Raw genomic sequence first — 144,179 nt, forward strand, 5'->3', positions numbered from 1 at the left:
CGCCAACTTCCCACACCTCCACAGACGCCACAATACAGCAAGTAATGGCTTCGGAAACACCCTGTCTGTCCTGTGGGATACAAGATTTGAGAACTTGACAGGATCTCGAAGCCAAATGCTTTTTACCACTGATTTACCTGGCGGACTAGATATAATGATAGTCACTGTGAGCGTTGGTAATGATTAACTGGGAGTGCTCGAATTTAGGAAAAAGGGTGGGTGAGAGCGAGAGAGAGATCGAGAGAGAACGAGAGAGAGAGAGAGAGGTAGAGAGAGAGAGAGAGGAGTACAAGCTGAGGATGGACCTCACTTTCTGATCTGATTCGCAGCGGAACACCGTTATCAGTGACGAAGTTCAGAGCGGTGTGTTGTTTAAGAGCAAAAGCAGGTAGCGATTCCTACGGAGAAGTTAAACAGGTGACGGACACGCCATGGAATCACCGATCCGAAAGAAAAGTTTGGTGGAACACTGCAGACTAAAGACCGGTTGGATAAAGGAAGGGCTCGCCGAATTTCTGGGGACATTTATTCTGATTGTAAGTATGGTCAATGATGAGCTTCAATGCAATTGCATCCGTTACCTCTCATTCCGGGGTTTCAGAACCAGATCCTTGAAGCCAGACCCCTGCCTCAGTTAGCCGATAGTCCCAAAGATCTCTTTACTGCCAAATTTAAGTAACTTTTAAACTGAAGTGTCAAATGGGCCTCATGTTTTAATTTCAAAGGGAAAAGCCAAGTAGAGAAAGGAAATACAAAGAGGCAATCTGCAAACAAACGTTGTCCGGGTCATACCGGATACCGCCGGATGCAAGTGGTTCATGTTAGTCCACAATAAATTGACAGTAATAATCACCTGTAACACCACTACCCATGAACTTGTCTCCAGAACAGAAGGCTTTCGTATCTCGGCTGTGGTGCGTTGACAGATTATGAAGCAAGCATTAAAACAACGACCTGTGAGATTGTTAATATCACGAATTGTCAGCAGGTGATCGGAGATCAGGAAAAAAAATCCCGTGGCGTTCAATTGGGCAGAGAGCTATTTCGCCTTCAGGCACTTTATATTCCCAGGGCATCCCAAGTCCCTTCAGAGACACAGAAATACTCTTGGGGTTGCTCAGTATTATTTTCGTAGAATTGTAAATTTAGAGAGAGGCCATTCGGCCCATTAAGTTTGTGCTGGCTCTTGGATAGAGCTACATTGTCACAGTCCCTGCTCTCAAATATTAATGGATTCTTTTGAAAGTTCCTGAGGAACGTGATTCCAACAATTTTTTCAGGTCCACAACAGCTGACAGAAAGCAGTCCCTCATCTTCCCACTGATTCATCTACAACCACACTCAGGGGACAGCTTTAGCAGGGTTACATAGCAACCACTTGATAGACATCGACCCACAACCATTCACTCACTCCATCACTGATCTACAGCAGCGCTTTGTACTGTTTGCGGGATGCACTGCAGCAATTCACCAAGAATCCTTACAGAGCATCTACCAAACCCTTGACCTCTGCCAACCAGAAGGACAAGGGCAGCAAAGCATGGGAACACCATCACTAGGAAGCTGCCCTCCAAGTCTCAGCCCTCCTGATGTGGAAATGTGTCACATTCTATCACTGTAACCGAGTCAAAATCCTGGAACCAGCCTCCCTAACAGTACTAACAGCATCTCAACCAGCTCACCACCACCTTCTCAAGGCTAACAAGGGATGGGTAATTAAATGTTGGCTCAACCAGAGAAGCCCACGTCACTGTGCAAAAGAAAGTAATTCTACAGTCTCCCACAGATGGCATTTCCATTCAAACGTTTCACTGAAATCAAATTATGTGGCATGAGTGCATTTGTTTGTTGGTATGACACACCTATCCTGATATCATAAGACCATAAGACATCAGACATTGGAGCAGAACTAGATCATTTGGCCCTTTGAATCTGATCCACCATTCAATCATGGCTGATCCTTTCTTCCCCTCCTCAGCCCCACTCCCCAGTCTTCTCCCTGTAACCTTTTTACATCATGGCCAATCAAGAACCTATCAATCTTCACTATAAATACATCCAACAACCTGGCATCCACAGCTGCCTGTGGTAATAAATTCCACAAATTCACTACCCTCTGGCTAAAGAAATTTCTCCACATCTCTGTTTTAAATTGACACCACTGTATCCTGAGGCTGTTCCCTCTTGTCCTAGACTCCCCCACCATGGGAAACATCCTTTCCACATCTACTCTGTCCAGGCCTTTCAACATTCGAAAGGTTTCAATGAGATTCCCCCCTCATCTTTCTGAATTCCAGCGAGTACAGACCCAGAGCCATCAAACATTCCTCCCATAATAACCTTTTCATTCCCAGAGTCATCCTTGTGAACTTTCTCTGTACCCTCTCCAATGCCAGCACATCTTTTCTTAGATGAGGAGCCCAAAACGGTTCACAATACTCAAGGTGAGGTTTCACCAGTGCTCTTTAAAGCCTCAGCATCACATCCCTGCTCTTGTATTTTAGACCTCTTGAGATAAATGCTGACTTTACATTTGTCTTCCTCACCGCCGACTCTACCTGCAAGTTAACCTTTAGGATGTTCTACACAAGGGCTCCCAAGTCCCATTGCATTTCAGATTTTTAGACTTTATTCCCGTTTAGAAAATAGTCTGCATATTTACTTCTACTATCAGAGTGCATGACCATGCATTTTCCAACATTGTATTTCATCCACCACTTTCTTGCTCATTCTCCCAATCTGTCTAAGTCTTTCTGCATCCTACCTGTTTCTTGAACACCACCTGCCCCTCCACCAGTCTTCGTATCATCTGCAAAGTTGGCATAAAGCCATCTATTCCATCATCTAAATAATTGACATACAGAATAAAAAGAAGTGGTCCCAACACCAAACTCTGTGGAACAGTCTCTGGCAGCCAACTAGAAAAGGATCCTTTTATTACCACTCACTGCCTCATACCAATCAACTAATGTTCTAACCATGCTAGTAACTTTCCTGTGATACCATGGGTTCTTAACTTGGTAAGCAGCCTCATGTGTGGCACCTTATCAAAGGCCTTCTGAAAGTCCAAATATACAATATCCATTGCATCCCCTTTATCTATCCTACTTGTAATCTCCTCAAAGAATTCCAACAGGTTTGTCAGACAAGATTTTCCCTTAAGGAAACCATGTTGACTTTTTTCTATCTTGCCCTGTGTCACCAAGTACTCCATAACCTCATCCTTAACAATTGATTCCAACATCTCCCCAACCACTGAAGGCAGGCTAGCTGTTCTATAATTTCCATTCTGCTGCCTTCCTTCTTTCTTAAAGAGTGGAGTGACATTAGCAATTTTCCAGTCCTTTGACACCATGCCAGGGTCCAATGATTGTTGAAAGATCATTACTAATGCCTCCACAATCTTTATCACTACCTCTTTCAGAACCCTAATGTGCAGTTCATCTGGCCTGGGTGACTTATGCTTCTTTAGATCTTTCAGCTTTTTGAGCACATTCTCCCTTGTAATAGTAACTGCACTCACTTCTCTTCCCTCACACCCTTCAACATCTGACACACTGCTATTGTCTTCTACAGTGAAGACTTAGGCAAAATACTCATTCAGTTCATCTGCCATCTCCTTGTCCCCCGTTATTATTTCTCTGTCTTATATCCACTTTCATCTCTCTTTTATTTTTTACATACTTGAAAAAGCTTGTACTATCCACTTTGATATTGTTTGCTAGCTTCCTTTCATATTTCATCTTTTCCCTCCTAATGATTCCTTTAGTTGCTCTCTGTAGGTTTTTAAAAGCTTCCCAATCCTCTATCTTCCCACTAATTTTTGATTTGTTGTATGCCCTCTCTTTTGCTTTACATTAGCTTTAACTTCCCCTGTCAGCCATGGTTGTACTATTTTGCCATTTGAGTATTTCTTTGTTTTTGGAATACATCTATCCTGCACCTCCCTCTTTTTCCCCAGAAGCTCATGCCATTGCTTCTCTGCTGTCATCCCTGTCAGCATCTCCTTCCAATTTATCTTGGCGAACTCCTCTCTCATGCCACTGTAATTTCCATTACTGCACTGAAAAACTGTTACATTACATCAGATTTTATTTTCTCTCTATCAAGTTTCAAGTTGGACTCAATCATATTGTAATCACTGTCGCCTAAGGGTTCACAGAACATAGAACATAGATCATAGAATAGTACAGCACAGTACAGGCCCTTCGGCCCACAATGTTGTGCCGACCCTCAAACCCTGCCTCCCATATAAGCCCCCACCTTAGATTCCTCCATATACCTGTCTAGTAGTCTCTTAAACTTCACTAGTGTATCTGCCTCCACCACTGACTCAGGCAGTGCATTCCACGCACCAACCACTCTCTGAGTAAAAAACCTTCCTCTAATATCCCCCTTGAACTTCCCATCCCTTACCTTAAAGCCATGTCCTCTTGTATCGAGCAGTGGTGCCCTGGGGAAGAGGCACTGGCTATCCACTCTATCTATTCCTTTTATTATCTTGTACACTTCTATCATGTCTCCTCTCATCCTCCTTCTCTCCAAAGAGTAAAGCCCTAGCTCCCTTAATCTCTGATAATGCATACTTTCTAAACCAGGCAACATCCTGGTAGATCTCCTCTGTGCCCTTTCCAATGCTTCCACATCCTTCCTATAGTGAGGCGACCAGAACTGGACACAGTACTCCAAGTGTGGCCTAACCAGAGTTTTATAGAGCTGCATCATTACATCGTGACTCTTAAACTCTATCCCTCGACTTATGAAAGCTAACACCCCATAAGCTTTCTTAACTACCCTATCCACCTGTGAGGCAACTTTCAGGGATCTGTGGACATGTAACCCGAGATCCCTCTGCTCCTCCACACTACCAAGTATCCTGCCATTTACTTTCTTCTCTGCCTTGGAGTTTGTCCTTCCAAAGTGTACCACCTCACACTTCTCCAGGTTGAACTCCATCTGCCACTTCTCAGCCCACTTCTGCATCCTATCAATGTCTCTCTGCAATCTTTGACAATCCTCTACACTATCTACAACACCACCAACCTTTGTGTCGTCTGCAAACTTGCCAACCCACCCTTCTAGCCCCACATCCAGGTCATTAATAAAAATCACAAAAAGTAGAGATCCCAGAACAGATCCTTGTGGGACACCACTAGTCACAATCCTCCAATCTGAATGTACTCCCTCCACCACCACCCTCTGCCTTCTGCAGGCAAGCCAATTCTGAATCCACCTGGCCAAACTTCCCTGGATCCCATGCCTTCTAACTTTCTGAATAAACCTACCGTGTGGAACCTTGTCAAATGCCTTACTAAAATCCATATAGATCACATCCACTGCACTACCCTCATCTATATGCCTGGTCACCTCCTCAAAGAACTCTATCAGGCTTGTTAGACACGATCTGCCCTTCACAAAGCCATGCTGACTGTCCCTGATCAGACCATGATTCTCTAAATGCCTATAGATCCTATGTCTGAGAATCTTTTCCAACAGCTTTCCCACCACAGACGTAAGGCTCACTGGTCTATAATTACCCAGACTATCCCTACTACCTTTTTTGAACAAGGGAACAACATTCACCTCCCTCCAATCCTCTGGTACCATTCCCGTGGACAACGAGGACATAAAGATCCTAGCCAGAGGCTCAGCAATCTCTTCTCTTGCCTCATGGAGCAGCCTGGGGAATATTCCCTCAGTCCCCGGGGACTTATCTGTCCTAATGTATTTTAACAACTCCAACACCTCCTCTCCCTTAATATCAGCATGCTCCAGAACATCAACCTCACTCATATTGTCCTCACCATCATCAAGTTCCCTCTCAATGGTGAATACCGAAGAGAAATATTCATTGAGGACCTCGCTCACTTCCACAGCCTCCAGGCACATCTTCCCACCTTTATCTCTAATCGGTCCTACCTTCACTCCTGTTATCCTTTTTTTCTTCACATAATTGAAGAATGCCTTGGGGTTTTCCTTTACCCTACTCGCCAAGACCTTCTCATGCCCCCTTCTTGCTCTTCTCAGCCCCTTCTTAAGTTCCTTTCTTGCTTCCCTATATTCCTCAATAGACCCATCTGATCCTTGCTTCCTAAACCTCATGTATGCTGCCTGGTCTCGGCCTGAAACGTCGACTGCGCCTCTTCCTATAGATGCTGCTTGGCCTGCTGCGTTCACCAGCAACTTTGATGTATGTTGCTTGAATTTCCAGCATCTGCAGAATTCCTGTTGTTTGCCTCCTATATTCTTCCTTCTTTTATCTTAAGCTCCCTAATCACCTCTGGTTCATTACATAACACCCGATCCAGTTTCACTGATCTCCTAGTAGGCTCAACAACAAATTGCTCCAAAAAACTATCTTGTAGGCATTCAACACAAATTCACTCTTTTGAGATCCATTACCAACCTGATTTTCTCAATCGACCTGCATGTTGAAATCTTCCTCGACTATCATAACACTGCCCTTTTGACACATCTTTTCTATTTCCTGCTGTAATGTGTGGTCCACATCCCAGCTACTGTTGGGAGGCTTTTATGTAACTGCCATCAGGGTCCTTTTACCCTTGCAGTTTCTTAACTCAACCCACAAGGATTCAGCAGCTTCCAATCCTATATCACATCTTTCTACTGATTTGATGCCATTCTTTACCAGTAGAGCCACACCACCCCACTTGCCTACCTTCCTATCCCTCCGATATAACATGTAACCTTGGACATTCAGCTCCCAATTACAACCATCCTTCAGCCACGATTCAGTGATGGCCACAACATCATACCTGGCAATCTGTAATACTGCAACAAGATCATCCACCTTATTTCTTATACTCCGTGCAATGAGATAGAACACTTTGAGTACTGTATTTGCTCCCTTTTTTGATCTGCATCCCTAATGCGTTGATATTCACCCTGGTTGTAATTTTGACCTGCAATCTGCCTACCCTTTCTGACAGTCTGACTGCATGTTACCTTTGCTTTTTTACCATCCGTCCTATCCTGAATCCCTTCACTCCCGTTCCCACCCCCTGCAAGTTAGTTTAAATCCTCCCCAACAGCGCTAACAAACCTGCCTGCAAAAATATTTGCTCCCTTCCCCGCCCCTTGGGTTCAGGTGCAACACATTGCTTTTGAGCAGATCACACCTTCCCCAGAAGAGATCCCAATGATCCAAGAACCTGAAGCCCTGCCCCCTGCACCAGCTTCTCAGACACGCATTTATCTGCTAAATCATCCTGTTTCTACCCTCACTGGTGTGCATGGCACGGGCAGCAATCCAAAATTTACTTTCCTGGAGGTCCTGCTTCTCAGCTTTCTGCCCAGCTCTCTAAATTCTTTTTGCTTTTCCTCCCTGTCATGGCTGACATTATACCTGTGTGCACTCTTTTTAAATATTCAGGTGATTATTATTTGGTGTTCCAACTTAAAGTGATGATGTTATGGTATCCTTTGATATAACAGTAAGTAGTGTTCAAAATTTTGTACATTACAGCTATTTGGTTGTGGCTGCATTGCCCAGTCAGTGTTGAGCAGAGGAGTGAGTGGCAACATGCTGACCTCTTCTATTGGCTTTCCATTTGGTGTTACCATCGCTGTTTATGCCACAATGGGAGTCTCAGGTATGTGGGGACATTATCCTGAACAGTAAAAGATTTAAGAGGTTTTAAATGTTGAAATAGAAAGTGAATATCTAGCTTTAACTAAATCAGCTTTTCTTTTACAAAATGCCTTTAATGCTATAATGGTAATGGTATCAACAAAGGTAACCAGGACCTTTTTTTTTGCTACTTGGATGTAGCCTTGAGACCATGGGACTGCATGATCCTTAAATTGCCGGCAGGTCCAAATAAAATATTCTCCCTGACTATGGGCTCTTTGTAAGGGTTTCAGATTATAAACAATGAAGCTCTAATGTTTCACAGTTGTTTTGCATTCACTTAACCACACTGGTCAAAGTAGTAGTCACACTCAAAACAGGCGACACAGCCCACAAAAGACAAGCACATTATGCAGACCAGTGAACACTTACAGCAAAAGAGACTAATTCAACTAAAACAGTAGCACACAGCATTGCATCACTAACATGCATAAGCAATCACTAGATAATCACTGGCAAAACACTGTCCATTCTTCTCACAGAGCCATAATAGTCAGTCGTACAGTGTGATGCTTGTTGCGTATTGCGTACAATGCCAGAGATTAGGACATTAGGTCCATTAGTGTAAGTACAATGATTACAACTCCAGTCATTAATAAGAACATTGAAGGACCAACCAAATGAGATGCAAGAATGAAAGCACACACACTGTCTTCATTGTAAATCTCAATAATTTACTATTTATCATTACATGAAAGTCAGAGACAAAATTGCTCACACCTTTAGGAAAAAATTTCAGATATCTCTGATAATAGGAATACAGCACAACAATGTTCACTTTGATCTATTCTGTCCCTTGATGTTGGGCCACAAGTTTTTGTCAGTATCATGTAGTATGTTCTCCCTAGTGATGCACTGGGGGAATACCTAACCCAGCCCTGGCAGTCTGACATGGTGATTACCCAACGAGGCTCGGTCATGGTGTCATAAGGAGGTAAAAAGCTCCTCAATAGGGTTGAGGAATGGAGAGTATGGTGAAAAGAATTCCATGAGAATACATGGATGACCCTAAAACCAGTTTGCACTGCAGATGAATGGCGGAAAGATACATCGTCCCATATGGTGACACAGTGTGGGCCATTGATCCTGGCATCCTCTTCCTCCTTGGATGCTAAGAGTTGTCTGTGAAGCCCATCAAGGAATGTGATAAGGTGTGGGGTGTTATATAGCCCAATCATTAGGATGTCTGTCAGAACACCAGTGTCTGATATGACTGTACTCATGGGAATGTTTCAACCTTCAGGCATGGTACCTGAACCGTCTCCTTTTGCCCTACAACATTCCTCCCTCACCTCCTCATCTTAGACAAGGTTGATGTATCAACAGATTTGCATTGATTTGTTAATTTCTAGCAACCTTGTGTCAATGATTTGGGATTGATTGCCATCAGCTGGGGCATTTGATTGTGTTTTCTTTGACCTGACACTTCCAGTTGACTTTTGTGACTTCTTTGTGTCTTCTGATGACTGCTGGGTCTAGTGTTTTGCAAAAAGTTCATTTGCAATGGAGGCTGGTGTACATGCAGTGAGAAATGTTTGACTGCTGTGCTGTGCCGAGGCGGTTGCTGTTTTTCTGATCTAGAGTTTAGAATTGACCACATGCGCTGCTGGCTTGGTCAAAGTGTCTAGGCAAATAAGATAAACTGTGATCATAAAGCAATCTATAAGTCTTGAGTAACACTTTACAAACTCTTCAAATAATTGAAAATGACACCTACCTTTGAAACGTTAATGATAAAAATTGAACAACGAGCCTCCAGAGTCTGAACCCAGAAGATAATTGCAAGTCGGTATTCTGAAGGAAACATAATGTCTGCAAACATTGTGGTGATTTGTCCCACCAATATGATGAACTGAATGCTGAAGCTTTGGACCTACTTGGGGCAGCTCTGGGGATTTGGATCTGAGGACTCAATTTGGCTCAGAATGTAGCTGCTCGCTTCTATTATTTACATGATTCTTTTTTCTCTTTGTCTGTGCACATTGGGGGTTGGTTCTTTCGGGTTCCTTGCCTGTAAGCAAACAAATCTCAAGGTTGCATAATTTATACATTCTTAGATAATAAATGTACTTCAAATATATATATATACATAGGGAGAGAGAGAGATAAAAACGATAGAAAGATATGCTAAACAGTTCTTCAACTTTCTGAAATTTAGAGCAATAATTATGTTATGATGAAACAAAACTCCACACTTTTAAAGGTTGTTTCTCATTACTAGGGAGGATGTTTGGCAGTAACTGGCATCCCATTCTGTCAAAAGTTAATTGCGCTTGAATGACCAAGGTGTCACTTCTGGTGACAGCCTGTGTGTGTTGCTGGAACATCTATGTAGAAATATCACAATGTTCGATCTATGTGAATGGGGACTCACTGATGAGATGATGATTTTGACCGGTGTTTGGAAGAGCTGTGAATCTCTGACACCAGTGTCCACAGTTCTACGTTTGACTGCACATATGCACTAAGATATTGCTGAGTGAGTTTTATTTCAATAGCAGTGAGTGAAATTAGCTTTAGTGTTATTTTCAAAGCAAAATGCAGCACGATAGTTTAATATTACTTCCATTCTCCGTATATTCTACCTATTCAAGTACTTTTCCTACTCAAACAGCCAAGGAGGCTCCTTCTTTACAACTATCTCCTTATCCCAATTAGAAATATTTTTGAAGACCCATACGATATATGACCCCAAATGTATCTATTCCATGGACATAGTATCATGCTGCATCAATTACTCATTGCATTGAAACATACAGTAGAATTTATGTAAACCCTCTCACCATTATGTCCCGTATATTGCAATGGATGTAGAGTGGAGAATATTTTACAGTCTACGTTAAAATTATTTTTATTTAAAGTGATAAATGAATGCTGGAACAAAGTAGGATCGTAGTATTGGATTCTAATTGTACCTTCAGCCATTATTGAAATGAAAGTTGTTTTTCTCGTTCCGACATGTTGGTCCATGGCCTCTTCTTGTGCCAAGATAAGACCACCCTCAGGGTGAAGGAGCAACATATTCTGTCTGGGTACCCTCCAACCTGACGGCATGAATATCGATTCCTCCTTTAGTAAACAAATTCCCTTCCTTCTCCTTTCTCTATTCCCCACTCTGACCTTTTACTTCTCCTCACCTGCCTATTTCTTCCCCCTGGGGCCCTTCCTCCTTCCCTTTCTCCTAAGGTCCACTCTCCTCTCCTCTCCTCTATCAGATTCCATCTTTTCCAACCCTTTATCTTTCACCTTCTAGCTAGCTTCTTTCTTCTCCGCCACCTTTTTATTCTGGCATCTTCCCCCACCTTCTCAGTCCTGAAGAAGGGTCTTGGCCAAAATGTCGACTACTTATTTGTTTCCATAGACACTGCCTGAGCTGCTGAGTTCCCCCGATATTTTGTGTGTGTTGCTCATTATTTTAGAAATCTTGATTTTTTTTTCAAAGTTCATTAAATTGGATCTTGGATTAATTGGGTGCTTCAGTGATGAGGTTTCATTGCATTGTGATGACAGCACCATAAGTGAAATAAAAATTGAAAAGTAGTACTTCTTATCTCAGTTACAAAAACAATTAATGCAACAAAAAGCAGTTTATCAGGTTTTATAGGGACTGACGTGGTGGTAACTGCTATTAGCGATGAGAATGAAAATTCAGCTCATTTGGCTGAGTGATAAGTAGTTATGCGTGAGCTAAAACCATTGGAATGCTTTATCAGGATGGACTCCTGATCAGTAAGTGTCCAGACACCAAAAATATCACAACAATATTGCAGAGAACCAGAGGCATCAATGCTAACAGAATGCAGAGAAAACATATAATCTGCTCTTCCTACGCCAAGGTTTGTCTCTGATCATCAGCCGTGGATACATTTGGGCTAAGGGATGGGGGGCGGGGTGTGGTGTGGGGGCTCTGAGTAACACATTATAGCAGGAAAGTCAGGGTGTTGGAGCCAGCAGAAAGATACGGGTGAGGATTGGGAGCAGCAAAAAATGTCAGGGGCTGGCAGAGCTGGGAGGTACTGCTTTAGAGTTGGAGGAAGGATGGTGCTGGGAATGTTGCTTCAATGTGAGTGAAGGAGGTAATTAACTCTTATTGCAGGCCTTCCTAGTCAGTGCTCTGTGATCAGATCATGTTGCAAGGGGATTGAGTGTGTGATTCTGGTTTCCCTGTAATGGTTGAACAAGAGACTCACATGGAGAATGAATCAGATCAGGGTCATTATAGTTACTTGCAACAACAATTACTTGGACAGATTTTCAGATGGATGCAAAATACACCGAATAGCTAAGACAACTGCACTGCTCCAAAGAGTGCTATACAAGGTCATGTTTACCCTCTGCTGTTAGGCTCTATAATGAGTCAACCTATAGCTGGGGAAGTGATGACCCCTCCCCCCTCCTGTTAGACTGTTTGAGGTAACTTATTCTTTACTCATTCTACTTCTCTTCTAATATTTCTATCCGTACAGTTGTAATGCAACTATGACACTGTCTCCTCTGGAATCAATGAAGCATCTATCTATTTCTATTTTTCACTGGGAAAAACGGATTTTCAATTGTAAAACATTGAAGAAAATATGTAGTCACATTTCCAGACAATAATGTCTCCAATCAGAAATGTTTCAGTTATGAATTATACTTCCACACCCATCAGATAATCCACACAATGTGAAGTTCAATACGGTGATCATTAATGAGTCACCTATCATGTGCAGGGCACTCGAATGGCTTAGCCTGATGTTCATGTGCCTCTGGAATTTACATTCTACTTGGTGGGATAGAAACATAGAAAACCTACAGCACAATGCAGGCCCTTTGGCCCTCAAAGCTGTGCCAAACATGTCCCTACCTTAGAAATTACTAGGCTATAGAAACATAGAAAACCTACAGCACTTTTAACCTACAGGATAAAAGTCTCTTCAATTTTTACTGATGTTGATACTTTCAAGTCCATATAATCAACAGGTATCAGCAGAGACATTTAAATCTAGAAGTATATTTTACTGCCTCATAATTTTAAAATAATGAACAATCTATGTTTCTGCTCTTCAGCTGGTGCATTGTCCATATAAAATAATTTTACTCCTCCATCCTTCCCGCTAGTTGTCTCACGTCCTTTTTTGCTACATGAATGCAGACCGCTTACTTTCTTACACCAGAGGAAGTTTGCCCTTGCTTTCAGACTTCACCCAAAAAGGGCTACTAATGTAACCTGACATTCTCCCTTTGGAAATACCTTCAGCCCATTCCTCTTTCAGGAATCTACAGTCCTTGCAATGTAACCCAATAACTGAAATGGAACAGCGTTAACCAGGTGCAGACGTCCAGGCACGGTTGTCAGTAGAACTGAGTTAAGTCCAGAACAGCGTCCCAGTCCAGATGGAGACCCTTAACCACAGTTCCTCCAGCCATTTGTTTTCTTTTGCTCTGGATTCCAGTGTCAGCGGTCTCATGTGTCTCCAACGAATATCTGTACACATCTGCCATCTGGGGGAACAACTACTTTCACAGCCTTCAACATTACTTTCTTTGGCAGCACCTTTCTCTCTGTAGCTTCTTCTTATCCACGTACAAAAACACAAACTAAACGAATCCAGCAGTGGCTGCTGAGGGCGTGCTGCAAAATTCAGAGACACCACCCAGTAACCAAGACTGAGGCCACACCGCCTCTCTGGTCAATCCCATAACACTGTTCTGAAGGGCATTTCTCCCTAATGTCCTGGCTAGTACTTAATCCTGGGTAAACAATGAAAACGTATGATCCAGTCAACAACGTATGTGAGCCCAATGATTCTCAAATTGCCTGTCGCTCTTCCTGCATTACCTCAGAAGTACTTAAATAGCTATAAGGGAGTGGGACATCCGAGGCTGTGAAAGGTATATACAGCAGGAAATGGATATTTGTGAATCAAGTCCAACCCCAGCAGTTCTTCCTTTAACTTTTCAAAGTTTGATATTTATTTATTGTTTATTTATTGAGATGCAATGCAAAATAGGCCCTTCTGGCCCTTCGAGCCAAACTGCCCAGCACACCCTGATTTAACCCTAGCCTAATCATGGGATAATTACAATGACCAATTAACCTACTAACCGGTATGTCTTTGCGCTGTGGGAGGAAACCAGAGTGGCCAAAAGAAACCCACACAATCCACGGGGAGAACGTGCAGACTCCTTACAGATGATGTCAGAACTGAACACTGAGCTCTGATATTCCGAGTTGTAATGGAGTTGTACTAGCCCCCGTGCCACTGGGGAGCCCATGAAGAGCAGGTGAAAGGCTTCCTAATGAACTGCTTGAGATCACAGTCCCTAATGTCAAGCCTTCCTCACCTGTGTGTTGCCATGTGTGAACCCTGCAAAATGTTGATATACAGTTAATGATCTGTCAGAGCCCCTTTGCTTTTGTTTCTAGCAACCCTGCAGCAAAATAATATTTCATGCATTATATTGTAGCATTGAAGACATGTATCCTGATTTGTAGACCATGCAAGCACCCTACAAAATTCATCCAAGGCTACATACAATTATTAAAATGTAGAACACTACAGCACAAGAATAGCCCATTAGCCCACAATGCTCTTCTGAATTAATTAAATTAGCAATCAAAAATTTAACTAGACTAATCCCTTCTGCTGACACAATGTCCATAACCTTCCATTCCTGCTCATTCACGTGTCTATCTAAGAGCCTCTTGAATACATCTATCGTAACTACCTCCACCAAGCAGAACATTCCAGGCACACACCACTCGCTGTGTAAAAGTCTAATCCTGCACGTTTCCTTTAAATTTACCACTGTTCACATTTTATATGCATGCCCTCTAGCCAGTTAAGTTGTCAGTAGAGCCACAATACTGAAGACATTGGTCGTAGATAGGACAGTCTCATTGGTTCAATTATCCTTGACTATGCCGTTGGTGGTAACTTTCCACTGTCTTGAGATGGTGCTGCAAATATTCCAAGTCCCAGATATAGGAGGCAGCCAGTAGTATAAAAGTTTGAAGCTTGATCTAATATCTAGAGTTTTAAATACCATTTTTTTCTCAATTGGCTAAAAACTACCCAGGCTACATTGACTCATGGGGTAATTTCATTATTCCACAATATCTGATAAATCTCAGTAAAACGGCAGCTTCTGTATATCCCCCACTCATCACTGTAATGCAGCATAACCTATTCGCATATTAAGTATAATTTATAGCAACATATGGACCTTAATGATTCTGCAACACTACGATAGATCTTTAAGACCACTTAGCTGCTCAGCTCGGCACTCACTGTGATGCACCCTAATTATATTGCAGACAAACCTACATATTGGTTCTCCAAGGAAGCTCAAAAACTGACAGTGCAGCACCTGTTGTTTGGGCACTTTGAGCCTTGAATTAGTTCCAATATGATGATCAATGTTCATGGACTTATTTGTACCATAAGCTCACGAGCAGTTGCACAAGGAACTAAGTGGCACATTCAATGTTCCTGCCTGCCGCAGGACCTGCTGTCAGTCAACGCTCAGCGTTAACGTGAAGTCAGTTTGTGTTCACTGCTGTAGTAAGGATATGTGTTAAACACACATGGAGCTTCAAATATTCAGCATCAGGGTGTCAGGGTGAATTTCCCCCATCTGTACAGTTTAAAGGGATCACTGCCACCTCAAAGTTCAAAGAAAATTTATTATCAGAGTATACTTTCAGATTCATTTTCTTATGGGCATTTACCGGAAAAAATATGGTAGAATTTATGAAAAACTCTACCTAAGCAGGCAAAGACTGACAAATAACCGATGTGCAAAGGAAGACAAACTGCAAATACAAATCACACCGGGAACACGAGCTGCGGGCTGGTTGTTGATTTCTTCTGGCTGCTGCGTTGACTGAGGAAAAGTTCCCAGACCTTGAAATTAGTGAAGCCTACAAGGTGGACTTTGCCTTAACGTTGACTTCTGCATTTCTAGTTGAACATGGATGCTGTGGAAGAGAGTACCGTACAGCGGGGAGAATGAAGGTGCCAGGTGAGGAAGGAGGGGAAACAGTGGCAGGAGCTCTGCAGAGCTCGAGTCTCAGTGTGCAAAGCAAACCGCGGAGAGAAACACCTGAGCTTCAGTTAGGACAATCTATATGAAACATGCCACAAACTTCAAACTCACAGCAGGGTGAGGAGCCCATTAGAAGTGTGGCTACTTTCCGAGTCGGAATTGGTGATCACACGCTGCAGAGCAGAGGTCACTGGTATTTTGAGCTCGAAGAGAGCTCTGTGCATTTGACTTAATTCTCTCTTGCAAGCAGCAAGCAGAGTGAGCACACAGATTTGCAAGGAGCACACATGTGCCCATGATGCAGAGTGTCTCTTAATGGGCACTGTATGTTCACTCGAAGATATACTGCAACGAGAAGAGAGTCTTCTCCCTTGGTGCCCAGCCTCTGAGTGACCATCATCAGTACAGCATGCAGGTCAGTGTTCAGTAAATTAAAATAAATAAACTGCAGACTCTGGAAATCTGAAATTCAACACATACACTGACAATACTCAACCCCTGATAAGTTTTTCCAGCAATCTCTGACTTTAGGTCAGTGCTCAGCCACGTGGCAGCAGTCAAAGTTCTTTCATGTTGTGACAGTCTGCACTGTAATTCATATTTCGGACAGAGGGTGCTTGCTGAGGTCTGCACGTGAGCGACCTGACCTCACTCCGGTGTATGACGCACGCGGGTAAGGGCAACTTCCATCCAACAAGTGTCAGAGTGCGACCCAAACCTAGAGCGGCCCTTTCCCGTCTACGTACACTGCTCTGGAGCTGGCCCTGGAAAAGCACGCTTCAGGAATGGCTTCACCGTTTTGACTTGGTGAACAGTTCGAAAGCTAAAGGTGGAGGAAGGTGAGACAGCGGGACAACCCTGACTGTCTCTCCGTGCCCAGGCTGTCCCTTTAACTCCACTGCCAATTAACACCATGTGCTGCCCCTCTCGCCAGCAGCTCCTATCTTACCCTCCCTCGTTTGCTGACCAGCTCTGCTTGGTTGTAATGGCAAAATAAAAGCAAACACAAAATTAACATTTCCAATAAAATTTGTAAAAATCTGTCCGTGACAGGCACTGTCTGCCGTTGAAGGGTTTCAACTCAAAATACTGTCGCATTCCTTTTGCCTCCACAAATGCTACTTGTCCCACCGAGTTCTTACAGCAGTATACTTTTTTTAATCAGCTTGTTCCCACAGGTGCTGTCAGGGAGGCAGGTAGGAGGTATAGGAGTCCAAAGACACACATTCAATAATTCAGGAACAGCTTCTTCCCCTCTGCCAAACGATTCCTAAATGCACATTAAACTCATGAACACTACCTCACTATTGACAGTACTACATGCACATGCAGTTCAACTCTTTGACTGATAATGCAGAAAGTTTGAAGTTAATATCTCATCTCCTTCTGCCTTAGGCCACAAACTTATCAATCACCCCTGATAAGTTATTAGCTGATGAGTTATTAACTTCAAACTTTGCATAATCACTCAAAGAGTTGAACTGCATGTGCATGTAAAGAGAGCTGTATAATTCATCTCCTTCTACCTTAGGGCACAAATTTATCAATCACCCCTTTTGTGTGTGTGTGTGTGTGTGTGTGTATATATAGTACTTCCTGTAATTCACAGTTTTTATTATTATGTATTGCAATGCACTGCTGCCACATAGAACACATTTCACCTGATATTAAATCTGATTCTGATTTTGCTTGCCTTCACCTTTACTGGTCCTTCTACACATTCGTCCCAGCGGCTGCAGTGTGGCTGGTGAAAGACTTGCAGTTTCTGATAGGTGGGAAGTTGGTACGAACGAGTATGGAGAGGCAGTGTTTGTTGCACTGTCATTCTCTAACCGAGAGAATAAAACATTATCTCTCTTCTCCCAAGTTCTGCATTGCAAAAAGCATCTAATGCTTTCTCAGCATATATGACAAATAAACTTTTCTTGGGCTACCAGCCGGGTATAGGTATCGACCTTAACCAACATTTCAATGACAAACTCTGCCATCTTCATCAAGAATGATGCCCAGACACGTCTAGTCCAGTGGTATATCTGCCCCATTGTCTGATCCTCCTGTCCCACCTTGTTTGCAATCAAATTCCAGTCCTTACTTAGAGTGAGACTTCCATCTTTGCTAAAATTTCTTTTTCCCTAGTCTTATTTCAATGGTTTCTTTCACCAGGTGGTCTCAAAAGCCATTTTGTGCTATTGAAATCAATCTTACGGCCGTTACGAATGCAATGTTCTGCTACCATCAACTCTAATATGACGGAAACCGGACGGAAGCCTCGGAGATGATGTCTATCAGAAACCCACTCACACGGACTTGAACCTCAACAATAACAGACACCATACACTCCCCAACATAGAGCGGTTCTTTCTACTTTGATTAACATGCAAAAACTATTTCAGACCCGAAGAATCGTCATGAGGAAATAAGATGGTTATGCACAACAATCCCACAGAATGGCTACAAGACGAGGGAGATCATTCAGGCTCTTGAAAGGGCTGATGGGGAAACCAGGAAACCTAACAATGAGGAGGATCCTGTCACTACCACCTGTCTATATTTCCACAGTTTCTGGAGGGATCACCAGGATCTTGAAGAAATACCAGATTAATACCATCCACAAACTCATAAGGAAGCTCAAATCCCGGTTTATGCGGCTCAAAGATGACCTGGGACTCAGGACGGCTGGCATTTACAGGATTCCATGTGAATGGTGGAGACCCACATCAAGGAGCACAAGAGGTGTATCCATTTGAGTTACCCATAGAAATCGGTGGTAGCAGAACTCTGCATTCGCAATAGCCATAGGATTGACTTCGATTGAACAAAACTATTGTGCCAAAGCAATGGCTGTTAGGACTTTTAGAAGCTATTGAAATGTATCTGGAGAAAAAGAATTTTAACAACGATGAAGGTCTCGCTTTAAGTAAGAACTGGAATTTGATTGTAAACAAGGTGGGACAGCAGAAATCTGATTGGTTGAGGACTAACCAATCAGGAGGGTCGGATGACAGGTGTGTATATACCACCGGACTAGATATGCCTAGGCATCATCCCCTATGAAGAGGACACAGTTTGCCATCAAAACATCAGTTAAAACCAATACCTGTACCCGGCTAGTGGTCCGAGAAGAGTTTATTCTGCATTGAAGTTTATAACAATGTATAACATTGATATTATATATTCCATTCAAAATCACTACCAAATGATAAACTCTGAGCTTTGGAGATGATTACTCGCAATACAAAATAGATAAAGCTTTTTGCGTTATAGACTTTGAAGATTATTGGAGAAAGTTGTTGGAGTTTGAGGTGCTAGTTATCCTTCGAGTAAATAGGCCAGTAAGCATTTGTTCTTTCAAAACTTCAGTAAATGGAGTTTATTCCATGAAACATTAATCTACCTCTCTGAACTGTTTGTAAAAGATTACATAGATTCATCAATTGATCATGAAACAAACATTCAGAATTACTACGAAAGTGTTCACATTGTATCAAATAATGGCTGAAGGAATATTCTTAATGCATTTAAAAGCAGCTGGATGTCTCTCAACATCTGGATTTCTAGAGTATGGTCAAGGGATTTTCAGCAGGTGTTGTTCCTTATCCAATCTGAGGGAGTAATTTCCTTTAAGCACTTTAATTAGGCATTAGCAGATGGTAGGGCTGAATTGGATGCCCCTCAACGACAAAAAGAGGCAAGTGATACATAATTAGCCAGCATCATTTCAACCAGATGCAAGCAGCACACCAAATACTTGCTGCCTGATCGCTACAGCTTCAATGTCCTCTCAGCATTCATTCCACCACTGCATAGATTACCCCCAGCACAGTCAGCAGCAGTTAAAACAAGCCTCATGGCTTGAGGAGAAAGTGCATTGTGGCTCTGTAAGTAGTGGATATCATTATGAGGAAGATTGTGACTTGCTTTCTCCCAGTTGCTGCACAACCGCCATTCAACCTGTACCACACTGCCACTGTTCATCACTCAGCAGCCAGGAGCCGGGTCCTGCACCTCATACAGCTGCAAGGCACACACACACACACACACACACACACACACACACACACACACGCGCACTCACACTCACACACGCGTGCACACACACACAAACACACACACACTCAACAAACACACTCACACAAACACACAGACACACTCACACACACACACACACACTCACACACACACACATAGACCATAGAAGTCGAATAGTACAGCACAGTACAGGCCCTTCAGCCCACAATGTTGTGCCGACCCTCAAACCCTGCCTCCCATATAACCCCCCACCTTAAATTCCTCCATATACCTGTCTAGCAGTCTCTTAAATTTCACTAGTGTATCTGCCTCCATCACTGACTCAGGCAGTGCATTCCACGCACCAACTACTCTCTGAGTAAAAAACCTTCCTCTAATATCCCCTTTGAACTTCCCACCCCTTACCTTAAAGCCATGTCCTCTTGTACTGAGCAGTGGTGCCCTAGGGAAGGGGCACTAGCTATCCACTCTATCTATTCCTCTTATTATCTTGTATACCTCTATCATGTCTCCTCTCATCCTCCTTTTCTCCAAAAAGTAAAGCCCTAGCTCCCTTATTCTCACACACACACCCACATACAATCTCACACACACACACACACACACACACACACACACACACCACACTCACACCCACACTAACACATATATACACATGCACTCACACACACACACACACACACACACACACACACACACACCACACTCACACCCACACTAACACATATATACACATGCACTCACACAAACACACACACACACACTCTCTCTCTCTCACACACACACACACACACACCCACCCACACAAGCACACAGACATATGCTCTCTGTCACACACACACTTTCTTTCTCACACACACATACACACACTCACACACTCTCTCTCACACACACACAAACACACACACTCTTACACACACAAACACATATACACACTTATACTCTCTCTCTCTCTCTCTCTCACACACACACAAACTCAAGGCAATTTACACACAGCACCAGTTTTCAGCCATGATAGACATGTCACCCAAACAGATTTTGAAACATACCCCCATAGACTTTTTTCTCATGCTGGACTAGATATTTACTGTGGTAGAGGCATGTACTGGGACTGGAATTAATTTATTGTTGGCACAGAAATCAAGACATTGTGAAAAATGTGCGTCACCTGCTATCCAGACAGATCATTCCACACGTAAGTAGTGTTTATGAAGGTAGCAAAAAGGAACACAATAAAACTCCTCTCCCATTTTCTGCAGCACCGGGTTACAGAACTGGCAAACCTGGTTCTTTATTTCCATGGATAATAATGGAATATCAAAAAAAAAGAGACAGCACCAGAATGTTACCTCGTAGTTATGCTTATAATTTAAAAATTGCCAGTATTTAAAATGTCTTTTTTGGTATGGTTCGTCTAGCCATGACAGTGTTGTATCTCAGAAGATAGTCCACCAACCTGATGTAGAGCCAGGATCCCAATTCACAGCATTCCACCAAAAGAAGCTCCAGAGTTAGTGCATAAAAATTACAGAGTCAGAGGACAGTTGGAATTATTGATAATTGTCACCTTAGTAACTAAAGTAAGCTCCTTTGCTTTGATTCATTCAACCACCAAGAAACAGAAGTTGGAGTTGAAAAGGCAGGTGTAAGAAATACAGCATCTGTATTGGCCAAACAAGATCACCATGGTCCAAAATTGTCTGCAACTGTCGTTTCCAAGTTTGATTAAACACTGTAAGACCTTCAGAAGTGCAAAGAGGAATTATTGATACGGCGTTGGAGAAAGAGGTTTCTTTAAAGGGAACAGAGGTGATGGTTCCTGTGTAGGATTGGCTTGCCACATCATCTGAGTTCAGTGAATGTGATGAGTGTTTCACGGGTTTAATAGACTTGCATTTGACAGTTCTAGGTTGGCATTGTGGCGTAGCAGTTAGCACCACATCCCACATGGCTCCAGAGGAATACTGGGCTTGACACTGATCTTGGATGCTATCTATGTGGAGTTCACATGTTCTCCCTCTGACTATGTGTGTTTACTTGTTTTGTAGCATAATTGGCGACTGTAATTGAATGGGTAGCTGGAGAATTTGGAGCTGATTTGTGAGAGAGGATGGATTACAGGGAAGGAAGGTGGGGAACAGGACTGATGGATTTGCTCTGAGAAGCAGCATGGACGCAATCGACTAAATGGTCTCCTTCCATATCATTATAAAAATATGACACTCTGTGGCCACTTTTTAGATAAATCTGTACACCTGCTCACTAATGCAAATATCTAATCAGCCAGTCTAATGCAACTCAATGAATAAAAGCATGCAGACATGGTCAAGAGGTTCAGTGGTTGTTCGGACCAAACACCAGAATGGGAAAGAAATGTGAAATAAGTGACTTTGAGTGCAGTATGATTGTTGGTGCCAGACTGGGTGGTTTGAATATCTCAGAAGCTGCTGAATTCCTGGGATATTCATGATAATCCTTTAGAGTTTACAGAGAAAGGAGCAAAACACAAAAAAAATCCAGCGATCAGCAATTCTGAAGCCGAAATGCCTTGATAATGAGCGAGATTGGAGAAGAATGGCAAGATTGATTCAAGTTGACAGGAAGGTGACAGTAACTCAAATAACACGTGTTCCACCAGTGTTGGCAAGAAGAGCGTCTCAGAATGCACAACACATTGAACTTTGAAGTGGATGGGTTGCTGCAGCAGAAGACCAGAAGCATACACTCAGTAGCACTTTATTAGGTATAGGAGGTACTTAATAAAGTGGCCACTGAGTTCATACCTCAGAGAGTACTGCATCAAGTTGTTGCTCAAAGGAATTATTTCTAGTTTTTAATTTGTTGCTTTGCTTTTGCTTAGATTCAGTACATTAACATAAAAGTCTGTTGTCTTTGAATTTATATACAGATATATAAATTTACCAAGTTCTTGGTATTTATCTCAATGTGTGATTAGCCACAAGTGACAATCAGAATCACAATCAGGTTTAATATCACTGGCATATGTCGTGAAATTTGTTATATTGCGGTATATTGCAATACATAATGATAAAATCTGTGAATTGAACTAAGAAGTATCTATATATTAAATTAATTAAGTAGTGCAGAGAAAGTAGTGAGGTATTGTTCATTGGTTCAAATTCCATTCAGGAATCGGATGACAGAGGGGGAGAGCTGCTCCTGAGTCACTGAGTGTTTGCCTTTAGGCTACTCCTGTACCTCTTTCCTGATGGTAGCAATGAGAAGAGGGCAGGTCCTGGGTAATGGGCATTCATCTTAACTATAAAAGGTCTCATAAGATTAAGATTTAACCCTATATGTCAGAGGCTCCTTAGATTTCTGTTCATTCAATGTACCTTCAACAATTCATGTACAGAGTGAGAAATACTCCAGAACATGTGTCCCGTTGGCCATTTATGATTGTTCCACAGTATTTAAGAGAGAGCAAGAGAAGCCACAGGGACCTTGAGATGAAACTGTGTGTCCATCAGAAGGCATGGATTGTCTCAGCGGGAATTAAAATGGATTCTATACAATAAATAAATGACCGAGTGGAGGTGGCCAATAACTGATATTGAAAAGTGTTTCATGTTCTCAATATTGCTTTATGCACCTTAAATTGCTTCCACTTTGTAAATCTTTAAATCAGTTTCTATAACCAACATATCTTAACAACTGTTTAATCTGAGAATATAGCTAACCAAGCAGTATCTTGAATACCAACAAAGTAAATTCATGTTAATTTTAACATTATTAACCTGCAAACTGAAGGGTTCATCTGAACACTTACGCAAGCAAAAAAATCCAGTGCAATGGGATTCACCCATTTTTCTTATTGGTTTCATTTATTCAGTACAGATATTCATCAGACAAAGATTTAGAAAATTTATCATCTACATTTTCATGAATTTCTTAACCAGACAGTTCCATTATAGGAGGAATCTATTAGGAACAGTTTAGTGATGTTCCGATCACAACCATACATCGATTTGGTCTTTGTGACAGAGTATATCTCAATGATGACCCAGCACAGAAATACTAAGACAATGCTGCACAGTTTCAGAGCCTGCCTTTAATCCTCTCTATTTTTTTTGTAAGAAGATCTATTTTGATTAAAAGATTGTCGTCTTCTTGTTTTTCTTGTGCACAAATGGTTGTGAACCATGTGGATTTCGGGGACACGTGGTCATGGCCATTTGGAAAATTTGGTTCTTTGTCCTACAGACCCACCCACTCCTTCAGCAGCCTAGGACTGGGATGCCTGACTGCAAATGGGGGAGGGGAGAACGGTCACCATGGCTGCCTTTGTCTGCGTATAAGACCATTTGCCTTCTTGACTTGTTACAGAAACTTACAAATTCTCTGTAATAAAGAAGCTCTATTTGTGCATTTTCCCCTGAACATTCTTTGCACTTACATCAGCATTCTGTGCATGCTGTTGCAAACTGATGTATGAGCATTAAATAGATCCTGGGATCAACAATTCCATATGGTTTTATTTGCACCGTATTGTAAAGACATATAGTGGGTTTGTCAAAGCTATAAATCTTCACAAGCACACTTGCTAGGGGACTTTTCCCTATTTACTGTAACATTGCAACAATGGGATAAGATTTATTTTATGAATTGTTGGCACTCAGCAAAGCATGCAAAACTCATTGCTTTGCTGACACATTTATTATGAAAATTATCCACATTGTATTATAAGATCAACATCATTTCCTATACCTGCCCCAGATTGTGTTGTTCTTAATCCCAGCTTTGACCAGTATAAATTCTGCCTTTTGTGGAAATTTATGTACTGGTTGATGATCCTATAAATTTCATTTCAGATTTCCAATTCAGCTATTATCACTGCAGGGATAACTTTGGCGTACATATGATCATGAGACAGTTACATCAACTGATATTGGACAAAACCCAATTTTTGACTCAACTGCTAATTTCTCACTTGGTGAAGAAAGAGTGAAGGCGCTCTGAATACTTCAATTAATCACTTCGAAAATAATGGAAAATTGTACTGATTGTACATCAGGTGCGTGCAGCTCATCTAAGCTTGCAGCATCTAATGCATCTTCTTGAAGCTTTATACTGGGAGCATTTCTCATATATTTCTTAGATACTTTCTTACAAAGCAGAAGCAGACCACTTGGCCCATTAAGTCTATGCCAGCTCTCAAAATACACCCATCAATCCCATTCTCTCATTTATCTCCTTGCAAACTATTCTCTCACATGAAATAGTAAGATGTACAACAGTATGCAAAAGGCGAGGATGATTGATGCAAAGAGCCACATATTGTAATGTTTCCATGAGCACATCTGTCAGCAGATGCAGAAAATTAGGGTTACTTGTAAGAAGTAATTAGGGTCCTGCCAAAGGGTCTTGGTCCAAAATATCGACTGCAATCTTTTCCATAGATGTTGCCAGGCCTGCTGAATTCCTCCAGCATTTTGCATGTGTTGCTTTGGACTTCCAGCATCTGCAGATTTTCTCGTGTTTGTTACGTGTAAGAAGTAAGGTGTTTATCTCAATACCAAGTCTCTCAGTGCAAAAAAACACCCTGTTACTCAGTCACCAGAAGACAATTTTTTATTATCTCTGAACTATATGTTGTGATACACCTTAGAAGAATGCTTTCTACGGTGCATCTATAAAAATTAGTGAGGGTTTTAAGGGACAGGCCAAATTTCTTTAGTCTTCTAAGGAAGTAAAGGCGCTGGTGGGCCTTCTTGGCAGTGGACTCTGCTTGGTTGGACCAAGTCAGGTCATTTGTGATATTGACCCTGAGGAACTTAAAGCTTTTGACCTGTTCCACTTGTGCACCACCGATGTAAATGGGGTTGTGCGGTCCGCTACTCCTTCTGAAGTCAACAACCAATTCCTTCGTCTTGCTGACATTGAGGGATAGGTTATTGTCTTTGCACCATGCCACCAGGTTCTTAATTTCCTCTCTGTACTCAAACTCATCATTACCCGAGATACAGCCTACAATTGTGGTGTTTTCAAGATGGCGCCGGTATCTGGTAACTCTGCATGTGCTCTCCCAAGCAAACTGCCCTCTACACTATCCTATATCCAAGAAACCCTTCTAAACCTCCAATCTGCTACATCTAGCAAGATCAACAACACCCTGGCGAAGCTACTGACCCAGGCGGAGATCACCATGGCAGAGTTGCTTCCTCAACTCCGGACCGCACCTGGATCCGACCAGCAAGGCTTGGTCCAAGGCCCACCACGTTCCTGGAGACCCGTGGCCTGCTACCGTGCCGGAGCGCTTGGAGACGTGGCCCATTCCGACCTGCACCACTCGGGAGTAGACGACCAAAAAGAAGTGACATCGGAGACCTCAAGGTGCCCCAGACACTTCCCCAGAATGATCACCGTAAAGCCCCGTTGGTGGATATCCACAGCTGCTGGAAGTGAGGCCTCCGCCACTGACCTCAGAAATCGAGCCCGAGGCTCAGCTGGAGCGGGGGCCTCCGCATCCGTGACTCAGCTCACGGACTTGTTTCAGCCAGGAGCCCGGCCCTCCGGGATTAAGCGTCGGCTTCGGGGCCTGACCCAATCGACAGCCTGGGCACCCGGCAGCTGGAAGTGGCAGCGGAGCCTCCCCCATCACTTGGCCCGACGACGCGACGTCCACCAACCTCGAAGAGCTGACGACAACACACCGCATCGATGGAAACGTGGAAGATGCACTATTTACTGAGGAAGTGTGGGAAAAGAGCAGGGCTGCTGGTCATATTGAAGCTGAGGGGCTTCGGGGTCCCTATGCCCACCATCCTACTAGCTAGTGTGCAAGTCATTATTTTAAAGGGAGATTTTAAAGATGATTTTAAAGGGAGACTCACCTACTGCAGGGAGATGCAGAACTGCTGTGTATTCTGTTTCACCGAGACCTGGCTCTTCCCTGCCACCCCCGACTGTGCCATCCGACCGGAGGGATTTTAGATCCATCGGATGGACCACATGGCGTCTTCGGGCAAGACGAGGGGAGGTGGTGTCTGCCTATTGATCAATACTGCGTGGTTCTCGGACACAGTGGCACTGACAAGCTCCTGCAGCCCGGACCTGGAACACCTGCTGGTGAAGTGTCGTCCCTACTATCTGCCACAGGAATTCACCTCGGTCATACTGACAGCGGTCTACATTCCCTCCAGGCGGACGTGGAGTGTGCTCTGAACATACTGTATGCCAACCTCAGTGAACTTGAGACCAGGTATCCGGAGGCTTTGCTCATTACAGCCAGGGACTTTAACCAGGCCAACCTCAGAAAGGCACTGCCGAAGTTATACCAACATGTCTCCTGCCCCACTAGAGGCCCAAATATACTTGACCATTACTACACAGCAGTCAAGGATGCCTACCATTCCGTCCCACGACCTCACTTCGGAAACTTGGACCATCAGGCCGTACTCCTCCTCCCGGCTTACAAACAGAAACTGAAGCGGGAGGTCATGGTGTCAAAAGTACTGTCATGTTGGACGGAGGAAATGGATGAGGTCCTCCGTGACTGCTTTGAATCGGTGGACTGGTTAGTATTCAAGGACTCGGCAACTAACCTCGATGAGTATGCCTCAGCTGTCACGGACTTTATTTGGAAATGCACGGAGGACTGTGTGTCTCGCAAGATGATCCAGGTATTCCCTCACTGCAAACCTTGGATGAATTATGAGGTCAAGTTCCTTTTGAAGGTTAGAGCTGCGGCTTTTAGGTCCGGGGATACCAGTCGCTACACGGAATCCAGGCGTGAACTCCGGAAAGCCATTAAGGGCACCAAGAGTCAATATTGAGCCAAGATGGAAGCCCAGGCTAACCAGAGGGATGCCAGTAGACTATGGCAGGGTCTAAATGAGATCACTGGGCACAAAGAAAAGGCTGGGAATACCAATAACTGTGGCGCTTCTTTTCCTGATGAACTTTACGTATTCTATGCAAGATTCGAACAGAAGAGGAGTGTCCCACTCCCTGCGGATGAACTGGACCTGGTGGCATCGAGATTCATCGTCACCGAGGAGGACGTTCGAAGGGCCTTCCTGAAGATAAATCCAAGGAAGGTGGTGGGCCCAGATGGCATCCCGGGACGGGTTCTCCGGGCCTGTGCAAGCGAGCTAGCTGGAGTGTTTGCTGACATCTTCAACTGCTCCTTGCTTCAGTCTAAAATCCCCTCGTGTTTTAAGAAGGCAGCGATAATCCCAGTGCCGAAGAAGAGCAAGGTGGCATGCCTGAATGACTATCGACCTGTGGCTCTGACATCAATTGTTATGAAGTGCTTCAAGCAATTGGTTATGGCACACATCAACCACAGCCTACCGTTCAACCTCGATGCTTTGCAATTCGCCTACCGGAGCAACAGGTCAATGGCAGATGCCATATCTCTGGCCCTACATTCCTCCTTAGAACACCTGGAGAATAAAGATGCATACGTAAGGCTCCTTTTCATTGACTACAGCTCTGCCTTTAATACCATCATTTCAAATAAACTGATTCCTAAGCTCCGGAACCTGGGCCTTAGCACTCAGATCTGCAGCTGGATCTTCAACTTCCTCACAGACAGGACCCAGGCTGTAAAAATAGGGGACAAACTCTCCTCTACAATCACTCTGAGCACCGGTGCCCCACAAGGCTGTGTACTCAGCCCCTTGCTATACTCACTGTACACCCATGATTGTATAGCCAAGTTTCCATCGAACTCAATATATAAGTTTGCTGATGACACCACAACTGTAGGCCGTATCTCGAGTAATGATAAGTTTGAGTACAGAGAGGAAATTAAGAACCTGGTGGCATGGTGCAAAGACAATAACCTATCCCTCAACGTCAGCAAGACGAAGGAATTGGTTGTTGACTTCAGAAGGAGTAGCGGACCGCACGACCCCAATTACATCGGTGGTGCGCAAGTGGAACAAGTCAAAAGCTTTAAGTTCCTCGGGGTCAATATCACAAATGACTTAACTTGGTCCAACCAAGCAGAGTCCACTGCCAAGAAGGCCCACCAGCACCTTTACTTCTTGAGAAGACTAAAGAAATTTAGTCTGTCCCCTAAAACCCTCACTAATTTTTATAGATGCACCATAGAAAGCATTCTTCTAGAGTGCATCACAACCTGGTATGGAAGTTGTCCTGTCCAAGACCGGAAGAAGCTGCAGAAGATCATGAACACGGCGCAGCACATCACACAAACCAATCTTCCGTCCTTGGATTCACTTTACACCACAGGCTGTTGGAGCAGTGCTGCCAAGATAATCAAGGACACGACCCACCCAGCCAATACACTCTTTGTCCCTCTTCCCTCCGGGAGAAGGCTCAGGAGCTTGAAGACTCGTACAGCCAGATTTGGGAACAGCTTCTTTCCAACCGTGATAAGACTGCTGAACGGATCCTGACCCAGATCTGGGCCGTACTCTCGAAATATCCGGACCTGCCTCTTGGTTTTTTTGCACTACCTTACTTTCCCTTTTCTATTTTCTATTTGTGATTTATAATTTAAACTTTTAACATTTACTATTGATTTGTACTCCAGGGAAAGTGAAGCACAGAATCAAATACTGCTGTGGTGATTGTACACTCTAGTATCAATTGTTTGGTGACAATAAAGTATAAAGTATAAAGTGTATATGATTGCCAGAGAGATAAGTAGTATTTATGTAAATTTGTTTCCATTTCGGAATTCACTTCCACTTCCTTGAAGTTGGACTTGTCAAACCTTCCATGAGTAAAACACTTATCTTACTGTAAAATCAATCATCAAAATCAAAAGTTTTGAGAGTGGTTAGTAACACAACTAGATAATTTAGAAACAAGACAACAAAATTAAAAAGGAACATTTGTAAGCATTGTAATGCTTTCATAGGCTTATCCAAGGAATTAACTCCTTCCTTGTCAATGTTATTGAACATCAATTTCTCTGGCATCTGGAAATTTCCCCCCCTTCCCCCTCCTCTCTTTTTCCATTCCCCATTCTGGCTCCACTCTTAACCCTTCTCTTCTCCTCACTTGCCTATCACCTGCCCCTGGTGTCCCTCCTCCTCCTCTTTCTCCCATGGACCACTCTCCTCTCCAATCAGATGTTTCTTCATCAGTCCTTCACCAGTTCCTCCTATCAGCTCCCAGTTTCTCACTTCATTTCCACTCCACCACACCCCTCACTTAATTTCACCTATCATCTTCTAACTTGTACTCCTTCCCCTTCCACATCCCCCACGTTCTTATTCTGGCTTCTTCAGTCCTGATGAAGGGTTGACTCAAAATATCATCCCTTTATCCTTTACACAGATACTACCTGACCTACCTGCTGAGTTCCTTCAGCACTTGTGTGTATTATTTCGGGTTTACAGCTTCTTCAGTATCACTTGTGCTCAATATTGTTGGCTGATTGAATAGATATGAGCAAAAACCATGTCAATTAGTAAGAACTTCCATTGCCTGGTAACTACAGAGTGGTGTGTGCTCCGTCAGCATGGAAAGTTTGTAAATGCTTTGGCAGGATAGATTAGAGGACTCATCTAGGGAGGCTATTTGGGTGGAACTGAGGAATGGGAAAGGTGTAATGACACTTATAGGGGTGTATTATAGACCACCTAATGGGGAGCGAGAATTGGAGAAGCAAATTTGTAAGGAGCTAGCAGATATTTGTAGTAAGCACAAGGTTGTGATCGTGGGAGATTTTAATTTTCCACACATTGACTGGGAAGCCCATTCTGTAAAAGAGCTGGATAGTTTGGAGTTTGTAAAATGTGTGCAAGATAGTTTTTTGCAGTAATACATAGAGGTACCAACTAGAGAAGGGGCAGTGTTGGATCTCCTGTTAGGGAATGAGATAGGGCAGGTGACAGAGGTATGTGTTGGGGAGCACTTCAGGTCCAGTGATCACAATACCATTAGTTTCAATATAATTATGGAGAAGGATAGGACTGGACTGGAGATGTTTGATTGGAGAAAGGTTAACTTTGAGGAGATGTGAAAGGATTTAGAAGGAGTGGATTGGGACAATTTGTTTTATGGGAAAGATGTAATAGAGAAATGGAGGTCATTTAAAGGTGAAATTTTGAGGATACAGGATCTTTATGTTCCTGTTAGGTTGAAAGGAAAGGTTAAAAGTTTGAGAGAGCCATGGTTTTCAAGGGATATTGGAAACTTGGTTCAGAAAAAGAGAGGGATATACAATAAATATAGGCAGCTTGGAGTAAATGAGGTGCTCGAGGAATATAAAGAATGTAAAAAGAATCTTAAGAAAGAAATTAGAAAAGCTAAAAGAGGATATGAAGCTGCTTTGGCAAGTAAGGTGAAAATAAATCCAAAGGGTTTCTACAGTTATATTAATAGCAAAAGGATAGTGAGGGATAAAATTGGTTCCTTAGAGAATCAGAGTGGACGGCTATGTGCGGAGCCAAAAGAGATGGGGGAGATTTTGAACAATTTCTTTTCTTCAGTATTCACTCACGAAAGGATATTGAATTGTGTAAGGTAAGGGAAACAAGAAGGGTAGTTGTGGAAAGTATGATGATTAAAGAAGAGGAAGCACTGGTACTTCTAAGGAATATGAAAGTGGATAAGTTTCCAGGTCAGGACAGGATATTCCCTGGGACCTTGAGGGAAGTTAGTGTGGAAATAGCAGGGGCTCTGACAGAAATATTTCAAATGTCATTAGAAACGGGGATGGTGCCGGAGGATTGGCATATTGCTCATGTTGTTCCATTGTTTTAAAAGGGTTCTAAGAGTAAACCTAGCAATTATCGGCCTGTGAGTTTGACGTCAGTGGTGGGTGAATTAATGGAAAGTATTCTTAGAGATGGTATATATAATTAGCTGGATCGACGGGGTCTGATTAGGAACAGTCAACATGGATTTGTGCGTGGAAGGTCATGTTTGACAAACCTCATTGAATTTTTTGAAGAGGTTACTAGGAAAGTTGATGAGGGTAAAGCAGTGGATGTTGTCTATATGGACTTCAGGAAGGCCTTTGACAAGGTTCCACATGGAAAGTTAGTTAGGACGGGTCAATCGTTAGGCATTAATATTGAAGTAGTAAAATGGATTCAGCAGTGGCTGGATGGTAGACATCGGAGAGTAGTGGTGGATAACTGTGTGTCAGATTGAAGGACGGTGTCTAGTGGTGTGCCTCAGAGATCTGTACTGGGTCCAATGTTGTTTGTCATATATATTAATAATCTGGATGATGGGGTGGTAAATTGGATTAGTGAGTATGCAGATGATACTAAGATAGGTGGAGTTGTGGATAATGAAATAGGTTTTCAAAGCTTGCAGAGAGATTTAGGCCAGTTAGAAGAGTGGGCTGAAAGATGGCAGATGGAGTTTAATGCTGATAAATGTGAGGTGCTACATTTTGGTAGGGCTAATCAAAATAGGACATACATGGTAAATGGTAGGGCATTGAAGAATGCAGTAGAACAGAGGGATCTAGGAATAATGGTGCATAGTTCCCTGAAGGTGGAATCTCATGTGGATAGGGTGGTGAAGAAAGCTTTTGGTATGCTGGCCTTTATAAATCAGAGCATTGAGTATAGGAGTTGGGATGTAATGTTGAAATTGTATAAGGCATTGGTAAGGCCAAATTTGGAGTATTGTGTACAGTTCTGGTCACTGAATTATAGGAAAGATGTCAATAAAATTGAGAGAGTACAGAGGAGATTTACTAGAATGTTGCCTGGGTTTCATCTCCTAAGTTACAGAGAAAGGCTGAACAAGTTGGGACTTTATTCTTTGGAGCGTAGAAGGTTGAGGGGGGACTTGATAGAGGTATTTAAAATTATGAGAATAGATAGAGTTGATGTAGATAGACTTTTCCATTGAAAGTAGGGGAGATTCAAACAAGAGGACATGAGTTGAGAGTTAAAGGGCAAAAGTTTAAGGGTAACACGAGGGGGAACTTCTTTACTCAGAGAGTGGTAGCTGTGTGGAATGAGCTTCCAGCAGAAGTGGTTGAGGCAGGTTTGATATTGTCATTTATAGTTAAATTGGATAGATATATGGACAGGAAAGGAATGGAGGGTTATGGGCTGAGTGCAGGTTGGTGGGACTAGGTGAGAGTAAGCATTCGGCACGGACTAGAAGGCTGAGATGGCCTGTTTCCGTGTTGTTTGGTTATATGAGAAATTATGGTGACTTGATTGATTATTCTCCACTCCCCCGTGTGTCCCAGTCCTAGGCTGCTGAAGGAATCGGTGGGTCTGCAGGATATTTAACAAATGACTATGTCCAATTGTCCTCAACTATTTTGACCGATTTTCTGGTTACTTACTAACAAAATCTGCTGACTTGTGATGCCTTTAGTCAATCATAGAAAAATAGCCCTCAACATGACTGGAGCTGTTGATTTAGCCTCCTTGTGAATCTGTTCTCTTAACTAGTGAGCTGTGGCGTGAAATGAGTGGCTTCCTTCAAAAATGAAACTATTGAAACATATCATGCTATGAAAGCAAGGAAAGCTTGGTTAGCCTTACTAAATTTCTGTATTTTATCAGTAATCGGGTTAATTTGCAGCACAAGCTTGACAACCTTTGAGTCTGGGTTGATAAGTCCAAGTAAACTTTGCACCACATAAATACCAGGCAATAACTATCTCCAATAAGATAGAGGCTTCTATACTGAATGGCATTTCCAAGCCCCTTATCTTGAGGAGTATCAATGATCAAAGCACAAACAGAAACATTGATAACAACACCGACCTGAGACTGGGGATCCTGCGGTTAACTCCCAGACTCAGTAAAACCTTTCCACCATCAACGCGGCACATTAGTGTGGTGCAATGCTCTCCACTTGCCTGGATGACTGGTGTGCCAAAAAAAAACGTTATACCACCAAGGACAAAGAAGCCTATTTGATTGGAATCTCACTCTGCATCCTAATTGTTCAATAGGGAAATGTTCAAACACTTGGCAGGTCAGGCCACATCTGCAGGTAGAGAAACTGGACTAGTATTTCAGATGAAAAGCTCCCCAGTTCTGAGGGAAGGTCTTTGACCAAAAATGTTAGATCTGTTTATCTTCCCTCAGATGCAGCCTGACCTGCTGACTACATCCGGCATTTTTGGTTTGTATTCAAGATTTCCAGCATTTGCAATTTAAAAAAATTTTAACTATTCACCCTCTCCTCAGCCAAAACAAGCTGTGGTGGTTACCACCTATGAGTGCCCTTAGTGTGGCTGCAGTAGTGTAAAGTGATCAGAGTGTCCATGGTGTGGCTGCAGTAGTGTAAAGTGATCAGAGTGCCCATCGTGTGGCTGCAGTAGTGTAAAGTGATCAGAGTGCCCATCGTGTGGCTGCAGTAGTGTAAAGTGATCAGAGTGCCCATCGTGTGGCTACAATAGTGTAAAGTGATCAGAGTGCCCATCGTGTGGCTACAATAGTGTAAAGTGATCAGAGTGCCCATCGTGTGGCTACAATAGTGTAAAGTGATCAGAGTGCCCATCGTGTGGCTACGGTAGAGTGATCAGAGTACCCAAGGTGTGACTACTGTAGAGTAAAGTGATCAGAGTGCCCATAGTTTGTCTACAGTAGTGTAAAGTGAGGGTTTGTTGTTAGTTCAAGAACTATGTGGTTGAAGGAAAGTCACTGATCTTGAGGATGATAGTATGAAACTTAAGGCTTTTGTATCTTCTACATGATGGTTGCTGTGAAAAGATAGCACAGACTGGATGGTGGGGATCTTTGTTGATGGGTGTTGCCTTCTGGAGGCAGTGCCTTTTATAGACACTGCTGATGGTGTGGAGGGATACTTCCATGATGTACTGGGTAAAATCCACTACTCTGCATGCCGAATCTTCACAAAACATCAAAAACCTTGACAAACATCTATAGACGTGTAGTGGGGAATATATTGACTGGCTGCATCACGACCTGGCATGGAAACACCAATGCCCTTGCATGGAAAATCCTACAAAAAATATTGGATACAGTCCAGTCAATCGTGGGTAAAACCCTCCCTACTATTGAACATATCTACAAGAAATGTTGTTGCAGGAAAGCAGCATCCATCATCCGGGACCCCACCACTCATGACACTGCTGCTATTGGGAAGTAGGTACAGGAGCCTCAGGACTCACACCACCAGGTTCAGGAACAGTTATTACCCCTCAACCATCAGCTCTTGAACCAAAGGGCATAACTTCACTCAACTTCACTTGCCCCATGATTAAAATGTTCCCACAAGCTATGGACTCACTTTCAAGGACTCTTCATCTCATGTTCTCGATATTTATTTCTTATTTATTTGTTTATTTATTAATTATTTATTTCTGTATTTGCACAGTTTATTGACTTTTGTATACTGATTAGTGCAGTCTTTCATTGATTCTATTATGGTTATTTTTCTATTGTGGACTTACTGAGTTTGCCTGCAAGAAAATTAATTTCAGTGTTGTATACGGTGACATATATGTACTTTGGTAATAAATTTACTTTGAACTTTGAACTTATATTCTTGCGAATTTGAACTGATGTACCAGACCATGATGTAGCCAGTCAGGACACCTTCAACAAATCATTTGTTGAAGTTTGTTAGTGGTCAATGACAAGCTAGATGTCTTTAACCTCCCAAGAAAGTAAAGATGCTGGTGGGCCTTCCTTATGATTGCATCTATGTGTTGGGCCCAGGACAGGTCATTTGATAAGTTAATGCAGCAATTTAAAGCTGCTGATTCTCTCCACTACAAACCCCTTAATATAGACTGCATGTTCAACCAACTTTCCCTTTCTGAACCCTATAATCAGCTCCTTAGCTTTGTTGTTGCATCACCACTCAACCAAGTGTCCTTTCTCACTCTGGTAAGCTGTGATTTGTCCAATAGCAGTATTGTCAGCAAATTTGAAGATAGCAGAGCTGTGCTTAGTCATGTGTGTAGGGTGACTAAGTACGCAGTCCTGATGTGTACCTGTGCTGATGGTCAATGAGGAGGAGAACTTGTGATTGAAGTCTCTCAATGAGGAAGTTGAGTCTCCAGTTGCAGAAAGAGGTACAAAGGCCCAGGTCTTAAGGCTCGTGTCTTGAGCCTCTACCACCGAGAAGATAAGAACAGTAGGTGCATGAATGCATACACCAATACTGCCACCCCACCTCCAAATAACAGACCATCTTGATTGGGAATTTCTCATCATTCCTCTATTGCTGAGTGAAATCTTGGAACTCCTTACGCAAACGTCACCAGAAGTATTCTAGTCTTTCAGGGAAGTAGCTCACCACCACCCCACCAAAGGCTCTTTGAGAAGTGCAGACTGGTGGACTTGATTAATGATGACCATAGACAAGGGGCATGTGCAATCTATTTCCCAGCACTGGGAAATCAATGTCCAACGTACTTTATTAACAAAGTATGTATACGTTATACAACCTTAAGATTTGTCATCCTACAGGCAGCCACAAAACAAAGAAACCCAAAAGAACCCATAAAAAAGACCGTCAAACACGCAATATGCAGAGAGGAAAAAAACAAATTGTGCTAACAATAAAAGCAAGCGAATAGCACTCAGGACAAAAGTGAGTCCATAGTCACAAAGCCCAGAGTAGTCACAGCAGGCTATGGCCTCAGCCTCAGTTCAGCGCAGAGGGAAATCAAGACCCAGAGGGCATAGGTTTGAGGTGAGAGGAGAGAGATTTAACAGGAACCTGAGGGGCAACTTTCTTATCTAGAGACTGTTCAGAATGTGGGATGAGCTATCAGTGGTTGAGGCAAGTACATTAACAACACTTAAAAACTATTTGGATGGGCATATGCAAACACGAGGAATTCTGTAGATGCTGGAAATTCAAGCAACACACATCAAAGTTGCTAGTGAACGCAGCAGGCCAGGCAGCATCTCTAGGAAGAGGTACAGTCGGTGTTTCGGGCTGATACCCTTCATCAGGACTAGATATATGGATAGCTATATGGATAGGAAAGGCTCAAAGAGATATGGGCCAAACAGAGGTACTGGAACTGGATTAGATGGGAATCTTGGTTAGCATGGACCAGATAGAATGAAGGGCCTGTTTCCATGTTGTATGACTCTATGATTCTAAAATCCCCAAGTAATTTACAAACTTGAACTGAATTTGTCCATTAGCTGAGGACCTTCCAGTCTAATCTAATTTGATGCAGTGTTATTGAGATATAAGAAGTAATCTAATATTATTATCAAGACAAGTTGGTTAATTTTAGTGAGATATGGTTTTTGTACTGAACTATTTTAACAGAAAGAAATCGATTATGAAAAATGTGAAATGTGTAATGTGGTCTTTGGATCAGTACAAATTGTATTGTACCATGTTCTGTTACAAGGGAACACAGCCTGTTGCATCAGAAAAGTGACCTTTGCTGTATTCCAGAATGCTTACTGATGAAAAGTTTTGTTTGTGATTTGATCAAACTCTCACAGCCTGCATTGATCTGTTGACAATTAAATGTGTGTACCTGCTGCAGAATGTCATAGTAACTGTCAGTAAAACTCAGTAAAGAGGGGATTCTAAATAAAATGGTAAGATTCAATTGTTAAAAACAAGTGTGGGGTGTTGTACCTTAGTCAGCCTAACACAGTTAATGGTAGGATCCTAGAGAGTGTTGTAGAACAGGTTGATGTAGGGGTGCAAGTACTTTATTCCTTGAAAGTGGCAAAGCGGGTGGATAAGGTATCAAAGGAGACACTTGGCATATTAGAACATTGAGTCAAAGTTTAAAGTTCAGAGTAAATGTAATTATCAAAGTACATATATGTCGTCATAAACAACCCTGAGATTCATTTCCTGCGGGCATACTCAGCAAATCTATAGAGTAGTATCTATAACAGTCTCAATGAAAGATCAACTAGAATGCTGTAGACAACAAACAGTGCAAATGCAAATATAAATAAATAACAAGAAGTAACAAGAACATGATATAATCAGATAAAGAGTCCTTAAAGTGAGATCATTGATTGTAGGAACATTTCAAAGGATGGGCAAGTGAGTGTAGTTATCCCCTCTTGTTCAAGAGCCTGATAGTTGAGGGGTAGTAACTGTTCTTGAAGCTGGTGGTGTGAGTCCTGAGGCTCTTGTACCTTCTACCCAATGGCAGCAGTAAAAAAAGAGCATCACCTGGGTGGAAGCAATCTCTGATAATGGATGCTGCTTTTCTGCAACAGCGTTTTCAGGTCATTGAATGCAGGAGTTGGGATTTCATGTTACAATTGTGTAAATTGTTGGTGAGACAGCATTTGGGATATTGTGCACAGTTCTTGTCGCCCAGCCGTAAGAAGATTATTATTAACAGAAAAGAGTGGAGGAGAGATACACGAGGATGTTACCTGGACTAGGAGGCCCGAGGCTGCATAGGCTGAGACCAATTTCCTTGGAGTATAGAGATCGAGGAGTGGCCTTATGGCGTTTTATAAAATCATGAGGGACAAAGATAAGGTGAAGGTCCACAGTCAGTTACCTCTGGTAGGGGAGTCTAAGATCAGAGGGCGTAGTTTTAACATGAGAAAGGAAAGTTCTAAAAGGGACCTGAGTGACAATTTTTTCACCCAGAAGGTGATGGATATATGTAATCAGTTGCAGAGGGAGGGGCATAGGCAGATACAATTACAATGTCTACAAGACATTTGGACGAGCTTATGAATAGGAAGGTTTGGAGAAACGTGGGCCGAATGAAGGTGAATAGGGCTAGCTGAGGTAGACCCATTGAACAGCATGGATGAGTTGGGTTGATGGGTCTGTTTCTATGCCGTCGAACTCCATGACTAGATCTCATTGTAAAATGCATCATTATGAGAAGAGTATGGGGGCTAACACTGTGATGTCCAGCACCTGCTGTGTCCACTGGAAAGCTGCTGCAGGGGGCATAAACCTGTCAGTATGCTCAAGGGAAAAAGCCTACTTCAAACTGGAATCCAGTGCATCAGAAGTCTGCTGGGGTTAGTACGTCTATGTATTGGATCTATATATAACAGGCACAAATAATGCAGCAGAAGTGCTCTTTGAAAGGAATGCAGAAAGGAAGCCACCTTGAAAATATAAAACACAGCAGGCTTTTCCATCGTGTGGTGTGCCCAGAGGTCCTCTATGTCTCTCTGCTCTCTAGCCTTGTCCCAGGAGCGGCTAGTGGCCAGTCGCTCTTCACTGGATGCTAAAATACAAACCACACTCTATCTCAGGAGAAGTTTATTCAGAGCATCAATGGTGTTTTAGCAGACATCGCACATTCTGTGAAGATCCACACCAGAAGTTGAGAGACCAGTGTAAAGCCGGAATTTTCTTGCTACGCAACGCTTTTAGATCTGTGATCTAGGCAGTGGTTGTAGCAGTGGAAGCTTGTTGCTTCATTGACTTTCAGTAAGGATCAACTGAAAACAAAGAAATTATTTGAATTTTTACAGAAAGAACTTATTGATCAGTGCGTACCAATGAGCAGATTTCACTGAAAAAAATCTAAATATGGTGTTTCTTTTAAAGAGGTAATGCACAGATTTGGTACTGGGTGTAAAAGGGAAAATTTCCATCCCTAGCAGCCCTAAGTAAATGCTTTATGATAAAGCTGAGCTAAATACCAATTGGCTTTGACTTAGATTCAGTATGCTTCAAGAAACTACAATCACAACACACTGGAGGAACTCAGCAGGTCGGGCAGCATCTGTGGAAAAGATCGGTCGACATTTCGGGCCAGAACCCTTCGTCAGGACTAGTCCTGATGACCTGCTGAGTTCCTCCAGCGTGTTGTGAGTGTTGCTTTCACCCCAGCATCTCAAGATTATTTTGTGTTTAAGAAACTACAGTACTTGTCACAAGATAAAAATGTAGATTAAGATAGCGGTCTGTAGTTCATTCATTCATCAGTTGTTGTCTTCTGAGCTTTTCACCTAACTGTGTTCCTTGCATATGTTCTTTGTCATTGAGCAAACTTCCTGATTTCAGTCCTAAGTTTGTCTTTTTCTAGCTTGAACCTGTCTGTACACACTCAAGAGTCATAGATTAATACAGTATGGACTGGTCCGATGCCAACCACAGCATCCTCCCTGATGGTCCCAGTTGCCTACATTCAGCTGAAGCCCTCCCCTCCATGTACCTATCCAAGTGCCTCTTAAATGTTATAATGCATCAACATTTTCTCTGACACCTTATTCCAGGTGCTGTCATGTCTGTTTTAAACCTCTCTGCCCGCTAATTTTGGACTTAGCAGCTCCAGGATAAAGATCATCGTCATCCATCTTACCTCATGATCTTCTGAACTTCTGTGAGGTCACTCCTCATTCTCCTACACTCTGAGGAACAAAGATCCAGTGCGGCCAACCTTTCCCCGTAAATCAGACCCTCTAGTCTAGGCAGCATCCTTGTAAATTTTCAGAAGGCCTGTGACGAGGTGCTACATGTGAGGCTGCTAAACAAGATAAGAGCCCATGGTATTACATGGTATTATAGCATGGGTAGAAGATTGGCTGACTGGCAGGAGGCAAGGACTGAGAATAAAGTAGTCCTTCTCTGGTTGGCTGTCAGTGACCAGTGCTGTTCCCAACGGTTTGGTGTTGGGACCACTTCTTTTCATATTGTATGTCAATGATTTGAATGAGAGAATTGATAGCTTTGTGGCCAAGTTTGTGGATGATCCAGTTTAGGTGGGGGGAGGGGGACGTATTGTTGAGGAAGCCGGGGGTCTGCAGAAGGTCTAAGACAGGTTTGGAGAATGGGCAATGAAGAGGCAGATGGAATGCATTATAGGGAAATGTATTAATCATGCACTATAGTATAAGGAATTAAGACATGGACTATTTTATCAACGGGGAGGAATTTCAGAAATCTGAGATTAGATTAGATTAGATTAGATTAGATTATGAGGGCACTCAGTCTTCGTTTATTGTCATTTAGAAATGCATGCATTAAAAAAATGATACAACGTTTCTCCAGAAAGATATCACAGAAAACACAGGACAAACCAAAACTGAAACTGACAAAGCTACATAATTATAACTTATAGTTACAACAGTGCAAAGCCATACCATAATTTGATAAAGAGCAGACCATGGGCACTGTAAAAAAAAGTCTCAAAGTCACGACAGACTCATCATCTCATGCAGGTGGCAGAAGGGAGGAACTCCCCCTGCCATGAACCTCCAAGCGCCGCAAACTTGCCAATGCAGCACCATTGGAAGCACTCGACCGCAGCGGACTCTGAGTCCGTCCGAAAACTTCGAGTCTCTGATCAGCCTCTCCGAGCACCATCCTCTGCTGAGTGCTTCGACCCTGCCCCGGCTGCCAAGCAACAAGCAAAGCCGAGGACTCAGGGCCTTCTCCTCTGGAGATTCTGGACCACACAGTAGCAGCAGCAGCGAAGCAGGCATTTCAGAAGTTTCACCAGATGTTCCTCTGTGCTCTCACGTCTGTCTCCATCAAATCAGGATTGTGCACACCACCCTACTTGACAAATAACAGACATCACCACCAGAGTGGCCGCTGCGAGCTGCGTTGCGCCGCCATCTTGCTTTATAGGTAGAAAGGGACCTGGGAGTCCTTGTGTGGGATTCCCTAAAGGTTAACTTGCAGGCTGGGTCAGTGGTAAGGAAGGCAAATGCAATGTTAGCATTGATTTCAACAGGACTAGAATTGAAAACCAAGAATGTAATGCTGATACTTTATATGGCATTGGTCAAACCACACTTGGAATATTGTGAGGAGTTTTGAGCCCCTTATCTAAGAAAAAATGTGCTGGCATTGGAGATGGTCCAAAGGAAGTTCATGAGAAGGTTCCCAGGATTGAGAGAGTGTGAGGAGCATTTCATGGCTCTGGGGCTGTATTTGCTGGAGTTTAGAAGAATAAGGATGAATCTCATTGAAATATATCGAATTATGAAAAGACGAGATAGAGTGGACATGGAGAGGGTGTTTCCTCTAGTGGGCAATCTAGAACCAGTTAATGACGGAACACATCAACTCCTATCTGAGAAGGAATTTGGATCGGTTGCAATTTGCCTACCATCACAACAGATCCAAAGCAGATGTCATTTCATTGGTTCTTCACTCAATCCTGGAGCATCTGGACAGTGAAGATGCATTCATCAGGATGCTCTTTATTGACTACAGCTTGGTATTCAGTACTATCATCCCCTCAAAACTGATCAATAAGCTTCAAGACCTTGGCCTCATGTAATTCATCGTAACCTGCTTCACTAACAACAAGACACCTTAATTTTGTACCATCAGCAAACTTGCTAATAGTGCCATGTACATTTACATCCAAATTATGAATAACAGAGGTCCCAATGCTGACCTTTGGGGCTTCCCTTTAGTCTCAGGCCTCTAGCTGGAGAATTGACCTCAACCATCACCCTTTAGTTCCTATCATCAAGTCAGTTCTGAATTCACCTTGCTGGCTTTCACGAATCCCATCTGACCTAAACTTCCAGATCAACTTCCCATATGGGAACTTATTAAATGCTTTACTAAGGTCCACGTAGACAACAGCAACTGCCTTACCTTTATCCATCCTCTTAGGTAAACTCCAAAAGTTTCATCAAACCTGAGCTCCCATGCATAAAACCATGCTGACTATTTCTGATCAACCCTTGGCAATCCAAGTCCCTCAGAACTCTCTCATTCTTCTAAACCTCCCTACAACTGAAGCCAATCTCACCAGCCTACAGCTCCCTGGCTTGTCCTTGCTACCCTTCTTGAACAATACAATAACATTAGCCGCCCTCTAGTCTTCTAGATTTCACCAGTGGCTAATGGCAAAGCAAATATTTCCACAAGAGCCTCCACCATTTCTTTCCTGCCTCCCATAAGGGGCTGCACTTGGGAAGGCCATAGGGATTTGCCCACCTTAATGCACTCAAGGTTGCAAATACTTCCCTTTGTGTAATATGCTTATGTTGCAAGACTTCACCACCTATTGACCTCATTTCTTCAGCATCCAGGATGTTCTCCTCAGTAAAGACATTCAGAATCTTGGCCATCTCTTGCAGTTGCACACATAGGTGGCCCTGATGGTCTTTAAGAGGAACTAGTTTCACTCTAGTCACTCGTTTACTGTTAATATAACTGAAGAACCTCTTAAGATTATCTTTAACCCTGCCTGCCAAATCCATCTCAAGTCTTCATTTTCCCTCCTGATTTCCCTTTTAAACCTGCTCTTAAATGTTTTATATTCATTGCTTATTTGTACCCAGCTGTCGAAGAGTGATGTGGGCTTCCTTTTTCTTGATCAGAGTCTCAATAAGTCTTGTCACCAAGGGTTCACTGAACTTGGTATCTCTACCCAATAATGAGGCCCTCCATGGGTCACTGTCATCCACAGATGTTGCATCATAGCTGTCTATGTGGTACACAAGCCTGGGCAGCACTATAGGGAGAGCATGCTGTTGTCCATGTAGCAGGTGCCCCCTCTCCATGCAGCTGATGAATCAAAAGAAGCAGCAGAGACTGATACAGTTTGGCACCAGCAGCACCACAGGAGTTGCCTGTCAGCGTTGAACTCAACTTAGGACTGCCTTAGGGACTCTAGTTCCGGATTTATTTCAGGGTTTACTCCTGAAGCCTTCCCCAAGAGTGGGTATAGCAGCAAGCCCGCGGAGGTTTGAGATGAACTGCCAGCCATGGCTGATGAACCCCATCTGCTCAAAGCAGCTGGTTTTAAGGAGCCAGTAAATGCCTTTTCCCCTTCTCCTTTCAGTGGAAATAGTTCTTCCAGGTATAATATCTAAATCACACATGAAGGCCAGGAGCTGGACTGGTTGTCAGAGGTTATTTGAGCTACACACCATTGGGACCATTTAATAGGTAATGAGAGCTTGTCCCACTGCCTCCCCATATATATGATATATATCTACCCTATATCCTAACAGGAACATACTGCCTTGGATCCTTAATCTGACACTTTTTTAAAGCCTCCCACTTGCCAACTGTTCAAAAAGCCCTCCAAATAGAGGCATCCAGTTAATCTCAGCTAAATCCTGTCTAATGCCCTCAAAGATGGCTCTGTTCCACTTCCGGACTTTAATCTATGGTCTTGTTCTATCTTTTCTCATTACTGTTTTAAAACTAATAGAATTGTGGTCACTGGACCAAAATGCTCCCCAACTACCACTCATTCCCTAAGAAGGAGTTGAGTATTGCTCTGTCCCAAGCAGGTTGTTCTATGTACCATGTGAGGAAATTGTCTTGGATGCACAGTACAAATTCTGCCCCACCCAGCCCCTTTGCAGTCTGGGTGACTCAGTCAATAAAGGAAAGATTGAAATCTCCCACTAACACTACCTCACTACAACAATTTGCAGTTTCTCTGCTCATCTGCTCCACAAGTCAAGTCAAGTTGTTTATTGTCATTTAACTATATGCATGTAGATAGATAGATATACTTTATTGATCCCGAGGGAAATTGGGTTTCATTACAGCCGCACCAACCAAGAATAGAGCATAAATATAGCAATACAAAAACCACAAACAATCACACAACAAAATGCAAACTATGCCAGATGGAAAATAAGTCCAGGACCAATCTATTGGCTCGGTGTCTGACCCTCCACGGGAGGAGCTGCAAGTTCGATAGCCACAGGCAGGAACGACCTCCCGCGCCGCCCAGTGTTGTATCTCGGTGGAATGTGGCCGAAGTCCAACAGTAAAAAGTTCAATATCCGGTCTACAAACACGTTCCTCGATCGTAATATGACCCGGATTGCACCATCTGTTGTTAACCAGATCAGTAAGCACCCAACTCCTTCACGCTTACCGCTCTCAGTGCACTTCCGGTCAGCCCGAACGGTCTGGAAGCCGTCCACGGAAAAGTTTTGATCGGGTATGTCTTCGTTCAGCCCCATTCCAGTGAAACACATAACACTGCACTCCCGAAATGTTCTTTGACGCCTGGCTAGCGCCATGAACTCGTCCATTTTATTATCCACCGAACTCCTCTTCTCCATAAGTCTCTGTTGTCTCGACTTTGTGATCCCTCTCTGCATCGTCTGTGTGTTTTCCTCCAGATTTCAGCAGGGGTGTCTGCCGCTCTGCTCGCTAAACCGGCCGGCATAAGCGCAAGCAGCTGGTCCGTGGAATAAACAATGCAACCATGCTTCTGTCCTGCTAATGAGACGTGTCGGAATGTAACTATTTCTAGTGCTAAAAACCCAAATAAAACCCTCTCTACCAGCATGTTAGAGAGGGTGCAGCTTCGACGTGTTACCGTGAAAAAAAATACAAAAAATAATGTAAGTTAAAAAGTAAGAAGCAAAAAGTAAGAATACTGATCGGAACGGCTGTAACAGGCTGCATGCACGACCGGTGCATGTGCATATATATAACGAATATAACTATATAATGTATATAGAAAAGAGACGTTTCTCCCAGCCAGGGTGTAAACCACAACAGTACACATTACACACATAGCACAACGATAACTTATGGAGGTAAGAATGAAATATACAAACTAAAGTGCATTAATATTAAATATTATAAGATACGGAACAGATTAACCAGGGACACTTCAAATACAGGGAGGGAGTTCAGAAGCCGAATGACCCAGGGGAAGAAACTGTTTCTCATTCTAACCATTCTTGTTTTAATGCATCGTAGTCTCCTGCTTGATGGTAGAAAGTCAAAGAGGATGCTGGATGGATGGGGGGGATCCTTAATAATACTAAGGGCCCTGTGTATGCAGCGCTCCTGATAAATGTCCCCGATGGATGGTGGAGAGACCCCTATGATCCTCTCAGCTGTTCTCATAGCCCTCTGTAGGGATTTCTGGTCCAATGCCCGGCTGTCCCCATACCAGATGGAGGTGCAACTTGTCAGGGCACTGTCAATGGTGCTCCTGTAAAACACAGTTAAATTCCCGCTGACGACTGGTGAGTCTGTAATATGGCCGAACGAAGGTGACCATCCTCTTCTCTTTTCTAGATTCTATCCAAATGGCTTTGTTATATCACTGCTCAAAAGTGTCCTCTCTAAGCACAACCGTTATGTCCTCCCTTATCAAAAAGGCAACACCCTGAACACTCATACCTTCTCCTGACACAGCTAAAGCACCAGTATCCCAGCACATCAAACCGCCAGCCCCGCCCTTCTCTCAGCCATGTTTCTGTTATAACCACAGGAGAGGCAATCCACAAGTCCTACTGACATGATTTAGTTTGAGATCCATATTTCAGATTTTAGGCAATATTTTGCCATGTTGTCACCTGTCGGGTAAATGACAGTTTCTGTTAACTGCAGATCATGGTCTCACTCTCAGTGCTTTGCTGTTGCTTGGTGGGTGGTGGGCACTGACAGTTTTTGCTGAAGTGGGTGGGGGAGGAGGTCGATGCTTTGCTGTTTCTTGTGTGGGGGAGGGAGGAGAGGGGGCTTTGAGGTTCTAACGCTTTTCCTGTCATTCATCCTTTTAGGGTTCTTCGGTTTTTAGTGGATGTGTGTGAAGATTAAGTATTTCAGGTTGTATACTGTATACATTCTCTGACAATAGATGGAACCATATCAGCCATTTCATATCACGGGGATATGGGAAAACCATTCAGCCCATCAGATTTAATGATGGCACTCAGAGTCATTCCATCAATTCCATTTCCCAGCTTCTCTCTGTGACCGACTCTCCCACAGCCCATCAGCTCTCCTCCGAGCTTCCCACTATCCACCAACATGAGCAATAATTTTATAGTAACAAGTTCACCTACCAGTCATCACGATTCTGGAATGCGGGAAGAAACTGGACACCCAGGAGAAACTCACACAGACCCAGAGACAATGAAAAACTCCACACAAAGGTCAGGATTGAACTGGGTTCCTGGAGATCGAGGCAGCAGCGCCACATCCTGAGCCATGAGGGAGCAAAGCAAGCATTAGATAATATACGTATGTTTTTCAATTGGTTAAGCTTTTGTTAGTTGCACTTAAAATGACAGCCACAGTCAGGAAGATTCAAAGTTTTTGACAGGTTTTAATATGTAATTAAGGCAGGGCATGGCTTAGCCGGCTGTCAAAGCTTTTGTCAGCGGCATCCTGCCCTCCTGTGCCAGTGGTATGTCACTGCAGGCCCTGCCTCTGCACAGGGTATTTATTACTCAGGATTTCAAGTTATCTGTAGAAATCACTAAAGTTAAGTCCAGACTTTTTGGATTTCTCATCGGTCACCATAGATAGCTCATCAATGACCTTAACACCTTTACAACTTTGATGTCAGATCAAAGTATTGGTTTCCATGTTTGGAGCTGCTATCACAAGAACGATGCCAAAACTGAGAGGCTGAACCAGTCAGGGAGGTTTGAAGTGGCAAAATTCTATTCTCGAAAATAAAGTCTATAAAATTATGAAAGGATTTAATGAGGATGAATAGAGACAATGGAGGGTCCAAACTAAGGAGTGTAAATATTCAGTGGCAACCAATAACTCACACATTTTTACTGAAAAATGCTTAAAGCATGAGCAACTCCAAGGAGCAGTTGCCATCAATTTAAGAAGAATTGAAGAGTTGCTTGAAGGGAGTGGAGAAAGAGTCATGTGGTGGATAAACACTGGAATGGACCAGTTGGATTTAATAACACGCTTCAGTGTCCTGCATTCCAGGTACTTAAATACTGTGTTACCCTTTGATGGTGGTTCCATTTTACTACATGCAGTGGCACTGTCTCACATCCTCACAAATCATATCCCTTACTCAGAGGTAAATGCCAGGAATCAGTACTGAAATTATTTCATTCAACTTTTTACTGTATGTGGGGCTTTCATCTTGTTTATGTTGAAATGGCATTTTTTTTTAAATATTACTAAGTAAAATATACTGATTATATCATTCTCAATAACTTTTTGAAGGAAATAAATTAACATTACTCCAATCTTTCTTTTCAGTACTTTTTTTTAAATTATTCTTTACAATTCTCATTCCTGAACCCTAAAGTTACAATAATAAAATAGCATTTTGTTATGCTTTTGTCTCTAGTTCTGTGTGTATTTTCTCCATTGATACTTTTTAAAAGGCTGGCTTCCCCTTAATACGCCTTTACAATTCTTTACTTCACTTCTTTTTCTGCAAACTTTTGGAGATTTTGTTTCTCTTTGCACTTTGCATCAATCTGTTTTTCCACACATTCACAAAACACTTTTTGGAATATGGGCATTGCTGGCAAGGTTGGTATTTATTGCCTTTGAGATACTGCTGGTGGCTTACTTCTTGAACCACTACAGTCCGAGTGAAAGTGTTCCCTGGGTACTGTTGAGTAGGGAGCTTCAGGATTTACACCCAGTGACAAATGTTCCCTTGGTTCTCTGCTGAAGATTTGTTGCTTATCCATTTTTCTTAATTCTGTAGTAAAAGTTCATGCTGTTTTTCTACTGCGAAATTGCACTCCAAAAGAAAACCACAGATGTTGCAAATCTGAAATAAAATCAGAAAGTACTGAAAACTCTCAGAATGTCAGACAGTATCCGTGGAAATAAAACAATGTTTCAGTTTGAAACCCCTCATTAAACCTGGGAACAAGAGAAAACCAGTTAGCTGTTGGTCACAAGGATGAATAGGTTAAAGGGAATATGTCCGATATGATAAAACCAGGCTTGTATTGGATATTCTGTAGATGAAGCCATCTGGAAGATAGATCGAAGTAGGGACAGAGAACATGAAAAGTATGAATTAAAATACAGAAACATAAAAGCTACAATAATCCATTGTAGGAGATGACCGGCCAGTTAGTCATTCTAACAGAGAAAAAATAATAAGCCCAATACCATGGCCTCCTACAGAGGAAGTGGTCGGTTCTGATACACAGAGAGAAAGTGAGTTACCTAACAGAATCCAGCATTGTGGGGTTGTTGGGACGGCATGGCTCAAAGCGTCGGAAGGGCCCATTCCACACCAGATGCTAAATAAAACAGTGCAGGAGGCCGGTGTGGGTCAGAGGAGCAGCAAGGTAGAGAATGAAAGAACTTCCCTGAGCCACTGCAACCATTTTTTAAAGTACCCTTGCATTGGCAAAAATCTGATGTTCATTAAAGTGGAAGTGGAGGTGTACAAATGAGCTGGAAATTAATTTAACACATTTTTAGCACTTGAGCAATCTATGTTCAAATGATTGTTGGTGACTAAAAACGGAATTGGGTTGTTCATCAGAGCACACTAGTCAGTGTTTCTTAGTGAATGATACAACATGCTAACATGTATACACTTTTAAAACATCTTTACTAATATCTTGTTGCCCAAAAGTGTGTACAATATGAATTCCTGCCTGTGCACAGGCATAATCAGCAGAAACTCTCTGTGGTCACTGTTTTGATCTGAGGTTGGTGTTGTTGACCTGAGTGCAATGTTGTTTAAACCAGAATTACAGATTGTGAAATCCAGGTGTAGTTCTTGTTCAAAGTTCCATGATCTTTTGTGTAATTTTTATTTTAAGCATTTGTTTTTTGCAAATCCAGCACAAACTGATGGAAGCTCTAAACTTGTGTTGTCGGGTTGAGTCTTCCGGTGTTTCATGTCAAACATCACCATTCTGTGGTCGTGTCCAGACACTCTGTATAATCTGGGTTCATTACTGCCACCTGAGCAAGATGTGAGTACTTTGTCACAGCAGTTCACCAGGCAATGCATTTACCACCTCAACCTCTGAGCCTCACGGACAGTTGATTGACTGATTGAAAGAGGAAGAAGTAATGAATAGTGTGAGTGTGTTTCATGACCAAAGTCCCAGAATAACTCCCCTGTTTTGTACTGCTTGTTCACTTGCAGCCAGCAATAATCAAGCTGATCACTCGCTTTATGTCTAAACTCTGTTAATTTAACCTGCATTATTTAAAGTTCACCTTCACTACATGAAGGTACACGGCAGCAGTTAAAGGGAAGCTGTATTACGGCTGGCGGAGACACTGAGAAAGCTCTGAATTCTGTACAGTAGTCACAGAATTGTGAGGATAGGATGTTGTAAGTGGGGCACTAATTATTTAACAATGTATGTCTCGGTAAATGGGACTAGACAAAAACAATTCAGTATGGACTAGAAGGGCCGAAAGCCTTTTCTTGTACTGCAGTGCTCTAAAGTTTGATGTCTCATACAAAATTAAGACTGTGGATATATATGAACAATTTCAGTGATTGGTAAATTGGTTTCTTGTTGTCACATATACTGAGGTACAGTAAAAAAAACTTTTACTCTACTCTCTCTACACTCATGACCATGTGGCTGGTCACAGCTCAAATGACAAGTATAAATTCGATGATGACACCAATATTGTCATCAGAATCTCAGATGGAGACAAGGAGGTGTACAGGAGTGTGATAGATTGGCTGGTTGACTGGTGTCACAATAAACTGTGTCAACAAGACAAAGGAAGGGAAAGTTGGGAGAACACACACCAATCCTCATTGAGGGGTCAGCAGTGGAAAGAGTGAGCAGCTCCCCGGGCTTCAACATCTCAGAATATCTGTCCTGGGCCCAACACTGATGCAATCATGAAGTAGGCACACCAGTAGCTATACTTCATTAGGAGGTTGAGAAGATCTGTGATGTCACCAAAGACTCCAGCAAATTTCTGCAGATGTACCATGGAGAGAATTCCGATTGGTTGCATCACCACCTGATATGTAGGCTCCATTGCAGAGGATCGAAAGAAACTTCAGAGGGTTGTAGACTTAGCTAGCTCCATTATGAGCACAAGCACCTCCTCTCCCCCTCCCCGGGCCACTATGGAGAATATCTTCGAAAGGTGATGCCTCAAGATGCCGATACCCATCATTAAGAACTCTCACTGCCCCGGTTACACCCTCTTCTCATTACTACCATCAGGGAGGAGGTACAGGAGCCTGAAGATCCACACTCAAAGTTTTAGGGACAGTTTCTTTCTGTCTGCGATAAGATTCCTGTACTGTCCACGACCCCATGAACATTACCTTATTATTCCTCTTTTGCACTTTTAAAAAATTTAATAAATTGTTATATATTGCACTGTACTGCTGCCACTAAACAACTTATTTCACAACTTATATCAATGTTAATATAACCTGATCTGATTCTGATTCCAATTTTGTGCATTTCAAGGACTTCCAAAGAGCCACTGGACATCTTGGTGGAAGAATTTCACCATGTACAATGTGATATGATTTGGTTCAGAATACTTACTTGATGTTTGATTTAAGCTTGTGTACCTTTGTGTCAGGAAATCCTCCAGGCACACATGAAAAGGTCACAGAGCTCAGTAACAGGAAATTAGTACCCACTTAAGTTCTGAATCAGTGGCAGAAGATACTTAATTAGACCATAAGACATAGGAGCTCAAAGAGGCCATTTGGCCCATTGAATCTGCTCCACTATTCAATCATGGCTAATCTTTTTTCCCCTCCTCAGCCCTCCTCAACCTTCTGTCCATAACCTATGATGCCATATACAATCAAGATCCTGTCAAGATCTGCCTTAAACACACCCAACGATCTGGCCTCCACAATTACCCATGGTAATAAATTCCACAAGTTCACCACCTTCTGGCTAAAGAAATATCTCCACATCTCTGTTTTAAATAGACACACCTCTATCCTGAGGCTGTGCCCTCTTGTCCTAAACACCCCAACATGGGAAACATCCTTTCCACATCTACTCTGTCTAGGCTTTTCAACATTCAAAAAGTTTCAATGTGATCCCCCCTCATTCTAAATTCCAGTGAGTACAGAGCCAGAGCTATCAAATGGTCCTTGTATGATAGGTCCTTTTATTCCTGGAATCATCCTTGTGAACCTCCCCTGAACCTATCTCCAATGCCAGCACATCTTTTCTTAGATGAGGAGCCAAAATTGTTCACAATACTAAAGGTGAGGCCTCACTAGCACCTTATAAAGCCTCAACATCACATCCCTATTTTTATATTCTAGACCTCTTGAAATGAATGCTAACATTGCATTTGCCTTCCTCACCACCGACTCGACCTGCAAGTTAACCTTCAGGGTGTTCTGCATAAGGACTCCCAAGTCCCTTTGCATCTCAGATTTTTGGATTTTTCCCCATTTTGAAAATAGTCTGCACATTTTTTCTACTACCAAAGTGCACAACCACGCATTTTCCAACATCGTATTTCATTTGCCACTTTCTTGCCCATTCTTCTAATCTGCCTAAGTCCTTCTTCATCTTACCTGTTTCCTCAACACTACCTGCCCTTCCACCAATCTTCGTATCATCTGCAAGTTTAGCAACAAAGCTATTTATTTTATCAACTAAATCATTGATATACAGCATAAAAAGAAGCAGCCCCAACATCGACTCCTGCGGAACATCACTAGTCACTGGCAGCCAACCAGAAAAAGATCCTTTTATACCCACTCACTGCCTCCTGCCAATCAGCTAATGTTCTAGCTATGCCAGTAACTTTCCTGTAATGCCATGGGTTCTTAACTTAGTGAGCAGCCTCATGTGTGGCACCTTGTCAAAGGCTTTCTAGTGTCCTGACGAAGGGTCTCGGCCTGAAACGTCGACTGCGCCTCTTCCTACAGATGCTGCTTGGCCTGCTGCGTTCACCAGCAACTTTGATGTGTGTTGCTTGAATTTCCAGCATCTGCAGAATTCCTGTTGTTTTTGTTCTAGTTACCTGTTATGAGTTTTCTAGTTCACAGTGCACCATTAAATGCCATCAGTAGTCATGTTCACTTTTAGTTGACTACATTGTCCTATTACTGACCAGCCAACAACTTCTATCAATCAATATACAATCTGCTGGAAGAACCTAGTGGGCAGGCAGCATTGGTGGGAGGGAAGAAATTGTTGATGCCTCTTATCAACCACAACTTAGACCTGGCATAAACAGTGCCTAAATTTAGCAAACATCACAGAGGCAATATCTACACACAGCGAGATACCCTGAAGGGAGGGTGAGGTGGGAGTTAGTGCTGCTGCCTCTCATCAGAGGGTAAGATTAAATTCAGGCAGCACTGCACAGGATTTGGATGAGGCCGTCAGGGAGCCAGCCTTCAGAAGCAGGTTGGCAGTAGAACACAACATAATGCGAGCATGGAGCCAGCTGCCAGAAAGCCTACGTACACTGACAAGCAGCATGGCAGAGTCTGGTGCCAACTTGGCACAGGGCTTCGCACAGAGCTTGACGCCCATCCTTTCCAGCATGGTACTGGTGGCCAACTCCGTCAGAAACTAGGATGGCAGCGCCCGACAGCCAACGCCTCAGCTTACAACTCCGCGAAAACAGCTGCCACTGACGGTCTGAATACTGAGGTGCAAGGTCAGACCGGCCCCCCTGGTGTCCCAGAAGGTCAGTGTGTGTTTAAAGGAGACCAGCAATCCAATCGGGAGTACAGAGCCCAAACCATTGCAGTGACAGTTGGTTTCCCATGCAGAATGAGCCAACTAACACCTCCCTGCGTTCGACGCCTAAACCCTGCTCATTTGCTCTTACCTGTCAAACAGCCAGCTCAGTACACTGTCACTAATGACACTGGAATAACACCCTCTGACAATGGAGCTGCTTAAGGCTGCCTCCAGGGCTGTCTCCTCACTGAAAGTCAACAGTCTCCCACCACCACTCTGCAGTCACTGAAGCAGCACTAAATATCCCTGAGATAGAAGATCAAGGGATGCAAGTACCAGGGCGCCAGGCAAGGTTGTCACGTTTCACTGTCTACGATGTGATATAATTTGGTTCAGAATATTTATTAGATGTTTAACTTATCTATGAATCAGGGCCAAGGCATCAGTAATCTATTCAGTGACAAGGGAAAAAGTGTGGCACTTCCAGCAAATGAGAGACTAGGCTTGAGTTTCCTGCTATTGCACATAAATTGTTTCTTCACAAGCAACACAACAGAAAGAAACCTTTTAAGTTGTTCCATCCCAGCAATTCTGGGCTAGGCAACGTGCCAGCTGTAATACTAACTCTTACGTCAGAATGCTGTTCATTGACTTTAGTTCGGCATTCAATACTGTGGTCCCCTCCAAGCTGACCGCCAAACTTCATCAGCTTGGTATCATCCCTCTGCAATTCGACCTTGGACTTTCTGACTAACAGACCCCAGTCAGTTAATTTAGACAACCTCTCCTCCTCCACTCTCACCCTGAACACCCATGTGCCTCAAGGCTGTGTGCTGAGCCCTCTTCTGTACTCCTTTTTCACCTATAACTGTGTTCCTGTACATGGTTCTAACTCCATAATCAAGTTCTCAGACGACACCACAGTGGTTGGCCTGATCAGAGGGGATGACGAGATGGCCTACAGGGACAAGGTTCAGCACCTGGCTGCATGGTGTGCTGACAGCAACCTGGCCCTTAACACCCAGAAGACCAAGGAGATCATTGTGGACTTCAGGCATGCTAGGAGCCACACTCAAGGAGCTACATCAACGGAGCTGTAGTGGAGTGTGTATCAAGCTTCAAATTCCTTGGTGTCCACATTTCCGAGGATCGCGCCTGGTCCCTGAACTCCTCCATCCTGATCAAAAAGGCGCAACAGTGTCTTTATTTCCTGCGGAGCATCAAGAAAGCTCACCTCTGTCCCAGGATACTGACAGACTTTTACTGCTGTACCATTGAGAACATACTCACCAACTGCATCTCAGTGTGGTATGGCAATTGTCCCGTATCGGACCGCAAAGCACTCCAGTGTGTGGTGTAAACTGCCCAACGGATTATCGGCACCAATTGCCCACCATTGAGAACATCTACCATAAATGCTGCCTGGGCAGGGCGAAAAGCATTATCAAGGATGCACCTCACCCTAACCATGGACTTTTTACTCTCCTCCCATCCAGTAGGTGCTACAGGAACCTCCATTCCCGCACCAGCAGGCACAGGAAGAGCTTCTTCCCTGAGGCTGTGACCCTGCTGAACCTCACATCACAGCGCTAAGCAGTATTGCATCCATATTGTACTGTCTCAGTACTTCTATATTTGTGTGCTGTAGCACTTACTTTTTAGTCACAGTTATTTTGTAAATAACACTATTCTTTGCATTTCTGATTAGATGCTAACTGCATTTCACTGGCTTTGTATCTGTACTTGGCACAGTGACAATAAAGTTGAATCTAATCTAATCGAAAGGTCTGTGCTCCAGAACAAAGTAGAGCTCTAGCCAAGTTGTTCCAGTGCTATTAGAACACTGGCATCTCTGAGCATGTTCACAAAAAGCAGGAAAAATACAATGCAGCTAATTGCCACCCAGTACATTCAACCTCAACCTACCCACAAAGTGGGGGAGGCCATCATCAACAGTGGTGTTGAAAGGCACTAACTCCCCTACGCTTACAGTCTGAGTCCCAGTGAGACTGACCCCTGCTGTACCGGGTAGAATTGAAGTCAAATGGCATCAAAAGGAAAACACTCCGGTGGCCTAAGCCATCCCTCCTCAATGGAAGATGATTTTTCTCACATGCTCATTATCCACCTCCAGATTCCTCTACCCACACATGCACTAGGAGCTACTTAAAGCTTCTGATTACCCTACCAACCTGCATCCCTTTGGCATGCAAGAGGAAATCGGAGCAGAGGAAGAAACTCTTGTAGTTACAGGGAGGAACTGTAAGCCCCACGCAGACCCGCCTGAAGCCAGGAATGACCCCGGTCACCAGAGCTATGAGGCAGTGGGACCACCACGTTTACCACTGTCCTGTCCATGGTTGGAGACTTGCCATCCCCAGCCAGGTCACCCTTTGATCACAAGGTCAGAAGCCGGATTGTTTGCTGATTATTGCACAATATTGCAATCCTTGGCAATAAAACAGATGATTCCTGCATGCAGCAAAGCCTAGGCACGGAACAATCAGTAGCGAAAAGCACTCGTGGCAGAACTTTCCAGCAATCTGCTCCTGACGCTCAGTGACAGTGCCACTACTGATTCCCCCAGCATCAAAATCCTGAGGGTCACCCTGGACTAGAATCTCAACTGCCCCAGCCACAGAAATACCTTGGGTACAGGGAAGGTCAAAGGCTGAGTTGCTTTGGCAACCGGGCTACCTTCTGAACCCCACTTCTTTCCACCATCCACAAAACATAAGACAGAAGCATGGTAGAAGTCTTTTCTGAATTGGTGCAGCACCGAGAACTCCCAGAAAGGTCATCACCACCCAGGACAAAACAGCCTGCTGGACTGCCACCCCATCCGTCACCCCATCACTCCTTCCCCTTCACTACCAGCAGTGGCCACAGTCTGAAGTAGCTACGAAATCCACTGCAGTTTCTCAGCCAGGCTACACTGCAGCAACTGCCAAAGCTTCGATCTTTTCACCACGAAAGACAAGGGCAGCCGGCACATAGGAACACCACCACCACTCCTCTAAGTTGCACACCACTGTCACTTGGAAATGTATCGCCCTTCATTGAAAACCCCGGAACTTCCTACCAGTGTGACTGTAAGGCACCTTCGCCAGAAACACTGCCGAATATCAAGGAGGCATTCTCTGCCATCCTCGCAAGAAACACATGATGGTCACCTAGGTGCTGAAATGGAATGGAAAAGTTGTTAATAATTTTGTTTAAACCTGAACCTGAGTTGAAAGTATTTGCAGACAATCATTCTCTTGGTGACTTGGATTGTTAGCATTTCTGCTTTGAAGGAAGAAAAGAAGTATGTGCATTTAAAAGAAAAGAATAACTATCTGGCTTTCTAGGGGATCTGTTATACATCTGAGGTGCAGAGAGTAGATGTGAATAATCTCTAGAGTCTGAACCTGTTCTAGAAACTATAATGCAACCTTGTCAAATGTACCCTTTCGGTTACTAATGCACAAAGGGATAGGCTTATAATATTAGTTCAGCCACTTTTGTTTCAAAATGTGGTGCAATTATGTAAATATTCCTACCTTGCAAAGAAATATTGATTGAAAATAGTATGCGCTAGGGTGGGCTTACCTCTCGCTCATCTGGACAGAGAGGGCAGGATATGTAGGAAGGTCAACTGGACTCAGCAAGCAGGCCTCAACTGAAGCAAGAGCAAATTGCTTTTAGCTTGGAAATAGATATGTTTAAGTGTAAAGGTTTTCATAGTCCAGCTATTAAGTTTTCTGAGTACTCTTAGACTGCGACAGAAAGATTTCAGCTGTGCAATTTAACTAGATTTTGCAGAGACAAAGGTTAATTGAAACCGATCTTAAACATATATTTTATGACTGGTTGATAGCCCAATAACATCCATTCACTGCAAAGGCTATCAGAAGATCAAGCAGATAATAGCATTTACAAGGCAATTTAAAAGGATTGAAGCTAAACCTATTCTAAAGAATGTTTTAATAGCTTGTAGTAAGATTTTAGACCAGTAAATTTTAGAATCCATAAAGGAAAATGTTTTTATATTGTATTAAACTAGTAAAATGGAATAGGAAAACAAAAGAGATTTGTAAACACAACAGTACAGCCAAATTAGTAGCATGCTCTATCTTTAGACAGTAAAATATCCAAAGGTATCTCACAGATAGAACCACAAAAACTTTCACACAGGGCTGAAAGCGAAAATGTCAGGACGGGCAGCTGGGTCAAGAAGACCATAAGACCAGAAGACACCGGAGCAAAATTAGGCCCCTCAGTCCATTGAGTCTACTCTGTCATTCCATTATGGCTGATTTACTATCCCTCTCAACACCAATTTCCTTCCTTCTCCCCATAACCTTCAATGCCCTGACTAACCTGAAACCTATCAAGCTCTGCTTTATACATACCCAGTGACTTGGCCTCCAGAGCTGTCTGTGACAATGAATTCCACAGAATCACCAGCCTCTGGCTAAAGGACATCCCTGTGTTCTGAGGCCCAGGCCTCCGGTCCTAGACTCACCCACTATAGGAAACATCTTCTCCAGATTCTCCCGATATAGGACCTTCAATATTCGATAGGTTTCAATGAGATCACCCCTCATTTTGGCAAGTACAGGCCCAAAACCATCAAATGATCCTCATACAATAACCCTTTCATTTCCAGAATCTTTCTTGTGAACCTCCTCTGGTTTATCTCCAATGCCAGCACATCTTTTCTTAAATAAGGGGCACAAAACTGCTCACAATACTCCAAGTACAGTCCGACCAATGCCTTATAAAGCCTTACGAATGCAATACATCCTTCCTCCTATGTTCTAGTCCTATCAAAATGAATACTAACGTTGCATTTGCCTTCCTTAACATAGACTCACCCTGCAATTTAATCTTTAGGGAGTCCTGCAAAAAACTCTCAAGTACTTTGCACTTCTGATCTTTGAATTTTCTTCCCATTTAGAAAATATTCTATGCCTTTATTCCTCTACCAAAGTGTAGGACCATTCATTTCCCTACAGCATATTCCATCTGCCATTTCTTTGCCCATTCTCCCAATCTGTCTACGGTCTTCTGCAGACTATCTGCTTCCTCAATACTACCTGCCTCTCCACCTATCTTTGTATCATCTGCAAACGTGGCCACAAAGCTGTCCATTCCTTCATCCAAATTGTTGACATATAACGTGAAAAGAATGGTTCCAATACTGACCCCTGTGCAACACCACTAGTCACAGGCAACCAACTAGAATAAGCCCCCCTTATTCAACTCTTTGCCTCCTGCCAGTCAGACAATCTTCTAGCCGTACTAGTATCTTTCCTGTAATACCATGGGCTCCTATCTTGTTGAGCAGCCTCATATGCAGCACCTTGTCAAAGGTCTTCTGAAAATCCAAGTTCAGATTCTCCTTTGTCTGTTATTTCCTTAAAGAAATCCAATAAGTTTGTCAGGCAAGAATTCTCCTTGAGGAAACCATGCTGACTTTAGTCTACTTTATCATGCGCTTCCAAGTACCCCAAAACCTCATCCTTAATAATGGAATTCAATATCTTCCCAACCACTGATGTCAGGCTAACTGGCCTATAAATTCCTAGCTTCTGCCTCCCTCCCTTTTTAAAGAGTGGAGTGACATTTCCATATTTTCAATCCTTTGGAACCATTCCAGAATCTAGTGATTCTTGAAAGGTCATTACTAATGCCTCCACAATCTCTTCAGTTACCTCTTTCAGAACCCTGGGGTGTAGTCAATCTGGTCTAGGTGACTTATCTCCCTTCAGACTTTGCAGCTTCCCAAACACCTTCTCCTCAGTAGTAGAGGCATTACTCACTTTTGCTCCCTGACGCTTTCCAATTTCTGGCATACTGCTTGTGTCTTTCACAGTGAAGACTGGCGCAAAATACTTATTAAGTTTGTCCGCCATTATTTTACCCCCACCCGTTACTACTTCCTGAGCTTCATTTTCCAGTGGTTGAATATCCACTCTCACTTCGCCTTTACTCTTATTATATCTGAGAAAACCTTTGGCATCTCATTTTGTACTATTGGCTAGCTTACCTTTATATTTCATCTTTTCTTTCCCTATGTATTTTTAGTTGGCTTCTGTTAGTTTTTAAAAACTTCCCAATCCTCTAACTTCCCACTAGTCTTTGTTATTTTATATGTGCTCTGGGTTGCTTTTATGCTGTCTTCAACTTCCCTTGTCAACCATGGTTGCATCATCCTCCCTTTAGAATACTTCTTCATCTTTGGGACTATTCTACTCTGCCCCTTCCTAATTGCCCCAGATTGCTATTCTGGCATCAGCCCTTATAATGTCCCCTTCCAGTAAACTTTGACCAGCTCCTCACTTGTGCCTCTATAACTCCCTTTATTCCACTGTAATACCAATATATCTGACTTCAGCTTCTCCCTCTCAAATTTCAGGTTGAATTCTATCATATTATCATCCCTTTTCCTAATGGCTCCCTTACCTTAAGCTCCCTAATCAAACCTGATTCACTACACAACACCCAATCCATAATTGCCTTTACCCTAGCTGGCTCAACTGCAAGCTCCTCCAAAAAGCCATCTTGTAGGCATGCTACAAATTCCCTCACTTGGGATCCAGCACCAACCTGACTTTCCTAATCCACCTGCTTATTGAAATCCCCTATTGCCTTTATTACATACCTTTTCTATCTTCCATAGTAATTTATATCCCACATTCTGGCTACTGTTCGGAGGCCTGTATATAAATCCCACCAAGGTCTTTTTACCCTTGCAGTTTCTTAACTCTACGTACAAGGATTCTATATATTCCAATTCCAGGTCACCTCTTTCTGAGGATTTGATGTAATTTTTTACCAACAGAGCCACCCCACCCCACTGCCTACCTGCCCATCCTTTCAATTAAAAGGTGTATCTTTGAATGTTAAGTTCCCATCTCAGATCTTCTTTTAGCAACGACTCAGTGACGTCAACAACATCATACCTGTCAAACTCTAGTTGAGCTACAAGATCATCTGCCTTATTCGGTATACTGTATGCATTCACCTAGAACCCTGTTTGATTTTCCCCCCATGTTACACTTCAACTCATCCTACTGACTGCAATTTTTCCCTGTCCTTCCTCGCAGATTCACTCACAATGCATCTGCTTGTATACCAACTGCACCATCCTCAGCCCTAGCACTCTGGTTCCCATCACCCTGCCAAATTAGTTTAAACCCATTCAATAGCTCCAGCAAACATGCTGGAAAGGATATTGGTTCCCTTTGTGTTCAAGTGTTGTTATTATGGTACCACTCAGCCAGATTTTCAGTCTCTCTCCATTCTACTGATTCAGCCTACAGTAGTAGTGTTGTCTTCAAACTCGAATATGGCCTTGGAGCCACAGAGTTGTAAGTGTAAAGTGGTGCAACTGTGCTGATGGAGCTGGTGAAGGAACAATGATGGGCAATGGAATTTGTACTACCTGTTCGAAGCCAACAGCTCTGGTCTTCCCGAGGAAACACTGAATGAAATTCTGGATCATTGAAAAATGCATGTTGGACATGCCCTCTCGGCTCGAAACATCAACTGTACTTTTTTGCATAGATACTGTCTGGCCTGCTGAGTTCCTCCAGCAATTTGTGTGTGCTGTTTGTTGGACAATCTGATGGCAGTCACAGAGCGTGGAAATAGGCCCGTCAGCCCAGCTGGGCCATGCCAACAAGAATACACATCAAATCTTCTCCCACTTGCGAGTGTTTGGCCCATTACCTAAACTTGTCCTATCCATTGGCCTATCCAACTGCCTTTTAAACATTTTTAAAGGAGGTGGTGATGAACCAGACTGTGTACATGCAGTTGTTACTGTGGTTTATGATATAAATAATAACTTGGAGGAAGTGAAGGATAGGCCATTGGGAGACTCTAGATGTAATGGTCCAGGATTGGAGAGAGGAGCTATTGCTGTGATTCGCTGGCAATGATTACATGAATATAAGAGGAATTGTGGAATTAAGTAAGCGACCTTCTCCTGAACAGGATGGAAGAGTATTGATCATGAAATAAAAGAGGAATGGTGTTAGATCAATGTGATCAATCATCTCAAAGTCTTGTCAAGAGGTTGTGAAGAATCGGGCAGCATGGTGTGATCGTGGAATCTTTGGCTTGTTGGCTTCAATAGAGCAGATGAGGAGTTGGGCTTCAGAGCAAAGCAGGGTCAACTTTTGACCCAGCCTTCTTTATTATAGTGCTGCTACCTCAACTCCAAGGAGGAGACTTCCAAATCCATTTCACAAGCTGCCTATGTTAGAGCACGAAGCAAGATTACAGAACTCTCCCATCATCCACTCAGGATTCGCACACTCAAAAAATGCAATCACCACCTCTATTATATTTAGCTAAAAGGAAAAACGACACCACACCCAAATGCATAGTAAACATTTAAACATCCTTTATGATATATTTTCAAGCTTTCTCTGAATGAGCTGTCAAATCCCACTCCCAGTAGTGTATGCATATCCATGTATGTAAACAACGCGTGTATTCAATGCACATGTTTGCATTTTGTGTCTGTGATGTGCATCTGTAAGCCTGTGTCCAGTATGTGGAATGTTTCTCACTGTAAAGTGGGCACTGAGTTTATTGTCAAGGAGATTTCCATGATTCACAGTCTGGGCTACACTGGACTCTAAATAAAACTATAGCCTGAACTAGTCAGTTCTCTGGAATGATTACAGAAAAATACATTTTGTGAATTTAAAATATCTTTTCCATCCACATTTTACATTCCAAACACACTCGACTTAGATAATAAAGGGGATGGCTGAAGGGAATGAACCGGGGTGCACCTTGAATAGGAAATGCAAGCATTTGCACTAAAAGTTGAAGGATGATTGCACATCAAGGATGACTTTACAAAGTAAGAAATCTAGGTGCAACAACTTACATGAAAAGATGTGTCCCTGGAGTCTGGCATTATCGACAAAGCTAACAGCTTGGAGTTTCCGAACTATAGCAAAGCTGTCCAGTTAGCTTGGCCTCAGTAGTAGGAGAAGACTAAAATCAATTTTATAGACCTGGTTAGAGATCAAGGATTAGCCAGCGTCAACATGATTCAAGAAAGGAAAATTAATTTTGACAATTTTTTGCTGGAATTCTAATGATATTTTAATAATCAAAATTGATAAGGACAAACCAATGGATGTGGCCTATTTAGCTTTCACTGCTTACCTCAATCAAATTTTCCTCCAGAGAATGAATTACTAATGTATAACCTCCTTTGCTAATATGGTTTATAATCTGTGCCTTTTTAGGGAATCTAGCACCTCCAGAAGCTGTGATGTCATCAGTATGGCTGAGCAGCTGATCAGTGAGAAGCCTTCCTGTCAGCCAACACTAAATTCAATTGAATTACTGAACAATTTAAAGAAAGTGAAATAAATTTGGAACATGTATAGGATTAAGATAGAATATAAGAAAATTCTTAAAAATACTTTGTTTTATTTAAAAGTTAGTTATTAATTTTAAAAAGTTTTCTTAACCTCTAAACTGAATAATTTGCAATTGCCATTTCATAGAAATTGCAAATCATATACACAAAATTAACTTTTCCAAGTCTAGAGAGAATGTTTGACCGCAATTGCAATTTAATATACAACTCAAAAATGGTATCACATCGTTCAACAAGCTTTAACATTTCATTGTTTTTTTCCAGTGAGATAGGGGTGTAAAAGGTTGACGTTTATATTAAATCACTGATTGTTTTCTTAATTTAGCAATACAGTATGAAGTAGGCCCCTCCAGCCCTTTGAGCCTTGCCGCCTCAGCAAACCCAATTAACCCTAAGCTAATCACAGGACTATTTACCAATTAACCTACCCAATATGTCTTTGGACTGTGGGAGGAAACGGGGGCACCCAGGGAAAACCCACACATTCCAAAAGGGAATACTTGGGGAGTACCTACTCCTTTCAGAATAGCGCCGGAATTGAACTCCAAATTCCAGAACCCCCCAAGCTGTGAAAGTTTCACGCTAGCCACTACGCTACCAAAGTGTAAGCCTTGCTTCTGTAAAGGCTCCACAGAGCACGTATGGAAGGAGAAAGATATTGTTGACAAACAGCTGTAGAAATTCACTCTGAGATAGGCAAATACAGACGCAGGATATCGCTGTCACATTCACAGGTTAACAACAGAGTGCTGACAACTTAAATATCAGTACAGCAGCCAATGCCAGGGGAACATATTACAGCAACCCTGTACCAGTAGCTTGCCCATTAAAGACCCAATGCATAATAATAATTATAGATTACAGAAGTAGGGTTCAGTGTGCACACAGCGTTCTGGTAATCTATTCTACTAGTTTGCACTTCCCCTCAATTCTTACTGAAGGCAGTGATGACGTGACTCTTATGTTATCCTTCAACAATTTTTCGGCAACCACTAAAATTCTGTTCATCATTATTATTTCACGTTCCCATCTGTGGAATCATCCAGCCTTCGCCCCATCTGTCTCTGTCCTACTAAAGTCAATCTATCTCCTGGAATAGCTTCCCTTGCTGCAACCTTCACATTCTAGCACTCCTTGAAGAATCACAAATCAATCCACTTCCCCTTTGAATTCCAAAGATGAACAACTTTATGCTGTAGAAGCTGGCTATCTGTGACATTTTATTAAGTGGCCATTTTCACTTTCCTAGCAGGGACTGGTTGCCATGGAGAATGCATTGTGAGAAATGGTCTGCAAATATTCTTAAAATGTCATAATCCATCCTTGGGCACATGTCATTTCCTTGATCCTTTTCTAATCATTCAGCAGAAATGTTTACTTGTTCATTTAAATGATGAATGTATACATGTTAACTGTTGAAATGAAAGCATAGCTGGTAGGAGAAGGGTTTTGGCCTGAAACATTGACTGCTTTCTCTTTTCTATGGACTGCTGCCTGGCCTGCTGTGTTCCTCCAGCATTTTAAGTGTCTGCATAGCTGGTAGCTTGTTAGCTTGATCTATCAGTGAAAGACATATAATCATAAGACATAGGTGGAGAATTAGGCCATTTGAACCATTGAGTCTGCTCTGCCATTCCATCATGGCTGATTTATTATCCCTCTCAACCCTTTTCTCCTGCCTTCTCCCTGTAACCTTTGACAACCTTACTAATCAAGAACCTATCAACTTCCTCTTTAAATACACCCAATGACTTGCCTTCACAGCTGTTCATGGCACTGAATTCCACAAATCCACCACAATCTGGTTAAAGAAATTCCTCCTCATCTCTGTCTTAAAGGGATATCCTTCTATTCTGATGTGATCCCTCTGGTCCTAGACTCTCCTACTTTAAGAAACATCCCTTCCAGGTCTACTCTATCCAGGCCTTTCAAAATTTGTTAGGTGTCAATGAGATCCTCCCTCATTCTTCTAAACTCCAACAAGGACAGACCAGAGCCATCAAGCTCTCCTCATATGTTAACCCTTCCATTCCCAGATTCATTCTCATGAACCTGCTCTGGACCCTCTCCAATGCCAGGCACATCCTTTCTTAAATAATAGGGACAGAATTGCTCACCATATATTCCAAATGCAGCCTGACCAATGCCTTATAAAGCCTCAGCTTTACGACCTTGATTTTATATTCCAATCCTGTCGAAATGGATGCTAACTTTGCATTTGCCTTCCTTAGCAACCTGTAAGTTATCCTTTATGGAATCCTGCATGAGGACTCCCAAGTCCCTTTGCACCTCTGATTTTTGAGTTTGCTCCCTGTTTAGAAAATAATCTACACTTTTATTCCTTCTACCAAGTGCACGATCATGCACTTCCCCACACTTTAATTCCATCCGCCACCTCTTGCCCATTCTCCTAATCTGTTCAAGTCTTCCTACAGAGTCCTTGCTTCCTCAACACTTCCTGTCCCTCCACCAGTCCTTGTATTGACTGCAAACTTGGCCACAAAGCCATCAATTCTGTCATCCAAATCATTGACATACAACGTGAAAAGAAGCGGTCCCAGTACCAACCCCTGTGGAATACCACTAGTCACTGACAGCCAACCAGAAATGACCCCCATTATACCCACTTATCGCTTCCTGCCAGTTAGCTAATCTTCTATCCATGCTAGCACCTTTCCTAAAATACCATGGCTCCTTTCTTATTTTGCAGCCTCATGTGCAGCGGCTTGTCAAAGGCCTTCTGAAATTATGAAAGAATATTGCTTCATTTCAGTATACTGTCCCTTGTGTTATTGATATTTTGATGTCAGAGGGGAATGGTGCAACTTTCTCTTGGTTCTAAAGCGCTGTGGGTTTGGAATCATGTGAGTCAATAATTGGAACTAGATCTGAACAAAAAAGCTTTGGGTTTACTTAACCAGATGAAATTTCTCAGGAGGTGAGCATGCAGACCAAAGCTATACACCTTGCCATATCTGTGTGGTCATCTCCTTCCCTACAACCCTCTGAGATACCCTCACACCTCCTTTCCCAGTCTTTTACAGACTTTTCATTGTCATGTCCTTGGTGGCTGAATCATCCCTTATCTGGATACAAAGCTTTGGACACTGATCTTCTTTCAGTTTCCCCAGTTCTCTATAACTGTCTCCTTAAACCTCCCTGAAAAACTACTTTTAGTTTCAATATGGTTCCATTGCTTCACCTTTATCTCAGTCAGAATTATTTTAGCATTAGATAGTTGTGGGTTCAAGTTTTATACCAGAGATTTCATTACTGTGTGATTATTGTAATACTGCAGTCACCATTTTTTTTGGATGTTACGGTAAACATCTACATCGGGTCTGTCATTCCAGTACCCTGGGCTATATTTTACCCCAAGTCAAGATCGCATTGCTTTTTGTGGACACTTGCTATATGGAAATTGGCTTCTGTGTTTCCCACAAACACTTCAAAGGTATCACATTAACTGCAAACCATTTTGAGATAACCTGAAAGGACATGATATATGAACGTTTTTTCTGTACAAGGCCTGATGTCAGTTTGTTTCACAATGACTAACATAACAGGTTATGTCCTCCCAGTCCTGAGCACAAGAGAAAATGCCTAGTCAGAAGAAATTCAGTGGTTACAGAGCAGTTCCAAGCAAGAGAAGAGGGATTGCAAAATTGTCTGCAATTGAGAGAAGACATAAATGAAAAGAGTAAAGTAGGAAATTAAGGAGAATAAAGAAGAGAACTAATGGGTGTGGAGAGAGGAAGAGGCTGTGGGGTGGCCAAAGGGGAAAATATATTTCCCTTGTTGAAATGAATACCCCAGGGGGCTTGTGTTGACTCATTGAGAAGCCAGTCATCGATTCCATTGAATCTGAGGCACTAAATGAAATATTTTCTCTGGTTAAAATTCAGCCCTGGGTTCCTTCAGACAACTGCATGCTGTTTAATTGCAGTGTTTGACTAAACTGAGTTCAAAATCCCAACTTCTGCCTCATTCAATAAGCCCCTTTCACCATCATTCAGGTGCTGGTATTATTACTGCTGTCAGGCCTGGGAACAGATGAGTGGAGCCCAGTCGGACAGTCGCAAGCCTTGTTCCCACGATTCAGACCAGCGCAGTTAAAGAACTCAGCACCTCTCCACAGTTCTGTGCCACCATTAATTGATTTGCCAGAGATTCTATATTCATCTTGTGTGTGAGACACTGTTTTCCAATCTTAAAACCCAGTAAAAATTTCTATCCTGTGTGTTGTTAGACAACAGCAAGGCAATGATGTGCCTGGACAATGAACTACAGTAAATCCTCCATGTTGTGTTAAACAGTCCATGTTGTTTTAATTTCACCAATAATGTTTTTACTTTTTAATTAGAAGAGGGTAAATAGGTCTAAAATAGCAAGTTTTAACATGGTGATTTTTAATTATTTATAATGTAAATGTTTTTCTAAAAGGTCAGACCTGAAGACATTGAGGCCCACGCTGGTTACCACTTTTAACACTGCCATGGCTTGAGTGTTGGTCCATGACAACATGTTGAAGTATTGGCATTATATTCCTCTGTAAAAGTTTAAAGTATGCACTTGTTTACTGTGGTTGTTTTACTTTTAGAAGATTGGACTCCCTAAGTTTTTCTCAATATTAGTTCCCCTTGTAGGCTCCTGGGCTAAACCTTCCAGTAGCTCACACATTTGATGGTAACATCACACAGTTACGGTTGCTACTTCAGGGTGGTACTGAAAGAGAGCTGCACTGTCTGAACTGCTATTTTACAACCAAGACAATGCCCCAATCTACTTAATGTAGCTTTATCCTGATGAAGGGTTTCCACACAAATCATTTCCAGCTGTGTTGCCTCTTTCAGGGAGCTATGCTTTTCCTTCCCTCCCACAGATGTCGTTTGACCTGCTGAGTTCTTCCAGTAATTGTTACTTAACTTTCCCAGTGGCCCAGAAAAAAACCCCAACTGGAGCACGAGTTCCCAACCTGGAGTCCACAGACCCCTTGCTTGATGGGATTAGTCCGTGGCATAAAAAAGGTTGGGAACCTCTGAGCTATGGACTTCTTAAACGCAAGAGATTCTGCAGAAATCTTGAGCAACACATACAAAACGCAGGAGGAACTCAGCAGGTCAGGAAGCATCAGTGGAGGGGAATAAACCGTCGCTGACCTTGGCCTGAAATATTGACTGTTTATTCCCTTCATCGATGCCACCCGACCTGCTGAGTTGTGTGTGTAGCTCAGGACTTCTCCTGAGTCACTGTACTCATGACTTGCATGCCTGCATTTTTTTTTGTTTAATAGCTGTGCAGAATAGGCCCTTCCGGCCCTTTGAGCCATGTCACTCCACAATCCCCTGGTTTAACCTTTGCCTAAACACGGGGCAATTTACAATGACCATTTAGCCTTGCAACCGGTAGTTCAGCAGCCATCTGACTTCATGTTCTACCCCAGTGGCTGTTCCACATTGTGCTGAATAGAAGGCCTCGATTCAGTTGGCATGGTAACATAGTGACTGGCATATCACTACTGCAGTGCCAGGGGCCTAGTTTCAACTCCCACCGCTGTCTATAAGGAGCTTGTGCTTTCTCCCCATGTGCATGTGGTTTCCTCTGGGTGCTCCGGTTTCCTCCTACAGTCCAAAGACATACAGGGAGTTAGTAAGTTAATTGGTCATATGCGTGAATTGGGTGGCGTAGGATCTTATGACTGAAAGGCCTGTTACCAAGTTGTAACTCTGAGAAAAAAAGATTCTTCATATCTGGCCCCTCTGTTCTGTCAGCCATACTACAGGTCACATCCATGGGTCACCGACAGTCATTAAAAGGGTAAGTTCAGGCCATTAAAAAGAATTATTGATTCCACATTATGTTTATTTTTAATTAATAAAAACCAAGAAGGTATGGGCTTAGCCTGAGATCTTAAACAAGAGGGTATAGGTTTAAGATGAGATCAAGACATTTTAAAGGGGACATTTGAGGGGAAAATGTTTCAAAAAGCGGTCAATATGTAGAACTTGCTGCTAGAGTAGATGGTGGAATCAGATGTAATTACTATGCTTGGAAGGCATTTAGCCACACTTAAGTAGGCAAGACTAGGCAAGGTTGATGCAGATACAAGTGGGAATAGTGCTCATTGAACATAGAACAATACAGCAAAGGAACAGAGCTTTTGGCTCACCATGTCTGTGCCAACCAAAAGACTATCTACCCTTACTATGCCATATGCAGTCTTATATACTTCTCTCAGGCTCAGCCTCTAATGTGCCAGCAAAAGCAATTCATCCAATCTCTCCTTAATGCTCCAATCCAGGCAACATGCTGATGAACCATTTCTGTAAAGTTCTCCTCTCCTCTCCAAGGTTTCCACATGCTTCCTGTAGTGCAGTGACCAGAACTACAGACATTGCTGTTTATGTGGCCTTTTAGTTACAATTTAACATCCCAAATTTTATACCAACAAGCTCCAAAACCTGGACCTCTGTACCTCCCTCAGCAACTGGTTCCTTGACTTCCTCATTGAGAGACCATAGTCAGTGCAGATCAGAAATGATATCCCCTCCTCACTGACAATCAACACTGGTGCACCCCAAGGATGTATGTTCAGCTCACTGCTCTACTCTCTTTACACCCATGACTGTGTGGCCTCAAATGCCATCTATAAATTTGCCAAGCAATGACACAGCTATTATTTGTAGAATTTCAGATGGCGATAAAGAGTCATGCAGGAGTGAGATGGAACAGGTGGCTGAGCTGTGTTGTAACAACAACCTCGCACTCCTCATCGGTAAGACCAAGGAATTGATTGTGGACTTGAGGAAGGGGAAGTAAAGGCAACATACGTTAGTCCTCATCGAGGATCAGAAGTGGAAAGAGTGAGCAGTTTCAAGTTCCTGAGTGTCAACATCTCTGAGGATCTGTCCTGGGCCCAACATTTTGATGCAATTACACAGAAGGCATGACAGTGGCTATATTTCATGAGAAGTTTGAGGAGACTTGGTATGACACCAAAGACTCTAGTGAATTTCTACAGATGTACAGTGGAGAGCATCCTAACTGGTTGCATCACTATCTGGTGTGGAGACTCGATTGCACATGATTGGAAAAAGCTGCAGAGGGTTGTAAACTCAGCCAGCTCCATCATGGACACTGGCCTCCCCAGCATCAAGGACACCTTCAAACAACAATGCCTCAAAAAGGCAGCATCTATCACTAAAGCCCCCCATCACCCAGGACATGCCCTCTTCTCATTGCTACCATCAAGGTGGAGGTACAGGAGCCTGAAGCCACAGACTCAATGGTTTAGAAACAGCTTCTTCCCCTCCGCCATCAGAGCTCTGAATGGACAATAAACGCACATACACTACCTCAATATTTTTTGCTTTCTTTTTGCACTATTTATTTAATCAAAAAATTTAAAATATATTTCTAATTGTAATTTATAGTTTATATAATTATGTATTGCAGTGTTTGCTGCCAGAAAACAGATTTTACGATATTACATCTGATTCTGATTCTGAAATGCAATAACGATCACAGGGCAAAGGTGACAAAGAGTATTTCTATTCTGACAAGATGTTTCAAACTGTTTCAAGGTGCGCACCTGAATCCAGCTATTTCGCTGTCAATGTGCGTGCTGGGGCGGCTTCGCTGGCTGAGGCTTCCTGTCTACTGCATTGCTCAGCTCGTTGGAGCTTTCACTGGTTCAGCAGCAGTGTTTGGTCTTTATTATGGTAAGATCATTATTTTTACATGGGCATTTATGCAATAGACATTGCTGCTACTTAATTTCTGTGTACTTTGTAGATGCCTTCATGACATTTAATGGCGGAAACTTGACAATAACTGGTCAAAATGCAACAGCACAGATTTTCTCTTCTTATCCGGCTCCACATCTGTCTTTTGTAAATGGATTTGCAGACCAGGTAATCCTAAATACTTCCTAACTAATCGTGCATCATGATCTTTATGAACTGGTTTTGTTAGGTTTTTCCTGTCACACTTTTTGATCATTATCAACAAATTCATCAAAACCCTTGAATTGCTGTGTTATTTCTTTTATTTCTCATAGTTAATGCTTTGCTTCCAATCCTCTTACACTCTGTACACAGAGTTCAGAAGTTACAGTTACAGGAGAGCACCTTCCTTGATAGAAACAATTAACCTTTATTGCTCTCTTTACATTGGCTCCGAGATGGGATTTTAGTTAATTGTGACTCAGAACACTGAAATTCATTTGCATTGCATCAGCCTATAATGTTCTGCTTGTTCCATATTCTGCATTATAGACCTTTCCTTGTCATAATAAAATGGTTAACCGTTTGGTTTGTTGTCACAGTGGTCTAGAATTGACCATCCGGAGGGCTGTAAAGGTTACCTTTCCTTGGAATTTGGGCATAAGTATCTTTTCCAATGGCAGACAGGAAACTGAAAATTAACTCTGAAAGGGAATGTATATGCAGACCCGTGTTATCTTCATGGCATGCTAGCTGTCAACTACCCCAATGTTATCATTCATCTCTTCCTCTATGAGTTCAGATCCCACTCAAAATGGATCGAAGGGTCAGTATCTCGTCAGAAGTTGTTTAAATGAGGTCTCAATGGAATGAAAAATAGATGGGGTTTTGTAATCTGTTCTGCCCTGGTTACCAGCTAATAGTGAAGACAAAATGTTGCTCCATAATGACAAAGGTCTATCTGCCTGTTAAAGCAGGTGGGAAAAATGATAACCTTGGCACTATTTGTAATAGAACAGAAAGGTTCTTCCAAGGGCCTGACCAACGTTAATGCTGCATGCAATAGATTAACTCTTCACTTTTCCTGTGAGATCCTATTGAGTGCAAATTAGCTGTCATATTCCCAACACTGCTGTGACTCATTTCAGATGTAACTCATTGACAAATACTTTACAATGTAAGTGAGCAATCAAAATGAGAGGTCAGTATTGAGACACTGATTGCTCTTCATTGGTTACTCTAAATTACAAAAGGTTGAATATTCCACTTGTATAAACAGCAAAGGAACAATGCAATGTTTTCCAGTGAATAGCACTGTTATATTTTCTAAGTAAATACCCATTTCTTATTTTAGAAAATCTTAACTGAAAGAGAGATAAGATAAAAAGAAATCATTAAATTATTGCATTGCCATTTGGCATGCATATAACACGGTGAAAACCTCAGAAATTATTATTTAACTATGTCATGCAGAAAGTGTGTAAGGGCAAAGATGCAGAAATTAACTATGGATGGTTGGACAGCAAGGAACATGTAAATAGAGATTACATTTCCTTTGACTTTGTTCATTACCCACACTCCCAATCGCCGCTGTAAATTTGGAAAATTAACTAACTTCTGCCTAATGGAATGCACAGTCAGAAGAAATCCAAAAATAAATAAGTTAACAATTAAATGTTTCACAATTTCCTCCTACTTATCTTTCCTGGAGCTCATGCAGTTTCCAATATACATGGAATCTTATAACGAACTTTTGAGCATAGATTGTAGACAAAACTCAAGAACATTAAAAAATAAAGTTTCCATACTGCAAATCAGAATCTGTTTTAGTACAATTGGCTTGTGAAATTTGTTCATTTGCAACACCAGTTTCAAAGTGCGGAGACATAAAATTACTGTAAATAACAAAAATAAATAAACTGCTCACCTCTAGGGAAGAGACGACTTATTTAATTTCAATACAACTTTATCAAGTTTTCATTTTAATAGTTGATTATTTTAAATTATTATTTACTAGCTTTCAAATATTTTATGATCTAAATGTCATTGTTTCTTCATATTTAATAAAAAAAAATAATGTTCCCTCAAATCAATTACTTAATTTTATTATTTATCATGTGCCTTATTTTTAATTGAATAATTGGAATATTTTCATTCACAGTCTATAAAATTTCTAGATGAATCCCAATTCATATGGAATTATTGAATATTTTAAAAACCAACTGCCCCATATGTTCTTACTTTTATTCAAAGTCCTGCTTTCACTTAGTAACGTGATACGTGGCTTGGATCGTATCATTTCACAAATACTTTTGTGCCATATCTATAAATTTTCACTGCAGTTTTTAATGATGCTTGTTCCTCATTTCCTACACATGGTCTCTTGGGTAGATTTTCTTCTTCAGGACTCGGATGTAAGAGATTGTTGGGAATAGGCCCTTATCACAAAATCAGACACAAGCTGCTTCCAATTTGAAAGGGTGGAATATTTGGCCAATTTTACAGGGGTTTCCACCCATCAGTCCCTTAGTTGGGTTTACTTAGTTCATCAAGGATCAAACTGTGCACCTTTCCCATCTGTCTGGCTTAGAACCACATCTGGAGATGGATTCACCAGCTGAATTGTCCTACTGAGGGGTAGGGTGGGGGTGAAGAGGGGGGGAGTGTTCTGCACATGACTTGGATGGACATTCTACCAGGCTCAAGCATAACTTCCAACCTACTGTTATGACTATTGAACGGTTCTCACTCCTGGAGCACCTTGACAGTAAAGACACTTAACGTCAGACAACTGTTTATTGATTGCATTTTTTTTCCTTCATACTATTATTCCAAGCAAACTCATCACCAAACTCTGGACTCCAGGACCTGATTCCTCCCTCTGCAACTGGATCTTTGATTTCCTGACCAACAGACCACAATCAGTGAGGATAGACAGCAATATGGCCACCACTATCATCCTAAACACTGGTGGTCCACAATGTTGCATCCTCAGCCCCCTACACTAGTCCCTGTATATCGTGTGACTGTGATCAGAATCTGCTTTACCTTCAGATGCAGACCACCATAGTGGTTAATCGGAGTCCAAGAAAGAGAAAGGGAGCTTAATAGTGTCATAACATTAACCTTTCCCTACAAAGTCAACCTAACAAAAGAGCTGGTCATTGGCTTCAGAAACAGGGGCAGTGCACATGCTCCTATCTACCTCAATGGTGCTGTAGCTGAGGTGGTGGAGCTCTTGGATGTGAACATTGCCAATACCGTGTCTTGGTCCAACTACGTTGATGTCATGGCTAAGAAAGCTCACCAGCACCTCTACTACCTCAAGAGGCCAACGAAGTTTGACATATCTCCGTCGACATTGCCAATTGTTATCGATATATCGCAGAAGCATTCTGCACAATGACTTGGTATTTCAAATGCTCTGCATGTGAAGACAAGAAACCACAGAGCATTGTGGACACAGTTCAGCTCAACACAGAAACTGGATCTCCTCTACTGACTCTGTCTAAGTTTCTCAGTAAAGCAACCAGCATAATCAAAGACCACACCTACCCTGGGCTTTCTCTCATCTCTCCTCTCCCATCAGGAAGAATATACAAAAACCTGAAAGCATGTGTTACCTGGCTCAAGAACAGCTCCCTTCCCTTGTTAACAGACTCATGGATAGACCTCTTGTACAATAAAATGGATTCTTGGCCTCACAATCTACCTTGTTATAATTTTGCACTTTATTGTTTACCCTGCAGTGCATTTTTTTCACTTTATTCTACATTGTTATTGTTTTAACTTATTCTAGCTCAAAGCATTGTGTAATGACTTGATCTGTACGAATAGTATGCATGGCAAGATTTTCACTGTATTGTGGTACACATGACAATAATAAACTAATGTCAACACCAATGCCAAGAGTATGTTAAGATAGATGGTTGATCTCACAGTCAACCTCATTATTGCCTGGCAACTTCTTTTGTCTCCCTGCACTGCACTTTCTCTGTAACTGTAACACTTTACTCTGCACTCAGATATTGTTTACACCTCAATGCACTGATGTGATGAAATGATCCATATGAATGGCATGCAGTACTAAGTTTTACACTATACCTGAAGCATAACATTGTTATATTAGGTAATTTTGGCTGGGACTCCCATACAGTAAAAAGACTAAATGGGATAGAATTTGTCAGATGTGTTTGTGAAAGTTTCTTTAATCAGTAAATGGAAGTCCCAATGAGAGAGAGAGTGCAACATGTGATCTGCTATCAGGGAATGAGACAGGACAGGTGACAGAAGCTTGTGTAGGGAGCATTTTGCATCTCGTGATCATAATACCATTAGTTTCAAAATAAATATGCAAAAAGGTAGGTCTGGTCTGTGGGTTGAGATCCTAAATTGGAGAAGGCCAGTTTTGATGGTATCAGAAAGGATCTGGCAAGTGTGGATCGGGACTGGCTGCTCTCCGACAAAAGTGTACTTGGTAAGTATGAAGCCTTCAAAAGCAAAATTTTGAGAGTACAAAGCTTACATGTGCCTGTCAGAATAAAAGGTAAAGTTAGCAAATATAGGGAACCTTGGATTTCAAGAGATACTGAGGCCTTGGTTAAGAGAAAAAAAAGGAGGTGCATTGCAGGTAGGAACAAATGAGGTGTTTATGGAGTATAAGAAATGCAAGGGAACACTTAAGAAAGAAATCAGGAGGGCTAAAGGAAGGCATGAAGTTGTCCTAGCAGACAAGGTGAAGGAGAATCCTGAGGGATTCTGCAGATATGTAAAAAGCAAAAGGATTGCAAGGGGCAAAATTGATCCTCTGGAAGATCAGAATGGTAATCTATGTGTGGAGCCAAAAGAGATGGGAGAGATCTTAAATAGATTTTTTGCATCTGTATTTACTTGGGAAATAGAAACAGAGCCAATAGAAGTGAGGCAAAGCAGGAAGGTCATGGACCCTATACAGATTACAGAGGAGTAGGTGTTTGCTGTCTTGAGGCAAATTAGGGTGGATAAATCCCCAGGCCTAATAAGGTATTCCCTCAGACCCCGTGAGTGACAAGTGCAGAAATTACAGGGGCCGTATCAGAGATACTTAAATCATTCTGAGTGGCAGGTCAGGTACTGGAGGATTGGAGGATAGCTAATTTTGTTCTGCTGTTGAAGAAGGGCTCTGAAAATAAACAAGGAAAGTGAGCCTGACATCAGAACTGGAAAGTTATTGGAAGGTATTCTAAGGGACCAGATAATTAAGTATTTGGATAGACATGGACTGATTAAGGATAGTCTGCATGGCTTTATGTGTGGTAGGTGTGTCTAACAAATCTTACAGAGTTTTTCCAGAAGTTACCAGGATGAAGGCAAGGCAATGGATGGTGTCTACATGGACTTCAGCAAGATACTTGACAAGGTCCCACATAGGAGGATGGTCAAAAAGGTTCAGTTGCTTGGCATTCAAAAATGGATTAGACATTGACAAACAATAGAAAATCTGCAGATGATGGAAGTTATTAGACATGGTCTTTGGGGAGAAGATGATTGCCTCTCTGACTGGAGGCTTGTGACTAGTGGAGTACCACAGCGATCGGTGCTGGGTCCATTATTTGTCATCTATATCAGTGATCTGAATGATAATGTGTTGAATGGAACAGCAAGTTTGCAAATAACACCAAGTTTTGGGGTGTAGTGGTCAGTGAGGAAGACTATCAGGACTTGTAATAAGATCTGGGCCAGCTGAAAAATGGGCTGAAAGGTGGCAGATGGAATTCAATGCAGACAAGTGTGAGGTGTTGCACTTTGGTAGGACAAATCAGGGTAGATCTTACACAGTGAACAGTAGGGCACTGAGGAGTGTGGTAGAACAAAGGGATCTGTGAATACAGGTCCATAATTCATTGCAAGTGGCGCCACAAGTAGATAAGGTCATAAAGAACATTTTTGGAACATCGGCCTTTGCAAACCAGGAGATGGATGTTATGTTGAAGTTGTATAGGACATTACTGAGACCTAATTTGGAGTATTGTGTGAAGCTTTGGTCACCTACCTATAGGAAAGATGTAAATAAGGTTGAAAGAGTACAGAGAAAATTTACAAGGATGTTGCTGGGACTGGAGGACCTGAGTTATAAGGAAAGATTGAATAGGTTAAGACTTTATTCCTTGGAAAGTGGTAATGTGAGGGGAGATTTGATATACAAAATTGTGAGGGGCAAAGATAAGATAAATACAAGCAGGCTTTTTCCACTGAGGTTGGGTGGGACTACAACTAAAGGCCATGGGTTTAGGGTGAAAGGTGAAAAGTTTAAGGGGAACATGAGGTGAAAGTTCTTCATTCAGAGGGTCGTGAGAGTGTGGAATGAGCTGCCAGAACAAGTGGTGCATGCGAGCTCCATTTGAACATTTAAGAGAAGTTTGGATGGATAGGTTGATGATAGAAGCATGGAGGACTATGGTTGGGGTGCAGGTCAATAGGAGTTGGCAGTTCAAATAGTTTGGCACAGACTAGAAGGGCCAAAGGGCCTGTTTCTCTGCTATGACTCTATGAGTTTAGTACATGTGACAAAAATAAATCAATTTACCAATTATTCTCAGTATTATTTTCTAATTGCACAGTTTGCCTTCTTTTGCACAATGGTTGTTTGTCAGCCTTTGTTTATGCATAGTATAATATTTCTCTTTTTCCCTGTAAGTTCCTGCAAGAAAATGAACCTCAAGGTAGTCTAAGGCAACTTCGATAATAAATTTACTTACTTAACAATATCAATTATGTTACATTTATTATTAAGGCATCCATTAGTCTTGCAAGACCATGGATCTGTGCCTGGAAAGTCTTCACTCTCCAGGGCACAGGCCTGGACAAGGTTTTTTTTAATGGAAGACCAGCAGTTGCCCATGCTGCAAGTCTCCCCTCTCCACGACACCGATGTTGTCCAAGCAAAGGGCAAGGGCCGATACAGCTTGGCACCAGTGTCATCGCAGAGCTCTATGTGGTTAAGTGTCTTGCTCTAGGTCACAACACGCTGCCTTGGCTGGGGCTCAAACTCACGACCTTCAGATCGCTAGTCCAATGCCTTAACTACTTGGCCATGTGATGTTACAATAAAATATAAAATTACTTTTTTTCAAATTAGTAATCTAAATATGCAGCTATGAGTAAGTAAACACAAAAGTGGTCATTAGTGTATTTAGTGTAAACACTCTGTAAAATGAATTTCATTGTTCACAGTGCATGGAAACCAGGGTGCAGCCTTTAGAAGGACAGCTCAGACTGCATAATACTGCATCCTTGCTCAGGGACCTCCTAGTGAACCAGGAAGTGTGTCAGGCTTCCTTACCTCTTGTAACCACTGCATCTTTCACCAATCTGGTCATTATATTTCTAACAAGCTAAATGAAGAAAGCAGCCAACCGATTGTGAAATCCTGCAATGAAGACAATGAAACTGAGGGGAAGCCAGCTTAGGGGTTTAACTTTTTCCCCCTCAAGACAGGTATTAACAGCCCTGAGTTCCATCAGTACCTCCTTCCAGGATTGTTAACATTATGAAGCCTGTTTTTCCTTCTCTCCTGACCTATGCACAGCACATACTTAAAAACAACATGCATATAACTAACCTTCATATTGCTCATATAGATAGCAACAGGGTCTTCAGCCCATCATATCCATGCTGACAGTTTTATGTATCTACACCAATCCCTCCCATTTGCCCACATTAGGCATGTATTCCATTTTGCCTTGTCTAGTCATATGTCTGAGTAACTGGCTCTTAAACATAGTGTAGGAGCCATGTATCTGTTCTCTATCTGCTTTGTGCTCTGTGTTGTGCGTTTATTATGGTAACTAGTCACGTTAGTGGAAGCGTGGTAAAAGTGAAGGGAATAAGTTCCATATTCTTGCTTATTTCATTGTAGTTTGTAGCCTGGGACCAGTGGATGTCATATCTTTTGCTGACCACTGAGATAACGCTAAAAAATACTTAGTTGCTTGTTGGCTAATTGCTAATAAAGGGTTTGACTGCTGGAGCAAATTCTGGAGCTGTGGGTGTGTCATGCAAGTATAACAGCCCATACAGTCACAGGCAAGCAGCAACAGTTCTGTTTTGATTTTGGTTTAGTTTTGGTGCCACACATAGTTCCACATGTCCTCTGGCAGCACATTCAAGAAAACGTCCCCCTCACATCCCCTTAAAACCCCATACTCTCACCTTAAAGCTATCTCCTCTTGATTTTGAAACCCCTACCATGGGAAAAAAGATTCTTATCTTATCAATGCCTCTTATAATCATATGTACTTCTTCCTCTCAGCTTCCTTTGCCCCAGGGAAAATGAGCCCAGACAAGGTTCAAGTTTACTTGTCAAGTGTACAGTGAAATGAACCATTTGTTTTAATCACCAGTACCCCCAAACGTGTACTGAAGACAGGCCACATGTGTTGCCGCATATTCCAGCACCAACAGAACATGTCCACAATGCTTGGCACAATAACACAGAAAACAATAAAACAACAAAACAAGCCCCATCCTTCCCTCCATACACCCCTTTAATCCCAGGACAGGCCCCCAGATTCCAGCCTCCAGCAGACACTGTGCTTCAACTCCCCCTGTGGAGTCACGGGGGTTCACTGACTTGGCTTTGGCCAGCGGGCCTCAACTTCTGGACTTCCAATTCAACCTTCGGGCCTCGCTCCTTGGCATCAATCCCAAAGCATGTCCCTCACTGGTCCTTGATCTCCAGACTTGCCAATGTCGGGACCTCGAACTCCAGCCTCACTGATTCACGAACCCAGGTATAACCCCGGTTAATTAAATCCAAAATTGTAATGTTAGAAAGTTCCACCTGTGGAGGGATGAAAACAAGGGTTACCAATTTTTTAAAAAAGAATTTGAAAAGAAAACACTATGCAAGGGAGAGGCGGGCTGGACACAGAACAAACAAGGAGAGAAACACAGCAATGATTAGAAGCTGAAGACATGAACTGTTAAGAGTGGAATTAGTAAGAAGTACCTTTACCCTACTAACTTGAAACCCTCAGAGTGACATCCCTGGAGGAGAGACAATAGTGATAAAAGATTTATTGAAGCTACAGCTATAACACGCAGCAACTATAATGAGACAATATCGGCAGAGACCAGTGTCCAAAATTACTACCGTGTGGTTGAGAATTAGTTGTGAATTGACTTACTGTGGATGATCAATTATTTCATCCAACGAACCAAGATGGCGAGCCACCCAGATGAAAAATCAGTGTGGGAACAAAATGTTTAATGACGCAGGGATTTAATTGATTTGGATGTATAAGTTTATTTTCATTCAAAGAATCCAAATTTGATTTTCTGCGAGAACTGATTATTTCAGACTTCGATAAGTTACTGAATGAGATTTACTTTATTTAAGAGTTGTGATGTTGGAGAATTGTCGTGAAAGGAGTTAAACTGTGTATACTGTATATAATTTTTGAATTTGAATTTAAACTTGTAGATATACTGCCTGGAACTGAAACTGAAGTTAACTCTAATACATGAGATTAGGAACTATATTTGGTTTTCCAACTAACTAGGGATAAGTAAAAAGGGAAGTTTAGTCTGTAAACTTTTAAATAGGGAATAACACTGATTTAATTAGAGAAATTGGAGTAAGAAAGGCACCAAGGAAGACAAGCATGCTTCCTGATCCACACGCATGAAACAACATTTAGGAACAGTCAAATCACGTGCTGTTATACAGTCTCATACCCCAGGTGCCTGTATGGATGATGATGTAGCACAGCTAATTTCAATTACTTCTCAACTGACTGAACAAATCGCTGAGCTTCAAAGTCAGCTAGCTGCTCTACAAGCTACAGACAGCAGAAGGGAAAAGCAAGCTCTCAGACAGCAAGTGAGACGCAGCAGATAAGCAAGAGTCCACAACCACTAACAAACAGCCAAGTGTAAATCCAAAACCTTGGTACTGGTTTAAATGTGGTGAGGACGGATACATAGCCAGATCTTGCTGCTATGAACCCAATCTGGCATTAGTAGTGGAAAAGAGAAAACAGCTTGAGAGGAGATGGAGTGAGTGGGAGACCTGTGATGGTACTCCTGAGACTCATTTTAAACTAGACGCAGATCCTGCTGCAGGACAGTCAGGGACTGATGTTGACAAAGCATGTCCCAGAAACTTGAACCGACGTCTGGAAGACAGACTGTTAACCTACCTAAGGGATTATTCGCCACAACGTGTATTGCCCAAATAAGCCTAGCCGGTAGAAAATGCAATTGTTTATTCGATATAGGATCTCAGGTCCCTACCATCTCTAAATCCTTCTATGATCACAACTTGTCAGACCTCCCACTGCATTCTCTCACCGACTTGTTGGAAGTTAAAGGTGCAAACGGACAATCTATCCCATACCTGGAATATATAGAAGTCAATGTTACATTCCCAAATGATTTTATAGGAGTGCATGTGGAAGTGCCCATCTTTGCATTGATTGTTCCAGATGTCTCTGTACATTCATAGCCTGTGGTGTTAGTTGGTATGAATACCTTTGATGAACTGTATAAACACTACTGCAAATTGCAAAGTAGCCAGAAATTCTGTCCTAAATTTGGCTACAAGCAAGTCCTGCAAGTTTTACAAATGTGACAAAGACTTGATATTGTAGCTGAACCTTCTAAGGATCGAGTAACTTATGAAAGTTACACAGCAGAACTGTGGGCTGCAACCCAAGCCCAAAGCAGCCATTTACAACCACTCCAGTGGCAGACCCAGTGCTGGAATCTCAAAGAAATGCGAGTTACTTACCTGAGGTAGAGGAACCCACTGTAGAAAGTAACTTACCTGTCAGTCCTGAAGAAAACCCTATGCAAGAAACAACAAATGAGGAAATGCGGAATCGGTGTATCCCACCTGCTGGCTGAAGTCTGGAAATCTCATCAACACCAAATGAGTTTGAGATTCAACAAAAAAAAGAGACACAGGATGAAGTGTTGACTAGAAAAGCCAGGGCAGATGAAAATTCTCACAAAGAAGAGCCTGAACACAGAAAGTCTTCCAGACACAGAGAAAAACCAAAAACTCTCACATATCCTGAGCTCGGAAATCTCTTAGTGACAGCAATTCAGTCCCTTTCCCAAGCTGTGGGTTCAGCTATTGTAGAGTCTCTTCCAGATTTCGCAAATAAAGAACACCCCAAACCCATTACAGTGCAACCTGTAGCTGTATGCAAAGGGAAAGGGGGAGGTGGTAACCCAGGTTAATTAAACCCAAAATTGTAATGTTAGCAAGTTCTACCTGCAGAGGGATGAAAACGAGGTTTGCCAACTTATAAAAAAAGAATTTGAAAATAAAATGCTGTGCGAGGGAGGGGTGGGTTGGACATGGGATGGACAAGGAGAGAAACGCAACACCGATTAGAAGCTGAAGACACGAACTGTTTAGAGTGGAATTAGTAGTGAGTATCTTTACCCTACTAACTTGAAACCCTCAGGGTGACACCCCTGGAGGAGAGACAATGGCGATAAAAGATTTATTGAAGCTACAGCTATATCATGCAGCAACTATAATGAGACAACATCAGCAGAGGCCAGTGTCCTAAATCCCTAACGTGTAGTCGGGAATTAGTTGTGAATTGACTTAGTGTGGATGATCAACTATTTTATCCGATGAACCAAAATTGCGAGACAACCAGATGAAGAACCAGTGCGGGAACGAAATGTGTGATGACGCAGAGGATTTAATACAGTTGGATGTATAAGTTTATTTTCATTCGAAGACTCCAAATCTGATTTTCTGCGAGAACTGATTATTTTTGCTCAGACTTTGATAAGTTACTGAATGAGATTTACTTTGTCAACACCTCATATACCGTCTAGGTAGTCTCCAGCCCTTTAGTATGAACATAGAATTCTCCAACTTCCAGTAATTCCCTCCCCCTCCCTTCCTCTATCCCTATTTTGCTCTGCCCCCTCCCCCAGCTGCCTATCACTTCCCTCATGGTTCCACCTCCTTCTACTACCCATTGTGTTTTCCCCTATTCCTTCTTCACCTTTCCTGCCTATCACCTCCCTGCTTCCCCTACCCCACCCCTTCATCTTTCCCCTTACTGGTTTTTCACCTGGAATCTACCAGCCTTCTCCTTCCCACCCTCCCCCCATCTTCTTTATAGGGCCTCTGCCCCTTCCCTCTTCAGTCCTGACAAAGGGTTCCGGCCCCAATCGTCGACTCATCGTTTCCACGGACGCTGCCCGACCTGCTGAGTTCCTCCAGCGTGTTGTGAGTGTTGCTTTGATCCCAGCATCTGCAGATTATTTTGTGTTTACTTTGTTTAAGAGTTGCGATGTTGGAGAATTGTCGTGAAAGGAGTTAAACTGTGTATACTGTATATAATTTTTGAATTCGAATTTAAACTTGTAGATACACTGTCTGAAACTGAAACTGAAGTTAACTATAATACTTGAGAATAGGAATTATATTTGTTTTTCTAACTAACTAGGGATAAATAAAAAGGGAAGTTTAGTCTGTAAACTTTTAATAGGGAATAACACTAGATCTAATTAGTTAGAGAAATTGGAGTAACAAAGCTTATTCAAATGAATATCACTGATTCTAACTAAACAGGAATTTGGCTTTTGTTGATGTCTAAGATTTGGAACCTAAACAGGATTTTTGAATTTTGTATTGTTTCTGCTCATATAAATATTTTGTACATATTGTTTTTCTTATAAACAAAACCTTATTTCCAGAAGTGTATGGTTTCTATTCCCTGCCTCCTTCCGATACCTGGATTCTCCTGATGGCCTACTAGCACGTAGTGTAATTTGATTTTCTCTGAAGAGTGCGATGACTTGTCACACACGACAAGACCAGTGCTACATAGGTGTTACACGGGGGTCATCGAAATACTTCCCTCCTTCCTGCACAGAACTCTGACTCCAGTATCCGTCGAGAACCCAGTGGCCTGGGGGGGCCTATTGTCTGCTCTGTGCCAGTCTGCCATCCAACCATGGATATCCCACATCTGAGTTGTTGGTCTTCAAACACAGAGCAGAGACTTAGACTATCCAATCACTACTCTGCTCCCTGATCTTTCAAAGGTAACATGATGCAAACTGTTGCCATGGCGAGCACACAAAAGAGCTGTGTTTGTGTGTCAGGAGATGAGGGAATGACTGTCCAGGTAGTTCTGAGTGAACAGGCTGTTTTGGTCTGTCATGTGTGTTGTTGGAGAACAGACACAAAATGCTAGAAGAACTCTGCAGGCAGGCCATGCAGCGTCTGAGGAGGGAAATTTGAAATCAATGTTTCAGGCTGAGACTTTTCCAGTTCTGATGGAGAGTCTTGGCCCAAAACATTGACTGCTTATTTCTCTCCGTAGATGGTGCCTGACCTGCTGAGTCTTTCCAACATTTTGTGTGTGTGTCTTGCTCAGGGTTTCCAGCATCTGCAGAACCTCTTGTGTATATGAGTGTTGTTGGAGCTGCATTCATCCAACCAATCAAACATTACTGTACATATGTTAGGCATGGAATTATTAACAGCTGATTGGCTGGATAAATGCAGTTCCCACAGCACTCAAGACAGACCAAAGCAACCTGGTCACTCAGCACCCCATCCACACTTAAACATTCACTCCTATCCACTCCATGATGAAGTGCCTGTGACCACACTGACCTGTTTTTGGTTGGCTCAGTTTCAATACTTTCTGTATTTTCTACCAGTATTTGGCAGGCTCATGTTCTATATGTCAGGTTGGTGACACCTCCTTAGAAAATGTTGGTGATGCAGAATTTAGCCTAGGTGCATCTAAGACATCTATTCCTTAGTACTTCCGTGGAAAGAATGTCATTGGCCATCTATCAATCCAAGGCTTAATGTTACCTAGATCCAACTGTTTTGTGTGTTCACTGTTTCATTATCTGATGAGCTATGAATGGAAATGAACATTCTCCTTTACTCCTTTCTCTTATGCAATGAGTCAACTTACTTCCAAGACCACAGCCATAATCATTTGTGTTTGAATTTAACCAACAAAGACATTTTTTATGATTCTCTTCACTCCTGAAGTTCTTGGTTTCTGGAGCTCTGCAAGGACTCAGATGGTTGAGTGCTTTCTTGATATCTGGGCAGTCCATCTCACCTCATCTATGAAACTCCGCTCTTTAAACAATGTTCTGTCTCTATGTGGTCCTGACTGAAGAATAACTGAATAGCAGTGAACACGTTGTTGGTACTGTAATTAGGAGCTGCCGTACAGCATTATTAATGGGTTTTACTGCTCTCTATGTCATGATGCTGCTGGATGCTTGGTTAAGTGATGTAATTTTCATTTCCTGTATTGGAAAGTTATAGAGAGAAATGAAGCACTGTGGTGTCAAAGGCAGGTTGTGTTATACAGAAGAGAAATCGTCACTGATCTGATGTGGTCTGATATCCTTTGCAATAGTTACCGAGGAGTCCTTGAAGCAATCATGATAATAGTCTTTAGCATTTAGACCAACAACTCCAGATTGAGAGATTTTACCAATAGTATTGAATACCTGTTCTGTTTAATGTGAGAGTACAGCTACCAGCAAGAGTTCATGATTTATATGAGGAAAATGTGGGAAATTAACCCCTTCTTAGTTGTTGGCACTGGCTTACTGTACTTCGACGTTCAAAGTTTGAAGTAAATTTGTTCTCAAAGTACATATAAAACCTTGCTAGCTTTCACAGTACATACAAGAATCATAATATAATCAATGAAAGACTGCCCTCAACAAAGCAGGCAGCCACCCAAAGTGCAAAAGACAACAAATTGTTCAAATACAAAAAGGAAGAATAACAAGAAATAATAATAATAATAATAGGTAAGCATTAAATATTGAGAACATGAGAGGAAGAGTTCCTGAAAGTGAGTCTAAAGGTTGTGGGAACAGTTCAGTGATGGGAGAGTGAAGCTGAGTGAAGTTATCCCCTCTGGTTTAGGAGTCTGATGGTTGAGGGGCAATAACTGTTCCTGACTCAGGGGTGTGAGTCCTGAGGCTACCATAATTCCTTCCTGATTTCAGCAGCAAGAAGAGAGCATGGCCTTGATAGTGTGGGCCCAGCACTCCATGTAGATGTGTTCAATGGTGTGGAGCGCTTTGCCTATAAAGGACTGGGCAATCTCCACTACAGAGGAATTTAAAGTTGCTGACCCTCTCTACCTCTGATTCCCCAATGAGCGTGCGTGTCCCGTTCACCAATGTCACTTTCAGTTCCAGGTGAACTGTCCACATTGCATGCAGGGAACTGAAGTTCTTTATTATGTACAGACATAATAACTTATGTTCCCCCTTTAAAGAAAACAAACACAATAATATGTCCTCATAAACCTGCAAGACACAATAATGTTTTCCAATAAAGATTTTACATTAACTTCAATTCTAATGAGCAAATACTGTCCCCCATTCACTCAACCACTCTCAATCCATCTCTGTGGTGGCCTAATAATCCCTTTTGAATCGCAATTTGTTTCCAGAGATGTCTTGCTTTCACTTGCTGCATTAATACCAGTGTCCTTTTGAGAACTCTGATCCACATGTTCATTTCTTTCACATCCTCTGCCAAGATACTATCTGTTCATCTCTGTTCTTGTCTTAACTGTGTGACCATAATTCGCTTCATGTGCCTCATAATAGAGCACTGAACTATTCCATGTGATCAGTGAGTCTTTGCATAAGTTCCAACTGAGTCTGTCTCAGTTCATAGAATTCCTTTTGTTGGCTGTGTACCATAGATCGCAACTCCTCCTGTTGGTCTGTGTTGAACTGCTGCTATTGTTCGGATCTTTGGGTCTGTGTGGTCTCCCCATCTTCTTTTTTATTTTTCCTCTTAAGCTTCAGTGAGGATCATGGAGATATTTTTGATTTCCAGTCTTTAATTGGAAGTCGATGAGAGGCAGATTTTGAACCAAGGCTGCATAATGTGGAAGCAAGATTGGTGACTTCTTCATCACGATCACTTTGTTCAGCACTGGCACCCTGACTGTTGTGCTGGTGTCGCTGGTACAGATGTCTATGGAAGGGGGAGTTCTTGTGCTTCTCTTGGATAACCCCTCTGGATCTCTCATGGATACTCTTACAAGATCCTTGAGTTACATCAGGTAAGCATCCAAGCCCCTCAAAGACTCTTCCATGAGTGAAGTGTGGTCATTTTTGGTCTGTGAAGCCACTATGAAAACTCTTTTCAACAAGTTGAGCTCTTCACATGCACTCAGACCTAATATTACCTGTACTTTCTTTTCTACAACTAGTGGTCATGCCTTTAGATGCTGTGCCTTGCACTTGAAGGTCACTAGTACTGGTACATTCTTTCCACTATAGCCTGTCACTTTTAAATTCACTGGGCTGCTCTTTACTTTGAGAGTATTGTATTCATCCATAGACGACAGATTCACCTGGGCTCCAGTGTTAACCTTGGAATTACTGTCTCACTCACAGTCAATGGAGAAATCCATTCTGTTTTGCCAGTACCAGCAGTCTGCAGGGAATCCAAAAACACTTCTTCCATCTCCTCAGCAACCATGTGCACCTTTCTCGTGGTAGCTTTGCAGCACTTTGCAAAATGATTCTTCTTCCCACAATTATAGCAGGACTTTCCATAAACAGGACACTTCTTTGGGATGTGCCTACCTTGCTGTTTGAGTCTATCTATCTGTTTGGTTTGTGGTTGCTTTGTGAAACGCCTTGTCCTGTGCCCCTCTTTTTTCACAGTATGCACTGTTGTTTCTGCCTGTGCAGCTCTTCAGCTTGTGGTTGTGTGGTCTCTGCTGCCCTACACATATTCACAGCCTTTCCAGCATTGAATCTTTTTCATGGAGCAAGCTTTCTCTGAGGCCATATCTGGGATTCCATAAACTATTTTGTCTCTGACTACAGAGTCTCTCAAATCTCCAAATTCACAGGACTTACTCAGTGTGTGAAAAGCTAACACCTTGTTTCTGGTCACAGGAAAGAAACTTATATCTCTCAAATGTAATACTTTTACTTCAGACAAAGTACTCCCTCAAATTTGTCATCAGAGTGTCCAATGTCAAGGCTGCCTCATCAATTTGACAGCTATTGTAGATGTCCAAAGCATCTTCACCAATTAGATGTAGAAGGCCAGACGCCTTCAATTTTCCCTCCACCCCACCAGCTCTGCTCACTTCTATATATATATTGAATCACTGCTTGAAGTGTTTCCAATTATCAGCTAGATTGCCTGTGAAATGCATAGCTGCAAGAGCATTGAGGGGATACTTTTAGGCTCCCACCTCAATTTCTTGGTGAACTTTGAGACAGCATGGTTTCTTGCTGGCTGCTTCTCTCTGTCAGAACCTAACGTTTCTTTCTTAATTGCTCACTGTATTCAGTTATGCTTCATATTTAGATCTCATGCCAAATTCTGACACCATGCTATGTTTGTACGCTAGAACTATTTTATTTACAGATTTACAGAATGGCTTCAGCTCAACCACATTTTACTTAGGACCTCTAACCATCCAAAAGCATGTGTGTCACAGTCACCAACTTCCAGTTCCGGGTGAACCACCCACATTGCACACTGACATAATAACACAGAGACGCTGTGGCCAATCTGAACTGGCTGAGGTCTGTGTGTGACGAAACCAAAGATCCAGTTGCACAAGGAGGTATTGAGGCCAAGACTTTGAAGCTTATTGATTAGTTTTGAAGGGATGTAAATATTGAATTTGAGCTATTGTCAATGAAGAGCTTCCTGATGTATGCACCTTCACTGTCCAAATGTTCCTGGGTTGAGTAAGGTTTGTCCATCATCATCGATGAAGACCTCGACACCATTAGTACTTTTTACGAGGTCGAGTTGCTAGCTTGACACTCAACCCGACACAGATGGAAAGCATGCCTGGGAGCGGCTCGACTGGATATGAACTCGGGAACCTTCGCTCCTGGAGTCCGGTGTTGATGTCACTGTGCCACCAGCTGGCTTGACGGTGTCGAGACTAGCGCGCGATTTGGATTTAAGTGAGGGAGAGTTGCGCAGCGTCAGCCTCACTCTCTCTTCCCAATTCCCATCTGGATCCAGTGGCAAGACAGAGTCGAGATGCCTGGAGATGGGACTAGGCGCAGTGGATGACCAGGATGTCTTCTGTGTCTTGTCCTGCTCTACACGTTCCACGATGCTTGCAGAGACCGCCTTCTTGACCGTTGGACCTTCCATTGGTCTCATCCGCACAATCCGCCAGAGTCTGTCTTCACATGCTGGGATAGACAACTCCCTATCTCACCGAGGGTTTGAGACCCGTCAGCTACCCTCACCTGGTTTAGCCGGCTTGTCGAAGCCGTTGCCCGGGGTGTGGCCGCTGTCGCATGCAAACAGTTACGGGGAGCCACAGGTGAGAGCTGAGTGCCAGGTGGGGACCAAAGCTGGACAAATCACCCTGAAAAGGACGCGACATGCTCCCCCACCAGAGGTGCTACTCCTCCCTGACGCCCCATACACCCCTAGATTGATGGTCCGGGGTTGAGTGAAGAGCCAATGAAATAGCTTCTGCTGTTGACTTATTGTCATGGTAGGCAAATGGACCAGATCCAAGTCACATCCCAGACAGGAGTTGATATATTTCATCACCAAGCTCTCAACACACTTCATCACAGTGGGTGTAGAGTAAGTGGTATTGAATGTTAGCCGTTGAGGCAGGTTACCATGTTCTTTTTAGGCACCTGTATAACTGAAGCCCGCTTGAAGCAGGTGGGTACCTCAGACTCTCAAAGCAAGAAGTCAGTGATATCAGTGAATGGTCCAGTCGGTTGATGAGCACAGGTCTTCAGTACTCAGCCAGGTTCCCTGTCTGTGCTGGATGCTTTCCATGCGTTTACCATCCCGAGGGATGCAATCACATCAGCCTCAGAGCCATCAGGGGCTGTGGGAGTTTGTGAGGGTGCCTCCATGTTTTGACGGTCAAATTGAGCATAAACGGTATTGAGCTCATCTGGGAATGAAACCTTGCTGTCTCCTATGTTGCTTGGTTTCACTTTGTAGGAAGTGATTCCATTCAAGCCCTGACACAGCTGTCGAGCATCAAGTTAGGTCCAGAATTGCCACTTTACATGTGAGATGGCTTTCTGGAGATCATACCTGGACCTCTTGAATTTTATTGGTGTCCAGAACTGAATGCCACTGATCTGGCCCTCAGCTGATTGCAGATCCTATGGTTCATCCAGAGCTCCTGGTTGGGGAAGACTCTGAATGATTTTATCGGGACACACTTGGCTACGACTCTTTTTATGAAGTCCACGACAAGGGTGATTGTGAAGGAGATGTTGTTCCCAACCCGAACAGACTGGGGTTTGCAAATGAGTCATCAACAATCCAGCTGCACAAGAAGGTATGTGTCTCATTATTGGTACTGTAGATACTTGTGGGAGCCAGTTCTTTGTGAGAGTCAAAGGCTGAGATTTCATATCCAGAAGCACCTATTGATCTGAGTGTTTTGCCTGAATGGGTCAAGGAAGGCTGAATTATGGAGGATAACAGTATTCAGAGAGCTTTGCCAGACTAACGTGTGCTATGAGCTTTGCTATGGGAGCTCAAAAATATCTGCACTCAGTAGCCTGACAATGTCCATAATTGTGCATGGCCCCACAGTCGTGCAGGCATTGGACTAATGTCAAATGCAATAAAATTGCCAGCCTTTTTGTAACCCATGCCTTAAGGGTTCAAAGTACACGTACGTTTACTGTAGGTCACCATAGACTACCTTGAGGTTCATTTTCCTGCAGGCATTTACAGGGAAAAAGGAAATTCAGTATAATTACAAAAAAACTATACATAAACAAAGACTTGACAAACAATAAGTCTGTAAAAGAAGACAAACCATGCAAATAAGACATAATACTGACAATGAGTTGTAAAGAAAGAATCCTTAAAAGTGAGACCATAGGGAAAGAATCAGTTTAGTATGGTGGGGGTTGAGGAGGGGGCATGGCCTGGATGCTTGATTATGGATACTGCTTTCTTGTGGCAGCCCTCCATAATATAAGCCTAAACTACAAAAGGTGGCTGAAGTTTCTGCATTTATAGCCAGAGAGAATGGTCCGGCTGGTGGTGGAGTGACATCAGCGCCAGACTCCGGAAGGAAGGTTCCCGAGTTTGAATCCTCGAATTCAGTCGGGCCGCTCCCGGACACGCTTTCCATCTGTGCCTGGTTGAGTGTCGAGCTCACAACTTGGAACACGTAAAAGAAAAACTGCGCTGTGAAAAGGACGTAGGGGACCACTCACAGAATCTTTCCTCCAAGACAACCACTTGAAAGAGTGGTCGCCGAGGCTCTGGCAGAGTATGGCGCACAAAAAAAAGCCAGAGAGAGCAATGCAGCTAGATAGATGTGGCTACAAGTTTTCGCCTGCTAGAGCTGCCTCTCATGAGCTTGGTGAGCTACTTTCTTATTATACATGCTTTCAGAGGAAGGTTCCATTGTGAACTGCACTACCTGTATTTTCTACAGATGTTACAGTTGGCTCTAGATTCTCCTTCCCTGTCCTTTGCTGTCACATTTATCCTGCCTCCATCAGGGTATAACTATTTGAGTACTAATTTACTTGTTTCAGCACAGGGTTGTGGGCCGAAGGGCCTGTATCTGTGCTGTAATGTTCTCCATTCTGTGTTCTCTATGACTCTGCAACCTCTCCTCTAGGGTATTCAAAGTTTTAGCACTCCTAAATCCACAAAAGTTCCTTGCAAGTTCTCAAACACTTTTAGACAACCTCCAATACTTAAGCAGATGAGAGGCTTCTTAGTGCATTCTCCAACAGTTATTAAATGATATTTGAAGATCAACTAGAAATGTTTGATACCTTGCAAATAATTGTTGTGGCCTGTTCATCCATATTTGCTTTAGGATACACGGATGTGTATAAGCTCATCCCTGAGCCCCTTTAAAATGGCCTCAAGCCGGGTCAATTATGATGGGGCAGATGCTCCAATCCTGCCTAATGGTGCCAACAACTTTACCCCAAGGGTCCACATATCTACTGTGATTTCCAGCCATTGTAAATCATTGTCAGCTGAGTTGTAAAAGTCACCTTGACTGGAATCAAGTGAAGTGTGACTCGATGCAAATTGAGAGCTGGACATCAACCATCTTGGATACCGTCACTGCCAAGCTGAGGCTAAATGCAAACCAGAGGAAAGCATCTTTTATTCTATCTGGGCACCATACGAAATGGTGGCATGAAGTATTGAATTCGCCTCCTTTCAGTAACTACTTCCCCTTTGTCCCTTTCCTCCTCTTTCTCTCTCCTCCTGATCCACAAAGCCAGTACCACCCCGTCTCTACCCATCTCCCCATCAGGCACACACTCACCCACTGGTTCTCCTGCCTGTGACTCCCCTCTGCTCTCCTCATTTCCTTCCATTTCTGCCATGCTCCACCTTCCTCTCTAATTACCTTCAGCCCTTTGTCACTTCCAACTGACACCTCACAGCTTCTGACACGGTTTTCCCCCACCCTCCCCATCTGCCCATCACTCTTTCTCACTGGGGTCCCACCAATTGCCCGCCAACTCCTGCTGCATCCCTTTGTACACTGGCTGTCTCCCTTCTATCTTTCAGTCCATGTGAAGCGTCTTGACTTGACCCGTCAACCCTCCATTCCTCTCCCTATCCTGCTCCAGTGAGTTTCCCCAGCTTGGTGTGTGCTGGACACAGTCAAGCCTGGTGAGGCTTGAACAAAGTAAAAAGAATACACAATCACTCAGTGAACAAGTGCCAAGCTCATTACCCTCATTACCAATAAGCCTAACATTGATCAGGAAGAAACACCAACAGAAAGGAATACTAACAAAGAAGAAGAATGGCTGATTAATCAGTCTCAAAGAGAAGTGGTGAAACCTGAAGGCAGCAGGAATAATTCCTTCCTCTTTGTGTCAATATAGTCTGGTCTGCAATTCAATGTGATGGAAGTCCACCTTTTGTCAACTCTGCTGAACATGAGGTATATTTCCATTTTGCTCCTCTTCCAATTTTCAATAAATTTCTATCCCTTAAATGACTAATTTTTACCATACAACCATATAACAATTATAGCATGGAAACAGGCTCTCTCGGCCTTTCTAGTCCGTGCCGAACTCTTACTCTCACAACTTAGTTGATCACGCTGTCAAGAAACAAGAATGTACTTCAGTGTACATTAGGATTCCATTCTAATGCCAGAATAGGTTATATACTGTGAAATAATTCACTAATAGAAACAATTCCAAGACAGGCATTGCTTGAGACCTCATTGTGACCTGTATCAAATAAATTCCTGCACATTAAAATAAGGACTGAAAAATGCTGTAACTTTCTTTGATATCATCTGGACTCAGCTGGGAAATAGAAAAGTTAATCTGTAGGTCATAGACTCCTCTCTCCCAACCCTCCGAGAACTGATGGTGGAAAATGTCAATTGATTTTTTTTGTGTGTTGTACAGCTTATAGGAACAGCTGCACTGCTCTTCTCCATTTTGGCCATCTTGGACTCCAAAAATGATCGTGTTCCCAAAGGTCTTGAGCCAATAGTGATTGGTCTCATCCTTTTGGTTCTCGGTCTTTCAATGGGCTTCAACTGCGGCGGTTCCATAAATCCAGCCCGTGACCTGGGACCACGGCTCTTCACTGCTGTGGCTGGATGGGGATTTGAGGTTTTCAGGTATGTGACAATGAACAATTTCAGCACAATAGCAGCTGAATGCCTAGAATAACAAACTTAATTTGAGCACCTTCCTCAATTGTGATTATTTAGAGTAAAATGTACAAAAAAAACTTTATGGTTCTCATTATAATTGCTGGCTGAGTTTCATTAAGCATGTGGATGTATTTTAATTACAAATATCATAATTAAAGGAGTCTATTTAAGTAAATGGTGTACGAAACAAACACTATGTTTTTTCTCCTTGAGCTTTCTTTATTATTTTTTAATTTTGCACAGTGGAGTCAGTCAAAAGTTGCCGAAACTATTGTTTTTATCTGATGCTGTGGTCACGTCTGTGGATGGAAATAGCTTCCAGTTAAAATCCCCAAAACGCTGAAGAAGTATGTGCCACAGTATATGATAGAGGCCTCGCCCTAAGTTTATTAGAATCCAACTGTGTCAGTCCCCCCTACACAAGACTGCCCTCTGGCCTGTTTGATAGAACATCAATGGCATAGCTGATGATGTTTTTCATTTAAAAGCAAATCAAAAGCATTGCTGGTTTAATTTGAGTCCTGGCAAATGATAAAGGCTTTCTGAGATTGCCCAAGTAATCTCCAAAAGTCAGGGGAGCTTCTAGCTTTGATTCTACTGGACATGGTAATTGGAAGTACAGGACCACATCTGATAAGTCACTGTTACAGATTGTACTCTGGCCCAGGGGACCTTAACTAAGCTTTCCACCCATCCCAACAAATCCATGCTCCTGGCTCAGATCATTCCCCAGGCAATATATTTTCCATTGTTTTTCATGTTACTTTTAAAGTTAAGAGCTAATAATTCTGAATTTCTTCATGCTGTTTTTCCCTTGTAATTAAACAACTGAGGTAAATACAACCCACTTCACATTAAGTCAGGGAGTCTTTAGAGAGGCACTGTACAGTACAGAACAGTCCACATCAACCATCAAACACCCATTTACACTAATCCTACATCAATCCCACTTTTCCTCCATTTACACATCCTCTCCTTCTACCCCTCACCCTCAGTTCAAGGCAATTTACAGAGGATAATGAACCCACCAATCTGCACATCTTTGGGATGTGGGAGAAAGCCAAAAAACCCAGGGAAAAACCACACAGTCACAGGGGGCAGACAGTGCCAGAGGTTAGGATCAAGTCCCTGTCTGTGACACTGAGGCATCAGCTCAAAAAAGCCTCAGAACCACTCCTTGCCAGGTGCCTGTACTAAACCACTTCCTTCCAGTCCAGATGGACGTGCTCAGCCTGAAATGTCAACTGTCCTATTCCCTCCATAGATGCTGCTTGACCTGCTGAGTTCGTCCAGCGTTTTGTATGTTCCCCAAGTTGTTTACTACCCTTGGCCCTCGAAGTCGGGATTTCAGTACTGCCTGGGTGTAAAATGTGAAATTCTGATAGTACATTTGGAAAACAGATAAATTCCCAATTTTTCATTATGGTAACCGTGGAAGGGATGAGAGCAACTCGTTCATTATACATATAGAAAAAGAGCGTGTTACTGATTGAAGGATACCAGATGGTGCCATCTGACTGCTTGGGCACCAGGCTCGAGTGATAGTCTATTCTCCTGCAAGTTGTAAGTGTTATGAACTGGTTTGTAGCCATAATGGGCAGAAGCCCAGTTCCTTGCATTGTTTAACCTGGCAGCATGAGTTCTGATTATGTCTATTCTTGAGTACCTGATATGCTGGAAGATTAAGAGAATGTGTTTATGCCAGTTTGAATTTAGTGCCCAAGAGAATGACTCAGTATGTACTGTGACTGGTGAGTGATTTTCAGGCAAAGGTAAAACACTCGTCTGTGTTCCACACCACGTAGTCTAGCAGTGTAAATATGTGCTCTTTCATACATTTCAGGCCATTTCACAGATTAATATGAAGATAATATTAGAATCAATTTTTGGTGAACTGCAAACTTGCTATGTGCAGCAGTACAAATTTGTGTTTTCACTGAAAATATTGCTTTCATAAAGTTAATCAAATTTAACATTATTTATTGAATGAAACACTAACATTCTTCAGGGATGTGCTGAGGATGTTCTGCTATCTAGTAGTATTATCCTTTGAATGAGAGGTTAAGCAAAGACACTTTCTGTCCTCCCAGGCAAACATGAAAGTGATGTGACAGCATTTTTATTTTGTAACAAAGCTGACTACAGAATTAAACAGTTGCAGAATCATGGAATACTCCTAAAAGGAAGAACACAGAGTTTATGGTAGTAAAGGATCCCCCTGTGAAAGTTATTGACAGATCTCAAACATGTTACCTAAAACATCTGAGTAATAAAGGGTTGTACCATTGTGCTACCTTGCTTCCTATTGATATCATGTTTCTAGCTGATTTAGTGAGCTATTCTGGTGCTGGGAAAGCTCTTCCAGAGGGCAATGTATGATGTTGCAAAGATATGGGGAATCTAATGCTTGTAGAATATTGAAGAGTATGAAAGTGGTATAGTGTTAACATCCTTCTACAAAATGAGGAAATCGCAGCACACAAAATGGAACGGTCTGAAGACAAGCTCACAAAGCTCACATGGGTCAGCGGGAAATTTGATCCAAATCAAGATTATTGGTTTGTTAGTTGCGCAGGTTTTGACTGATGGAAGGAAAGACCGTGTGGGCTGCAGAAATTACAGGGGTTTTTTTAGATCTAAATTGAACACGACTTGTGTGTGATCGGCAAGGGACCAATAAAGAAGTTGTTCAGTGTTAGATTCTACCAATACTTTCTGTGGTTTTATATGCATATTTATAAGCAATTTTATAAAAATAATTGGGCAAGATTTGATTTGTATGTGCTGATGTAGATTTGATTTGTAAGTGACATTTATTTGATTTGTATGTGGTGATGTGGATTTGATTTGTATGTGGTGTAGATTTGATTTGCATGTGATGTAGATTTGATTTGCATGTGGTGATGTAGATTTGATTTGTATGTGGTGTAGATTTGATTTGTATACAATGTAGATTTGATTTGCATGTGGTGATGTAGATTTGATTTGTATGTGGTGATGTAGATTTGATTTGTATGTGATATAGATTTGATTTGTATGTGATGTAGGTTTAATTTGTATGTGGTGTAGATTTCACTTGTATGTGGTGATATAGATTTGATTTGTATGTGGTGTAGATTTGATTTGTATGTGGTGTAGATTTGACTTGTAAGTGTTGTATATTTGCTTTGTATGTGGTATAGATTTGATCTGTAAGTGATGTATATTTGATTTGTATGTGGTGTAGATTTCACTTGTATGTGGTGATATAGATTTGATTTGTATGATGTATATTTGATTTGTATGTGGTGTAGATTTGCTTTGTTTGTGGTGTAGATTTGACTTGTAAGTGATGAATATTTGATTTGTATGTGGTGATGTGGATTTAGAAACATAGAAACATAGAAAATAGGTGCAGGAGTAGGCCATTCGGCCCTTCGAGCCTGCACCGCCATTTATTATGATCATGGCTGATCATCCAACTCAGAACCCAGCCTTCCCTCCATACCCCCTGACCCCTGTAGCCACAAGGGCCATATCTAACTTCCTTTTAAACATAGCTAATGAACTGGCCTCAACAGTTTGCTGTGGCAGAGAATTCCACAGATTCACCACTCTCTGTGTGAAGAAGTTTTTCCTAACCTCGGTCCTAAAAGGCTTCCCCTCTATCCTCAAACTGTGACCCCTCGTTCTAGACCTCCCCAACATCGGGAACAATCTTCCTGCATCTAGCCTGTCCAATCCCTTTAGGATCTTATACGTTTCAATCAGATCCCCCCTCAATCTTCTAAATTCCAACGAGTACAAGCCCAGTTCATCCAGTCTTTCTTCATATGAAAGACCTGCCATCCCAGGAATCAATCTGGTGAACCTTCTTTGTACTCCCTCTATGGCAAAGATGTCTTTCCTCAGATTAGGGGACCAAAACTGCACACAATACTCCAGGTGTGGTCTCACCAAGGCCTTGTACAACTGCAGTAGTACCTCCCCGCTCCTGTACTCGAATCCTCTCGCTATAAATGCCAGCATACCGTTCGCCTTTTTCACCGCCTGCTGTACCTGCATGCCCACTTTCAATGACTGGTGTATAATGACACCCAGGTCTCGTTGCACCTCCCCTTTTCCTAATCGGCCACCATTCAGATAATAATCTGTTTTCCTATTTTTGCCACCAAAGTGGATAACTTCACATTTATCCACATTAAATTGCATCTGCCATGAGTTTGCCCACTCACCCAACCTATCCAAGTCACCCTGCATCCTCTTAGCATCCTCCTCACTGCTAACACTGCCACCCAGCTTCGTGTCATCCGCAAACTTGGAGATGCTGCATTTAATTCCCTCATCCAAGTCATTAATATATATTGTAAACAACTGATTTGTATGTGGTGTAGATTTCACCTGTATGTGGTGTAGATTTGATTTGTAAGTGATGTATAGTTGATTTGTATGTGGTGTTGTTGAAGAACAAGTTCGTGCTGTACTGTGTTTGTATCCAATGCAGGACAAGAGATCGAATGATTCTGATTATGGGGATTTGCATGATTTCTAAAACGAATATCCTTCTGAAATAAACATGGTATATCCTGGATATATTTAGCAAATATAGAATCTCAGGAGAGAAATCAATTTCATGTGTTTTTTTGAGAAAGAACTCCCAACTCGATGCACATGGATTAGAATCATAGGACAACACAACATGGAAATTGTCCCATTTGTCCATCTCACCCATGCTGACCATTTGCCTACACCTGACCAAGAACCCCCTAAACCTTCCCCATCCGTGTACCTGTCCGAAAGTCTTAAAAATACCTGCCTTAACCCAATTGCTCCAGATATAAATGACCATTTGCGTGGAAGTGTTGCCCCTCAAATCCCTATTAAATCGTTTTACTCACACTTTTAACCTATGCTCTTTGAGTATTGATTCTCCAACCAGGGAAAAAGTCTGCATGTATTCATCTTACCAATGCTCCTCATTCATTTATACATATCTACACAGTCACCCCTCAGTCTCCCATGCTACAAGTCAAAGTCAAAGTCTGTCCCAAGCCTTTGTGGCCCATCAGGCCAGTGCTTATGCCAGTTTCTGTGGCATGAAGCGACTGAGAGTACGAGACTCCCCCCTCCGGATAGGACGCCAGTCTATCGCGAGGTTAACCCCCAGCATCTGCCGGTACCCATTTTCAGCTGGGTGGACTGGAGCAGTGTGTGGTTAAGTGCCTTGCTCAAGGATATAACACTCTGTCTTGGCCGAGACTCAAACCCATGACCCTCAGATCGTGAGCCCAACGCCCTAACCACTTGGCCACGCACCACACCCTATGCTACAAGGAATAAAGTCTTAGCATGTCCAACCTCTCCCTATAACAGAGTGTATCATGTGCTGGCGACGCGTTCATGAATGTGAACAGGGTCTGTTGGGTTCTAAGAGTTTGGGATGTTGGGCTGTGATTGGGTTGGCACAGAGTGTGTCTTCAACTCTTAACGTTTGCCTCTTGCAGAGCCGGCGATGGCTGGTGGTGGGTTCCTGTCGTGGCACCTTTGATCGGCGGCGTCCTGGGCAGTTCCATTTACGTTCTCTTCATTGAACTTCATCATCAAGAGACAGTCTTAGAAGAGGTCTGCTGTACCAAAGACAAAACAACTGATGAGAATGCAAAATACGAAATGATTTCTGTCCTGCGTTACAAATAACACAAAAGAGCCAAAAGTCTGATTTGAATTCTGGACCCATGAAGAGAATATAAATTTTTTAAAAAAATTATTATTATTTTCCCTGAAAAATGAGTTGTGAGATGATGGCTATAATTTTATTGATGGAGGATTGTTTAACAATTATGCAAATAATTTTATTTTCTGCAATTAAGAGACTGTTTAATATCCATAGAGAGAACAGAGATCAGTACAATCTCCAATTTCATTTACAAGTGTGTAACAAAGTCTAGGATAATATGTGGATAATATTTGATATATAAGCACTATATAGGTTATAGGCACCATTAATTTTATCAATCTTAATCAGCTGATTTCACAGGTTCATGCTGTACATTATGAGACCCTGTCCGATTTACCCAGCTTATGTCACTCATACACATTTATTTATGTATTTCAGTATGTAGTTTGCACTTAGACTGATGTCAAGTTGATAATTAACATTATTCTGGAAGTCACACCACCACACAAAAATATAGCAAGCCAATGACCTTATTGAAGAATGTGTAATACAAAGGTACTTAAGGAGATGCCATGTATTAGAAAGATTAATTTACGTTTATTTCATGTACTAATGAGGTCTTTAAATTGATTTTTTCAAATTTCACTTAAAGATTGATATTTATATCTCCACAAGCCAATGCCAAAATGTTTTTCTAGAACTTGCTCCACAGAATAACTAGTACAAAATATGTATTTGAATAAAAATTGTATCAAAAAATAAATGTTTTCAGCTTTCCCCTTGCTTGTGCTTTTGTTGATTTAACTTGTTAGAAATTCTGTGCTATTGTTAATGCCTACAGTATAAATTAACAAGGAAGTGTGGAAGATCTTAAACACATCACTGCCCACCTTAACACTCTTTAACATCGCAAGTTCTCCCACTTAGATCAGACGCCAGGTTCGGGCATAACTGAGTGATTTTAAAGTGAGTTACAATTCTGGTAAATCTAACATCACCAATGGTGATTTTATTTCTATTTGAGCTGTCTAGCTCGGTTCATTGCCACATACACAAGTGAGGGGCACTCGCAATGAAAACTTACCTGCAGCATCAACACAGGCACGTGGATTCAGACAGGTTTAACCACCAGGGGGAGGCAAAGAGAGGACAGGATAGGAAAGGGCTTCACCGATCAGTAGGGGACAAGTGTTCTTGCCCCCAAATCTTTCCCAACACACAATTTTGTTTCTCAGCCCAAGGTTGAACTTTCCTGTGTCTCCACACTCAGATCCCTCTCTGCGTAGACTGATACAGCGTCACCCCAAATCTATCACTGACCCCTGTAATCCTGCCCCCGCCGGTATTCTGGTGCATCCACTCATCACCATCTCTACACCAATGCCAACAGGGCATAAACCCCCGATGACAGGGAGCTAACCTGTGAGACAGAATGCCGTTCAGTGAAGAAACCTTACTGACAATGATACAACAGGCACCTGGAACACAGAAATGTAGAGGAAACACTCCGCTGGGTGTCCGGACTGGAACGCCCAAGGCAGTGGATAATCCAGTCCCAGCATTTTTAGTAACACAGCACCCCTTTAGGACAGGTTAGAAGCTGTCTACCAAGCCTAGTTCAACCCAACCCAGTACAAACTAGCCATGCACAAACTATCTCTATACAACACTGCCCAGTACAAGCTAGCCCAATACAGACCAGCCCAGTACAAACCAGCACAACCTCGCTCTGTACAACACAGATCAGAACAACCCAGCCCAGTGCAAACAAGACTAGTACAACCCACCCTAGTACCACACGTGCCTGTATAGCCCTACTCAGTACAATATAGCCCAGTACAACCTAGCATAGAACCTTCCAGTACAATCAAACCCAGCCGAGTACAACTCAGCCCAGTACAATCAAACGCAATTCAATGCAGCACATATCAACACAACTAGCTTTGTACAACCCAGTCCAGTACAACTCGGATCAGTAAAGCCTAGCCCAATGCAACTGAGCTCACTACAACCCTGTTCAGTAGAACACAGCACAATACAGCCCATCTCAGTACAACCCAGCCCTGTACAACCCAGCCCAATACATCCCATCTCAGTACAACCCTGTTCAGTAGAACACAGCGCAATACAGCCCATCTCAGTACAACCCAGCCCTGTACAACCCAGCCCAATACATCCCATCTCAGTACAACCCTGTTCAGTAGAACACAGCGCAATACAACCCAGCTCAATACAACCCAATCAGTACAACCCTGTTCAGTAGAACATAGCTCAATACAACCCAACTCAGTACAAATCAGCTCAGTACAACCCAACCCAATACAACCTTGTTCAGTAGAACACAGCTCAATACAACCCAACTCAGTACAACCCAACCCAATACAACCTTGTTCAGTAGAACACAGCTCAATACAACTCAACTCAGTACAACTTGCTGTATATTTAATATTTCAATAATATTTGAGTAATCTTGTAAATATATTGTTTGATTAAGCTACTTTGTTGCTTATATAATTTGTTATGGTTATATATAGCCATACCTTAACTGCATACGTCACGATGCTACCACGTGGTATGTGGCGCCTCACTTAAAGTAATACACAAGCTAAGACTCACATCTCTCAGCTCTCTTGGTTTCCTTTAAATTAGTTTAATGTTTGGAAGTTAGAAAACATAACAATGGAGACAAGGTATTTTTTAAATGGATCCGAGATGACTACTGACCTGTTGAAGCTTAGCGAGACATTCAAGTTTTTTAAAAACTCAGCAAGGAACGGTTGGGTTTAAAATAACAGCACAGCACGTGTAGAGACAGTCAAATAAAACAATAACAATTAGCACATGCAGATACAGTTGAGTTTAAAAAGGCAGAAAACAGAATAATTCAGGGTTCGCAAACAGTAAGTATCAGGTAATAATAATCATAAAGAAAACGTTAGACATGGTTGGCTACATCGAAAAGGTAGATGTGTTCAACTGCTCCATTGACTCATGTATACTAAACTAATTGAGCAGTATTTTGAAGAAAATGGAATAGCCAATAAGAAATAAGTACAAATTTTGCTGAGTGCATTGGGTTTAAAGACATACAGTTTGCTTCAAAGTTTAACTGTTCCAACCAAACAAGCCAAAATAAAATTTGATGATATTGTGAACATAATTCAGGAACATTTAGAACTGAAACCATTGTTGATTGCCGAACACTGTAGGTTTCATAAGTGGAATTAAAAGGAAGGAGAGTCTATTTCAATGTACATGGCCAATTTGAATAGATTGTCTGAGCATTGTCAGTTTAGTGATAGGCTTAATCATGCATTGAGAGATTGTTTAGATGGTGGACTCTTACAAGAAAACATTCAAAAATGGCTCCAAATTGAAGCACAACTTACATTTAAAGGAGCAGTGGAAATTGCTGTATCAATGGAAACCCCAGAAAAGAGACAAAATAGAGTTGCTGTCAGGAATGAAAGTGAGCATGAACAAACTTGCAGAGTGTAGACAGAAGTCAGTCTGGTCGAACAGATTGTGTTACTGTTGTGGCAGAGGCTCACATACACCAGACCAATGCAGATTTAAAGGTGAAACTTGCAGAAAATGCAACAAAGTAGGACACACACAAAGAGCATGTCGGGCAGACAAAAATAACTGGACTGCACAGGGAAAAGAGATGGATAAAAAATCAAGTTGCAGTTTCAAAAAGAGCATGCTGCATGCTGTTGATGAAAAATCTGATAATGATGAGAGTGACACAAGTCTGAGTAGCCTTGAGATTTACACTTTGGAAACTAACAACAGACAAGCAATATGGCTTACACCAGAAGTGAACAGTAAATGAATTAAAATGGAATTGAACACTGGCTCAGCTGTTTCAGTCATTCCACAAAATTAGTTTGAACAACATTTCAAAGGTACTGAATTTAAGTCTGCAGGTATACAACTAAGAACTTATACAGGAGAAAAAGTAACTCCTCTGGGATTTCCTATCGGATCGCCAACAGTTGGCAAGGATGGGGTCCCTCACCTTTGCCCCTCTGCCCTTCAACACTGGTGCCCCCAGGGTTATGTCCTGAGTCCCTTTCTCTACTCCCTTTACACCCATGACTGTACTGACACACACAGCTCCAATCTGCCGATCAAATTCGCAGATGACACGACTTTGATCGGCCTTATTTCTAGCAGTAATGAGACAGCCTACAGAGGAGTGGTTGACACCCTGACGTAGTGGTGACAAGATAACAACCTCTCCCTCAATGTCCAAAAAACAAAACAGCTGATTGTCAACTACAGGAGGAACAGAGACAGGCTCAGTCGATCAACATCAATGGGTGAGTAGTTTCAAGTTCCTCGGTATAAACATCACTGATGATCTCACCTGGACCGTATACACTAGCTTTGTGGCAAAAAAAAGCACAGCAGCATCTCTTTCACCTTAAGTGATTGAAGAAGTTCAACATGGGCCCCCAAATCTTCAAAACCTTCTACAGGGGCATCATTGAGAGCATACTGATGGGCTGTATCACCGCCAGGTATGGGAACTGCACCAACCTTATCACTGGGCACTGCAGAGAGTGGTACGGACAGCCCAGCGCATCTGTGGATGTGAACTTCCCTCCATTGAGGACACTTACAGCAGCAGGTACATAAAGAAGGCCTGGAAGATCATTGCAGACACCAGTCACCCCAACCATAAACTGTTTCAGCTGCTTTTGCCTTGCAAAAAGTATCACAGCATTAAAGCCAGGACCAACAGGCTACGGGACCAGCTCCTTTCTACAAGCCATTAGACTTTTACATTCACATGTCTGTACATTTCAACGGGATCATAAACACAAGGATTTTTACTCCCTCATGTTGTGGGATGGATGTAAGATTTAAATAAATTCTAATTCCAATTCTAATGCTACATTTGTGACAGTGAAATACAACAACCAACAAGCCACAATGGGCTTGTATGTGGTAAATAAAAAATCAGGAGGGCCAGCATTGAGAGAACATGAGTGACTGTGATGACTACAACTTGATTGGAGATCCATCTACTATATCTTCTACTGAAAGTGAATTAAGAAAGATACTGGATGATGTCACAGCTGACTCCAGGCTGAACATGAAAACCTGTTGCCCAACAGGTGTTAGTATCAACCTCTGTGGCTCTGGTTGGAAAGCATATTGGACCAATGAAAAACCATGCTGCTCAGAGGAATACTGAAGTTCTGAAAGCAGTGGTCTGACTACAACAGTTTTTGTAGGCTTCTGATATGTTAATCAGACAGTTACTTGCGAAATGTGGCTTGGTTTTAACCTGGAGAAGAGTTCAAGGATCTTCAGGAAAGTTGCAAGCATTTGGGTTTTGTAAGTAAAAGGAACCAGAATCTACTCTGCGTGCATTAAGGTTATTGCATGAACTTCAAGTGAGAGACAAAAAGCTGCTTGTAAAACTAGATACAAAGACCAAAGCCCAGCTGGATGAATGGAAGGCCAAAGAGAAAGAGGTCAAGATGCTCATGCTAGAAAGAAGAAAAAGGAAGGTGAAGAAAAGAAAGAATAGTAGTTGAAAAAGAGAGAAGTGATTGAGAGAAAGAACATGAATGAGAAAGACAAATGCATGAAAGAGGGAAGGAACGGGAGAAAGAAGCCAGGGCTGAGAGAAACAAAGATCAAAGAATATCCAGAGAAAAAAGACAAGAAAAGCTGAAGAAAGGTGGCTACTGCTGTCAGAAGCACTTCCTGCAGTCTCAGAGTCGACTCCTACAACCACCATGGAGGAGGCCCCAGAACCTGAGATTGTTTCACAGCCACAGTTCTCACCTGCCGAGCAGAGTAATCCTATTTTCAGGAAGAACTTAGCCCACAAAGGCAAGAAATCCTCCACAGTGATTAAATCTTTAAGCCTGAATGAGACAATTTAAAAATTGACTATGCTGTGGATGTCATTATTACGTGCTGTATCAAATGACTTGGGTGATCATGGTCTTCCATCTGTTGACCATGATTGTTCTTGGCAATTTTTTCTACAAAAGTGGCTTACCATTGCCTTCTACTGGGCAGTGCCTTACAAGACGGGTGACCACAGCCATTATCAATGCTCTTTACAGATTGTCTGGCATCAGTGGTTGCATAATCAGGATCTGTGATATGCACCAGCTGCTCATACAACCTTCTCTCATGGTTTCACTTGACCCTGATCGGGGGGCTAAGCAGGTGCTACACCTTGCCCAAGGGTGACCTGCAGACTAGCGGAGGGAAGGAGCACCTTACACCTGTTTGGTAGAGACGTATCTCCACCCTGCCTATACATACCCTGTATAGTAGTTGCATTAAAGAGTATATTGTGTATATAGTTGAGATATATCCTCTATTGAGTTGGAGTTTATAGATAAGCAGGGAGGTGCGCTGTGTATTTAAAATGTCAGTAATATTTGATTTTCTTGTAAATATATTGTTTGATTAAGCGTTCTTTGCTGTTTATATATAATATAATGGTTATACATAAAAATACATGAATTTTATGTCACAGCGCTACCACATGATATAGAATGTTTCGCTTGAAGTAAATACAAATTAAGACTCACATCTCTCGACTTTCTTGTTTTTCTTTGAATTAGTTTAATGTTTTGAAGTTACAAAACAGAACACAACACAGCATAGTACATGCCAGTGCAGAACAATGCAGCCCTGTACAGTCAAGCCCAATACAAACCAGCCTAGTATAATTCAGCCCAGTAAAACCCAGTCCAGTATAACACAGCTCAGATATCATAGTGCCTGTCCCGAAGAAAACATACATCAACAATTTGAATGACTATCGTCCAGTTGCCCTTACACCAACAATAATGAAGTGCTTTGAGAGATTGGTCCTCTCCCACATTAAAGTCACTATCCTTGCTACATTGGACTCACACCAGTTTGCCTATAAAGCAAACAGGTCCGCAGAGGATGCCATCTCATTAGCTCTTCACACTGTCCTGACACAACTGGAGGGGGAGGGCACATACATGAGGATGTTGTTTGTTGATTATAGCTCTGCTTTTAATACTGTCATCCCCAGCAATCTCATCTCCAAACTCCACCAGCTAGGCCTCATCTCATCACTCTGCAATTGGGTCCTGAATTTCTTGTCAGAGCGTTCACAGGCAGTGAGACTGGGCCCTCACCTGTCCTCCACTACTATCCCGAACACTGGTACACCACAAGGTTCTGTATTGAGTCCCATACTCTACTCCATCTTTACTTACGACTGTGTATCTGCATTTAACAGCAATACCACCATCAAATTTGCAGGCGACACAACAGTGATCGGGTTGATCTCCAACAGAGACGAATCAGCGTACAGAGCGGAGGTACAGAACTTAGTGAGATGGTGCTCAGAGAACAACCTGTCTCTTAATACATCAAAGACTAAGTTGCTAATTATCAACTTTGGAATGTCACGGGATGACGAGTACGCTCCAATCTACATTAACGGAGACATAGTGTAGAGAGTGTCCAGTTTCAGGTTTCTGGGAATACCTTACATGGTCCACTAACACCACAACAATAGTTAAGAAAGCACAGCAACTTTTGTTTTTCCTCAGGACGCCGGTCTACCTGAACAGATGCTGGTGAAGTTTTACCACTGCACCATAGAGAGCATCTTAACCTACTGCATCCCTGTGTGGTATCTCAGTTGTACAGCAGCTGATAGGAAAGCACTTCAGCAGGTTGTCTCTAGCGCACAGAAGATCATTGGGACTCAGCTCCCAGTCCTGGAGGACACCAAGCATCTGTAAGGACAATACACACCCATGCAATCGTCTGTTTGAGCTTCTGCCATCTGGCAGACATTATAAGATTTTCTATGCCCATACTTCCAGACTGAAAAATAGCTTTTTCCCCAGAGCTATAATTGCTCTGAACCAATCGATCAAGCACCATCCATAAATTTGTTATATTGCTACTTCTAATACTGGTTTTATGGCTGTCATGCATCTGAGTTGCGCTTTTGTACTGCTGGGCATTGCTTGTACTGGCTGGTTACTTGATTTTATTTATTTTATTTGTTGTTTTATAGCACTGAGTACAAGAGTTGCAAACTCATTTTCACTGTATTGGTGCATGACAAATTGTACTACGCAATGACAATAAGGATATTTCATTTCATATCATATACCCAACCAAGTACAACCCACCGTAGTACAACACATCACAGTACAACCCTGTTTACTACAATCCTGCCCAGTATAACCCAGCTCAGTCAACCCAGTTTAATATAACTAACCCAGCTAGGGCAACAAGCTCAGTACAATCTGGCACAATTCAACCCAGCCAGAACAACCCTGTTCAGTACAGTCCAGCAGAATACAACTCAGCAAGATAGAACTCAACATGATACAACTCAGTTCAGTATGAATCAGCTCAGTGCATCCCAGCTCAGCACGAACCAGCTCAGTACAACCCAGTTCAATACAACCCATCCCAGTACAACCCAGCTCAGTGTAACCCATCTCAATGTAACCCGTCTCAATATAACCCATCCCAGTACATACCAGCCCAGTACAACACAGCTCAGTGTAACCCAGCTCAGTATAACCCATCCCAGTACAACCCAGCCCAGTGTAACCCATCTCAGTATAACCCATCCCAGTACAACCCAGCCCAGTACAACCCAGCTCAGTGTAACCTGTCTCAGTACAACCCAGCTCAGTACAACCCAGCTCAGTGTAACCCATCTCAGTATAACCCATCCCAGTACAACCCAGCTCAGTGTAACCCATCGCAGTACCACCCAGCTCAGTACAACCCAGCTCAGTGTAATCCATCTCAGTACAACCCATCCCAGTACGACAGAGCTCAGTGTAACCCGTCTCAGTACAACCCATCCCAGTACAACCAGCTCAGTGTAACCCATCGCAGTACAACCCAGCTCAGTACAACCCAGATCAGTGTAACCCATCTCAGTATAACCCATCCCAGTACAACCCAGCTCAGTGTAACCCATCTCAGTACAACCCAGCTCAGTGTAACCCATCTCAGTATAACCCATCCCAGTACAACCCAGCCCAGTACAACCCAGCTCAGTGTAACCTGTCTCAGTACAACCCAGCTCAGTACAACCCAGCTCAGTGTAACCCATCTCAGTATAACCCATCCCAGTACAACCCAGCTCAGTGCAACCCATCGCAGTACCACCCAGCTCAGTACAACCCAGCTCAGTGTAATCCATCTCAGTACAACCCATCCCAGTACGACAGAGCTCAGTGTAACCCATCGCAGTACAACCCAGCTCAGTACAACCCAGATCAGTGTAACCCATCTCAGTATAACCCATCCCAGTACAACCCAGCTCAGTGTAACCCATCTCAGTACAACCCAGCTCAGTGTTACCCATCTCAGTACAACCCATCCCAGTACAACCCAGCTCAGTATAACCCATCCCAGTACAACCTAGCTCAGTGTAACCCATCTCAGTATAACCCATCCCAGTACAACCCAGCTCAGTGTAACCCATCGCAGTACAACCCAGCTCAGTGTTACCCATCTCAGTACAACCCATCCCAGTACAACCCAGCTCAGTATAACCCATCCCAGTACAACCTAGCTCAGTGTAACCCATCTCAGTATAACCCATCCCAGTACAACCCAGCTCAGTGTAACCCATCTCAGTATAACCCATCCCAGTACAACCCAGCTCAGTGTTACCCATCTCAGTACAACCCATCCCAGTACAACCCAGCTCAGTATAACCCATCCCAGTACAACCTAGCTCAGTGTAACCCATCTCAGTATAACCCATCCCAGTACAACCCAGCTCAGTGTAACCCATCGCAGTACAACCCAGCTCAGTGTTACCCATCTCAGTACAACCCATCCCAGTACAACCCAGCTCAGTATAACCCATCCCAGTACAACCTAGCTCAGTGTAACCCATCTCAGTATAACCCATCCCAGTACAACCCAGCTCAGTGTAACCCATCTCAGTATAACCCATCCCAGTACAACCCAGCTCAGTGTAACCCATCTCAGTACAACCCATCCCAGTACAACCCAGCTCAGTGTAACCCGTCTCAGTATAACCCATCCCAGTATAACCCAGCTCAGTGTAACCCATCTCAGTATAACCCATCCCAGTACAACCCAGCTCAGTGTAACCCATCTCAGTACAACCGTCCCAGTACAACCCAGCTCAGTGTAACCCATCGCAGTACCACCCAGCTCAGTGTAACCAGTCTCAGTACAACCCATCCCAGTACAACCCAGCTCAGTGTAACCCGTCTTAGTATAACCCATCCCAGTACAACCCAAACAACAGGAATTCTGCAGATGCTGGACATTCAAGCAACACACATCAAAGTTGCTGGTGAACGCAGCAGGCCAAGCAGCATCTATAGGAAGAGGCGCAGTCGACGTTTCAGGCCGAGACCCTTCGTCAGGACAACCCAGCTCAGTGTAACCCGTCTTAGTATAACCCACTCCAGTACAACCCAGCTCAGTACAATCCAGCCCAGTAAAACTCAGCCCAGCACATCTCAGCTCAGTACAATTCAGTTCAGTACAGCTCAGTCCAGTACATCCCAATTCTGTATAACCCAGCTCAGTTTAACACAGGTCGTTTCTTCGGCAGTTTGAATGGGGCACAGCTGTGCAAGCACGTAAAGGTCAGCCTGTGAGAACAGCGGGAGAGTTTAAAAAGCGAGCAGATTAACGGAGCGGACGATAAACACAAAATAATCTGCAGATGCTGGGGTCAAAGCAACACTCACAATATGCTGGAGGAACTCAGCAGGTTGGGCAGCATCCATGGAAAAGATTGGTTGACGTTTCGGGCCGGAACCCTTTGTCAGGACTGAAGAGGGAAGGGGCAGAGGCCCTATAAAGAAGGTGGGGGGAGGGTGGGAAGGAGAAGGCTGGTAGGTTCCAGGTGAAAAACCAGTAAGGGGAAAGATAAAGAGGTGAGGGAGGGGAGGCAGGGAGGTGACAGGCAGGAAAGGTGAAGGAGGAATAGGGGAAAGCACAATGGGTAGTAAAAGGAGGCGGAACCATGAGGGAGATGATAGGCAGCTGAGGGAGGGGGGCAGAGTGACATAGGGATAGGGGAAGGGAGGGGGAGGGAATTACCAGAAGTTGGCGAATTCTATGTTCATACCAAGGGGCTGGAGGCTACCTGGATGGTATATGAAGTGTTGCTCCTCCAACCTGAGTTTAGCCTCATCATGGCAGTAGAGAAGGCCATGTATGGACATATCTGAATGGGAGTGGGAAGCAGAGTTGAAGTGGGTGGCTGTTGTGGCGGACGGAGTGGAGGGGCTCGACGAAGACTCTCATAACTACCTCAACTATACCTCTTCCCACCCCACCACATGCAAAAATGCCATTCCCTATTCCCAGTTCCTCCGTCTCCACTGCATCTGCTCCGAGGATGAGTTTTTCCATTCCAGGACATCTCAAATGTCCTCTTTCTTTAAGGATCGTGGTTTCCCTTCTGCTGTCATCAATGATGCCCTCACCCGCATCTCATCCATTTCCAGCACTTCAGCTCTCACCCCATCCTCCAGCCACCACAACAGGGACAGAGTTCCCCTTGTCCTTACCTACCACCCCACCAGCCTCCGGATCCAGCACATTATCCTCCGCAACTTCCGCCACCTTCAACAAGACCCCACTACTAAGCACATCTTTCCCTCTCCACCCCTCTCCGCTTTCCGCAGGGATCGGTCCCTCCGCGACTCCCTGGTCCACACGTCCCTCCCCACGGATCTCCCACCTGGCACTTATCCCTGTAAGCGCAAGTGCTACACCTGTCCCTACACCCCCTCTCTTGCCACCATTCAGGGCCCCAAACAGTCCTTCCAAGTGAGGCAACACTTCACTTGTGAGTCTGTTGGGGTCATCTACTGCATCCGGTGCTCCCGGTGCAGCCTCCTCTACATCGGTGAAACCCGACGCAGATTGGGGGACCGCTTCGTCGAGCACCTCCACTCCATCCGCCACAACAGACAGGATCTCCCGGTAGCCACCCACTTCAACTCTGCTTCCCACTCCCATTCAGATATGTCCGTACATGGCCTCCTCTACTGCCATGATGAGGCTAAACTCAGGTTGGAGGAGCAACACCTCACATACCGTCTAGGTAGTCTCCAGCCCCTTGGTATGAACATAGAGTTCTCCAACTTCTGGTAATTCCCTCTTCCTCCCTTCCTCTATCCCTCTGTCACTCTGCCCCCTCCCCCAACTGCCTACTACCTCCCTCATGGTTCCGCCTCCTTCTACTACCCATTGTGCTTTCCCCTATTCCTTCTTCACTTCCCTGCTTCCCCTCCCCCACCCCTTTATCTTTCCCCTTACTGGTTTTTCACCTGGAACCTACCAGCCTTCTCCTTCCCACCCTGCCCCCACCTTCTTTATAGGGCCTCTGCCCCTTCCCTCTACAGTCCTGATGAAGGGTTCCGGCCCGAAACATCGACTGATCTTTTCCACGGATGCTGCCCGACCTGCTGAGTTCCTCCAGCGTGTTGTTAACGGAGCGGGCGATGGAGCAGTTGGAGACAGGGTAGGAAGGCTTTGGCTCGAGAGGTTTCGGTGAGCAGAGAGTGAGGACGAGCTTGCTCTCAGTGAGGTAAGGCCGGGTAAGTTCCTTTAATAACTCTAATTAACCTAGGAGTAGGTAATGGAGGCAGCAGTTAGGTCAGTTGAGTGCTCCGATTGCAGTATGTGGGAAGTCAGGACGAGCACAATCGTCCCTGATGACTACACCTGTAAAAGGTGCATCCAGCTGCAGCTCCTGACAAACTGAGTTAGGGAACTGGAGCTGGAGCTGGATGAACTTCAGATCATTCGTGAGGCAGAGGCAGAAACAAACAGGAGTTGCAGGGAGATAGTCACCCCTAAGAGACAGGAGACAGTTAGCTGGGTGACTGTCAGGACAGGGAAGGTGAATAGACAGAATGAGCAGAGCACCCCTGTGGCCATACCCATCAACAATAAGTATACCGTTTTGGATACTGTTGGCGGGGACGACCTACCAGGGACAAGTTGCAGTGGTTGTGTCTCTGGCACCGAGACTGGACCCTCAGCTCAGAAGGGAAGGAGAGAAAAGAGGAGATCAGTAGTGATAGGGGGACAGGTAAGATGTTCTGTGGGAGAGATCAAGAAATCCAGATGGTCTGTTACCTCCCTGGTGCCAGGGTCCGTGATATCTTGGATCGAGTTCTCAGTATTCTCTAGAGGGAGGGTGAGCAGCCGGATGTCATGGTCCATGTAGGGACCAACGACATGGGTAGGAAGAAGGAGGAGGTCCTGCAAAGAGAGTTTAGAGAGTTAGGTGCAAAGTTGAAAGACAGGACCTCCAGGGTTGCAATCTCAGGCTTGCTACCCATGCCACATGCTAGTGAAGTTAGAAATAAGAAGATAATGCAGCTAAATACTAAGGAGTTAGTGCAGGGGGGAGGGCTTCATGTTTCTGGACAATTGGATCTTGTTCCAGGGAAGGTGCTACCTATTCCAACGGGACGGGTTGCACCTGAACTGGAAGGGGACTAACACCTTTGTGGGAAGGTTTGCTAGTGCTGCTCCGGGCGATTAAACTAGATATTCAGGGGGAGGGGAACCAGAGTGTTAGAGCAGATAGTGAGGTGGAGGAGCATAAAGGTTATGCGAGAACTGCAAGTATAGTGCATGGCGCAAAGCCAGATCTAGCATATAAAGAGGGTTTGAGGAAAGAGAAACAGAATAAAGGGTGTAAAGGTAGTAAGGTAGAAGGGCTAAAGTGCGTGTACTTCAATGCAAGAAGCATCAGGAACAAAGGTGATGAACTGAGAGTTTGGATACATACATGGAATTACGATGTAGTGGCCATTACAGAGACTTGGCTGGCACCAGGGCAGGAATGGATTCTCAATATTCCTGGATTTCAGTGCTTTAAAAAGGATAGAGAAGGGGGGAGAAGGGGAGGAGGGGTGGCATTACTGCTCAGGGATACTATTACAGTTACAGAAAGGGTGGGTAATGTAGCAGGATCCTCTTTTGAGTCAGTATGGGTGGAAGTCAGAAACAGAGCAGTTACTCTATTGGGAGTATTCTATCGGCCCCCTGGTAGCAGCAGAGATACAGAGGAGCAGATTGGGAGGCACATTTTGGAAAGGTGCAAAAATAACAGGGTTGTTATCATGGGTGACTTTAACTTCCTTAATATTTATTGGCACCTGATTAGTTCCAATGGTTTAGATGGGGCAGAGTTTGTTAAGTGTGTCCAGAATGGATTCCTGTCACAGTATGTGGACAGGCTGACTAGGGAGAATGCCATACAAGATCTAGTATTAGGTAACATACAGGGTCAGGTCACAGATCTCTCAGTGGATGAGCATATGGGGGACAGTGACCACCGCTCCCTGGCCTTTAGCATTATCATGTAAAAGGATAAAATCAGAGAGAACAGGAAAATTTTTAATTGGGGAAGGGCAAATTATGAGGCTATAAGGCTAGAACTTGCGGGTGTGAATTGGGATGATGTTTTTGCAGGGAAATGTACTATGGACATGTGGTCGATGTTTAGGGATCTCTTGCAGGATGTTACAGATAAATTTGTCCCGGTGAGGAAGATAAAGAATGGTAGGGTGAAGGAACCATGGGTGGCAAGTGAGGTGGAAAATCTAGTCAGGTGGAAGAAGCATACATGGGGTTTAGGAAGCAGGGATCAGATGGATCTATTGAGGAATATAGGAAAGCAAGAGAGGAGCTTAAGAAGGGGCTGAGAAGAGCAAGAAGGGGGCATGAGAAGGCCTTGGCGAGTAGGGTAAAGGAAAACCCCAAGGCATTCTTCAATTATGTGCAGAACAGAAGGATGACTGGAGTGAATGTAGGACCGATTAGAGATAAAGGTGGGAAGGTGTGCCTGGAGGCTGTGGAACTGAGCGAGGTCCTCAATGAATACTTCTCTTTGGTATTCACCAATGAGAGGGAACTTGATGACAGTGAGGATAATATGAGTGAGGTTGATGTTTTGGAGCATGTTGATATTAAGGACGAGGAGGTGTTGGAGTTGTTAAAATACATTAGGACAGATAAGTCCCCGGGGTCTGACAGAATATTCCCCAGGCTGCTCTACGAGTCGAAGGAAGAGATTGCCGAGCCTCTGGCTAGGATCTTTATGTCCTCGTTGTCCATGGGAATGGTACCGGAAGATTGGAGGGAGGCAAATGTTGTCCTCTTGTTCAAAAAAGATAGTAGGGATAGTCCAGGTAATTATAGACCAGTGAGCCTTACGTCTGTGGTGGGAAAGCTGTTGGAAAAGATTCTTAGAGATAAGACCTATGGGACCTATGGGCATTTAGAGAATTACGGTTTGATCAGGGACAGTCAGCATGGCTTTGTGAAGGGCAGATCATGTCTAACAAGCCTGATAGGGTGCTTTGAGGAGGTGACTAGGCATATAGATGAGGGTAGTACAGTGGATGTGATCGACATGGATTTTAGTAAGCCATTTGACAAGGCATTTGACGGTAGGCTTATTCAGAAAGTTAGAAGGCATGGGATCCAGGGAAGTTTGGCCAGGTGGATTCAGAATTGGCTTGCCTGCAGAAGGCAGAGGGTCGTGGTGGAGGGAGTACATTCGGATTGGAGGGTTGTGACTGGTGGTGTCCCACAAGGATCGGTTCTGGGACCACTACATATCGTGATTTTTATTAACGACCGGGATGTGGGGGGTAGTAAGCTGGGTTGGCAAGTTTGTAGATGACACAAAGGTTGGTGGTGTTGTGGATAGTGTGGAGGATTGTCAAAGATCACAGAGAGACATTGATAGGATGCAGAAGTGGGCTGAGAAGTGGCAGATGGAGTTCAACCCGGAGAAGTGTGAGGTGGTACACTTTGGAAGGACAAACTCCAAGGCAGAGTACAAAGTAAATGGCAGGATACCTGGTAGTGTGGAGGAGCAGAGGGATCTGGGGGTACATGTCCACAAATCTCTGAAAGTTGCCTCACAGGTAGATAGGGTAATTAAGAAAGCTTATGGGGTGTTAGTTTTCATAAGTCAAGGGATATAGTTTGAGAGTCACAAGGTAATGATGCAGCTCTATAAAACTCTGGTTAGGCCATACTTGGAGTACTGTGTCCAGTTCTGGACGCTTCACTATAGGAAGGTTGTGGAAGCATTGGAAAGGGTACAGAGGAGATTTACCAGGATGCTATCTGGTTTAGAGAGTATGCATTATGATCAGAGATTAAGGAAGCTAGGGCTTTACTCTTTGAAGAGAAGGAGGATGAGAGGAGACATGATAGAGGTATACAAGATATTAAGAGGAATAGATAGAGTGGACAGCCAGCACATCTTCACCAGGGCGCCACTGCTCAATACAAGAGGGCATGGCTTTAAGGTAAGGGGTGGGAAGTTCAAGGGGGATATTAGAGGAAGGTTTTTTACTCAGAGTTGGTGCGTGGAATGCACTGCCTGAGTCAGTGGTGGAGACAGATACACTAGTGAAATTTAAGAGACTACTAGACAGGTTATATGGGAGGCAGGGTTTAAGGGTCGGCACAACATTGTGGGCCGAAGGGCCTGTACTGTGCTGTACTATTCTATGTTCTATGTTCTATGTTCAGTGTAACTCATCTCCCCAACCTGAATCCAGCAGAGCCCAACCATATCTGTCAGTGTCAGACAGCTGTCAAAATCAAATGATAACCCCCCAGGTCAAGTTCGTGTGTCTTAATCCTAAGTATCTGATGTCCATGTTGAGTGGGGATCTCTAGTCTCCAAAGGGAGAGAGCCATCAGCTGATTTGTCCTCACAGAGGGATCAGAAGTGGAGAGAGTGTCAAGATCTCTGAGGATCTAACCTGGTCCCAACATATTGATGTAGTTATAAAGAAGGCAAGACAGTGGCTATATTTTATTAGGAGTTGGAAAAGATTTGGCATGTCAACAATACACTCAAAAACTTCTATAGTTGTACTGTGGAGAACATTCTGACAGGCTGCATCACTGTCTGGTATGGAGGGGCTACTGCACAGGACTGAAAGAAGCTGCAGAAGGTTGTAATCTAGTCAGCTCCATCTTGTGTACTAGCCTACAAGATACCCAGGCCATCTTTAGAGAGCGGTGTCTCAGAAACGCAGCGTCCATTATTAAGGACCTTCAGCACCCAGGGCATGCCCTTTTCTCACTGTTACCATCAGGTAAGAGGTACAGAAATTTGAATGCACACACTCAGTGACTCGGGAACAGCTTCTTTCCCTCTGCCATCTGATTCCTAAATGGACATTGAATCTTTGGACAGTACCTCATTTTTTTAATATACAGTATTTCTGTTTTTGCATTTTTTTTGATCTATTCAATATACATAATTGATTTATTTGTTTATTTATTATTATGATTTTTATTTTATTTGTTGTTTTTTTTCTCTGCTAGATTATGTATTATATTGAACTGCTGCTGCTAAGTTGACAAATTTCACGTCACATGCCGGTGATAATGAACCTGATTCTGATTCTGAAGTGGTCAGTACCAGCTCTTCCACAGCTGCCCTCAGACACTGGCTTTGAGAGCAATGGCTGACCCATTACTGATTTTAAATGATTTGTTAATACAGGTTGTGAAGCATTGCTGTGTGTTTTCTGTCCTTTACTGAACAATGTGGAATAAGTAACACTGAGCGTCTACTCCTAAACTTCACTGCACTGCCGGTTTGTATACTATCTCGCTGCCTGGTAACTGGGAGCCAGCAGAGTTCCACCTGCACAGGCCTCTGCAGTCGGAGATATGTTTACTGCTACACACAATCGCATTATCTGCAGCCTAGCAACCAGATAAAGCAGTTTAAGTTAGTTACAATCACTTCAACACATTTGTGCTTGCTCTTCATCTCATTTCATTTGGTGTATGTATTTTACCTTTAATTTGCTGTGTGTGGTACTGTTCATTACATCGACCATGTGATGAAATAAATCAGATTCAGGATCCCAGTAAGTTAATTTGACTGCCCTTTAATATCGGAGTTGTTCAAATTGGAATTAAAGACAGGAGAATGCTCCAGAGTCGATTGTAGTCCTCGGATCAAACTTAAAGCAGTTCCAATCATTTAAAACTCTAAGCAGGTGAGGGAAAGTTGCTTTGTCCATTATCCTGTCATTAAAGCTCAATAAAAACTGGCATTGCTTTAAAAATGTGAAAATCTGAATGAAGTCTAACTGCAAGTGTTGCAATCAGACAGGGTTGTACTGTCGTAGAGTTAGGCAGACCTTCAGCCCAATTTGTCCATACCAACTATGATGTCCATCTAAGCTAGTCTCATCTGCCTGTATTTGGCTTACATCCCATTAAACCTTTCCCATTCATGTACCTGCCTAAATGTCTTTAAAACGGTGTAATTCTAACTGCCTCTACCACTTCCTCCGGTAGCTTGTTCCATACACCTACCACCCTGTATGTCTACAAGTTACCTCTTAGATCCCTTTTCTATCTTCCCCCTCTCAATTTAAATCTGTGTCCTCTAGTTTTAGATTTCTCTACCCTGGCAAAAAGTCTGTGACCATATCTACACCCCTCATGATTTTATAATCCTCTATAAGGTCACTCTTCAGTCTTTTACCAATATTTCCTGATGCAGGGACACAACCTGAAACACTGACACGAGGAAATCTGCAGATGCTGGAAATTCAAGCAACAAACACAAAAAATGTTGGTGAACGCAGCAGGCCAGGCAGCATCTATATAGAAACATAGAAACATAGAAACATAGAAAATAGGTGCAGGAGTAGGCCATTCGGCCCTTCGAGCCTGCACCGCCATTTATTATGATCATGGCTGATCATCCAACTCAGAACCCAGCCTTCCCTCCATACCCCCTGACCCCTGTAGCCACAAGGGCCATATCTAACTTCCTTTTAAACATAGCTAATGAACTGGCCTCAACAGTTTGCTGTGGCAGAGAATTCCACAGATTCACCACTCTCTGTGTGAAGAAGTTTTTCCTAACCTCGGTCCTAAAAGGCTTCCCCTCTATCCTCAAACTGTGACCCCTCGTTCTGGACCTCCCCAACATCGGGAACAATCTTCCCGCATCTAGCCTGTCCAATCCCTTTAGGATCTTATACGTTTCAATCAGATCCCCCCTCAATCTTCTAAATTCCAACGAGTACAAGCCCAGTTCATCCAGTCTTTCTTCATATGAAAGACCTGCCATCCCAGGAATCAATCTGGTGAACCTTCTTTGTACTCCCTCTATGGCAAAGATGTCTTTCCTCAGATTAGGGGACCAAAACTGCACACAATACTCCAGGTGTGGTCTCACCAAGGCCTTGTACAACTGCAGTAGTACCTCCCTGCTCCTGTACTCGAATCCTCTCGCTATAAATGCCAGCATACCGTTCGCCTTTTTCACCGCCTGCTGTACCTGCATGCCCACTTTCAATGACTGGTGTATAATGACACCCAGGTCTCGTTGCACCTCCCCTTTTCCTAATCGGCCACCATTCAGATAATAATCTGTTTTCCTATTTTTGCCACCAAAGTGGATAACTTCACATTTATCCACATTAAATTGCATCTGCCATGAGTTTGCCCACTCACCCAACCTATCCAAGTCACCCTGCATCCTCTTAGCATCCTCCTCACTGCTAACACTGCCACCCAGCTTCGTGTCATCCGCAAACTTGGAGATGCTGCATTTAATTCCCTCATCCAAGTCATAGGAAGAGGTACGGTCGACATTTTGGGCTGAGACCCCATTTGGACCAGATAGAATACAAGCCATCCTACAGATGACAACCCCGAAGACCAAGAAGATTCTCTCCTTCCTGGGAATAGTGGGGTACTGCCGACAATTGATAAGTGAATATCGGACGTATGACGTTGTCTTGAGACCTGCTGCCACCAAAGAGGCACCCCCACTTTAGAACAGACTCCGAAAGGCGACGCCGCCTTCCAGGCTCTTAGAGCCGCTGTGGTAGTGGCCCCCGGACTGGGATTACCCAATTACAACCATCCCTTCCTGTTGCACGTCTGTGAGAAGAAGGGATTCGCTATGGGGGTCCTGACCCAGGCTTATGGAGGAGGAAAAAGACCAGTAGCCTACTACTCTACTGCCTTGCTTGCTGTAATCCTGGGCATGCTGGCCTGCCTTCCTGCAGTAGCTGCTACCGCCATCACGGTAGAGAAGTCCTTGTCGCTGGTTCTTGACCACCCATGCGAAGTGCAAGTGCCCGATGCTGTAATGCTGCTTATAAACTCGGCAGCCACTCAGCACTTCACTGCCTCCCACCGCACGGGCTACGAGGTGATCCTTCTGTCACACCCCAATCTCACTCACCAACGCTTGCTGGCGGTCAACCCCGCCACATTCGTGCCAGAGCCGATGGAAGACTACGCCAACGATGAGGACTCTCAAGGAAAAGCACGAGCAGATGAGGTTGCCAAACGAGTGGCCGCTACTCAAGAACCAATGTTGCAAGCCTGTTGTGCCCTCAAGCAAACCCCTGTCCCTGATGAACTACAACGAGCACAACAAAATGCCAGTCCACGAGAGAGACGCAGCTGGGAGCGCGTGCAGTGCCACGACAAAGATGGGTTTCAGTTCAATCCAAACGGGCATGTCTCGGCCCTGAAACGTCAACTCTACCTCTTCCTATAGATGCTGCCTGGCCTGCTGCATTCACCAGCAATTTTTGTGTCTGAAACTCTGACAATTCCTTTACCCCTTACAGGTGTGGTTCCCCCTGTGGAGTTTCTCCAGCAATTTGCTATTTGCTCCAGATTCCAGCAGTGTCAGTCCCTAATGTATCTCCAACATAGAAGTTTTGAAGTACAAATGGGGTGCAAGTTCAAACCTCCCTGAAGTTTGTGACACAGACGGACAGAGCAGTGGGGAAGGCATTCAGTTTGCTTGCCTTCATAATCAGGGTTATTGAGAATAAAAGTTTGGATATCACGTTGTAGCTGTACAAGACATAGGTTAGCTCATGCTTCCAATACGATGGTGGTGCGTTCAGGTGCAGCGGCCTCTCAAGGATCAACCAAAGGTGTTTTTTTTCCTTTGTTGTATATGTTTTTTATGATCTCAAGACAAAACCAAACCCCAAGAACTTTGGGTATAGCAGGTCTACTGCATCAGTGTGCTGCACATTGATCAGAGTAGTCGACTAGGGTGCCGGAGAAGGAGCCAGCCGGCATGTCGTTGGAGTTCGCAGGAGCTGACCTGGGTGCAGACCATGTCGGTGCCTGCTACACAAAGGCATCGGAGTTGGTGCATGAAGGCGGTGAGTTGGTGATTGTCTCAGCCATTCTTCTTAGGATCGTAAGATCCTGTTGGACATTGATAATGTAAGATGCCGCAGGCCCGTTTCTCTTGTTTGGTGGAGAGACAGGGAGCGTGGGAGTGCCGTAGCCTCAACTGAAGCGAGGACTAGGCCTCAAGCTGCGGGCTTGCCTGCTGCCGCAGTCCAGGTGAGGAGACGCCAGAGGCAGTGTAACGTGACGTCTGTGCTTGGCTGGGGGTTGGCCTGTCCTGATGGTGCTGCCCTCCAGTGTTCAATGGGTGGAATTACTGGGAACTGTACTATCAATTTGTGGGAAATTTTGCTCAAGGTCTTTTTTTAGCAAGACTATGTTATTTTTTTGCTCCCTACGTTCCACAAACATTTTGCACCTTGCCCCAGAGGAACACTGTTTTGTACGGCTACATCCATGTATGGTGGAAAGACAATTAAACTTGATTTGATTTGATTTGAATATTGTGCACAGTTCCATTCATGACACCATAAAAATGATGTGATAGCATTCAATGAAAGCAGACTGGATTCACCAGTATGTTGCCTGGAACAGTGGGTCGTGGTTACGAGGTGAAGCTGGATAGGTTGGGTTTGTTCTCACTGGAGCGGAGAAGGCCGAGGGGTGACACTATAAAGGTTTATAAAATCATGGAGGGCATAGATAGGATAAATAGTCACCTTATTTGTCCAAGGGTAGGGAAGCCTAGAACTAAAGGACATTTAAGAGATCTGAGTGGCATGTTTTTCACACAGTGGTTGGTGGGCTCATGGAAGTAGCTGCCAGTGGAAGTAGTGTTCGTCGATCGTCGTCGATGAGGACCTTGACTCCATTATGATGGTGTCGAGACTAATGCTTGATTTGGACTTAAGTGATGGAGAGTTGTGCAGTGTCACCCTCACTCTCTCTTCCCAGTTCCCATCTGGATCCAGTGGCACTACAGAGTCGAGATGGTTGGAGATGGGACTAGGCGCAGTGGGTGACCAGAACGTCTTCTGTGTCTAGTCCTGCTCTACACGTTCCACCTTCTTGACCGTTGGACCTACCATTGGTCTTGTCCGCTCAATCCGCCGGAGTCTGTCTTCACATGCTGGGATAGACAACTCCCTATCTCACCGAGGGTTTGAGACCCTTAGGCTACCCTCACCTGGTTTAGCTGGCTTGTCGAAGCCGTTGCCCGGGGTGTGGCCGCTGTTGCATGCAAACAGCTACGGGGAGCCACAGGTGAGAGCTGAGTGCCAGGTGGGGTCCAAAGGTGGACAAACCACCTTGAAAAGGACGCAACATGTTCCAACACCAGAGGTGCTACTCCTCCCTGACACCCCATACACCCCAAGTGGAAGTAGCAGAGGCAGGGGTACAATCACAACACTTAAAAAGGCATTTGGACAGGTACTTGAATAGGAAAGCAATAGAATTTTCAAAAAATGGGAACAGTGTCGATAGACAGATGGACAGCAAGGAGCTACTTCCATAGGCTAACATTAGTTCAGCCAAAGAGGGAGGCAGAAGGCATGTAGCGAGATGTAGAGTTGGCAAAGAGCTTAGGGTCTGACTGGAACAAAATCAGAAAAGGGATGAAAATGAGGCAAATATTGGTGTATAAAGGGATGGTAAATGAGTGGGATTCAGCTAAAAGAGGGGATAATTCTGTGTAGGATCAAACATATGCTTCGGACTTCTAGATAAGTTGGAGACAGTGTGAAAGGAACTTGAGGAAGGGTATGTTGCAGAGGAACAAATATTTTGATAAGAACTGTTCATACTTGGTTAAATGAATCATCAAACATTTTGGTCCCTGAGGATCAAATAATCGGATAATATACCGATTGAAAGGTGACAGAGGAAGTCCTGTGTGGTAGCATTCTGAGTGTAGATAAGCGGTGACTGGGAACTCTTTAGGCAAAGAGTAACCTGGCCTGGAATCACGCTAACCTGCATAAAACTTTAACTTTTTGATGTTTAGTATTGTGTATATGACAGGATCTATTATGAGTGCATTCGGATATCCTACATACATCTTAGCTATACGCCAAGCATGCACACGGCATATGGTCCCCGCAGACACCCCATGGAAACAGCAGCGGGTTGGTCTTTGCTGGCACAAACACAACTGCAGAAGCATTCTGTCTTTTCAGCCACAGAGCTTGGTACATGAACACACTTATTCTCCTTTTGCAAATCCTACTAACAGGGACTGTCAGGCAAAGCGTTGCTTTACAGTTCTCCCACATCTGAGAAGCTGCACTCCCTTGCTGCCATTGCAGGATATCAGCTTAAGATGCTGTGTTATAGCCTGGTCTGGTGCTTGGAGCTACAACCTTCTGACTCAGCTGTCAGACTTCCTCCAAGCCAACATCAATGTCATTTCACAAGTATGTAATAACATACTGGGAATTTTTTATATTTTCAAACCAAGCCCGGAGGGAATGTCTATTCTCATCATTAGCTGCACTGTACAAAACATTTCAAGGGCACATTATAACAATGAGTGGTGTGTCCAATAAATAAAGCTTCAGAACAGGTACCCTCAGAAGAAGCTAAAGACTCATCATGAATTCATGGTTTAACTATTTATGTTTTTCCATGGGGCACAGTCTCCCCTGCCCCCTTTCCCGTTGGTTACCAGAGACTGACTGCTCCACAGGTACAACAAGCAGTGGAGCCACTGCAATCTGGCGAAGGAGCTAGAGCTCCATGCAGTGGACACCGGCAGTAGATCAGGCAGGCTGAGGTCGAAACTGCATTTAGACCAGCAGCAGAGAAAGCTGGTGATCAACGCTGGGTGCCACAGGGGAAACTCTGAGACATCGGCATCCTAAATTCAAATGTATGAAGAGATGGAACTAAAACATCACTTGCACAGAGATTTATTACTTCGGAATTACTATTTGGATTAGATGCAAATACCCCTGCTGAGGGAAGAAGAAGGAAAATCCATTACTGCAATAAATTAATTCGAGCTATTAATATTCTGCACATTTTAAGTAAATGTGAAATTGATAAATATAGGACTGGCACTCAATGGCATAGATTTTGTTGAATTACTGATCAAATCTAAAATTATCAGGTGCAGAGACAAATATGAAGCCTATGGTCAGAGAAGAGGCTGCCTTTCCACAGAGCACACTGTTTTTATCTGACAAAGACTGCACTGAGATTAGAAGAGTAAAAGGATCTAGTGCTCTCCTGGAATATATGACACATAAAAGCTTCTCTGGCTTCCAGCTGAGTCCAGGTGTCAATTTTAACAGACATTTTGACGATAAACTCCAGCATTTTCATCAGGAATGATGCTTAGGCGAACAGTCATCTACTCAACTCCCGTCATCCGTCCCTCCTGATTGGTTAGTTCTCAACCAATCAGGTTTCTGCTGTCCCACATTGTTTAAAATCGTATTTCAGTTCTTACCTAGAGCATGAACTGCATCTTTGCTGAAATTCCTACTCTCTAGTCTTATTTCAATGGTTTCCTTCACCAGACGGTCACAAAAGGCATTTGTGTGGCACAGTAGTTCTGTGTCGTCAAAGTCAGTCCCGTGGTTATTGCCTACTGCCAATTTCTCCGGGTAACCCAAAGGGATATACCTCCTGTGCTCCCTCATGCGGGTTTCACATTGCGCCCTATCTGGCTGATACACGCTGCTCTGCATTCACAGGGAATTCTGTAAACGCCAGCCGTCCTGAGTCCCAAGTCATCTTTGACCCACATACACTGTGATTTGAGTTTCCTTACTGTCCTTCGCCTTAGAGCCATTCTGTAGGAACATCATGCGTAATCATTTTATTTCTTCATGGAGACTCTCTGGGTCCAAGACAGTTTTCACGTGGTTAATCAAAGTAGAAAGAACCGATCTACTTTGGGAGGTGTGATGGTGGCTGTTATTGTTGAGGTATAAGTCCGTGTGAGTGGGCTTCTGATAGATGCCATGCCAGAGGCCATTGTCCGGTTTCCATCGTATCAGAATGTCCAGGAATGGGAGGCAACCATTCTTCTCCGTCTCCATCGTAAATTGAATGTTTGGATGTATGCTGTTCAGATGGTTGTGGAACTGTTTGGAGTGCCTGGAGTCCATTGGCCACAATATGAAGGTGTCATCAACGTATCTGAAGAAGCATTTGGGGCGTAAGGGCAATGAGGCCTAATGAGCCCTTGAAGAATATCAACACCTTTACAGGCTGCATTCAGATGTAACTGACATTTTAATGGAATAGTAACTACCATTGATCCATCTTCCTGAACAACTAAAGTTACTGTTATCAATGGTTCTTTCACCTTAAAATTAGTATTCTTTTTCTTTTTACAGAAGGTTGTATTATTTCTTACTTTCACTGTTGATCTATTTTATTTCTCTTCCTTAATTCTATTTATTTCCAAGTCTTTATTTTACAGTTATAGTTTCTTTAAACAAAGGTAGACATTCTTTTCTAAGAAGGAATGATGTGGCTCTGTGTCAGTGTAATATGAATGAATTTGGGTATCATTTGGAATTAAATATGATTTCAAACAGTCAATTATAAAAAACCATTCCTTTGTGGCTGAGAGAAAAATCCAGGTCACTAATGTGTTTGGACAGTACCAAAGTGTTCTCATGACCAGAACTGCAGCCAATCTGTCACAGTAATGGGTCACACTTTGCATTCTGCATTGATCTTTACTCCTTTCACATCTGCCCTCAAACCTTCTATAGCTTACTGATTCATAGAATCATACAGCATGCAATAAGGTCCTTCAGCCACTATGTATATACTGATCATCAATTAACCGTCTAGGTTAATCCCATTTACAGTCTACATCCTTCTAAACCTCGGTACTTCCAGTGCTCACCGAAGTACCTCCTCAATGTTGTGCAAGTCTCTGTCTCCACTATCCCCTCAGGCAGTGGGTTCCAATTTTCAACCATCCTCCAGGTGAAAAGATTCTCCCTCAGATCCCCCCCCCAACTTCTCCGACTCCTTACGTCTGGCTGGAGGTACCTCCACTCAGAGGAAAGGTTTCTCATTATCCACCTTACCCATTAGCTGCGCCCCCCAGCCCCTTAATTTTGTTCACCTTTAACAGATCTCTCCTCAGCCTCTCTGCTCTGAAGAAAGCAAACACAATCTCTCCAGTTCCTCATCATAGCTAGAAGGTCCTTTGACAGGCAACATCCTGGTGAATCTCCTCAGGCCACTCCTCAGTGCAGTTACTCCGGAACTTTCTGTAACTTCAGTGCTGCATCCTCAACAATGGGATCCAGGATCTATGTTTACAGAGCAGGCAGGTTTTATCTCCATAATCAATCAGATGGAAGGACCTTCACTAAGCCATAAGTAATAGTCGGAAATACTAATTCAAAGTCAAACCATGTGTGGAATGAGAAATGATTCTTTTTATTTCATTCAAGGGATACGGGCTACTGATCCAACATTTAATTGTCCATTCTGGTTACCTTTGAGTTGCCTTCTCCATCCAATGCAGGTCCAGGATTTTGACCAAGTAACAGTGTATCATCTTCAGCATCATCATCATCATCATTATCAAAGAAACATAGAAAACCTACAGCACAATACAGGCCCTTTGGCCCACAAAACTGTGCCAAACATGTCCTTACCTTAGAAATTACCTAGGGTTACCATAGCCCTCTGTTTTTCTAAGCTCCATGTACCTATCCTGGAGTTTCTTAAAAGACCCTATCGGTTCCGCCTCCACCACCATCGCCGGCAGCCCATTCCACACATTCACCACTCTCTGTGTAAAAGACTCACCCCTGACATCTCCTCTGTACCTACTTCCAAGCACCTTAAAACTGTGCCGTCTCGTGCTAGCCATTTCAGCCCTGGGAAAAAGATTCTGACTATCAACACGATCAATGCCTCTCATTATCTTATACACCTCTATCAGGTCACCTCTCATCTTTTGTCACTCCAAGGAGAAAAGGGCAGGTTCCTCAACCTGTTTTCATAAGACATGCTCTGCAATCCAAACATCATCCTGTAAATCTCCTCTGCACCCTTTCTATGGTTTCCACATCCTTCCTGTAGTGAGAGAGAAAAATTGAGCACAGTACTCCAAGTGGGGTCTGACCAGGGTCCTATACAGCTGCAACATTACCTCTCAGCTCCTAAACTCAATCCCACGATTGAAGAAGGTCAATACACTGTACGCCTTCTGAACCACAGAGTCAACCTACACAGCAGATTTGAGTGTCCTATGGACTCAGACTCCAAGATCCCTCTGATCCTCCACACTGCCAAGAGTCTTACCATTAATACTATATTCTGCCATCATATTTGACCTACCAAAATGAGCAACCTCACACTTATTTGGGTTGAACTCCATCTGCCACTTCTCAGCCCATTGCATCCTATCAATGTCCCGCTGTAACCTCTGACAGCCCTCCGCACTATCCACAACACTCCCAACCTTTGTGCCATCATCAAATTTACTAACTCATCCCTCCACTTCCTCATCCAGGTCATTTATAAAAGTCACGAAGAGTAGGGGTCCCAGAACAGAACCCCGAGGCACACCACTGATCACTGACCTCCGTGCAGAATATGACTTCTGTGGACAAGCCATTTCTGGATCCACAAAGCAATATCCCCTTGGATCCCATGCCTTCTTACTTTCTCAATAAGCCTTGCATGGGTACCTTATCAAAGGCCTTGCTGAAATCTATATACACTATATCTACTGCTCTACCTTCACCAATATGTTTAGTCACATCCTCAAGAAATTCAATCAGGCTCGTGAGGCACAATCCGCCTTTGACAAAGCCATGCTGATTATTTCTAATCATATTATGGCTCTCCAAATGTTCATAAATCCTGCCTCTCAGGATCCTTTCCATCAACTTACCAACCACTGAAGTAAGACTCACTGGTCTATAACTTCCTGGGCTATTTCTACTCCCTTTCTTGAATAAGGGAACAATATCTGCAACCCTCCAATCCTCCGGAACCTCTTCTGTCCCCATTGATGATGCAAAGATCATCACCAGAGGCTCAGCAATCTCCTCCCTCACCTGCCACAGTAGCCTGGGGTACATCTCATCTGGTCCCGGTGACTTATCCAACTTGATGCTTTCCAAAAGCTCCAGCAAATCCTCTTTCTTAATATCTATATATTCAAGCTTTTCAGTCCATTGTAAGTCATCCCTACAATCGCCAAGATCCTTTTCCGTAGTGAATACTGAAGCAAAGTACTTATTAAGTACCTCTGCTCTCTGCTCCGGTTCCATACACACTTTTCCACTGCCGCACTTGATTGGTCCTACTCTCTCGCGTCTTGTCCTCTTGCTCTTCATATACTTGTAGAATGCCTTGGGGATTTCCTTAATCCTGTCCGCCAAGGCCTTCTCATGGCCCCTTCTGGCTCTCCTAATTTCATTCTTAAGCTCCTTCCTGCTAGCCTTGTAATCTTGTAGATCTCAATCATTATCTAGTTTTTTTCAACCTTTCATAAGCTTTTCTTTTCTTCTTGACTACATTTACAACAGCCTTTATACACCACAGGTCCTGTACCCTACCATCCTTTCCCTGTGTCTTTGGAATGTACCTATGCAGAACTCCACGCAAATATCCCCTGAACATTTGCCACATTTCTGCCGTACATTTCCCTGAGAACATTTGTTCCCAATTTATGCTTCCAAGTTCCTGCCTGATAGCCTCATATTTCTCCTTACTCCAATTGAATGCTTTCCTAATTTGTCTGTTCCTATCCCTCTCCAATGCTATGGTAAAAGAGATAGAATTATGATCACTATCTCCAAAATGCTTTCCCACTGAGAGACCTGACACCTGACCAGGTTCATTTCCCAATACCAGATCAAGTACACCCTCTCCTCTTGTAGGCTTATCTACATATTATGTCAAGAAACCTTCCAGAACACACCTAACAAACTCCACCCCATCTAAACCCCTTGCTCTAGGGAGATGCCAACCAATATTTGGGAAATTCAAATCTCCCACCACTACAACCCTGTTATTATTACACCTTTCCAGAATCTGTCCCTCTATCTGCACTTCGATGTCCCTGTTACTATAAAAAAACACCCAGTAGAGTTATTGACCCTTTCCTGTTTCTAACTTCCACCCACAGAGACTAGGTAGACAACCCCTCCTTTTCCACAGCCGTGACACTATCTCTGATCAACAGTGCCACGCCCCCACCTCTTTTGCCTTCCTCCCTGTCCTTTCTGAAACATCTAAAGCCGAGCACACGAAGTAACCATTCCTGCCCCTGAGCCACCACATCATAGCTCCAAGTACTGATCCATGCTCTAAGCTCATCCGCTTTGTCCATAATACTCCTTACATTAAAATAGACACATCTCAAACCATCAGTCTGAGCATGTCCCTCCTCTATCACCTGCCTATCCTCCCTCTCGCACTGTCTACAAGCTTTCTCTATTTGTGAGCCAAATGCCTCTTTCTCCGTCTCTTCAGTTCGGTTCCCACCCCCCAGCAATTCTAGCTTAAACTCTCCCCAGTAGCCTTAGCAAACTCCCCATCAGGATATTGGTTTCCTTGGGATTCAAGTGCAACCTTTTCTTTTTGTACAGGTCACACCTGCCTCAAAAGAGCTCCCAATGATCCAGAAATCTGAATCCCTGCTCCTGCTCCAATCCCTCAGCCACACATTTATCCTCCACCTCATTCTATTCCTATACTCACTGTCATGTGGCACAGGCAGTAATCCCAAGATTACTACCTTTGAGGTCCTGTTTTTCAACTTCCTTCCTAACTCCTTATAGACTGTTTTCAGGACCTCCTCCCTTTTCCTACCTATGTCGTTGGTACCAATATGTACCACGACCTCTGGCTGTTCTCCTTCCCACTTCAGGATATTGTGGACGCGATCAGAAACATCCTGGATCCTGGCACCTGGGAGGCAAACTACCATCTGTGTTTCTTTCCTGCATCCACAGAATCGCCTGTCTGACCCCCTAACTATAGAGTCCCCTATCAGTGCTGCCATCCTCTTCCATTGCCTACCCTTCTGCACCACAGGGCCAGACTCTGTGCCAGAGGCATGGTCACTGTTGCTTCTCCCAGGGAGGCTGTCTCCCCCCCCCACCAACAGTACTCAAACAAGAGTACTTATCGTTAAGGGGGACAGCCACAGGGGTACTTTCCAGCATCTGACTCTTGCCCTTCCCTCTCCTGACTATTATCCACTTATCTGTCTCCCGAGCCCTGGTGTGACTACTTGCCTATAGCTTCTCTCTATCACCTCCTCACTCTGCCTGACCAGATGAAGGTCATCGAGCTGCATCTCCAGTTCCCTAACCTAAGGAGCTGCAGCTCAACGCACCTGCTGCAGATGTGGCCGTCCGGGAGGCTGGGAGTCTCCAGGACTTCCCATATCTGACACAGAGCACAGAAAACCAGCCTCACAAACATACTTCCTGTCTGTATTCTACACAGGCAACCTACCTCACCTCGACGCATTATCACCGAAGCCCTATTGAGCCAAAGCCTTCCTACCCTGTCGCCCTTTACTATCGTCCACTCTATAAAGCTGACTCCTTTTAAACTCTTCTCGCTGTTTTAACTGGCTGACATCCACGCCCTTGCCCAGTCGTGCCCCAATCAAACTGTTGAAGAAATCATCATCGTCATCATCTTCATCATTGTCAACTATTTATTATTTATCTATCTATCTAGTTATCTATCTATCTATTTATTTACTTGGCTGTTTATATATTTATTTATCCATTTGGCTATTTATTTATGTATTTATTGATTGATTGAGTACGGCATAGAATAGACCCTTCTGGCCCTTCAAACCCACTGCCCAGCAACTCCCAATTTATTCCTAGCCTAATCACAGGACAGCTTACAATGACCAATTAACTTTCCAATCAGTATGTGTTTGGAATGTGGGAGGAACCCAGAGTGTCTGGAGGAAACGCACGCGATCGTGGGGAGAACATGCAAACTCCTTACAGGCAACAGCGGGAATTGAACCTAGGTCACCTGTACTGTAAAGTGTTGTGCTAGCCACTATGCTACCATGCATCATTATCAGGATTGCCCATGTTGCTTGACGTGGGCGATCATGGTCTTCCATCTGTTCACCATGACTGTTCTTGGCAAATTTTTCTACAGAAGTGGTTTGCCATCGCCTTCTTCTGAGTAGTGTCTTTACAAGACGGGTGACCCCAGCCATTACCAACACTCTTCAGAGATTGTCTGCCTGGTGTCAGCAGTTGCATCACCAGGACTTGTGATATGCACCAGCTGCTCATACGACCATCCATCCACCTGCTCCCATGACTTCACATGACCCTGGTCATGGGGGGCGGGGGGGTTGGCAAGCAGGTGCTACACCTTGCCCAAAGGTGACCTACAGGCTAGCGGAAGGAAGGAGTATCTTACACCTCCTTTGGTAGAGATGTATCTCCACACCACCACCCAAACAGTGAAAGAACAGTGATATATTTCCTAGTCAGGATGGTGTGTGGCTTGGAAGGCAACTTTCAGGCAGTGGTCTTCCCGTACTTCAGCTGTCCTTTTTTCTCTAGCTGGTAGTAGCTGTAGGTTTGGAAGGTGCAGCCGAAGGAATCTTGTTGAGTTGCTGCAGGTCATCCTGCAGGTGTCCAAAACTGCTGATACTGCGTATAGGTGGTGGAATGAGTGAACGGATGTGGAATGAGTGCCTATCAAGTGGGGTGCCGTGCCCCGTGGTGGCAGGCTTTTTCAGGGTTGTTGAAGGTGCATTCGTCCAAGAAAGTAGAGAGTGTTCTGTCACCTTTCTGACATGAGCTTTGCAGATGGTGAACAGGATTTGTGGAGTTAGGAGGTGAGTCACTCGTAGCAGGATTCTTGGCCTCTGATCTGTTCCTGGAGCCACATTGTGTATCTGGCTACTGGAGTTCAGTTTCTGGTCAATGGTAACCCCCAGAACCTTGGTAGTGGGGGATTCAGTGATGATAATGTCATTGAATGTCAAGGGGGGTGGGGTTGCTGGCTGGATTTACTCATGTTGCCCATCATCATTGCCTGATGCTTGTGTGGTGCAAATGTGGAGTTTGAAAGGGGAATACTGATGGCAGAAAGAGAGAAAGATAAAAGAAATAAAAGAATAAAGAGAAAGGTCAAGAATTAAAAAAAACCCTTTTCTTTCCATTTGCAAATTCCAAACCAATATCTACCAGCTGTTCCTCTCATCCTTTTATCCGTGTGAAAGGATCTTCACCAACTGAACAGGATGTTTGTTCTGAGCTTATTTCAGAATTTCAGGGTTTTAGCCAGTTAAATGTTATATGAATTAATGCAAAATTTTAACAAAATCCATACTATTCTGGACTGAAATATAATGAAAACATAATTATCTGTTGTAATCATTTTATGAACACAAGCATGGAAATATAACTTCTAAACTATTATGGACAAGTTCTTCTATCAATGGTTTTGATTAAGGCAATAACTGTTATGAAGCAGATGTTTGTACTTTGAGGAATGGTGTGGACAGACTGATGAAATAATGATCAAACTTTGAAACTGGTTTGAAGAGCAGAAGATTCTGGTTCTTTCTGCCCTTTGCTTTCCCCCTGATGGTTCCCACTATCAGAATCAGAATCAAGGTTAATATCAGCAGCATATGTCATGAAATTTGTTTTGCGGCAGTAGTACATTGCAATACATTATAATAAAAGTTGTGAGTTACACTAAGAAGTGTATATGCAGTATTCAGTACATAAAAGTTAAGTAATGCAAAAGGAGTAGTGAGGTTGTGTTCATGGGTTCAAAGTCCATTCAGAGATCTGATGGCAGAGCAGAAGAAGCCCTCCCCTTCCCCCCACCTTCTTGTTCTCATCTTTCTTTCCAGTCCTGAGAAGGGCCTCAGCCCAAAACATCGACTGTTTACTCTTTTCCATAGATGCTACTTGGCCTGCCGAGTTCTTCCAGCATTTTGTGTGCGTTGCCTGTTCCTGAATCATTGAATGTGTGCCTTCGGGCACCTATGTCTCCTTCCTGATGGTAGCAATGACAGGAGGGCATGTCCTGGGTGATAGGAGTCCTTAATGATGGATGCCACCTTTTTGAGGCATCGCTCCTTGAAGATATCCTATATGCTGAGAGCCCATGATGGAGATGGCTATGTTTACAACTTTTTGCAACTTATTCCGATCCTGGGCAGTGCCTCCGCCCTGCCCCCTCCCACACCAGATGGTGAGGCAGCCATTTCGAACGCTCTCTAGGGTGCATCAGTAGAAATTTGTGAGTGTCATTGGTGACATACCAATTCTATTCAAACTCCTAATGAAATATAGCTGCTGTCGTGCTTTCTTTATAGCTGCATCTATATGTTGGGTCCAGGTTAGATCCTCTCAGATATTGACACCCAGCAACTTGAAATTGCTCACCCTTTCCACTTCTGATCCCTCTGTGAGGACTAGTGTGTGTTTCTTTGTTTTGCCCTTTCTGAAGTCCACAGTCAGCTCTTTGGTCCACTGACATTGAGTGCATTCAGTCTGTACACACTGGCTGTGTGGTGAAAAGGCACAACTCCTCTTTCACCTCAGGAGGTTGAAGAAGTTTGATATGGGCCCCCAAATCCTAAGAACTTTCTACAGGGGTACAATTGAGAGCATCCTGACTGGCTGCATCACTGCCTGCTATGGGAACTGTATTTCCCTCAATCGCAGGACTCTGCAGAGAGTGGTGCGGACAGCCCAGCGTGTCTGTAGATGTGAACTTCCCACTATTCAGGACATTTACAAAGACAGGTGTGTAAAAAAAAGGCCCGAAGGATCATTGGGGACCTAAGTCACCCCAACCACAAACTGTTCCAGCTGCTACCATCCAGGAAACAGTACCACAGCATAAAAGCCAGGACCAACAGGCTCTGGGACAGCTTCTTCCACCAGACCATCAGACCGATTAATGCATGCTGATACAGCTGTATCTCTATGTTATATTGACTGTCCTATTGTACATACTATTTATTATAAATTACTATAAATTGCTCATTGCACATTTAGATGGAGACGTAATGTAAAGATTTTTTCTCCTCATGTGTATGAAGGATGTAAGTAATAAAGTCAATTCAATGTTATTACTGTGACACTAGCTGATATATCTTGTTCCTGTACACCTTCTCGTCACCATCTGAAATTCTTCCAACTATAGTCGAATTGTCAGCAGCTTTATAGATGGCTTATGAGCTGAGCCAAGACACACAGTTGTGGGTGTTGAGAGAGTAGAACAGTGGCTTAATCACTTCTTTCCAAGTTGTCTCAATGTTCACCCTCCCCAGATCCATCTGCCTTTATTTGACTGCCTTCATTTCTGCCCACTGGTCTCCCAGCTCTATCAATTCCTGCCCCCTATCTGACTCTATCTTCCCGTTGTCCTTCACCCCTTCTTAGTCCATCAATCACCCACTGACCCCTATCTCACCACTCCGCTTCTTCTCCTTGTGAAGGCTGTCTTCGCTCTCCACTTTCAAACCTGTTGCTGCGTCTTGATCTAAAACGTCGACAATTCCTCTCTCCACAGATGCTGCTTGACCCGCTGAGTTCTCCAGCACTTGTAGTCTCTTGTGTCTCTGACAAACCTTGGAAACTCTGCAAGGTCCCCAACAAAACCTCTGTTCCAGTACAAGCCTATCCAAGATTTTGTCAACCTTGGCTTTATTTCTGACCTTGTTCCTGACACCACGGCTGCTATGGCACTTGCCTTAGTGTCTGACCATTCAGGTATCACTGTAGATGCGTTTGCATAGACTCAGACCGGCCACAGCAGGGCAACACTGAAGGGGTGTGACATTAAACTGCCCTCACAGATAGATGGTGCTAAAGTTATAGAAAGAGGTTATTCCTCAGTGCTCTGGTCAATCTGTATTGCTCCCTTAACTTCACTATGAAGTTAAGGGAGCAATCACAAAATCACTCAGTGCTCTGGTCAGTTTTTCATTATTGCTGTGGTCAGTCAGTTTCCTATAACATTTACCGCTCCCCATATCATCATCACTGGCTACAAAGCACTCCCGGTCTAGTAAGGTGCAGCTCCTCCTTATATCCATATGACATAGGAGCAGAATTAGGCCATTTGGCCCATTGAGTCTGCTCTGTCATTCGATGATAGCTGTTTTACCCAGTACTGTATTAACTCTCTCAACCCCATTCTCCTGCTTTCTCCCCATAACCTTTGACACCCTTACTAATCTAGGTTCTTACCTATCAACCTCCACTTTAAATATACCCTATGACTTGATCGTCTGTAACAGTGAAGTCCACAGATTCACCACCCTATGGCTTAAGAAATTCCTCCTCATCTCTGTTCTAAATGGATGTCCCTCTATTCTGAGTCTGTGTCTCTTGTCCTGAACCCACCCATGAGAGGGAACTCCTCTCTACGTCCGTTCTGTTTAGGCCTTTCTATATTCAATAGGTTTCAGTGAGATTTCACCCCTCACTCTTTTAAACTCCAGCAAATACAGAACCAGAGCAATCCAACAGTCCTTCATATGTTAACCCTTTCATTTCTAGGATCATTTTGCTGAAATTGTTTGACTATCAGCCTGACTCAGAACAGTTCAACTAATTGCAGGCTGTGAACAAGTTCAAATAGCATTTTTGCAATTCTAATTTAAAAAATTAGCTTTGGAAATTAATTTTAAGGCTGCAAATAGAGTGTTGGAACCACCAGGATGATGTGGGCAGTGAAGTGCAAGTAAGTAACTGCACAAGGGATAACTTGCAAATGGAGTCTAATTGATGAGATGTAATTAAACCATGTAAAGTGTTTCCTGATATAATTAATACTGTAAGGGTAGAAATTGGGCTGTTTCTCACAGACCTGTTAATGTGTTCGGCGATTGGTGGTACTGCTGGGTTAGCACTGAATGATTGTGTTTCACAAAGGCCTTGTCAGCTCTCTGCCGCCACAACAACAGAAGTGTGGTGCTTTCTTACCATAAAACGCTGCAAGGTAGGAGGTTAGAAATGCTATAGCAATAGCAATAAAACATGGCTTAATATGAAGCAAACATTGCTGACACTAAATTGTGGGGAAGTCAGATCCAGAATCAGTATTACGGTTGGTGCCATCCCGTCAGAACTAAGCAAGGTAAGATAACGCAGCCAACAGTTCTTCCAATAGGCTCCTGCTGAATGTACAAACACATAATGATGCTCTCTCTATAAAGTGCAAACTCATAGTTCAGGGCGATGACACCCCAAGATATGAAGAGAACTTTTTGCCCACAGCAGTATTTGGTTCTGGTCACTGCCAATGCCCTTTCCTCCTCCTTCCAGCATCCTATGACACGGCCTGTGGTTGGCGTCCTTGTTCTTCCCTGGTCCTGGAGTTATACGATGGCCCGGATACAGGCGGCTGAGGGGGGAAGGTCACACGCCGCAACATGAGGAGACCAACTGATGCGAAGGGCCTTACATTTCCTGCATTGGTTAATGGAAGGATTAAGCCAGAAACCAGCAACCAGAAGCCAGAAGCCAGAAGCTAGAAGACATTTCCTTCTGGAGGAGCACCTCTACCCAACCCAGCATTCAATTGCTACACAGACCATCACTGGACTCAAACGCCCAACTTAATGATATCCCTACACACAAGCAAGCTCCCATAATATTATTAAACTCAAAACGCTGATATAGGTACATTAATTTCTCAAATGGCATCCTCGCTCTCTGTCTCTCCCTTTCGTTCTGTCTTTCTCCAGCTTTAGTAATTGCTCTTTCATATCAGTTGCACCTGTTTTTGATGCCATTCATTACAATACTGTGGAGATGTGGTCACCATATTGAGTTACTTCAGAATCAGAATCTGAATCTGTTGTGTATGTGGCCTGGTTGCACAACAATGCTATTAATAAAAACGCTGGAGACGGGGGCTAAGGTTCATGGTTCTTTTCTGGCAGAAACCGAACTCGGCACACACGTACAGATCAGTATGTGCCTAATAGCACATGCAACGACATGTTACTAAAACATTAAGTAGTCCCTTATTATAATGTAGGCCGTACCATACAGAATCAAAATTAGGGTTGATATCACTGGCATTTGTCCTAAAATTTGTTAACTTTACAGCAGCAATACAATGCAATACATGATAAATTTAGGGGGAAAAATGAATTACAGTAGTTATATATGTATATTAAATAGTTAAGTTAAAATAAGTACTGCAAAGACAATAATAAATTTAAAAAAGTAGTGAGGTGGTGTGCATGGGTTCACTGTCTATTCAGTAATCAGATGGCAGAGGGGAAGAAGCTGATCCTGAATCAATGAGTGTGTGCCTTCAGGCTCCTGTACCTATCTCTGTGTATTTTTCAATATATGGACAAAATCAGCTTATGGGTGTCTATAAAAATGGAATCTGTTTGTTACCTAGATGCGGCCTGCAGTCTCAACTAATTTTTAACACCATTTTTAATTTCTAACATGATCAAAAACAGAGTTTACATGAAGGGATTAGCTTGAGACAAATTCCTTACTGCTGGTCATGGAATAAAATAGTTATGTGACCATATACCTGACAAGAACAGTGTCAAGTACAACCTCCGTTGCTACTTCCTCCAAAGCTTCCATTAACCTGGTCTGCACTGACTGCCCTTGTTTAGACTGTCCTTGTGGATCCTGGCAAAGGGTTTGGCAAACTTCCACATGAGCAGGCGTGAGAGAAGTAAAAGGCAGTGGGATCGAAGAGAAAGCAACAAGTTGGATTAAAATTTGGGAGTAAGCGGAGGGAGAGGGGAGGCTTCACCATGAGTACCGGTGAAGAAAAGATGTTTGCAGAGGTCTCCTATAATGGCTTCCTTATATTTGTCTGACTTAGACCATAAGACTGTAAGGCATAGGAGAAGAATTAAGCCATACATCCCATTCTTTTTTATCCCTTTCAACAATGAATTCCACAGATGTATTACCTTCTGGCCAAAGAAATAGCTCATCTCTGTTCTACATGGACGCCCCTCTATTCTGAAGATATGTCCTCTGCTCCTAGTTTCTCCCACTATACAAAACTTTCTCCTCATACCCAGTCTACATTCTTTCAATATTCAATAGATTTCAAAGAGATGTGCTCTCCTGGCCCCGCCCCCCCCAATCTTCTAAATTCCAGCAAGTATAGGGCCAGAACATAGAAACATAGAAACATAGAAAATAGGTGCAGGAGTAGGCCATTCGGCCCTTCGAGCCTGCACCGCCATTTATTATGATCATGGCTGATCATCCAACTCAGAACCCAGCCTTCCCTCCATACCCCCTGACCCCTGTAGCCACAAGGGCCATATCTAACTCCCTCTTAAACATAGCCAATGAACTGGCCTCAACAGTTTGCTGTGGCAGAGAATTCCACAGATTCACCACCCTCTGTGTGAAGAAGTTTTTCCTAATCTCGGTCCTAAAAGGCTTCCCCTCTATCCTCAAACTGTGACCCCTTGTTCTGGACCTCCCCAACATCGGGAACAATCTTCCCGCATCTAGCCTGTCCAATCCCTTTAGAATCTTATATGTTTCAATCAGATCCCCCCTCAATCTTCTAAATTCCAACGAGTACAAGCCCAGTTCATCCAGTCTTTCTTCATATGAAAGACCTGCCATCCCAGGAATCAATCTGGTGAACCTTCTTTGTACTCCCTCTATGGCAAAGATGTCTTTCCTCAGATTAGGGGACCAAAACTGCACACAATACTCCAGGTGTGGTCTCACCAAGGCCTTGTACAACTGCAGTAGTACCTCCCTGCTCCTGTACTCGAATCCTCTCGCTATAAATGCCAGCATACCGTTCGCCTTTTTCACCGCCTGCTGTACCTGCATGCCCACTTTCAATGACTGGTGTATAATGACCATCAAATGCTTCTCATATACTAACATTTTCATTCCCAGAGTCATTCTTGTGAACCTCTCTGGACCCTCTCCAATGCCAACACATCTTTCATGGACAAAGGACCCAAAATTGCTCACAATATTCCAAATGCTTTAAAAAGTATCAACATTACACCCTTAATTTTATATTCTATTCTTCTCAAAATGAGTCCTATTATTGTGTTTACATTCCTTACCACCAACTCAGCCTGCAAGTTAACCTTCAGGGAATCCTGCATAAGGATTCCAAAGTCCCTCTGCACCTCTGAGCTTTGAATTTTCAAAACTCAAAACTCACCTGCCCCTCCACCTATCTTCATATCGTCCGCAAACTTGGCCACAAAACCATCAATTCCATCATCCAAATCATTGACATACAAAAGAAGCAGTTCAATCACTGACCCCTGTGGTACACCATTACTCACCAATAGCCAACCAGAGAAAGCGCCCTTTATTTCCACTCTTTGCCTCCTGCCAGCCAGTCAATCTTCTATCATTGCTAGTATGTTTCCTGTAATTCCATGGCCTCTTATCTCGTTAAGCGACCTCATGTGCGGCCCCTTGTCAAAGGCCTTGTGAAAATCTAAGTACACAAAATCCACTGCTTCTCCTTTGCCTTTCCTGCTTGGTATTTCCTCAAAGAACTCCAACAGATTTGTCAGGTAAGATTTCCCCTGAAGGAAACCACGACCTTGGCCTATGTTATCATGTGCATCCAAGTACCCTAAACCTGCATCCTTAATAATGGACTCCATCATCATCCCAAGCACTGAAACAAAGCTAAATGGCCTATAATTTCCTCTTGTCTGTCTCCCTCCTTCTTGAAGAGTGGAGTGACATTTGTAAAATTGTTGGGATCCTGATTCTGAAGTTTGCTGAAGATTCCAAAAGTTGGATCTTGCTTACTTTAATAGCTCCTATCTATCCTATGGCCATATCCACCTCGCTTCCAATAGATTTTGACTGGGAGCTGTTTGGAAAGCCACACACTTTGGGAACATTGCAGGGGGTCAAGAGTACTGTCGAGGTGGGATGGGAGGTCAGAGCAGGAGCTGGTTGGGAGGGTGTGGTGTTTGCCTGGAGCTTAGAATCAGCACCCAGGGCAGAGTTTCTGCTTTGTGCTTCCCCTTTACTTGCTGGTGTGCTGAGTGGAAATGGTCTCCTGGAGGAAATCAGCAGCAGTGCAGTCACGGTGAAAGTGTGTGACCCACAGCTGGTAAATAGATAAATTGGTTTATTATTGTTATGTGTACCAAGGTATAGTGAAAACTTTGCTTTGCAAGCCATCTATGCAAATCATTTCATCACAGCAGTGCCTTGAGGCAGTACAAGGGAAAAGCAATAACAGAATGCAGAGAAAGTGCTGAGCAGGCAAGACCATAACAAGGTAGATTGAGAGGTTAAGGGTCCACCTTATCATCCAAGGAGATCATTCAATAACCTTATTGCAGCAGACGGATGCAATCTGTGAGCTTGGTGGTACATGCTTTCAGGCTTTTGTACCTTGGGAGGGGGAGAAGAGAGAATGCCCAAGGTAGGTCTTTGGTTATGTTGGCTGCTTTACCGAGGCAGTATGAAATATGGATGGAGTCGATGGAAGAGAGGTTAGGTTTGGTGATGTAACCGGACTGTGTCCACGTCTCTGCTGTTTAGTACAGTCTCAAGCAGAGCAGTTACCATTCCAAGCCATGGTGCATCCAGATAGGATGCTTGCTATATGGTGCATCTATAAAGATTGGTGAGACTCAGAGGGGGACATGCAAAATTTCTTTAGCTTCCTGAAAAAGTAGAGGTGCTGATGCAGTTTCTTGGCCATGACACCTATATGGTTGGACCAGGACAGGCCATATATAATGTATACACCATTCCCTCAATGGTGTATATTGAAGTAAACAGGAGCATGTGCACTATGCCCTCCCTGAGATCAATGAGCAGTTCTTTGGCTTTGCTGACATTCAGGGAAAGGCTGTTGACACCATTTTACTCAGCTGTCTACTTCCTGTACTCGGACTCCTTGTGAGTTGAGTTTCTGAAAACCTATAGACAGAGTCAGAGTAAAATCTGGACACGCAGATTAACAGGGAATAGAGTACTGGGCTGAGGATGGGACCAGTGTTGAGGATAATCATGATGGAGGGGTTGCTGCCTATCCTTACTATTTGCGGTCAGTAATTGTAACTATTGTGGCCCCACCTGTAGTGTATTTAATATTTCAGTAATATTGTAAATATATTGTTTGATTAAGCACCCTTTGGTGTTAGTATAATTCTTTATGGATTATATGTAAGAAATATGTGAATGGCATATATCATTACACACCACCACGTCGTATGGGCACACCTTACTAAAGTAAAAACAAAGTTGACACATTTTCCCGGACTCCCTTGATTTTCTTTTCATCTGTTTCTGAAGTTACAAAACAAAAGCATAACAGTGGTGATGAACCCCAGATGACTACCTACTTGTTGAAGCGCAGCACCATTTCTTCTTCAAAAGGGGAAGAGAGACGGTTGAGTTTTTTAAAAATGCAGCACGTTTCTTTAGAAGGAGTTGGGGGGGGTGACAGGCAAGTTTTTAAAAAGGGCAGAAAACAGACGAAATTCACAGGTTCATAAACAGTGAGTACAGGGTGACAATAATCATAAATAATTTTTAAAAAGCAGAAATAGCTGGCTATATCGGAAATAAAGACATATTCGATTGCACAACAGATAACTGGATGATGTATACTGAACTAAGTGCACAGTGATTTGAAGCAAAAAAAAACCAATGAAAAGTGAGCGCCAGTGTTATTGAGCATAATAGGTGGGAAAGTATGCAGTTTGCTTAGAAGTTTGACTGCGTCAATCAAACAAGCCAAAATTAACTTTGCTGATATCCGGAACATAATGCAGGAACATTTAGAACCGAAACTACGCAACATACACAAAATGCTGGAGGAACTCAGCAGGCCAGACAACATCTGCAGAAAAGAGTACAGTCAACATTTCAGGCCGAGATCCTTCTTCAGGACTGGAAAAAAAGGATGAGGTGTCAGAGTAAGAAGGTGGGGGAAGGGGAGGAAGAACCACAAGGTGATGGGTGAAACCAGGGGGTTGCAGTGGGGGGGAAGATGTGAAGTAAAGAGCTGGTGAAAGAGATAAAGGGCTGGAGAAGGGAGAATCTGAAGGCCGTGGAAGAAAGAAAAGGGGAGGAGCACCAAAGGGAGATGTTGGGCAGGTAAGGTGATAAGGTGAGAGAGGGATATGGGAGTAGGGAATGGTGAAGGAGAAGGGGATGAGGTGCATTACCAGAAGTTCAAGAAGTCGATATTCATGCCATCAGTTTGGAGGCTACCCAGACAGAATATAAGGTGTTGCTCCACCAACCTGAGTGTGGTCTCATTGCGACAGTACTTGAAGCCATGGACTGATGCGTCAGAATTCCATCTTATATTCCATCTAGGTAGTCTCCAACCTGATGGCATGATCATCGATTTTGCGAACTTCTAGTAATGCCCTCCTGCTTCACCATTCCCCATCCCCTTTTCCCTCTCTCACCTTGTCTCCTTGCCCACCAATTGCCTCCCTCTGGTGCTCCTCCCCCTTTTCTTTCATCCATGGCCTTCTTTCCTCTCCTATCTGATGCCCCTTTCTCCAAACGTTTATCGCTTTCACCAATCAACTTACCAGTACTTTACCCCTCTCCCAGTTTCACCTATCACCTTGTGTTTCATCCTCCCCTCCTCCTACCTTCTTACTCTAACTTGTCATCCTTTTCTCTCCAGTCCTGCTGAAGGTCTCGGCCCGAAACGTTGACTGTACTCTTTTCCATAGATGCTGCCTGGCCTGCTGAGTTCCTCCAGAATTGTGTGTGTGTTGCTCGGATTTCCAGCATCTGCAGTTTTTCTCTTGTTTGTGATAGAACTGAAACCACTGTTGATTGCAGAACGCTTTAGGTTTATTAAGTGGAATCAAAAAGATTCCATTTTGGCTTATAGTTTGTGACTATTGAAGAAATTGTCCAAGCATTGTCAGTTGAGTGATGGGGTTACTGAGATCATTTAGTTTGTGGAATCTTACAAGAAAGCATTCAAAAATGGCTCATAACTAAAGTACAACTCACGTTAAAAATAACAGACGAAATCACTGTATCAAAGGAAATAGCAGCCAGAGATGCAATTGAGTTGCAATTCTAAGACCATAAAACCATGCGATATAGGAGCAGGATTAGGCCATTTTGTCCATGAAGTCTGCTCCGCCATTTCATCATGGCTGATCCAATTTTCCTCTCAACCCCAATCTCTTGGCTTCTCCCCGCATCCCTTCATGCCCTGACCAATCATGATTCTATCAATCTCTGCTTTAAATATACATAAGGACACGGCCTCCACAGTTGCCTGTGACAAAGAATTCCACAGATTCACCACTCTCTGGCTAAGATAATTCCTCCTTATCACCCCTCTATTCTGAGGTTGTGTCCTCTGGTCTTAGACTCTCGCACCATAGGAAACATCCTCTCCACATCTACTTTTTCAAGGCCATTCATCATTCAATAGGTTTCAATGAGGTCACTCTACGTTCTTCTGAATTCTAGTGAATACAGGCCCACAGCCATCAAATGCTCTTCACATGACAAGTCATTTGATACTAGAATCATTTCCGTGAACCTCCTTTGAACCCTCCCCAGTTTCAGCGTATCATTTCTAAGATAAGGGGCCTAAACCTGCTCACAATACTCCAAAGGAGTCTTCACCAGTGCTTTATAAAGTCTCAATGTTACATCCTTGCTTTTATATTCTTTGCCATGGTTCCATTTGGCTGTTCCCCTTTAATGCTCCTTTCTCCCTGATTATGCCCTAATTTCAGTCATTAGATTTCCAATTGCTGCTAGTTTACGTAATTACAGTACACCTGGTTTTCATCAGAGACTGTGTAATAAGTACAATGGTGTCACTACACAGGTTGCCAGTTTGTTGGTCTATTCTCGTGTGATACTTCGTTCTCTTGTCCAATTAGAACTGTTAGTTCTAAGTTCAGCTCTAGTTTCTAGATAGTCCCTGTAAATCCCGTCTTCTTGTCAAGATTCCTCCGGTTTGCTGTACTACGTTCATGTCTATGCCAGCATCCCCGACTCAGTTGACGTGCCGGTGTCCTGCACTTGGGTTATCAGTGCAACAGAACAAACTGGCCATAATGAACCCAGCGGACACAGATCCCCTGCAACAAGCCCTCGCCAGCCAGGGCTTCCTACTGGGCTTGCACGATCGACTTCTCCAGGAAGTCATGGAGAACCTCCGTTCCCTGTCAGTAAACGTAAGAAAGGTCAGTGAACAGGTCGACTGAGTATCCACCCATCTTACCCGGTGGACTCCGGGAACTCCGTCTGTCCAACCCAGACAGCCTGTAGTGGCGATGCCCGATGGGTCAACAACACGTCCGCTAAGAGAGCTGCACATACCTGAACCAGAACCCTACGCCAGAGATCTGGGGAAGTGCCGGCCTTTTCTGCTGCAATGCTCCCTGGTGTTCGAGCAGCAGCGATCCACATACGTCACGGACAGATCAAAAATAGGCTACATTGTGGGGTTATTGCAAGGAAATGCGTTAGCATGGGCCACCGCGATTTGGTATAATCAGCCAGAGACCAGCTCTTCCTTCCCCACCTTCATCTCAGAAATAAGGAGGATTTTTGACCATCCCGTCCGCAGTAAAGATGCCGTTAAGCGACTACTCACCCTCCATCAAGACTCACGTAGTGTTGCCGAATACTCCATGGAGTTCTGGACACTAGCAGCCGACTCGGGCTGGAATGATGAGGCACTCCAGGCGGTATTCCGGCAAGGCCTCTGTGACAAGGTAAAGGACGAGTTGGCAGCTAGGGATGACACTAACAGCCTGGACTCATTAATCTCCCTAGCCACCAGGCTGGACAACCGACTCCGAGAACGACAGAGGGAGAGAACCGGTCGTCCTACTCCTTTGGCCACCCCACGGCATGCTTTACCATCTACTCCCAGCCCTAACCTCTCTCCTCCTCCCACTCCTAGAATAGCATCCTGCCCGGCCGTTTCCACCACCACAGGAGAGGAACCAGCGCAGCTGGGACGGAGCCGTCTTTCTCCCACAGAGCGACTCCGGAGATTAAGAGCAGGGGATTGTTTCTATTATGGTCAGTCTGGCCATTTTCGTGCTACCTGTTCCCTTCGGCCAAAAGGGAGGGCTCACCAGTAGAAAGAGGGACCCAGGTGAGTCAGACTACATTCCCTTCTGTCCCCCAATCCCGGATGCAGATCCAAGCTACTGTAAACTACAACCAACAGTCCCTGTCCTTGTCTGCCTTGATAGACTCCGGTGCTGAGGGGAATCTGTTGGATGAAGACATAGCTTCCCAGGCTGGAATTCCTCTGGAGCCGTTGAGTACCCCTCTGGAAGCCCAGGCACTGGACGGAAGACTTCTGGCCCGAGTACTCATTGTACCCCACTACTGTCTTTGATTCTCTCTGGGAACTATTGGGAACAGGTACAATTTAACTTAATTTCCTCTCCTCAAGCTCCAATAGTTCTTGGGTACCCATGATTAAGCTGCCATAATCCCCACATTGATTGGTCCACTGGGAAGATAGCCAGCTGGAGTCCGTTTTGTCACGCTACTTGTCTACAGTCAGCCCTTTCCCCCGTAAAAACCACCACGATCTCATCTGCCGTTGAACCCCCTGACTTGTCCAGGGTTCCAGCGGAGTACCACGACCTGGGACAAGTGTTTAGTAAACAACGCACCCTTTCCCTGCCTCCACACTGACCGTACAAT

The 144,179-nt window shown here is 43.3% G+C and overlaps 1 protein-coding gene across 2 annotated transcripts; it reads left to right on the forward strand.

Moving 5' to 3' along the window:
- The first annotated feature begins 224 nt into the window (after positions 1-224).
- On the forward strand, positions 225-99,114 carry LOC134355605 (aquaporin-9-like). 2 transcript variants are annotated; one of them, XM_063065739.1, is made up of 6 exons: positions 225-536; positions 7,487-7,613; positions 69,868-70,005; positions 70,079-70,197; positions 92,431-92,648; positions 98,168-99,114. In XM_063065739.1, exons 1-6 carry the CDS (start codon positions 432-434, stop codon positions 98,358-98,360), a joined length of 900 nt encoding a protein of 299 aa, XP_062921809.1. In that variant the 5' UTR covers positions 225-431; the 3' UTR covers positions 98,361-99,114. The 2 variants fall into 2 exon arrangements, with proteins under 2 accessions (XP_062921809.1, XP_062921811.1); XM_063065741.1 differs by lacking the exons at positions 225-536; positions 7,487-7,613 and adding an exon at positions 15,151-15,658.
- Positions 99,115-144,179: the final 45,065 nt, after the last annotated feature.

The sequence above is a fragment of the Mobula hypostoma genome, chromosome 13, assembly GCF_963921235.1.
Source record: "Mobula hypostoma chromosome 13, sMobHyp1.1, whole genome shotgun sequence".
NCBI classification, from domain to species: domain Eukaryota; kingdom Metazoa; phylum Chordata; class Chondrichthyes; order Myliobatiformes; family Myliobatidae; genus Mobula; species Mobula hypostoma.

What these genes read in the sequence shown, in the direction of transcription:
- LOC134355605 (XM_063065739.1), top strand. Translation starts at nt 432, where the DNA reads ATGGAATCACCGATCCGAAAGAAAAGTTTGGTGGAACACTGCAGACTA. An exon ending in TGGGGACATTTATTCTGATT is followed by an intron (nt 537 to 7,486) that starts GTAAGTATGGTC and finishes TGTACATTACAG; the next exon opens with CTATTTGGTTGTGGCTGCAT. An exon ending in AGTGTTTGGTCTTTATTATG is followed by an intron (nt 70,006 to 70,078) that starts GTAAGATCATTA and finishes TGTACTTTGTAG; the next exon opens with ATGCCTTCATGACATTTAAT.